At 44.0% G+C, this 144,179-nt stretch overlaps 3 protein-coding genes across 6 annotated transcripts in view; 1 reads left to right on the forward strand and 2 right to left on the reverse strand.

Moving 5' to 3' along the window:
- Positions 1-1,079, forward strand: part of FBXL20 (F-box and leucine rich repeat protein 20) — a 106,603-nt gene extending 105,524 nt beyond the window's left edge. For both annotated transcript variants that reach the window (XM_068262399.1, XM_068262400.1), the window contains exon 15: positions 208-1,079. In XM_068262399.1, coding sequence (XP_068118500.1) covers positions 208-315 — 108 coding nt within the window. In that variant the 3' untranslated portion in view covers positions 316-1,079. The remainder of the gene's footprint in view (positions 1-207) is intronic.
- Positions 1,080-11,975: 10,896 nt separating this feature from the next.
- On the reverse strand, positions 11,976-96,379 carry LOC137541821 (upstream-binding protein 1-like). Of its 3 annotated transcripts, none has more exons than XM_068263342.1 (15): positions 96,211-96,379; positions 73,336-73,478; positions 59,091-59,167; positions 58,857-58,962; positions 54,871-54,977; positions 54,586-54,738; positions 53,287-53,397; positions 45,245-45,339; positions 43,477-43,531; positions 38,191-38,284; positions 35,993-36,083; positions 30,889-30,971; positions 29,273-29,418; positions 24,858-24,909; positions 11,976-12,676 (listed from the first exon to the last, which is right to left on the reverse strand). In XM_068263342.1, the coding sequence occupies exons 1-15, from the start codon at positions 96,294-96,296 to the stop codon at positions 12,639-12,641; spliced, it is 1,437 nt and encodes a 478-aa protein (XP_068119443.1). In that variant the 5' UTR covers positions 96,297-96,379; the 3' UTR covers positions 11,976-12,638. The 3 variants fall into 3 exon arrangements, with proteins under 3 accessions (XP_068119443.1, XP_068119445.1, XP_068119444.1); XM_068263344.1 differs by lacking the exon at positions 96,211-96,379 and adding an exon at positions 95,908-96,160; XM_068263343.1 differs by lacking the exon at positions 96,211-96,379 and adding an exon at positions 95,837-95,912.
- A 35,692-nt stretch (positions 96,380-132,071) lies between these two features.
- Positions 132,072-144,179, reverse strand: part of LOC137540959 (uncharacterized) — a 204,593-nt gene continuing 192,485 nt past the window's right edge. Inside the window, exons 5-9 of the mRNA XM_068262132.1 lie at positions 143,167-143,233; positions 141,090-141,185; positions 133,399-133,459; positions 132,215-132,392; positions 132,072-132,120 (exon numbers count right to left, since the gene is read on the reverse strand). Coding sequence (XP_068118233.1) covers positions 132,072-132,120; positions 132,215-132,392; positions 133,399-133,459; positions 141,090-141,185; positions 143,167-143,233 — 451 coding nt within the window. The remainder of the gene's footprint in view (positions 132,121-132,214; positions 132,393-133,398; positions 133,460-141,089; positions 141,186-143,166; positions 143,234-144,179) is intronic.

Here is a 144,179-nt window from a genome sequence, read left to right on the forward strand (position 1 = left end):
TGGACGAGCATGACTCCTCTATACAGTTTTCAGCTGTTTTTCCCTGGACGAGTCAAGCTCATCCATACCACTAGGAAGGCTATAGTGTGTGTCCTCACACGTGTTAGACTTTGCACGCCTATTTTACGATGACAGAATAGATGCATTTTGAATTCTAGCTTTACACGTCTGTTGCTAATTAAATCTCGTCTTGGTCTTCTCTTCCAGACACATCTCCCTAATATAAAAGTCCATGCCTACTTTGCGCCAGTCACACCCCCTCCCTCTGTGGGGGGCAGCAGGCAGCGGTTCTGCAGATGCTGTGCCATCCTATGAGAAGAGACACATGGCTGGACTCCCCCCGTCACTCCTGTGTGGGGTTCCAGGTGGACTCATTTGCACGAGAATGCGCCAGCTTACTGTGGCGGCGGGGGTAAAGGAGACTCCTCCCTGACGTAGGAGCGCACATGCCCACTGCACATGGGGCGGGGTCTAGCGTCCCACAACTTTTTTTTTTTCTTTCCCTTTTTGTTACGGTGCCCAGTTACCCCAGACTGGTGGGAAATAATCAAATATTTGAAGGGGAGCAGAACAATAGCAACACTCCAGGATTTCATCCCAAAACATAGGAAAGGAGGACGTTCACAACTTTGCGGTTTGGATACATGAACACCTCGTCCACTCCCATCACTCTTCTGTATCCGTGTAAGAATCGGGGGAGCGACTTTACAAGGGACGCAGGGCATCTGTGTGTCATGAAGGGAGATGGGTACTGTCGTGCCCTTAGGCCTCTGATTAGGGGCAGATACGGTTATCCCTTCTTGCATTTCCAGAGGACAATCAGAGGACACGGGCTGGGACCACTCTTGTATTTAAGGACCTTCATAAAGAGGTACCAGCTCCACCTCAATTTTCCATCGGCATCCTTGGCACTGACTCACTGGGACACACAGTACCCTTCTCTCCCTCCACCCGGGGTTGTAATATTGTGGACTTTCCAAAGCATCATAATGCATTCCCCACAGATGAAATGGAAAAATGACAAAAAAAAGTTACAAATATTGAGTTATATATTATATAAATATATATAAATATATATATATATAGACTTTGTACAATATAATTTTAATGATATTATGAGGTGATCCCTCCTCACGTTCGCGTGGATGTGATAATGATGCCAATTACATAAGTAAAATGGGGAAAAAAAATTGAACAATGCATCGTCTAGTTACTTTTATCATCCAGGTTCACATTAACATCAGTTTGTTTTTTTTCTAACTTTCTTGAGTCGGTAAGTAGAAATTAGGCTGTTTTTATAAGCAGTATTTTTTTTTTTAATTTTTTTTTTTTTGAGCTAAGACGGAAAAAAAAAGTAGGCCAAGGTAACTGTTCATGATTTCCAGTTCAAAGTACTGCAACTTTGAACATGATTCCCAGATCAATCGTGACACATAAGGTGCCCATTAATGGTACAATTTTTTCACCAAATGCAATCTTTCGATGTGATTGAATTTTATATAGAAAATGTACCCTTTCTGAAGGTAATTGATGAAACGATTTTTTGGATGATTGCTTAATGGGATAAAACCTATCGGAAAGTTGGATTTTATGATCGAATTTGAAGAAAGACTTGTTCAGTAAATGTGAACAACCGATAATTACTTTCAGATTAGTTTTGATCATTCAAATTTCATCGAAAGATCGTATTTAGATAAAAATTGTACCTTAATGAGCACCTTAAGAGGCACCACTGTCCTAAGATCCTCCAGGAAGCGCTGCAGTGGTTCCCAGCCTTAAGTATTGTTTGGAAAGGTTAGCACATATGTTGCGTCCATATAAAAGGGGCGCTTCGATACTCTGGCAACCAGTTTAACCACTTGAGGACCATGGGCTTAAACCCCCCTAAAGACCAGGCCATTTTTTTAAAAAAATGGGCCACTGCAGCTTCAAGGCCTCATTGCAGGGCCGCATAACTCGGCACACAAGTGATTTACTTCCCCACCCCACCACCCCCCTTTTTCTCCCCACCAACAGAGCTCTCTGCACAACCACCACCCCCCTTTTTCTCCCCACCAACAGAGCTCTCTGTTGGTGGGGTCTGATCGCTCCCCCAATGTTTTTTTTTTTTTTATATAAATATTTGTTTATTATTGTTTCTATTAAATTTCCCTATTTTCTTTTTATTATTTTTCTCCCTCCCTCCGCCTATGACAGAGTGATCGGCTGTCATAGGCTTCAGTCTATGACAGCCATTCACTGTCATGTCTCACAGGGGGGCAGCCGTGTCACACAACTGTCCCCAGTACAGTGCTGCCATAGAATGCAGCGCTGTACGGATATAAAAGACGACGTCTAACAGTCTCCTAGCGGCCGCTGGGAGGCTGATGGCTTAGCTGCATCATTCATGCGGAGATGCGCGCGCATCGGCGCGCGCGATCTCCTCCTGCAAATCCCCCGCCCCAGGTCTTGATGCCAATTGGCGTTGGGCAGTCCTGGGGCTGCCACCTTGGTCGCGCCCATAGGCAGTATTAAGGTAGTTAATCACTTGGCGCCCCCTAGCCACAAATTCGCATTTATCACGTTTATACTGCTGAATAGAGACAAGAAACAAAAATAGCAGAGATTAGCAGAATTTTTAAGGGGGAAGAAAAAAAGACCCAAATTCTAGTCTTAAGAGTTGGAATGTGGATTATTTTGAGTGCCTAGTCTTTGAAACTATCACATTAAAGTTTTCCGACTATGTGCACCGTAAGTATTTGCTTTTCTTCCCTGATTGATTGCTATAGGAGGATGTGGCCGTTGTGCAGGAATACATGGGAGAGGCTATAGCCTTGGTGGAGCGGGGGCATGCAGCCAGCAAGGAACTGGTGCAAAGAAGAGTAGTGCAATCCATAAGGCTGGGCTTACATTACGGCAGATGCATAACAGTGCGTTTCCAGCCTATCCTTTACTATTGTGCAGTACTGCTGGGAGCTCCGGCAGAAGTATAATACTGACGCTCGCATTGGTCTGACACAAACCAATAGGAATCTTCTGAAATAATCCAATTGGAATCCTCCCTCCCAAGTGAAGATTCTTATTGACCCACAACTCTGTGGACCAATGAGAATCTTCCCTTAGGAGGAAAAATTATCTTTTTTTTTTCATTACAACAGGGAGCCCCAGTAGATATCTTCCTATCAGAATTAAGACACTTGTCCCTAGTGGTGGCTACACCCTGTCTCATAGGCTTCCATTGTTCCTGTTGGAATCTACTGCATTCAGCCTTCAGCTCTGATCATGGGATCTGAACAAACAAATCCATGTGAATGGATCCTATGCAAGACAATAAGATCAGTTCACATATGTCCCAGATCCACTCAGTTCCGCATCAATAAATGGAACTGTATTAATACCATATGCTGCGCCACCCACACATACAATATTTGCATCGCCCCTCCTTAGGGCCCAATAATTGCACAAACCGTCCCACATCAATATTCACAATTGCATTAAAGTCGTGTCAGTGTGCTGTTTCATCCAATCCATATATCGTTAAGTATAAAAAAAAGTCCTCTGCGAGCTTCCAGAATTATGAACTGCAAAAAAACAGCTTCACATAGTGTAACACTGCTTCACATCGGCGTCACATCGGCGTGACGCGGTCGGCAAGCAGTTAAAGCCTCAAATTCCAGAAATTAACCGGATGCGGGGCCGGAGCATCGGTGAGTGGCTGAGCGGGTACAGGATGTCTGTGGGGGACTATTAGAAGCCCCGGGTAAGTTCAACTCATTCCTACCCCCCCCACCCCCCCTACAGGATTCCTTTGAAGCTGAATTATCACAAATACCTTCTCTTTTAAGAAGGCAAATTATTCAGTGTTGCTTTTTGATGGAAAGTCTTTTCAGTCTCTTTTTAGCCCCATATTGTACTGGTGGTTCTCTGTCACTGAGCCATCTGTGTATTCTGGTGTCTTATTTTTAGTGTGTGTTCAGTTTCCAAGATTTGTCTGTTTTCTTCCCCATAATAGCGTATCTAGCTGGACACAGTATTGGAAGTAAGGGCAATATTGAAGTGCAGTGTCTGTGCGCAGCAATATTACAACATTTCCTGCATTAGGCACATTGTATCAATGATTATGTTACGAGGAGTTTCCACCCACACATGTACATTGTGCTGAGAATGTAAAGGGTCAGTGCTAGATTTATTTGCATTGTGCAATGTCTGTGCTGTGTGTTCTGGACTGTCATGAGATAAATATGTAAATGTCACTGCTGACTTCATTTAAGGTATGTACACATGTCCAACTTTTCTGACTAACCTGTTTGAACGACAAGTTGGATGTGTGTACGCATAGTCGCTCGACTGATAACAGCTGTCTTGCCCGATCCACTTGGCAGATCAGTTGGGCCAATTGTCGTTCAAATGACTGTCAGGTTCGTACATGAGTACAAATGACCAGTGGTTATTTGACCAACTAAGGGCCTGTTTCCACTACACGCAGATTGGATGCAGAAAAACTGACTCCAATTAATGTCTATGGGCCTGTTTCCACTAAATGCGGATTTTCTGATGCAGATTTTCTCATAGGCATTAATTGGAGTCAGTTTTTCTGCATCCAATCTGCGTGTAGTGGAGACAGGCCCTAATACATCGGCGCATGCGTGTAGAGGTGCAGGATACCAGGATTTCTATCAACCAGTCTGTCAGATGACATTTAATTTAGTTCGGCCGCTTTGGTTGGATGTGTGTACGTGATGTTTAGACGACATGTTTGCCTGACAATTCGTTAAAACGACCGATCCAAACAACAATTGGGCATAAAGTTGAACGTGTGCACGCACCTTTAGAAACTGGCTGAGGAGGCCTGTACACACGCTCAACCGAACCGACTGATTGTCGTCTGATTTTGGTCTGTTAGAGCAGTGTTTCTCAACATTTTATCGGTGTGTACCCCTTTTAAAGCCTTGTACTCACCAAGTACCCCCTAGCATAGTAAACCTTATCACAAGTACCCCTTGACAAATATATATTTAATCGTAGTACATTATAATTGGTTCTAAACTATTTCCAAACCTTTACTATTGCTTTTATTTAGTTAAAATACTAATTTGGGGTTGGGGTTAAATACGATTTATCATTTTCTAAAACTCTAAATTTGTTATTCTTGGCTAAGTATATCAAGCCTGAGTACCCCCTGGAACCATTAGAAGTACCCCCCTAGGGTACGCGTACCACACGTTGAGAACCTAGGTGTTAGACAACACTCAGATGTGTACGCACAGAAAACACCTAGAGGAGCGACTGATAACCAGCTTTTTGCCTGATTCAACTGGCAGATACGGTAACTCGCACAACTTATGGGCTGACATTGTGCAGTTGGTCTTGTGTGTACAATGCACTTGTTTTGAATGCGTACATATATTAAGGTTTGCACTCCCATAAGCTCATAATGAGATAGTAAACATCTAACAACTTGGGTGCAATGTATTAAATAACAGCACAATTTTGTATGCAAAAGTGTATTGACAAATTGGTACAGCAATAATTCAACAAATACAGAAACTGCAAGCAGGGATTAAATTGGTGTACAACACATTAGCAGCAACATCTTTATCAAAAAAGATAAGAGAACGGAAGCAAATGTACAGCAAAAAATCCCTGTGACAATTAGAGGAAGAGAGTAATGTCCATATTATAATATAGACATTACTCTCCTCCTCTTATCTTTTTTGATAATGTTGCTGCTAATGTATTGTACACCAATTTAATCCCTGCTAGCAGTTTCTGTATTTATTGTTGAATTATTGCTGTACCAATTTGTCAATACTTTTACATACAAAATTGTGCTGGTGTGCGTGTTACTATTTTTGAAACACTTGTTGTGAATGCAGCCATGTTGTGCAGTCTGTCGATTTTGCTAGCATGTGCAAATGAGTTGTATTTTCCGCACATCAATCAACTGAATGACTAAGTCATGTAAACGGTTTGTCTTGGTATCAGTCATGCCGTGGTGTTGGTTGTGCACTTTGTTGGACGTGTGTATGTACCTTGATGCTGAGTATAATCGTGAATCATTAATCTAAAACAGTGATGCTGATTACGAGTGTTAAAACACTTTAGTCTCCTCCCCAGTGTCATATAACCTTTTCAAATGTAAGCATAGTTTTTCCTTGCTATGAACTTATTGACCTTCCCACTCCAGTACACATTGTACACCCTCTGGCTAGTGGTGCCCTATACATCTCGAGATGATGGGCAGATTTGACCAAGAGACAAATCTCTAATTGTTTCTGATTAGAGAGAGAGATATGAAAGCTTCCCATACACCACAGGTAGGCCGATTCATGATCAATTTCATTCTGAAATCATTCCCGAATCGTCCTTGTGATGCTGCACCCACATGCCACCTAATTGTACAGTTGTCTGTGTGGAGGGAGGAGTAACCTGAAGCTCCCAGTCCCATGTGAGGGCACAGCAATTGGTTGTAAAGATCTAGTCCAGCCAAATGCTGCTTGAGTGACACTTTGTACAAAGCATCCCAGCTATCATAGACACTGCATACGGAAATTGGTTTTTTTTTTTTTGCCATTGGAAATTATATCTGTGTAAACAGTTTTGTATGAAAACCTGCCTTGACCCATCAGATTTTGATGAAACTTTGTGTATCTTGTGCCCGTACATACAGTAGTTATGAATAGAAACTGTAATTTTCACAAGAACCAGGTGTAATATGGACCTGGGCAATGCGTCCTTTTAAATCTCTTTTGATGGACTTTAATTTGGTATGTGACATTACAGTTTAAACATTTTACAGAAAATTAATTATAAATGTTCTAAAAACCGGCAATTTAAAAAAAAATCCTAAAAATTACTTTGCGATTATACTCTTAACTCTCGGAGTTTCATTTTGGGATCATAATGGTTTCCGGTCATGCAAAGGTGTGCAAGTTGAACATTTATGCAAAAATTGTCAATTCTATATAAAATATCAACCTAAATGTCTGATGAACAAAAAAAAAATCATCTACATTTAAATGCTTTAGACTATAAAACAAACTACTAGAAATCTTTGTCTGTGCCCTTCCATCCCCTCCTAGGCATGGTTTGTACCACTAGACAAGTTTGAACAGGCTGCTTGTGCCTGTTGGACACACCTATGTTCTTCAAGGTCAGCACAGTACAACTAAAGTGATCCTGAAAAGATGAGTTTTAATGCTAGGCTGACTGAAGTCCAGAACTGTGAGTGCTTTCAATGAGCTTTGTAATTGTTCATCATACTATGCTAAGCCTTTTTGAAGTCCTGTAAAGGAAACCAGAGACTGATTAATACAAAGATGTGTTACTTACTTGGGGCTTCCTCCAGCCCCATGAGCAGCGATGCATCCCATGCCATCCTCCCACAGACCTCCGTTCCACCACAAATAGCCCCGGTAACTGGCTCAGGCGCGCCACTCTTGCTCTTCTGCACGGAGGGGCCGCGCGTGCACAGAAGAACGGACTGGCGCGACTGAGCCAGTTTACCAGGATTGATTGATGCTGAACGGAGGCATGTGGGAGGACAGTATGGGGCACATCGCTCTGCATGGGGCTGGAGGAACCCTTGGTTAAGTAACACATCTTTGTAGTAATCAGTCTCTGGTACACTTTTTAAGATTTTATGAATTCAATGAGTATGTCTTTTCTGTGTGCAGCAAAAGATGGTGTCTGAGCCGTGTTTTAGGAAAGAATGAAGATGAAAAAGAAGGAAAGGTTACATTTCTCCACCCATCTAGACCTTCACCTTCTTTTTCTTACCCCTGAACCCCTGATGTCCTCTGTATTATTTTTACCGATATCATTTGCCAAGTCAGTCCCATCATATCAACTGGTCGGGCTTACACTCTACCAGAAGGTGAAAAGGTGGTCATCAAACAATTCCTGGGTAATCGAAACATGTATAAACTTCAGTTATCAGTAGCCAGCAACTCCAGCATATTGACAAATACAATGATATACTTACTGCTTAATACAAAATTGTTTTCTATATTTTCTATCATTGTATATCATTGTATTTGTCAATGTGCTGGAGTTGCTGGCTACTGATAACTGAAGTTTATACACGTTTTGATTACCCAGGAATTGTTTGATGACCTTCTTTTCACCTTCTGGTAGAGTGTAAGCCCGGCCAGTTGATATGATGGGACTGAGTTCACCTTCTTTATCCTACCCTTAAACTACTGATGTCCTCTGGGTTACTTTTACTGATGTTATTGGTCAAGGTCCAGATGGGTGGAGAAATGTAACCTTTTCTTAATTTTTTCACAAAACACAGCTTATCCACCATCTTTTTTTTTTTTGTACACGGAAATGACATACCCACTAAATCAAATTTTAACCTGGACTTCAAAATTGATGACTAGATAGCTGGGTGATAAGGGTGCAAATGAAAAAAAGGCTTAGTATAGTATGATAAACCGTTACAGAGCACATTAAAAGCAATCACAGTTCTGGACTGCTCAGTACAACTAAAGTGATCCTGAAAAGATGATTCCTACACCTAATGCTAGTCTGACTGAACAACAGGCACAAGCAGCCTGTTCAAACTTGTTCAGTGGTAATCAAACCATGCCTAGGAAGGGATGGAAGGGCACAGACAAAAATATATATTTTTGAAGGAGAGTCAGAAATTTTTATTTTTTCCCCCCATTTTTATTAATTATGTAAGGGCACTAGATACACAAAGTTTAATCAAAAACAAAGGACGTCAGTCAGAATTAGTGTGTTGATTTGACATGGAATGCCTTATATATAATTTTCCAATGGCAAAAAAAACATGTATTTTAGCCATTGGATGTGATATGTTGTTCGCCATCAGATGTCTATCTGTATGGGGCTTTAGTGCATTTTGTGTACCGGTTTCATATATATCTAGGTAATGTGTTATCGAGTGTAACCAGTATTGGAAGGTGCTGTTTAGGGACAGTCAGTTGCAAATAAGTTGATGCATGATTATGCAAATGTAATCTGCAGCTTGAAAATGGACTACAGTAATTGAATTCTGAAAGCTGGAATTCACTTTGTCCAGTTTCAAGCTGTATACATTTGCATTCAAAATGGGCATACTCCAATACCAACTTGGAATGATTGCCATATCATTGACCATCTCTAGTGCTGTTCAGTTAAGGCCCATACACACGTCGGATTTTTGCGAACGACCCGTCGTTTGAACGTTCCGTCGTTCGCACGTCAAATCCGGCGTGTGTACAGCCTATCGTTCGGGTGATAAGACTGGTTTTCATGAAAACCAGTCTTATCACCCGAACGATAGTCTGTACACACGCCGGATTTGACGTGCGAACGACGGAACGTTCAAACGACGGGTCGTTCGCAAAAATCCGACATGTGTATGGGCCTTTAGAAGCACATCTTCCTGCTCAGGTTATGAGTCTTAACAGTGTTTTATTGAATTGGTATTTACCTTAAAGGGAACCTTCTTCCCTCCACAGCTCATGCATACAAAATGAAAAAATGTGGACAAAAGGTAAAAAACAATAGTGTTATACTGTTTGATATTGCTTATATCCTCCACATCACCAGTGTGAACCAAACAGTATTCCGCTATTGTTTTTTCCTGTTGTCCGCATTTTTTCATTTTGTATGCATGAGCTGTGGAGAGATCATATATTGAAGAGTAAAGAGACTTGCTGGCTGGGCCAGAGGTGCACATGCTGATTGGACTGGGTCAGCTGCTTTTTCCGGTGAGCGTATATGTTTTAAAGATACTAAAGTGGATCTGAGGAGGTGTACCATCTGAGTGAATCTTATGCAATAAGAAATTTATTATGGGACTGTTCCTGCAACTATGAAATGGACAAATGTTTAGTTTTAATTTAACTTTATTTTAGTATTATTACTTCCAGGACTATATATGTGATTACATCTGTTGAGCGCTATACTAACATACATACTATATACTTTCCCCACATAAGATGGCCGCCAGGATTGCCGCGGCTGCGCAGTCCGCATAGACATGTGTGGATGCGCAGCTTTAGTGCCTCCTCCAGCCGTGTCACATCCCACAGTCTGTTGGATGTCATGCAGCTGGAGGAGGCAATGAAGCTGCGCATCCACACTCGCGTCTATGCGGACTGCGCATAGGAAATATATAGACATAGAAAAAATAGGAAATCCTGGCGGCCATCTTATGTGGGGAAAGCCAGCCCAACCCGTGGGGTTGGGATGTGACCTGGGGCTGCCTACATGTAAATAACTGCGCGGAATGGGAGGAAGGGCACGGATGGCGTCCTCCATAGGACAAAATTGCACACAGGTATTCATCTTCATTTCACTTTTTCACCTCATAAGTCATTTAAGCTGTGTTTACAGCACCCTCTGATTAGATATCTTGGCACATATTCAATTAACCTTCTCCTAGGACCTAGGTGATATTTTAACACTATGCCAATAAAATGCACTTTAAATCCCCAGCGTCAAGAAAATACTCAACATTTTGATTGTACATTTTCACCTGCTTTTTGGTACTTTCAATTACAATCTAAATCACCAGCATCAAGAAAATGCTCAAAATAATTTTAACCTCTTGCCGACCGCGTCATCCGATGGGCGTGGCTGCGGCGGCAGCCCCAGGACTGCCTAACGCCAATTGGCATAAAGTCCTGGGGCACTGTTTTGTAGGAGATCGTGCGCAGGCTGCGCGCACATCTCCTGTTTGGGGGGCGGAGCTCCGCCCCGCCTTCAGTCTCCGAGCGGCTATTGCCGCTCGGGAGACTGTTAAACGGCGTGATCGCCGTCTATTTATACAGTGCAGCGCTGTGATCTGCAGCGGCGCTGCACTGGGGACAAGAGAGTGATCGGCTCTCATAGGGTGAAGCCTATGAGAGCTGATCGCCATGATTGGCTGGCTGGGGGGAGGGAGGGAGTTTAAAGGAACAGGTTTTTTTTTGTTTTTGTTTTTTTGTTTTTTTGTTTTTTAAGCACGAACAAAAATATTTAGAACAAAAAATAAACATGGGGGGAGCGATCAGACCCCACCAACAGAGAGCTCTGTTGGTGGGGAGAAAGGGGGGGAAATCACTTGTGCGCTGTGTTGTGCGGCCCTGCAGCTTGGCCTTAAAGCTGCAGTGGCCTTTTTTACTAAAAATGTCCTGGTCACTTGGGGGGTTTAGCCCTGCAGTCCTCAAGAGGTTAAGGGCATTTTATTGGCAAAGTGTGAGAATATCACCTAGGAGACAAAGTTAATTGCATACGGGTCCTTATTTTTATTACCAGAATGTATGTTTGGGTTTGAGCTCTGTTTTTGAAATGCTAATAATTGACCCTTGCACAGATTTTTTTTTTTCCTAAGAAAACTTTATTAGAAATATTTTATATACACAAGTACAAAAAAAAATTTAGACCATATATTCCAGATGTGTCCTTAAGTCCCAGCGATTAATTCCTGTTGTGTCGAGACACTCTGACATACAGTAGTAAGTGCACAGATGAGGTCATGTGAAATATGCATTGTGGTTGGGTCTTAAAGAGAACCCAAGGTGGGTATTTTAAATCTTATGAGGACACAGAGGCATGTTTTGTGCACAGTCACATGCCTCTGTGCTTCTCTAGAGGCATGTTTTGTGCACAGTCACATGCCTCTGTGCTTCTCTAGAGGCATGTTTTGTGCAGTGTCACATGCCTCTGTGCTTCTCTATTGCCGCCTGTAGTTACCCCGGGGTTTACTGTGCCCCTCTGAAAAAAGTGCCAGGCTAGCAACAATCTGCTTGGCGCTAGCCTTCTATTTACATGCATCTTGTCATTCAGTCAGCGCTTCCCCACCTCTGTCTGCCTCCGTGAGCTTCCTCCAATCGGAAGGTAAGCTGCGACTCAGGAAGTATCTCCCAAGTCGCGGCTCAGCTTCCGATTGGACCACTCTCACAGAGGCGGGGGAGCGCTGAATGAATGACAAGGTGCATGTAAATAGAAAGCTAACTACAAGCAGATTGTCGCTAGCCTGGCACTATTTTCGGGGGGGGGGGGGGGGGAGGGGGTGCACAGCAAACCCCGGGGGAACTACAGGCAGCACTAGAGAGGCACAGAGGCATGTGATTATGCACAAAACATGCCTTTGTGTGCTCTTAAGATTTGAAATACCCACCTCGGGTTCTCTTTAAGGACAGATTTGTGAAATACTGATCTGGACTGGTTCCCACATCTGGCATTGCAGGACAGTACTTTTTCCTTTAAGGACCCTTTCACACTGTAGGTTACATTGCAACACTTTTACAACATAACCAAAAAGTCACACCACATGTTAGACATGCGACAGGACTATACAGTTCAATAAAAGTATGCTATACTACCACTGTAGACACCCACATTACCCGTTTGATGCGTCGGAACCTGCCGTACTGCACTCTGTGAGAGCCCCATAGGTATATCATTACATTGCGATGATATTGTCCATTGCAACAGAGTTAGTGTGAAAGGGCCCTGAACAAGTCTGCTTGGCAGTGGAAGCTGTCACCTTCACCAGTCTGTCCATCTCCTAAAGGTTAGACCAAAGTCAATAAAAGAAACCAGGACGAGGCAGCTATATTGCCTGTGGTGGGCCCATTTCTCCTTTACGTGGCCATGCTAGCTTTGTAGCTGCAGCTCTCTTACTAGGAAACATTCCTTTGTAGATGTGATGTTGGGAATTACCGCAGGATGCAGTGGTAGCCATCAGGGTTTTGTGCTGTACAAACAAAATATGGAAATGGTCAGTAAGTATAAGTGACTCCTGTAAAGATTATAGATTGAAGCAAATATGCTCTCCTATCACAATAGCTAGTAATCATATTGGTTTCCATAAATCCTAATTTTATGGTTTAAGGTGTTTTTTTTTTTTTTTTTAATACATACATTTCTCTGTGGATATAATACAGGCAGTCCTCCGACAACGAATGAAATAGGGACTGTAGGTTCGATCTTAACCTGAATCTGTTCCTAAGTCGGAACATTGTGCCACCTCTGTCCCCTGGGCCTCCAGTGTCCCCCTCTGTGTTACCTCTACCCTCTGTACCTGCTTATACAAGTTCATTTTTTCTTGTAGTTTTTGAGAAAATCGATTTTAAAAAATTCAAAGTCCAATTTGAATTTTTTTTTACGTGTTCCCATGGAAACACAGAATCTATGCTGTTTGTATCAGCGGGTCGTTCGTAAGTTGGGGACTACCTGTATCACAGTTCATATGTAACACATAATTTTGATCCCCTTTGATTTCCGGAAATACCACAATTTTATTTTTCTTTTGTGGTGTTTTTCAGAGCAATTTCTGGTGAGTTCCATTTTGTTACAGTAAAATTCATGGCTTTGAGGTCAGAATCTGAGCAATTTTTTGGGTACCAGGAGTCAGAGGTAAAAATGCATCCTCTGCTCACCTCTCCAGCAACACGGTATGTGTCCAGGTCTATTTCCATACCACAACCTTTTTACAGTAATGCTGGTAAATGTAGTATTTCTCTTGCTCTACCTACTTTGAGTATCCTATGGTCACTACTGATTGACCCACCCAGCAACTGAATTGTAGATGAGACTGGATCCAACCTGTGCTTACAATTCTAAGCACACATTACTCATAAGACATGTATTCTGCCCAAACTCTGCTTATATTCACTTGACAACTTGATTGCTACCTTGTTTCATTTTGGGTTGAGGTGAGCTTTGATAAAATTTGGAAAAAAAGATTATTTTATGTCTTCAGATTGGTTTGTACTATCATTACATACATTAAGATGCACTGTGACCATGTAGGGCAGGAGTGACTATGCATGGCTCAAGGTTTGCTTAACCCATTCAGGTTCCGTCATTTTCACGTGAGAAATGTTCACCTCCCATTCATTAGCTTATACCTTCATTACTACTTATCACAATGAACTGATCTATATCTTGTTTTTTCCGCCACCAATTAGGCTTTCTTTGGGGGGTACATTTTGCTAAGAGCCACTTTACTGTAAATGCATTTTAACAGGAAGAATAAGAAAAAAAATGGAAAAATGCATTATTTCTCAGTTTTTAGCCATTATAGTTTTAAAATAATACATGCCTCCATAATTAAAAAAAACTCACGTATTGTATTTGCCCATATGTCCCGGTTATTACACCGTTAAAATTATGTCCCTATCACAATGTATGGCGACAATATTTTATTTGGAAATAAAGGTGCATTTTTTCTATTTTGCATCTATCACTATTTACATGTTTAAAATAAAAAAATATAGAAATATTTCATCTTTACATTGATATTTAAAAAGTTTAGACCCTTAGGTAAATATTTACGTTTTGTTTTTTTATTGTAATGGTTTTTTTTTTATAGTAAACATTTTATTTGGGTAGTTTTGGGAGGGTAGGAGGTAAACAATAGATTTATAATGTAAATGTGTGTTAATTTGTATTTTTTTTTTCTTACAGGTGTAGTATTACTTTTTGGCCACAAGATGGCGGCCATGAGTTTGTTTACATGACGTCACTCTAAGCGTAACACACGCTTAGAGTGACTCATTGGAGAGGGAACAGCCAGAAAAGGCGCAGCTTCCGAGAGAAGCTGTCGCTTTTTCAGCGTGGGGAGAAGAATCAAAGATCGGGCACCATAGCCCGATACATTGATTCCCTGGCTACCGAATCCGCGGCCGGGAGTGCGCGTCCACGATCGGCCGCGGTAGCGCGCATGGTTCCTGGACGTAGAAACTACGTCCAGAAACCAAAATAGGTTAAAGAGTCTGAAGCCTCCCAAAAAACAGTTTTTACTTTAGTTTTCCAGGAACGTCCTTGGACAGCACCCCTGAGACCTGTCTCCCTCCCCACAATTGATGGACAGGAACTAGATTAGCATAAAAGATTTGCATCAATTAGGCAGACATATAAGCAGGGTGAAACCAGACCTCGTCAGTTGTTTTCTGTCCACCACCAGGAGCTGGATGAGAAGCTGGAGCCAACCATGTCCGTGGGACAGGAGCTGTGTGGCGGGGTTTCCTGGTTGTAGGCCGGTTAGTGTACTGGTCCAGGTTCCGTGCTGCACCTACTGGCTTCTCCGTATCAGAAGGACTACATGCCGGACGCGTTCATAGCCCACTTCCGGATTGCGGATCATGTGATCACGCGGGCAGACTGACGCCACCTCGACCCCGGAAGTACTTCCTGATTCGCCGCCCGGAGTCATGCGGCTGCTGATGCGGCTGCTGCATTTGCGGTCCCCACCCTCTGAGTCGGCGTGGCTGCTACGGATCGAGGGATGCGGAGACGGATGGTTCCGGGCGGCGGGAGAGGTATGAGCGAGGGGGACTATGTGTCATCTGACACTGTTTCTGTGGGAAATCTTTTAGAGACACCACAGGTAGAGGGGCGGTATTTCTTGGGCGGCCTATTTAAACTAAGCACATGGTCTCTGCATTAATACTTCGATCATGGACGCTGCCGCAGGACTTGGGTCTACTAGATCTGTGGAGCCTGGTTCCGATGCCTCTCTGGTAGGACATTGATATGAATCCTAACAGTTGTTTGCTGTAATACGCTTAAAGGGGCATATTCTGATTATACTTTCCCATCTGTTCTCTTGTAGCCCTCTGTGCCTAAATCAGTTAAAGACAAGCCCGATTTACCTGATAAGGGAGAAAAGAGTGACAAGGGAAAGTCTACACAGAAATCGGATTATAAGAAGTGTGCTATATGTTCAGAGAGAATATCATCATCATCCTCAAGGCCTCTTTGCCGTAATTGTACTGATAAAATTGTTAAGAAGGAATCCCCTGTAATCTTCAAAGACCTTATGGGTTGGATGAAGTCTGAAATGGCAACTGCGATCCAAGTGATCAAGGAAGCTAACATTCCATCTAATATTCCATCAGATGTTAATCCTGCATCCCAGCCCTCAGCCTCTACTGCCTCTGAGGCAGCCCCTGTTCGGGTAGTTCCTTCTACGCTTGAACAAGAACCTGCAGAATCAGTCCCTACTCATAAAAGAAGGAGAGGAGAGGACTCGGCTGAGTCAGATTTATCTGAGGGTGAGGTAGCCATCTCCTCGTTAGAGGAGATCGGTTCTGAAGATGAACATACAGAGGATAAATTGCATAGGTTTGCTTTTCCCCCAGACTCTATGAAAATTTTTCTGAAAGCAATGCATGATACTATGGGGATAAAACCTGACGAAAAGACTCTTACTCCATTAGATCAGATGTATGTAGGTCTATCTGACCCTGAGACTGTTTATATACCTGTTCACGGTGCCCTAAAGAATATTGTTAAACGAGAGTGGGATAATCCTGAGAGAAGAGCCTTCTGGCCAAAATCCCTATCTAAAAAGTATCCATTTAATCCAGAAGATCAGAAGTTCTGGGGTACAGCCCCAAAACTTGATCCCTCATTATCCAAACTGTCTAGGAGGTCAGACCTTCAGTTTGAAGATTTTGGTAACCTCAGGGATCCCATAGACAAGAAAATGGACAACATTTTAAGGAGAGCATGGGAGTCGTCTACTCTAACTTTAAAACCAGCAGTAGCATCCACAGCAGCAGCTAGGTCTCTGAAGGTCCGGTTATTGAATACACAATCCCGCATTGCTTCAGGAGTACCCAGGGAAGAGATACTTAAAGAGAATCTGTATTGTTAAAATCGCACAAAAGTAAACATACCAGTGCGTTAGGGGACATCTCCTATTACCCTCTGTCACAATTTCACCGCTCCTCAGCCGCATTAAAAGTGGTTAAAAACAGTTTTTAAAAGTTTGTTTATAAACAAACAAAATGGCCACCAAAACAGGAAGTAGGTTGATGTACAGTATGTCCACACAAAGAAAATACATTCATACACACGCAGGCTGTATACACCCTTCCTTTTGAATCTCAAGAGATCATTTGTGTGTTTCTTTTCCCCTGCAGCTATCTTCCACTGAAGTGTCAGGATGTTTCTTCCTGCAGAGTGCAGACAGCTCTGCCTGTATGTAATTCCTCAGTATGTGAAAGCCCAGCCAGCTCAGAGGAGGATTTATCCAGCTTGTAAAAGATAAGAGAGATGAGAGAAGCTGCCCTACTCTTAATAATACACAAGCAGTGTGCAGAGAGGGGCCTGGAGGGGGGAGATGCATCACAGAACCACAACACTGAAGAACTTGGCAGCCTTCCAGACACAGGCTGACAAGTCTGACAAGAGAGAGATAAGTTGATTTATTACAGAGATGGTGATAGTAGAACGTGCTGCAGTAAGCCAGAACACATTAGAATAGCTTTTGAAAGTTGTAGGATGATAAAAAACAGGATGCAATTTTTGTTACGGAGTCTCTTTAAAGATTTTGATAATTTGTTGCATGGAGCTAATTATCTTTCAGATGCAGCAGACGACACAGTACGACTAACAGCTCGAACTTCAGCCCTGGTGAATACATCAAGGAGAGGCATTTGGGTAAAGACCTGGCAAGGTGACACGTCTTCTAAATCAAAATTATGTGGGATCCCTTGTGAGGGTGAGTGCCTGTTCGGATCCAAATTAGATGATATCCTAGAGAGATCAGCTGATAGGAAAAAGAACTTTCCATTTAAGAGGAGGAATTTTCAAAGAAAGGGGTCCTTTCGAGACCAAAAGAAAGAGACTGACAGCAGGCCCCCCAATAAGAGACGTTGGGTCCCAAATAAAACACAGCGTTCTAAGCCCAATTTTTCCTCCAATTTCTCCTCTAATCCAACCTCACAGCCCCCTAGACAATGACGCCAGGCTTCCAGTGGGGGGCAGAATTGCGCTCTTCTACGAAAAATGGGAATCCATTTCTCAAAACAAGTGGCTACTAAACATAATTCTGGAAGGGTACAAGATCGAGTTCTCAGACCACCCTCCAAGTCAGTTCTTCCTAACACCATCTCCAAAGGATCCAATCAAAGATCTAGCTTTAAAGACAGAGGTGTCCTCACTGTTAGAAAAGTAATCAGATTAGTCCCAAAGTGCCAGCAGTATCAGGGTTTTTACTCACCAGTGTTCCTTGTAAAAAAAAACCCCAGGGTCAATACAGATTCATCCTGAACTTAAAGAGATTAAACATGTCAATAAGATATCGGAAGTTCAGAATGGACAATGTTCGCAGCGTAATAAATCTGCTTCAACATCAATGTTACATGTCTTCTCTAGACCTCAAGGATGCATACCTGCACATACCAATTCATCTGGAATCTCAGAGGTATCTGCGGTTTGCCCTGATGCTACAAGGAGATGTAAGACACTATCAGTTTCTTGCCCTCCCCTTTGGTCTATCCTCTGCACCATGGCTATTTACTAAAGTACTACGTGAGATCTTGGCGGTTCTTAGACTACAATCTATTCACATTATCGCCTATCTAGATGATCTTTTGATCTGGGGTCCATCCTTTGAGTCTGTGCATGCTCAAGTGAATGTCTGCTTAGACTTTCTTCAATCCTTGGGATGGTTGATTAATTGGGAAAAGTCCTCTCTTGCTCCCTGTCAATCTATGGAATATTTGGGTTTCACTATATCTTCTCTTGCTAACCTGGTGATTCTGCCCGAGAGAAAAATATCTGCCATTCTAAGATGTGTTCTTTCTTTCCAGGAAATGAAATCAGTCACACTAAGGAAAGCTATGTCACTGCTGGGATTACTAACCTCTTCACTTCCCGCGGTTCAGTGGGGACAGCTGCACGCCAGGACTCTTCAACATTGGATTTTAAGGAGTTGGAATCGGAAGAAGGAATCTTTAGACAAGTCTGTCATCATTCCTCAGAGAGTCAAGAGATCGCTGGATTGGTGGTTGAGGCCTCCTCATCTCTCGAAAGGAAATCTGTGGAACTTTCCCTCAGAGACTGTTATAACGACAGACGCGAGCGCCTGGGGATGGGGAGCCCATCTAGGCACATCCCCAGCTCAGGGAACTTGGTCAGAACACTTACGATCATCAAACAACAGAGAACTTCAGGCAGTATGGGAGGCTTTGCAACACTTCCAGGACCAGATAAGACAGACTCATGTCACGATTCGAACAGACAACAACACAGTTGTGGCATATCTAAACAGGCAAGGGGGAACAAGGAGCCGATCCCTTTACTTACAAGCAGATCAAGTTCATCTCGGACCATCTCAAAATCTGAAGTCCCTGAAAGCTCTACATCTGAAGGGAACATTAAATCAGCTGGCAGACTTCCTGAGTCGATCCCCTCTTCACCAGGACGAATGGTCTCTAAACGAGGAGGTATTTCAGGAGATCACAGAGCAATGGGGTCATCCAGTCCTGGATCTCTTTGCACGAAGGAACAACAAGAAGTGCCCGATGTTCTGCTCCCTGTGTCCACAGGACAAGCCCTTGGCGGTAGACGCATTCTCAATAAAATGGAGTCCAGGACTAATGTATGTTTTCCCTCCTCTATGTCTAATACCTCGGGTTCTCAGCAGGATATGCCAGGATCAAGCAAAAGCAATAGTAATAGTACCATACTGGCCAAAGAGACCCTGGTTTACTCTTCTAAGGAGCTTAGCTACAGCAGATCCAATTCGTCTTCAGATGCGGCCAGACCTTCTTCTTCAGGGTCCAGCATTTCATCCCAATCTGCAGATGCTTCATCTTTCCGCATGGAGCCTGAATGGAGGTTATTAAAGAACAGAGGTTTTTCAAACAAGCTTTCAGAGACTTTATTGCAAAGTAGGAAAAAAGTCACAAGGCAAATCTATGGAAAGGTCTGGAATGTGTACAATGAATGGTGTTTTCAGAATTCAAGAGAAGTGAGTTCTTCCCTTTCGGTTCTCGAGTTCCTGCAAGATGGTTATGAAATGGGGCTCAGCACAAGCACTTTGAAGGTTCACACATCCGCCCTTAGTGTGTTTCTGGAAAGGAGACTAGCAGAGGAAGAATACTTTGTCCGTTTTTTCAGAGCTCTAAAACGTCTTAGACCGTTTGTTCAATGTAAGATGCCATCTTGGGACCTCAACACAGTACTTCAGGCCTTGTGTGAAGCCCCCTTCGAACCTCTGGAGGAGGTCTCGGACAAGATATTAACCCTTAAAACAGCCTTCCTAATAGCAATCACTTCCGCCAGGAGAATTTGTGAACTTCAGGCCCTTTCAGTGAAGGAACCGTATTGTGTAATTTCAGGAGACAGAATAACTCTGCGTCTCGACACCTCTTTTCTGCCTAAGGTAGTCTCAAGATTTCATAGATCTCAAGAAATATTTCTGCCCTCATTTTGTAATAATCCTTCAAACAGCAAGGAACAGAGACTTCATTGCCTCGATGTGAGAAGAACTGTATTAACATACATTGAAAGATCCAGTTTATGGAGAAAGTCAGATGCTCTGTTTGTTTTATTTGGAGGAAAATTCAGAGGAAAACAGGCTTCAAAGAGCTCGATCGCCAGATGGATAAGACAAACTATTGCTTTAGCCTATTCTCGCCAGGGGAAGATCCTATCCTCATCTGTGAAGGCACATTCTACAAGAGCAGTATCAGCATCTTGGGCAGAGAAGGCAGGAGCCACGATTGAGCAGATCTGTAGAGCGGCTACCTGGTCTAGTCAAAATACATTCGTAAAACACTATAGACTAGATGTCTTAGCAAGCTCAGACTTGACATTTGGTAGAAAAGTGTTACAAGCAGTTGTCCCCCCCCCTAAATTATATGGTCTTGTCTATCGTCTCAGGGGTGCTGTCCAAGGACGTTCCTGGAAAGACACTAATTACTTACGGTAACGTCTTTTCCAGTAGTCCGAAGGACAGCACCCTTGCGACCCACCCTTTATTCTATTAAAACATATTTTTTGGAAGCATTACATAATGGTGTTGTCTTTTTTATTACTGACGAGGTCTAGTTTCACCCTGCTTATATGTCTGCCTAATTGATGCAAATCTTTTATGCTAATCTAGTTCCTGTCCATCAATTGTGGGGAGGGAGACAGGTCTCAGGGGTGCTGTCCTTCGGACTACTGGAAAAGACGTTACCGTAAGTAATTAGTGTCTTTTTTTAGCATAAATGCACTAGCTAAAATGCTGCATCCCCGCGGCTGAATACTCAATTAACATCCCCAAAATCCCGGGGAAAAATTCCACGACTTTCCAGGTCGTGGATTTTGCTGCCCGGGGATGCAGAGCTTTGCGCTGTAGCTCTGCCTCCAGTCGCATCAATCTCCGCTTCTAACCACCGCTCTCAGGGAAAGAAGACTGAGAACAGAGGGAGGAGGAGGAGATCCGCGCATTGACATGAGTACAGGCAGAGCTACTGCACAAAGCTCTGCCTCCACCTGGAAGGAGCCCCAAAATTTCCCTCTGGGATTTTGGGGGTATTAATTGAGCGGTCAGCTGCAGGGTTGCAACGTTTCAGCCAGGGCCTTAAAGCTGAAGAGGACTGTGAAGTAAAAACAGGTATTTTTGGAGGATTCAGACTTTCTTTAAAGTGAACTAGAGGTGAGAGTGATATGGAGGATGTCGTATTTGTATCTTTTTAAACAATATCAGTTGTCTGGCAACCCTGCTGCTTTATTTGGCTGCAGTATTGTGTGTCACACACCAGAAAACCTGCAACTAATATTTTTAGTTCTGAAAAGAATGACAGAAACATCTGATCTGCGTGCTTGTTCAGGGTCTATGGCTGAAAGTATTTTATGGCTTTCTATGGCTGAAAGTAAAGGCAGAGGATTTGCAGGACAGTCAGGCAACCAGTATTGGTTAAAAGGAAATAAATATGGCAGCCTCCATATTTAAAGGGAACTTGAAGTAAGAGGAATCTGGAGGCGGAGACATTTATTTCCTTTTTAAAGTGAAAGCAGATTATAAAAAACCATTGGCACTACAGCCCGAGAGTCTAGAGGGACAGGCAAAAAGACTAGCTTACAATATCTGCCTGTATGTTGCTGTTGGCATACTCTGACCATGTGATTTGAATTTGGTGTGGTAGCATTAAAAGTGATTGCCAGCAGTGCTGACCTTTCTCCTTCCTATCAACGTGGAACTTCAAGACATTGTGCAATGTATAGTTCAAAAGGTCACATACCATAATAGGCTGCACGCAGTGAATGAAGGTGGGTGCAGGGCACTGTTAGCCTGACGGCCATTTTGCACGTGTGCACTTCTATGGAGGCTACCGTACAAGTACACACATGCAAAACGACAGTCAAGCTCATAGAAGAACACACAGACAAAATGGCAGTCAGACTCACTGTGCTCTACACCCACCTTCATTCAACGCTTGCACACCCATTATGGTGGTATGTGAACTTTTAAATTATACATTGCACAATGTGTTGGAGTTCCACGTCAATTGTATCAACTTCCTTGGCGGTTATCTAGTGTGGTAACCCAGAGCATGCCTCTTTGGTAGTCGCCGGGAGGTCTGTGCAGAGTGCTATGTATTTTAACTCTCCTTCTCAGATCCAGCCACTGGCGCTAACGTAATGAATCCCTATGGGCCCATTCTTACTTGGGAGATTTGCACTAATTGCCGCAAATCGCCCAAAAACGACAAACGCAAACGCGTAGCCTGCACCATTTTCAGGTGATTTCCAGGTGATCACGTTTCAGTGCTATAGAAGCGCAAACCGCGATTGCGCAAAAATCGCCGCAGTGTACAGTGATTTTTCTGCCTGAAATCGTGGAAAAATCACTGCTGCAAAACGCCAGCAATTTGTTTTCAAAACGCAAGTGTGACTAGAGCCTTAGTGTTCTGAAGCCAGTAGAAAAAATATCTACTCTCCTAGAATGCTCTGGCGGGAGAATATTGCCTAGCTAAACAGCCTAGGCTGTGACATCACTGGGAGGGCAGAGCTATCTATTGATATACAGCGAAATATAAGAAGTGTTTCTGATGCCAAAACTAGGATAATTACCATAAAAGTGGGTATCCTGAAAAATTAACTACATTCTACTATGTGTCATGAACTAGCAATGCGCAACCTATGACGTCTGTTACTATGGATAGCAATGGGTGTGAAAATGATGGATGGCCACAGCTGATTGTTCATTGAATCAATTGTGATCATTTACAGTTATAATTAAGTTAATTTTCCTTGCTGTATCTATATATTTCTGTATATTGTTGTATATAGCCCTATCCTCCTGTTGATGCTTAGCCCATGCTATATTACCTTCCCATAGCATCCTGGGAGACCAGGCATTATTTTCAATGGCTTCGGAATTCTCAGAAACAAACAATGCGCAGAGCTGTACCTGACCAGACTAAAGATGTTGCCACCTATGGGTGAGGATTAATTTTACAATGGGCAAACACTGACTAAAGAAAATTTATTGTAAAAAAAAAAAAAAAAAAATGTGATTACGTTATTTTCACTACAGTTTTTCTTTAAAGGACACCTAAAGTAAAGGTACCCATACACGACAATGATTTCACAGCTGATTCGATCACAGTGATCGAATCTGCTGTATATCGATAACACAAATGTTGACCTATCCCAGATTCCGTTGATCTATCCAAGCTGAAAATTTAGCTCGATCGCCGGGGGGGTCGGGAGCGCGTCGTTAGATTCGGCGTTGACCGACAGTAATAATCTCACCTGTTACACTGGCACGAGTCCCCAGGTCCGTGCTGTCCCTTTCTCTGGCTGGCCTTCTCCCTTTCCACTTTCTGTCCTGTGAGAAGGCCAAGTTCAAACAGTAGAGCACCCTCTACTGTTTGAACTTCCGCTTGTCACAGGACGGGATAGGAAGTGAAGAGGAGATGGAGCAGAAGGCCAGCCAGAGAAAGGGACAGCACTGACCCGGGGACTTGCACCGGCGGACATGTAATATCATTGCTGCTGGCCAGGGGAGCCGAACTGGGGGAGGAGAGGCAGCGTCAGTTCCACAGTTTGTGAATAAATTTCATGCTGAAATTTATTCAAAATCTGTGTGCAGTGTATGGGCAGCCAATTAATTAATTCTGATCAGAGAGGGATCTATCAGTTGGTCAATCTGGTGGCAATCAGCCGGTATATTGCAGCCTTTAGAGGAATATGGAGGCTGCTATATTTGTTTCCTTTTAAACAATACCAGTTGTCCGACAGCCCTGCTGATCTTGGTCTGTCAGAATCACACACCTGAAACAAGCATGCAACTAATCCAGTTAGACTTTAGCTAGAAGCATCTGATCTGCATGCTTGTTCTGGGTCTATGGCTAAAGGTATTCAAGGCAGAAGATCAGCAGGACAGCCAGGGAATTGGCATTTAACAAAAAAGTCACATTCCTCTCAGGTGTGCTTTAACCTCCTGGGCGATACAATAATATCGCCAGGGGGCGGCGCAGCACATTTTTTTAAAATTATTATATTTGTTTAATCATGTAGCTAGCCTAGCGCTAGCTACATGATAGCCGCTGTGCAGCGGCGTCCCCCCACCCCCTCCGATCGCCTCCGGCAATCAAAGCAAACAGGAAATCCCGTTCAGAACGGGATTTCCTGTTTGGCTTCCCCTGTCGCCATTGGCGACTATCAGGATGACGTCGTGACGTCAGAGGGAGTCCCGATCCACCCCTCAGCGCTGCCTGGCACTGATTGGCCAGGCTGCGCACGGGGTCTTGGGGGGGGGGGGGGGAAGCGGCGCGGCACAGCGGGTAGCGGCGAATCAGCGCGGAGCGTCGGCGATCGGTATATATACGCAGCTAGCAAAGTGCTAGCTGCGTGCAACAACAAAAAAATTATGCAAATCGGCCCACCAGGGCCTGAGAAATCCTCTGTGGCGGCTTACCCCGAGCTCAGCTCGGGATTATCCCCCAGACGGTTAATAATGCCGTGATGTGATCTGGCGATCTCAGAGTGTATATAAATGTCATTTTCCCCCCATATGTATGTAGTCAGGGCAGCAAACATAATGCATAGCTACATTGCAGTACTGAAGAAATATTATAAGATTTGCATCAGGTTGTTGTCACATGATCTCTATTTTCCATGAAAGAAGTACCGGTACTCACATTTCTGCAGTGAAGCGGTAAAGCAGGACTCATCAGGCATATTTCTGACCATCTGGAGGTGAGACAGAGATGCATTAGCTGTTGTATAACATTATGGAGTTTGTCTGCTCTGTAAATAGAGACTGGGGAAAATGATTGTTCTTTTCTGTAAAGCCATTGAAGTAAATATTCATCTGAAGTGTGCGCTTTGTTTTCATACAATGACATGTAATATGGCCTTGACTTGATATGGTGGAAGAGCGCTGTTGTATATGGATCAGTTTAAAGTGAACCCCAGGTAAGAGTGATGCGGAGGCTGCCATATTTGTTTACTTTTAAACTATACCAGTTGCCTGGCAGCCCTGCTGATGTATTTGGCTGCAGCAGTGTCTGCATTACACCAGAAACAAGCATGCAGCTAATCTTGTGAAATTTGGCAATAATGTCAGAAACACTTGATCTGCTGCATGCTTGTTCAGGGTCCCTGGCTAAAAGTATCTAATCATTTAGCTATAGACCCTGAACAAGCATGCAGATTGGATACGTTGAATCACACACCTGAAACAAGCATGTCTGGCAGACTTCGGTCAGTGCTGATGCATTGTGCCGGACATTGGGCTCTATTCACAAAACGGATCATACATGACTTATTTATCACCTAATTAATAAAAATAACCTTTCAGCACATTTACAAGCAAAATAATCACTCAAAGTAAATTGTTCCTGATTAACTTAATTTCAATATTACTTTTCTTACCTTTTATTATTTTATATTTTTTGTTTTTTTGGGAGCCTAAAAATATAACTTAGATAAGGTGAAAACAGGTGAAAGAACATTGTGCTGATCAGCAGGACAACCAGGCAGCTAGTATTGTTTAAAAGGAAATAAATATGGCAGCCTCCATATACCTCTTATCTCAGGTTGCTGTTAGTCAGGGTTGCTCTCACGAGTGATCTCGAGTGATTACCCGTGATTTAAATGAGGCTTAATTGGTGCCGGTGTGCGGCGGACATACAAGGGGTTATTTACCCATAATTCCGCCGTCCACCCTGCGTTCCAATCCGCTTGCATGCGTCCTGTTGCTCGCGTTGCAAGCCTCACCACGGCGCACCTACTCCTTCAGGCCGGAAGGAGAAAGTGCACCGGTGTGAGGCTTGCAACCAATAGGACACGTGCAAGCTGTTTGAAACGCAGGGCGGACGGCGGAATTATTGGTAAATTGTCCCCTGTATCCCCGCCGCATACCTGCGCCACTTAAGCCTCATTTGAATCAGAAGTAATCACTCGTGAGAGGAACCCTGCTGTTGTTTACAGAGGCAATCATGTAGATTGTATGCAGCTTAAAACTGGACCAATCAAAATGGACAGAAAATAAATATTGATTGGCCATATATTAAGCTGAAAACATGAAGTTTGATTGCAAATTAAAATAATTTGCATTTTATTTACCATTTATGTGATGGTCAATGAGATATAATTTAGCCTTAAGCTGGCCAGACACTAGGCCGATTCCCCGCCGATCGACAGCAGATTCGATCACTGAGATCGAATCTGCTGTCACATCGTTCACGCTACACGCTAAATTTCAATCTATTTCGTCCCGAAATAGATCGATCGCTCCGTGCGGGAAATTACCGTTGATCGCCCGCGGGTAGGGAGCGCGTCGCTGGCGGCGTTCGAGTGCCTGACGACCGATGCAATAGAGTGGCAATACATTACCTGCTCCGCCGGCGCAACTCACTCCGGTCACCGCTGCTCCGTCTCCGCTCTGGTCTCCGGGTCCGGCATGCTTCACTTCTTCTAGCCCGGCAGGAAGTTTAAAACAGTAGAGTGCCCTCTACTGTTTAAACTTCCTGCCGGGCAGGAAGAAGTGAAGCATGCCGGAGTCCAGACCAGAGCGGAGAATACAACGGAGACCTGGCGACTGGAGTCGTGCCGGCGGAGCAGGTAATGTATGCGGGCGGAGCGGCGGCGGCAGCACCGCCACCACAGATTGTGAACAGATTTCAGGCTGAAATCTGTTCACAATCTGTTTGCAGTAAAGGCAGCCATACAATCCCTCTCTGATCAGATTCGATCAGAGAGGGATCTGTTGGTCGAATCTGATGGCAAATCGACCAGTGTATGGCTACCTTAATGCTACATACACACTTGAAAGATAAATGAAAGATATCAGACCAATTTTACCCCCTTCCATAGAATAGACTGTGTAGAGTATAGCTCTCATATTAAATTGAGCTGAACTCCTTATCCGATAAAAAGCTTTGCAAGATGCTGCACACATTCAAAAGATCAGTATCTGCAAAAGATCTGTTCCTGCAAAAGATCCATCACTGCAAAATGCATTCATAGTCTATGATGGCTGCAGATCATCATACACACCTTGTTTAACAGACATTCATCTGCAGATCAGATCCACCAGGATGGATTTTCAGATCTGCAGAGGATTGTCAGATATGCAGATGAAGTCTTAAGTCCAATCTACTTGATACGATTCTTTGTACGATTCGATTACGATTCTATTTACGATCCGATTAAATCCGACGTCCGATCGGGATTCAATTTGATTTTCGATTGCAAAACAATGGCAAATTGAATTGAATCCCGATTGGACATGTCGGATTTAATCGTACCGTGTAGATTGGGCTTTAAACAAGGTGGGCTTCATGATATCTGCAGATCCTCATACACACTTTGTTTAAAGCCCAATCTACACGATACTTTGTACGATTCGATTACGATTCTATTAAATCCGACATGTCCGATCGGGATTCAATTCAATTTGATTTTCCATTGCAAAACAATGGCAAATCGAATTGAATCGAATCCCGATTGGACATGTCGGATTTAATCGGATCGTACAAAAAATCGTATCGTGTAGATTGTGTATGAGGATCTGCAGATATCATGAAGCCCAATCTACACGATACGATTTTTTGTACGATCCGATTAAATCCGACATGTCCAATCGGGATTCGATTCAATTCGATTTGCCATTGTTTTGCAATGGAAAATCAAATTGAATTGAATCCCGATCGGACATGTCGGATTTAATAGAATCGTAATCGAATCGTACAAAGTATCATGTAGATTGGGCTTTAAACAAAGTGTGTATGAGTATCTGCAGATATCATAGACTGTGAATGCATTTTGCAGGGACGGATCTTTTGCAGGAACAGATCTTTTGAATGTGTGCAGCATCTGTGTGTGCAGCATCTTGCAAAGCTTTTTATCTGATGGAGAGTTCAGCTCAATAGAATAGACTGTGTAAAGTATGGCTCTCATACTACATGGAAGGGGGTAAAATTGGTCTGTGATCTTTCATTTATCTTTGAAGTGTGTACACACCATTATCAAATCAATATAACTAAGCGATAGGGACAATCACTGAGATGCAAATATTTCCTAGTTCATGCAGGATTTATGTACATTTTTATGGCAATCAGGTCCCACCCAGGTTTAAATTGATTGGTCCATTTTCAAGCTGCATACATTTGCATAAACATTTACATAATACTGCATAAAATCGGAAATATTTGCATCTTATTGATCAATCCTACTAAAGGTGGCCATACAGGTATAGCTTTGCAGCAGATTCAACTATCAGATTTCTGTCAGATGCCTGTCAAGTCGAATCTGACAAGAATCTGATGTGTGCCACACGCTAGGAACAGATTTCCAATAAATTTCAGAAAAAAATATATTGTCCGATGTAATGCATCACTGCGAACTAAAGGTAGCCATACACTAGTAGATTTGCCATCAGATTCGACCAACAGATAGATCCCTCTCTGATCAAATCTGATCAGAGAGGGATCGTATGGCTGCCTTTACTGCAAACAGATTGTGAATCGATTTCAGCCTAAAACCGTTCACAATCTGCGGTGGTGGTGGTGCTGCTGCCACTCCCCCCCCCCCCCCCCCCATACATACATTACCTGCTCTGCCAGCGCGACTACTCAGGTCTCCGCTGTCTTCTTCTCCGCTCTGGTTTGGTCTCCGGGTCTGGCAGGCTTCAGTTCTTCCTGTCTGGGGGAAGTTTAAACAGTAGAGCGCCCTCTACTATTTAAACTTCCTGCCGGGACAGGAAGAAGTGAAGCCTGCTGGATCCGGAGCCCAGCGCGGAGACGGAGCATCGGTGACTGGGGGGATACGCGCTGGCCGGATCAGGTAATGTGTCAAGCTGTATTGCGTTGGTTGTCAGGCACTCGAACGCCGCTAGCGACGCGCTCCCTACCCGCGGGCGATCGACAGTAATTTCCCGCATGGAGCGATCGACGGGATCGATTTATTTCGGGACGAAATCGGTCGAAATTTAGCGTTAACGATTTGACAGCAGATTCGATCCCAGTGATCGAATCTGCTGTCGATCGGTGGGCAATCGGCCTAGTGTATGGCCAGCTTAAGGCTTCCATCATACAAACAAAGCACTCACTGTGTCGCTAAGCAGAATGTGGATCCCATGTGGTCCAGTTCTTGAAATGCGCTGAATGTGATTGGCCGGCACACTGAAGAGGTCTGCCAACTTATTGGTCAATTCAGCTGCTGTCACATCTTCAAGATAGATTTCCTGATACATAGCTGTCAGATTTAAAATAGGAGTCATGTCACCAAAACTTCTTATCAAGTGCCAAACAAACGTTACTTTGACTTATCACCGGAGTAACATTTAACTGCTTTGGTCAAATGAAAATCAATAGCCCATATTCAATTCACCTTTTCTATTGGGATATAATTCACTTTCTCCTTAGTTTTTTTTTCATTTCTGTTTAAAATAACTTTTCAGCACTCAGCATTTGAAAAAAGTACCAAAAAGTAGGTGAAAAAGTAATGTCAAAATTATTCAGAGAATTGTCCTGCTTGTTGGTGGCTTAAAAGGCAATTTATTGATGAGATGAGAAAATATCACCTATGAGAAAAAGTAAACTGAAACGCCTCTCCCTTCTGATGACCTCTGTTGGCTCTCCCAAGTGACCACTGCAACCCCCTCCCTTCTGATGACCTCTGTTGGCTCTCCCAAGTGACCACTCCAACCCCCTCCCTTCTGATGACCTCTGTTGGCTCTCCCAAGTGACCACTCCAACCCCCTCCCTTCTGATGACCTCTGTTGGCTCTCCCAAGTGACCACTCCAACCCCCTCCCTTCTGATGACCTCTGTTGGCTCTCCCAAGTGACCACTCCAACCCTCTCCCTTCTGATGACCTCTGTTGGCTCTCCCAAGTGACCACTCCAACCCCCTCCCTTCTGATGACCTCTGTTGGCTCTCCCAAGTGACCACTCCAACCCCCTCCCTTCTGATGACCTCTGTTGGCTCTCCCAAGTGACCACTCCAACCCTCTCCCTTCTGATGACCTCTGTTGGCTCTCCCAAGTGACCACTCCAACCCCCTCCCTTCTGATGACCTCTGTTGGCTCTCCCAAGTGACCAATCCAACCCCCTCCCTTCTGATGACCTCTGTTGAGTCTCCCACATTATCACTTCTTACCCCTTGTCTTGTCTGCCGACATCCTGGCCGTGCTCCACTCCCGTTGTGCACCACACATCGGATGCCCGCCATATTGACAGAGCATGTCGCTAGCATTTAGGCTTGTGACATGTCTGTACAGTGTCATCCACAATATTTTGCCCAAAGTATCGTGCCCCGATCCCTGCCGCGTAACATTAGCCTCATGCGTGTACAAGACTTTAGTTTACATTTGGGTTCCACAGCTCCCCCAAGGTTTAATACATTAGATAACTGTATTTTACCATTGAATACAAAGTTCACTCACTGTATGTGTATAGAGTGGGATTTAGTACTGCTAGCTAGGAATATTTTTAACATTGAGTCTCAAGCAATCAGAAAGTACAATTTGGCATCAGCCAATCCCCATTGAATTGATGCCAGATAACCGATACTTTATTGTATCACCCATTTTTCTTCCATGGTGGAGAAATAGAATAGTGATCATCTCTGCAAAGGCCATTCAGCTGGCCTAAACAATAATCATTGCCTGATGCAGTTGCTGATGATGAGATCTAATCAATGTGATGTCTGTTAGCATAGCCTACCTGTCTGGCTTGAGTCGGTCACACTTTGGCTCTTTCCCACAGACTCTGTGCTGATGTATAATGTGAGACGAGGCCGCACAGACCTGAGAGTAAAAATGTTAATGTCAGACTGTTGTTTTCTAGCATGATGAAGTTCTGGCAGCACAATGGGAGTATAGGGTGATAAGAGGGATCACATCTTCAGACAGCAAGCAGCATTTTAGGATGCAGAGCAGCCCCTCCTCTAGCACATTGATCTTGCTGACCAGAGCTGAAGACTCAGTGTGTAATGGCAGCAGCCATCTTACTTTGTAAAAATGACCTACCCACAGAGCTGATATACCTACGTGAGGTCTGACAGCTGCTTTAGACACTGCAGTGTTATCGCCTCCTCTGCCACTCCCCTACCATATGTTTGTTTACATTACCAAGATATAACAGGCTAAACAATCCTACAGGAAGTAGGATGGTCAATGAGATGCAATTCTTGATGAACCTATTATACAGATTTTATGCACATTTTTACAACTTGAAAACAGCCCAATTAAACCCAATTTAAAGATTCACTCCAATAAAAATAAGGTAAGAAGTTGAAATCTGACATAACCCACAGGTTTTGGGCTAGTCCAACGCCTCACTGGGGATTGTCAGGTTTTTCTTGGTTTTCAAAAAAAAATTCCCTGAATGGCAGTTGGAAAGTCTGAAAAAATAGTGTGCAAGTGAGTAGGGAGGCTGACTGGTATCTTACTATTTTGGTAGGTAAACTGCCCTTCAGGAAATGCTTTTGTAAATAAACCCCCCCCCCCCCCCCCCCCCCATGAGGAGATGGACTAATCCAAAACCTGTCGGTTCTGTCAGATTTTAATTGCTTACTTTTTTTTTTGCTGGAGTGGTCTTTTCAGCTGTATAAGTAAACATTTGCATTAGCTTTAAATTATTTGCTTCTCATTGACCATTCATACTGTGAAGCAAGAGACTGGGTAGTGACGGTCACTGACGGACTAGAATTTCTCCTGAGAAGGGGTCAGCTGCATCGTATTAACATAAGACTTGCATCAACCTAAAATGCGTAGGGCTTAGATTAATGTGTCTGTGCATCATAATCTCACCTGCTCCAGCTGCTCCTGGTCTCGTCCGATGCTTCCCTTGAGTGGTGTTGTCGCACACAGCCACCAGGTGGTGGTGCATGTAATATCACACACATGCCTGGCTGTGCTCAAGGAAGCAGCACGGGAGACCAGGAGCATCTGGACCAGGTAAGATTTCCAAAGCCCAGACACCAGGGGTGAGGAGAGGCATATTTACATTGGGGGGGAGGAGAGTGGCCAGGGTCGGTTGCAATATCACACACTCACTATGATTTTCCAGCACACTTGATAGATATATTCAACAGATTTCAGCCTGAAAATTGTTAAATCGTCGCTCGCTTGGGCATGCTTGTTGCAGCACAAATTTTCATCAGATTTGAAAAAAAGTTAACAAATCGGATGTTTAATTAGGCCTCAAAATTAATAGATGTATGGTCAGTTTTAGAGTACACCTCACAAAAAATATAATATTCCATAGTGTTAAAGGGTGAGTAGAACAACATCTGGGTTTTTACTGCCAATTGTGTCATCTGGGAACATTTTCCTTCACTTCCCGTCATGACAGACCTGAAACAAGCACGCATGTCAAGACAGGAAGTAGGTACATTTTTCCAATAGAGACAAAAATAATTTCCACACAAGCTACAAGAAAAAAAAATATTCCCTGGAGTCAGACTTTAAAGGAACTCAGAGCTGAAAATATTAAACATGATTTATACATACCTGGGCAGGGGCATAGCAATAGGGGTTGCAGAGGTAGCCACCGCATCAGGGCTTTTGGGACGGAAGGGCCCTCCCTCAACTACAGTACTAGCTGTCTATTGGTCCTGTGCTCATAATAATCACTTCTATAGATGCTTTGAATAGTAGTCGTCATTAACAAACTGCTTCCCATCCCCTCTTGCACCTCTGACACTGTAGTTGCCATTGGCAGGTTTTGATGCGCCGTATCAATTGTTATGTATAGAGTGCTTGGGGGGGCCTCATTGTAAAACTTGCATCGGGGCCCATAACTCCTTAGCTACGCCACTGTACCTGGGGCTTCCTCCAGCCCCATCCGCTCAGATCACTCCCACGCCGCTGCCTGCAGCTTCGGAAACTGGGTTCCATCACTTATGTCATCACGGCCAGTCCGTATCTCTCCAGTGGCTGCGTAAAGAGAGCACTTCTCCTGTGGAGCCTGGAGCCAACTGACGTAAATGACGGAACCCTGTTCCTGAAGCTGTGGGCAGCAGAGGACCGCGACGTGGGAGCAATCTGTGCGGATGGGGCTGGAGGAAGCCCCAGGTATGTATAAATCTTTTTAATTTATCAGCTCTGGTACACTGTAAACAATATATATACCTAGCTGTGTCCTGTAGACCTATCTACCTTTAATGCTTTTAGCCATAGTCCCTGAACTAGCATGCAGAGCACGTTTCTGACAAGATTAGCTGCGTGCTTGTTTCAGGTGTGTGATTCAAACACTACTACAGCCAAACAGATCAGCAGGATAGCCAGGCAACTAGTATTCCTTAACCACTTGAGGACCCACACTTTACCCCCCCTTAAGGACCAGCGCTGTTTGTTGGGATCTGTGCTGGGTGGGCTCTGCAGCCCCCAGCACAGATCAGGGTGCACGCAGAGCGATCAGATCGCCCCCCTTTTTCCCCCCATGGGGATGATGTGCAGGGGGGGTCTGATCGCTCTGGTGGGCAGGCTTGTTGCGGGGGGGGGGGGGGGGCACCTCAAAGCCCCCCCCTCCGCGGCAAAATTCCCCCCTCCGCGGCAAAATTCCCCCCTCCCTCTCCTACCTGCTCATCTCCGGTGATCGGGGCTGCACAGGACGCTATCCGTCCTGTGCAGCCAGTGACAGGACGTCCTCTGTCACATGGCGGCGATCCCCGGCCACTGATTGGCCAGGGATCGCCGATTTGCCTTACGGCGCTGCTGCGCAGCAGCGCCGTACAATGTAAACAAAGCAGATTATTTCCGCTTGTGTTTACATTTAGCCTGCGAGCCGCCATCGGCGGCCCGCAGGCTATTCACGGAGCCCCCCGCCGTGAATTGACAGGAAGCAGCCGCTCGCGCGAGCGGCTGCTTCCTGATTAATTAGCCTGCAGCCGGCGACGCAGAACTGCGTTGCTGGTCCTGCAGCTGCCACTTTGCCGACGCACGGTATAAGCGTGCGGTCGGCAAGTGGTTAAAAGGAAATAAATATGGAAACCTTGCTTTAGATTTCCTTTAATTTGGGTTTGCTAAAAGTAATATAAGGGAAAGTAAGGCTGCATCCAAGCAGCCTGTCCCTATATAGCTGCACTTCACAGGCCTCTTATTTGCGGATCAGTGAATAATGGCGCACAGTGCCTATGCCTACAAATGGCGCCGCATTAAAAAGATACGCTTATCGCTATTTGTCGTTAGTACTGCATAATAATGGTGCACAGGGAAAAAAGAAGAAAAACGGCACACACTAACGTTATTTATCAATAGTGCCGTTCATTTGCCAAACAGCAGACGTTATTGCCCACAGTAACGTTATTTATCAATAGCGTCCTACATAAGCCAAACTGCAGAAGTTATTTAACTGCAAAACGGTGAATGGATTTAATGTAACACTGTCAAGGTTAGGGTTAGGCACCACCAGGGGGGGTGGTTAGGGTTAGGCACCACCAGGGGGGTGATAAGGGTTAGGCACCACCGGGGGGGTGGTTAGGGTTAGGCACCACCAGGGGGGGTTTAGGGGTTAGGGATAGGTACAGAGAGGGTTTTGTGTGTTAACGCTAAACAACAATAAGGCTTTAACGTTAAATAGCGATAAGCGGCAAACGGATTAGCGGCAACACCGTGCGCCATTATTCGCAGGCGCCATTTTCAGATGGATCCCTTATTTGTGAGTGAGAGATTCCACTGCTCTATCCATCACTATCTTAACTCCTGTCCTTATTTCGCCTAAGAACAGCCTGACATGCCGAACAGATCCACCACTAGCATCTCACCCTCTGCACCAATCAGAGTGCAGGGAAGGTGTGTGTGTGTCTGTGTCTGTGTGTTCGATTTGCCATCAGATTCGACCCACAGATAGATCCCTCTCTGCTCAGAGAGGGATCGTATGGCTACCTTTACTGCAAACAGATTGTGAACCGATTTCAGCCTGAAACTGTTCACAATCTGTTGTGGTGGTGCTGCCGTCGCTTCCCCCCCCCCCCCCCGCATACATTACCTGCTCCACCAGCGCAACTGCCCCGGTCACCGTTGCTCCGTCTCAGCTCTGGTCTCCAGGTCCGGCATGCTTTACTTCTTCCTGCCCGGCAGGAAGTTTAAACAGTAGAGCGCCGTAATGTATTGCCGCTCTATTGCGTCGGGCACTCGAACGCCGCTAGCGACGCGCTCCCTACCCGCGGGCGATTGACGGTAATTTTCCGCACGGAGCGATCGATGGGATCGGACGAAATGGATCGAAATTTGGCGTGTAGCGGGAACGATGTGACAGCAGATTCGATCCCAGTGATCGAATCTGCCGTCGATCTAGCGGGAATCGGCCTAGTGTATGGCCAGCTTAAGGGCTTGTTCACATCTAGGGCGTTAAAAGCGCTTGTGCAATGAGAGAATTTACATCTGAGCGGTTTGTTTCCGATCTGCTCAGCAAAGCTCTGCCTGTACAATCTTCTGAGCGTTTTTGCTCAATGGAAGGTATAGGAAAATGGCAAAACGCTTGAAAAACCACTTTGTTATAGTGATTTCCCCAGTGCTTTCATGAATAAATACATTGTATTTATTCATTACCGAGTGAGAGAGTTCACTTCCTGACTGATGTCAGGAAGTGAAAAAACAAATCGCTTAGAAAAATACTTTTTAAAGCGCAGGGAAAAGCTGAGGAGAAAACCCTTCACTTGTGATAGCGCTGGCGATTTATGATGTGAACAAAGCTTGACTGAGTAGAAGATAAAAGCACTGGCAATAAGAAAATGTGGCGATAAGAAGTCACTTGGAATAAGGATTCATTTTGACCTGATAAGTATGCTTTTCTTAACTGTAGCTTAGCTTAGCATACCCACCTGGCAGTCAGTGCATGAGACAGACGGATTCCATCAGCAACTCCACAAATCTGAGTAAGATCTTTTCGTGATAACTTCAAGAGATCCGTCCCTAAGGATTAAAGTAACACATTGCAGTTAATCAGTCAGAGGGGATATAACTGGAAATGACTGCATACTGCACTGTACAGAATTCTCCTGACCTATGAGTATAAATGTGCTAGACGTCAGGAAACTGCACAAGTGAAATCTACACTGTGTCCCTAGCCAGAAGAGTAGGCTGGATCTGATCTTTATTATGAGTGATGGATCTTCTGATTCACAGTCTAGCTGCATTACATCTTTTATATGATTACTGTCAAAAGTGGATGACTAATCTTATGCCTTTGTCCGTAAGCATGAAATAACAGATGACGCATGTGGCGACTACTCTGCAGGTCAGACTATAATCTCATATCTAGATATAGCAGAGGACCATGAGACAGAGATGAAATCATTAAGATGCCTGTAATCCAATTGCAAGTCTTTGATTGGCTGGGCGTAGTCATGTGATCATGTCACCTCAGCATCCTGTATTACCCTTCCCAGGAAGCAGAACATATGGTCACAGACTTATCAGTTACTTGCTTTTCCATAGATTTTGCCTATATGAGACTGGAGTTATGTCACAAAAGTTATCTAATCAATGATATCACCTGATTTTCACCTCAACTATAAGGCCCCTTTCACAATTAATGCATTTTGTTGCAGTGCAGAAAGGTCGGACCACACATGCCACTGTGGTGCATCCATACAGTGAGACATACTTTACAGTGAAAATATGCCTCACTTCCAAGCTAAACGTGCATGACCCTTGTGTCGTCTGACAGGACCCGCCACACGGTTTTGTGCGGCACAATGTGGTGAATATGAAAGGGCCCTAAACAAAGCCAATTCTGGAGGGAAGAAGATAAGGAGCGATAAATCAGGAGTTAAAATGGATACGGAGAGATAACACATGATTTAAAGGACTCCCAAAACGAAGATCTTAAAGGACAACTGTAGTGAGAAGAATATGGAGGCTGACATATTTATTTCCTTTTAAACCATACCAGTTGCCTGGCAGCCCTGCTGATCTATTAGACTGCAGTAGTGTCTGAATAACACCAGAACAAGCATACAGCTAATCTTTTCAGATCTGACAATAATGTCAGAAACACCTGATCTTCATATGCTTGTTCAGGGTCAAAGGTTTAAAGTATTTGATGCAGAGGATCAGCAGGGCAGCCAGGCAACTGGTATTGCTTAAAAGGTAATTAATATGGCAGCCTCCATATACCTCTCACTTCAGTTGTACTTTAATCTGTCTTTGCTTAGCTGGGGCCTATTCCATCCCCTAGAAGTCATTTGTGTCCCTCGCTGCAGCTCCGCTTCTCCCTAGTGTCCCGCTGGCCGCCCGTAAAGATCGCCAACCCACCAGTGGGTCAGCTCTTCTGCGCATCCACGGACAAGTGTTCGCGTGTCCACGACAGTGGGCCAGATGACATGAGTGCGTTTGTGAGTTCGCACGTGCCTGCGAAGGTGGGTTGGCGATCTTTACAGGTGGCACAGAAGAGGACCAGAACTGTGGCGAGGGACACAAATGACTTGTAGGGGCTGGAAGAAGACCCAGGTAATTAAAGAGAGATTATGATGTTCGCCTCAGGAATCTTTTAAGATAAATAAGGGGATATAAATCATGAGTTAAAGCCTTATACATATGTACAAGGCCTGTTGCTTTCTGGGATTGAAGCCTGATGCCTCAGGCAACATCACTAACCAGCAGGCTAGCGAGCAAAGTTCGTTCGCCATAGAGGGAGGAGCTATGGAGCTTATGACAGAGTGGGAGGGTTAAGGAGGAGAACAATAACACCACAGTGTGCACTCGCTAACGTATTTGGGGGGGAGCGTACACGTTCTACATTCTTGGCCGAAGCAGCCCTGATGTTTTCAGGACCATTTTAGAGCATAATATAAACTGGGAGAACATTATTCAAATTATAACGGATATAAGTAGGGGAATCATTATGCATCACATTTGAGAGTTCTCTTTAAACGCTCAGCTTTTGACTTCAGGATGCTATGTTATGTTTAGCATATTTCAGAGAGGCGTGATGACACAGCCATAGCTCACAGTGTAGTAATCGGATATGATGAACCCCAGGGTGATACATATTGTAAAAAAAACACCATCATTTTACCTGTGAAGTTAGAAAATATCCGGCAATAATTGGAGAAGCGATTCCTTAGCAACCACTGCTGGGTGTCGCTGATGGACGCAGAAGGACTGAGACCCTGGAGCCAATAAACAACAATTAGAGACTGGAAAGATATCTTTCAACAAAAAAGGATTAGCATGAACTACAGCAAAACCTAAACTAAGAAATACTTCACGTCCTGTTACCTCTGCCAGATTCTACACAGGAGAGGTGAAATGGGCACATCGGGCTACTGCAGGTGCGGTCCAGGGAACCTGGAGCGAGAAATATGTGGAGGCTGCCATATTTATTTCCTTTTAGGCTTCTTTCCCACCAGGACGTTGCGTTTTAGGGGACGTTATGGTCGCATAACGTGCCCCTAACACAACGCCTGGTAGTGCTGGATGTGGCCATCAGACTGAGCCGCGTTGTGCAGCTCACTCTGGCGTCCGTGATGCCATGATGCGTACTCTTGGACGCATGCGGCATCACGTGGTGCTGCCAGCCAATCGCCGTACAGAGTGGCCGCTCCAGGAAGTGAACACTGCACGTCACACTGTGCAGTGAATATTAATTAGCCATGTGCCTAGCCACTCTTTCCTCCCCTCCAAGCAGTCTAACGCGGCTTAGCCGCGTATAAAGTACTGCATGCAGTACGTTATCTTAAGGTGCAGCGTTACAATGTAACGCAACGTGGGCACTGTGAACAGCCCATTGATTTTTCATTACTGTGCGTTGAGCTGCGTTACAGGCTGCTCTAATGTGCACCTGTAACGTCCCACTGTGAAAGCAGCCTTAAACAATACCAGTTGCCTGGCAGCCCTGCTGGTTTATTTGGCAGCAGTGTGGTCTTAATCATACCAAAAACAAGCATGCAGCTAATCTTGTCAAATTTTACAAAAATGTCAGAAATACCTGATGTATTGCATGCTTGTTCAGGGCCTATGGCTAAAAGAAGTAGAGGTAGAGGTTCAGCAGGATAGCCAGGCAACTAGTATTGCTTAAAAGGAAATAAATATGGCAGCCTCCATATACCTTTCACTTCAGGTTCCCTTTAACCATTCAGCTTTTAGGTTTTTTTTTTAACCTTATGCATCTGAGCAATTTTCACATTTGCATTTTAAAGAGAAAACAAATCCATTTCCATCCACTATAGTTTTAAAATAAACAATGCTACCATAGATAAAACTCACATTGTATTTGCCCATTTGTCCTGGTTATCCCAACATTTAAATTATGTCCCTAGTGCAATGTATGGGGATAATCTATTATTTGGAAATAAAGGTGTATTTTTTTTTTATATATTTGTTTTTTTCATTGTACCCCAGCAATAACTGCAAACCCTTATTTGCAAAAAATAACAGTGATATACCCTCATACATATTTAAAAAACTGAGTCCCTAAAGTAACAATTTATGTATTATATTTTAAATTCTAGTACTTTGGAGGTTTTTTTACAAGCTTTTTTTATTTTGGTACAGAATATGTAAAAATAAAAATGTTGCTGCTTTTGATTCAGTTTGTCACTAAAAATAATTCACAAGACATATGCCTCAACCCTAAAATAATTTCTACAACTGATCATGGTTATAAAAAATACCACATACAGTACAGACCAAAAGTTTGGACACACCTTCTCATTCAAAGAGTTTTCTTTATTTCCATGACTATGAACATTGTAGATTCACACTGAAGGCATCCAAACGATGAATTAACACATGTGGAAGTATAGTACATAACCAAAAAGTGTGGTGAATATGTGAAAATATGTCATATTCTAGGTTCTTCAAAGTAGCTTTGATTACTGCTTTGCACACTCTTGGCATTCTCTTGATGAGCTTCAAGAGGTAGTCACCTGAAATGGTTTTCACTTCACAGGTGTGCCCTGTCAGGTTTAATAAGTGGGATTTCTTGCCTTATAAATGGGGTTGGGACCATCAGTTGCGTTGTGGAGAAGTCAGGTGGATACACAGCTGATAGTCCTACTGAATAGACTGTTAGAATTTGTATTATGGCAAGAAAAAAGCAGCAGAAGTAAAGAAAAAGGAGTGGCCATCATTACTTATGACTTATTTCGGGCGCTATCCGTTAGTTATTCCATAGCTACCACTAGGATACATGTGAATACCTATATGCTGGACCATCAGTCTAGTTTAGGTTGCAGTCCATTTCTAACACATTTAGCTGAATTTTATGGCATACATGAAAGCGTCTCAAGAATATAGAAAATGCCACTGAACACAACACATGACTGGGGATAGAAGTAGTGGGGCATCTCTCACAATCATCACCAAAGCAGGTGAGAAGAGTTCTCACTAATGGCGGTTTCTCTTCCAGTTACAATTTAGCAGTTCATCTCACTTTGTCCTCCAATGGCAACTGTTGCAGAAAGAGGCAGTGAGCAGACGGATCAGCTTACTTCGGCGCGCGGCTCTGAGAGCCAAGCGCCGAAACTGGGCGCCTCATAGCGGCAATGTTATGCTGCGCGGGGCGTGTAGCGTTAATTCGGGGCTCTGGCGGCTGCCAGACCCCAAATTACATCTCCCTCCGAGTTGCGACAACTCGGAGGGGGAATAGTATTTAACGCCGCCTCGGTATTTTGCGGCAGCGGTGAAAGCCGTCATTTAGCTCTCACAGCACCGAACTGAGTGGCGCCGAAATGACATGCACCCGTGAGCAGACATCTCCCTAGGAGTGCACCTGGAGCCAGCGGAGGACAAGCGGCAGCCACAGACAGGCAATGTATAGTGTACTGGGCAACGGGGGGCACATTACACATTAGGGGGGACAGCACCAGGGGTTTCATGGCATTTGTCATCTCGATATCACTTGCCGTTACGGCCGCGCAAGCAAATCGTCCCTAAATCTCGCAGCACGTCACACCGATCAATGTGTCCAATTTCAGCCCAGAAATTGGTTGCAATTGGCGGCGCCAATTTTCATCTGATTCTGATCATAATAATCAAATCGGATGGACAATTGGCCGCCAAGTCTCCTGATGTATGGCCACCTTAACACATAGAACAATAAAATCGTATAGACATTCTTCCTCAGTCTACCCAGGCTAAGCATTTTGGTGAAGCTGCACATAAAGGGTAAGTGAAATCCTTTCAGATGTTAAAAATAGCAAAGTACTTCAGCACAGATATCAGACTGATCTGTAAACACAGTGTTTAAGGGATGAAAGCAAGACAGTACTTGTATCGATGATTTCCCACCTCAACAGTTCACCACTTGATCCAGGAGCGTGGAGTGCTTGATGTAATCCCGATATCCACAGGTTGACTACGGCAGTGGCAGTAGTGCCATCTGCCGTACAAGCTCCACTCTCTGATGCCGCTGGAGGGCTTCCCCAGTCATGTGACAACCCGAACTTCCGGTTTCCGCATTTCTGCGTTTCACGCTGGTTGTCGGTGTCTGCTGACAGTTTAGTCAGGGCACTATAGCGCTGAACTATAATAGAGGAAGCGAAGGCGAAAGCCGAAACTCGAGTCGGGTAGTGGAGGCTACGTTGCAATACTGCTTAACCTTAACCACACGGCGGCGGCGATCAAGCTGTATGCGCAGCTAGCAAAGTGCTAGCTGCGCGTACAGCACTTTACAGAATAAAAATCGCCCCAACAGGGGCCGAGATATCCTCCGCGGCGGCTTACCCCGTGTCCAGCACGGGGTTACCGCTAAGGAGGTTAATAAACAAGAATCTTGCTAGTAAGTAGCTCCCCCGTGTGTGGCTGACTTTGTACAGCAGTGTGCACTGATGTTCGCTTCCTCTATTACAGTTCAGCGCTATAGTGCCCTGACTAAACTGTCAGCCAACACCGACACCGGGGAAGCCCTCCAGAGGCATCAGAGAGTGGAGCTTGTACGGCGGATGGAGCTGCTGCCACTGCCGTAGTCAACCTGTGGATATCGGGATTACATCAAGCACTCCATGCTCCTGGATCAAGTGGTGAACTGTTGAGGTGGGAAAATTGATACAGGTACTGTCTTGTTTTCATCCCTGAAACACTGTTTACAGATCAGTCTGATATCTGCGCTGAGGTACTTTGCTATTTTTGACTTTACCTTGGGACTTTGGAACCGGCCCACCTCATAGCTGCATATAGTTCCTGTTGCACTCCCCTTTACTATTGTTTTACTTTCAGATGTTAGTTCACCTATCCTGCTCCATGAGCCTAGCAAGAGAAGCAAATGGTAACACTTTAAAATAATGGTAGAAGGCAGAACCCTATGCCCCCTGACAGGTTGTCTCAGGCTCTCTTGTAGTTATTTCCCAGGCGCTGTCTGCCCCCTGTATGTTGACGGTTGTTATGAAGATGGGGGGAAGGGGGTGCAACATCCTCCCTGAGATTGATACCTCGTGACTTAGCTGGGTTGGGAGATTTCTATGTATACGGGGAAAATGACTTCTAAAGCCTTGTACATACGCTAAATGGAAATCAGTGAAAATAATTGATGAATCACCCAATCATCATCCCCCTGCACACCCAACGCATGGCAATGCTACCCTTACTTCTAGAAGCAGTGCCGTTACTCTATAAGCGCGACTTGTGATACCGGAGTAGATCAACCGTTGCTACGGTAATGAGTATTACTATACGGTAATTATCATAGCGATGGTTGCACTACTCTAGTACCATGGGTTGCGCTTATAGTGGTACTTGCTGCCGAAGTAAGGGTATTGTTGCCATGTGCTCTCTGTGCACGCCAGTATTACCACGATTTTGTGCATCAGGCCCAATGTGGTCACATGAATTTTTGCATGCCATTTTCAATGTGCATGTTTTCCTTCATTTGTGGTTAGACACAGTAATCCCTAGGATATCGTAGGTAAAGGATACTAGGAAAAGCATAGACATGCATTTCCATAAATCCTAATGTGTTCTTTCATGGGCTTCCATTGTTTCCATTGGAAGAGCAAAAGGTGTTAAAATGCAGTATGCAATGTGTTCAAATAGGGGGGAAAAAATCATCAAATACAGTGGAATGTTTATATTGAAACATGTACCGTTTGAAATTACACTCGTATAGCGAGAAAAGGCCCTAACGGCACACTGATATTTGTACTGCACTTCATGAAGCACAATGCTGGAGTGAATATCACAGACTGATTTCTATTTGTATATCGGCTGCTGGGTGAGGTGTCTTGCATTGCACTACATGTAATGGGAAAAGCCCTAATATTACCTAATGAAAGCAGGCAGGCAATTACACTTTTCTAATACTGATACCGGTAACACATATTATTAGTAGATTAATACATATGATTAATAAGTGCAACACACTCACCTCTCCGGCACATTCTGTGGAGCTGTCTGATGTACATTCTGGGGATACACAGATTCTGGGGGGACATTAAAGATAATATCTAGTTACCAGCTAAACAAGATACGCAAGGTCTTGCATATATGACACGACAAATACAAGTAGAATCCAGAGCTACCAACTTACTGATGTTCAATGCCTAATCCTTTGCTGGCACGCATTTTCAGAACTTGATCTTATTTATACCATGGCCAAGGGCCCCTTCCCCAGGCACTTCCTGCAGCGCATACTTTCATAACTGTACACTGCAGACTTAGTCACGTCTATGCTACACCAATTTGCTTATGAAACAGCAGAGTCCCTTGACACACCTCCCAAGTAAGCCTATAACATATGTTTCCATTGAACAGTGTCATTGCATGATCATGTTGAGACAGATAGCATAGGTACTAGCGTGGCCTATATCACCAGCGCAAAGATGTTAACAGTCATGAAAGTAAAGTGTTTATTTTGGCATTTGCAGGCCTCATTCAGCAGCTGGTCAGGAGTCCAGACACTGGTTACTTCCTGTGCTCCAGACTGTCATTGCTATCGGCTGCAATCTTCCCAGAAAATTCTGTCTGTGCCTTTCCCCTAATACTTTAAGCTGTTGAATAATGCAAGCAGCCAAAACAGTCTCCAACACAAAGATGGAAACATTAGAGCATTTTGATTACTATGGTATTTTATAGATATCTGCTAAGATTACATGTATTTACTGACTAGAAACACATACTCGGTTGGGTACCAATCAGTATAGCAGTGAGAAGCAGGTTATAGACGTAGGTCATCTCTCTCTGCTCTACCACTGCAGCTAATCTGGCTTTGATGAATGGTAGAATGCAGGCAGGGATATCTGGAGGAGCCCACAGAAGCTACATAATAACGCACCCGAGTATGTCTATCTATTCATGTTTCGTAGGGGGACACAAGGGAGCATGGCCGGATTTCTGGCAAGGCCACATAGGCCATGGCCTAGGGCACCAGATAAACAAGGGGCGGCCTGCAGACAGTGGGCATTATTTGCAGGGCATTATTTGCAAGTGTCCAAACAAATGAAAGTGGTCAGGATAACTGCACTATTAGTACCAGCTGGAACCTGCCTGTGCTGTGCTACAGGCAGCTGCATTCCGTTAACCAAACGTTTGTGAACAGTGTGTGACTAGCAAAAAGCCAGACCTTGTCCAATGACATAGCAGCAGCTCCAGGCAGTTACGGAAGGCCGGGTCTCACACACTTGGTGTGGGGGATGAAAGGACCAGGGGCAGCACCAGCAAATAGTACAGAATACAGAAGGCAGCCTCTCACAGTACCTATTTCTTAATTATTGATTGGCCAGCGCTGTTACCCTGGAGACAGCAGTGGGTACAGGACTCACTTTTACGTGTTGCTGACCCCACCCAATGTCCAATTGTGAGCCACTTTTGACTATGTGTGTGTGGTGGACAGCTCCCACCACACCCATCACCTGTATATCGCTTGATTGACCAGTTCCCCCATGTGACATGATTGATTCACTTCACGTTGCCATGGAGACCTCGGCACTAGCCCCAATAGTGGACACCATCGGCTCAAAAAAATTTTGGATGGGTGTGTGTGGAGAGAGGTGGTAGGATACGGTTTCGGTTGGGGCGGCTGGTAATAGTCGGCCTTGGGCGGTAAGAAGTACAAATCCGGCCTTGCAAGGGAGCACTCTGATGTAATTCCACATTAAAAGTTATGGATCAGTGAGTTACAAGAATATTCCACTTACCTCTCAGGGGAAGACACTTTGCAAATTCGTGGCATGCAGAGACCTGGGGTGCTGCTCGGACTTCGGGTTACCTCAGTGTCTGGCCATGGGGTGCACTGAAAAAGTATTATTTATAGTTAGACCAACTCTGAGCACTGCAAAACTCAGGTTATGACCTAATATCACAAGACATATTACCTAATATCACAAGTTTATATCAGACAACATAATATGAGGCTGAAGTGAACGGAATACATTGGCTGACACATATACATTGCTGTGTTGCCGATTTTCACATCTGGAACAAGCATGCAGCTAGCTGCTCTGCATACTCGCTCTGCTATGTAAAAAGTAGGAGGCACAGATGATTGACACAAGAGCAATGATGCACAATGGAGGGCTTGGCTGCATATGAAGATGGACACACTTTAGGAGAGCTCCGACTTCTGGCTCCACTAAACCGGCAAAACTAGCGATGGGACGAATCACAAATTTCCTTGAATCCGAAAAACTTTATCCGAATATCTCAAAAACTTTTGAATCGAACAAATCCTGTACATAAGAATTGTGTGATCTGTGTAAGAAATGTTGTTATTCTAACTCTTTATTTTATTCTTATGAACAATAAAGAGCCCTTACTTCTTTAAAGGGTAAGGGAATCTGAGGTGAAAATAAACTTATGATAATGATTTGTATGTGTAGTACAGCCAAGAAATAGAACATTATTAGCAAAGAATTAAGAATTTTTAGTTATCCATGCAAAAGATCTCTGCGACCCAACTTGGGTCACTGTTTTCTGCAGCACTTATACATCAAGGATTAGAGGTGGCCTGAACCTCCAATTTTCGGTTCACAAACGCGAACTTCCACAAAAGTTCGAACATGCGAACTTCCGCTAACTGCAATAGACTTTAATGGGGAGGCGAACTTTGAAAACTAGAAATGTGACGGACGAGCTGTCAGACCAGAAAACGCAATCGCAATCGGTTTCCTGCCTCGATTGTCGTTGCGTTGCCAGTTCAGAATCTTATGTCTGTGGATACCAGGCAGTCAAGCCTGGGGGGTCTCTGCTGTCTTCATAGGAGTTAGCAGAGTTCTTTTCATAAGAGCCAAGTATGCTCACGGGAAAGACCTGTGATTTGTAATTAGCATATGACTAGGATCTGGGCCTTCGCAGATCTAACGCTTAGATGTTAATTAGCCAGAGGTGTAAAACACCAAAAGTCTGTTCAGCTATAGGAAGCTTTCCCAGCCAGGGCTCAGACTTCCCGAAGCCATTTAGTCAGATTAGGAAAGCATGGAGTTATGATTTTTTGCATATTTATGGAATACCTTAAATAGGATCGTTATGAGAGTGGTATCATTGGATTTTTATCGTCGGGCTGAATCTTTTGATACCAGGCTAGAGGGGCAAGGGGCCTCTACAACCAAGTTATTAAACTTCTCAGGAACTGGACCCCCTACCCTAATCAAGTCTGATGTCATAGGAATTATCATCTGAGTAATATTAATCTGTTATCAGCACCACTGTGGCATTTATCGGTTTTGAGTTACAGCGTTGTATGAGTTTAAATCTGAATCTCTCTCCAAGGACTTGAACTGTGGTTGGTTGGTAATTCAGAGGGGGCAGGCATTGCCACACCCTCGAACCAGCTTCATCAAAAGCACATTGCCAGCAGGCGGACCTCAGGCCTCCACTTTGTACATCATCCTATATATCCTTGCCAGCTTGAGGACATGCTGGCACCTGGTTTGTTTGGACTTTGGAACTGAACTGCAAACAAGAACTTTATGAGTTTTCCCAGAAGGACATACTTCCATGAACTAAGTATTTTCTCCCTTATTAATTTCATACTGGCTATTAATGTTTCTATAATTGTTGATTTTAATAATTTTCTATATATATTAATTATATATTAATATATAGTGAAGGAGTTTGAGGTCCAGGCATTGGAACTAACTAGCCGCCTTTTAAAAAGAGGATATCAGAGTAGATCAATTGAACAGGCTCTGGATAGGGCCAGATCCATACCCCGTACCCAATTACTTCAAAGAAAGGATAAAAAGAGAGTTGGGGAAAAGAGGTTTAATTTTATTTTTGATTATAGCCCTATGTCCAGCCAGATTCAACAGGTGATACGCAGCCATTGGCATGTGTTATCCTTGGATGAACACTTAAAATAAGTGGTCGGCAGACCACCTAGAGTGAGTTTTAGAAGAGGGAATACTATTAAAAAGATTTTGGTTCAGAGTGAATTCAAACCAATTTATGACAAATTGAAAAACTGGTTGACGGAGAAAAAAATGGGAAGGGAACTTCCCTTGTTGTCATTGTTCGGCATGTAAATTTGTGAGGAGGGGCAAAGTGGTACAGATAGGTGGCATTACATGGCATGTTAGGAAATTTATTAATTGTAGGTCCAGGTATGTGGTGTATTGCGTCTGGTGCCCCTGTGGGAGATTCTACATAGGGAAGACCACTCAGCCACTTAAGGACAGATTCCTGCAGCATAAAAGGTCAATTAAGAGTGGGGTGGGATCATGCAGCATGATTGACCATGTTAATTCTTGCCATGGGGGTAATGCTGATTGCCTAGAAGTAGCTGGCCTTTTAAAAATCACAGATTTATTTAGGGGGGGCTCTAAGGAAGAATTATTATTACATAGAGAAGCTTCCCTGATATCAATGACTAATGCGCTGGGCAATTTAGGATTTAACGATAGAAACAAAATTTCAGCCTTTTTAAAGTAACTGTGTGGGTTTTATCTACTTCGAATTGTATGTGTGTGTCTTGAGATATGTTTCCCTTCCCCTTTAAGGGTATATATTCTTGTGCATTCTTGAAGAGGGAGCCCGCCCCCCCCCTCCCCCCCCAGCTGGGCATATAGGAAATAGGAAGGGGTAAGCCTTGGTGTCCTGAGGAGGCGTGACTACACGCAAAACAGCTGTTGACACAGCCATTCTGTAACCTGTTGTTCTTATCAACTGTGCTTGAATAAACTACCTCTGCATTGGAGTGCCGGAGTCAGTTATTCTTAATTTCAGATTATATTAATATTGCATTTTAATAAAACGACGCTAAAACGTCATTTTGTTTATTCCGCTACCCTATTATTCAGCGACACAGAAACTGAACCCGGGTCTCTGAGGAGACGCTACTATTGTCACTAGCTAGACAGAATAGAGTGTGTTTAACTGTTTTTATTTGCAGGTCTAGACTTAGCCAGTCAGTGGGCTCCTCTGTCCCATGGTAACAGAGGTGGTGGCAGTTATACCCTGAAATAGTGTGTAATTTCCGTAACTCACAGGCTCCCTTCTAGTCGGTCTGCTGCCAAAATTCCAACGGTTTCTGCGCACCGAGTGCGACCACAGCTTGCATGGTCTGTGTGCTGAAACCGATTGGAAAGCATTTTGCGGTCCGGCCACTAGGGGCACTGTGACAAGAAACATTTATGCTGGCCACAAAAGTGATGGAAAAGATGTTTCAAGGGGTCCAACACTGGAGGGGGGCTTGGCGGAGTGGGATACATGCCAAAACTCCCCAGGAAAAATCCGGATTTGATGCACAGCAGCGTTTTAAGGGCAGAAATCACATTTTATTGCTAAATTTGAGGCCTAAAGTGCTTTAAAACATCTTGCATGTGTATACATCAATCAGGGAGTGTAATTAGTGTACTGCTTCACTCTGACAGACCAAACTCACTGAGTAATGCACCGCAAACAGCTGTTTGTGTAGTGACGGCCGTGCTGGACTGGTGCGCACCATGACCAGAGTGCAGGCGATAGCGGTTTTCAAGCCCATATGGCCGGGTTGAGGTAGCTGAATGACAGAACAACAGTGACTGAGTGTCCAGCTGATCGAATTTGGTCTGTCCACAATGAAGCAACAACCTTATCATCTATCTTCTTGGGTCAGGTGTGCCCCCCAACCCCAACACACTCATATAGCCGGCGGTCATTGCTTCATTGTGATACGCAAGCCCCTTCACCGCGGCAAGGTAACGATCACAAAGGGGAATTGACACATGTACATGCCTTTTGTTTTGTGGTTGCAGCTGCATTGCAGCCAGAAAAATTAGGCAGGCATGTACACACACCAGAAAAATTAGTATAGCAATTCAGGAATCCGCCTGGAGTCCTGGTGGACCCTGTTGGTGGTGGCAGTCAAGCAGCCTGCAGGCAGAGATGCTGTGTGGGGACCGACTTAGTCTTGGGGCAGGCAGCCAGTCACACGGCGTGCAGGCAGAGATGCTGTGTGTGGGGACTGACTTAGACTTCGGGCGGGCAGTAACCCTCCGGGATCCATGCCTCATTCATTTTGATAAAGGTGAGGTACTGAACACTTTTGTGACCTAGGCGACTTCTCTTCTCAGTGACAATGCCTCCAGCTGCGTTGAAAGTCCTTTCTGACAGGACGCTTGAGGCAGGGCAAGACAGAAGTTGGATGGCAAATTGGGACAGCTCTGTCACAGGTCAAGCCTGCGCACCAAGTAGTCCAGGGGTTCATCGCTGCTCACAATGTCTACATCCACACTTAAGGCCAGGTAGTCGGCTACCTTGCTGGTCGAGGCGTTGGTGGAGGGTGGATCCGGAAGCGCTAAGGCGAGGCGTTGGACTAAAGAATGTCCGCATGTCCGACATCACCATGAGATCGCTAGAACGTCCTGTCCTTGCCTGCGTGGACATGGGAGAAGGTTTACTGGCAGTGGTACCTTTATTCCGTTGTGCTGTGACATCACCCTTAAACGCACTGTAAAGCATAGTTGCCAGCTTGTTCTGCATGTGCAGCATCCTTTCTGCCTTCAGGTGAGTTGGTAACATGTCTGCCACTTTGTGCCTATACCGAAGGTCTAGTAGCGTGGCCACCCAGTACAGCTCATTCCCCTTGAGTTTTTTTTTATACGGGGGTCCCTCAACAGGAAGGACAGCATGAAAGACGCCATCTGCACAAAGTTGGAATCAGACGTACTATCCAACTCCTCTTGCTCTACCTCAGTGATGTCAGGTAAGTTCTCCTCCTCCCCCCAGCCACGAACAATACCACGGGAGCGTTGAGCAGCACAAGCCCCCTGCAACGCCTGCTGCGGTTGTTCTTCTGCTGCCTCCTCCTCAAAAATAAACACCTTCCTCATCATCTGACTCCTCTTTCCTACACGACTCTACCTCCTCCTCCTCCCCCCTCTGTGCTGCCGCAGGTGTTGAGGAAACATCTGGTTCTGATGAGAATTGATCCCGCAACGCTTCCTCCTGTAACTGTTCCTGTTCATGCTCATCCACAGCTTGATCCACCACTCTACGCATGGTACACTCCAGGAAGAAGGCATACAGGATCAAGTCACTGATGGCGCCTTCACTGCGACTCACCAGGTTTGTCACCTCCTCGAACGGCCGCATGAGCCTGCAGGCATTTCGCATGAGTGTCCAGTACTTCGGCCAGAACATCTCCCCAGACTGTGTCCTTTGACTGTAGTTGTAGAGATATTGTTTGACGGCTTTCTCCTGTTGTAGCAGGCGGTCGAACATCAGGAGGGTCGAATTCCAGCGAGTCGGGCTATTGCAAATCTAGCGCCTCACCAGCAATTTTTTTTCTCCGCTGAATATCGGCCAAGCGTGCCATGGCCGTGTAAGACAGCCTGAAATGCCCGCACAACTTCCTTGCCTGCTTCAGGATGCCCTGTAAGCCTAGGTACTTTGACACAAATCTCTGGATTACGAGATTGAGCACGTGTCAACTTTCCCAAATTCAAAGCCAAAATGAGATTGCTGCCGTTGTCACACACCACGTTGCCATTCTCCAGTTGGTGCAGGGTCAGCCACTGATCCACCTGTTTGTTCAGAGCAGCCAGGAGAGCTGCTCCAGTGTGACTCTCCACTTTGAGGCAAGACATGTCTAAGATGGCGTGACACCGATGTACCTGGCATGCAGCATAGGCCCTGGGGAGCTGGGGCTGTGTAGCTAGAAAGGAGATCACAGCACCAGCTTAGTTGCGCTGCCACTCAGCCGAGGAGGAGGACGATGACAGCGAAGAGGATGTAGCAGGAGGAGAAGGAGAGGAGGTGGCAGCAGGCCTGCCTGCAAGCCGTGGAGGTGTCACAAGTTGGTCCGCCACACAGCCACATACTCCCTGCTTGCCATCGGTCACCAGGTTGACCCAATGGGCTGTGTAAGTAATGTGCCTGCCCTGACCGTGCTTGGCAGACCAGGCATCCGTGGTCAGATGGACCCTTGACCCAAACAAACAAAAAAAAAAAAAAAAGATCACAAGAACAAGATAAGCTCTCAAAAGAGCTGTTGAGGGGTGCTTTTTTAGCAATAAGAATCAGCAAGGCGCAAGCTAACAAGCGCGTTAACTAAGCTTTCCCTATAGCTCTCTCTGCAGCAGCTCTCCCTTCTCTAATTACTGCAGGCACACGAGTGAGTGAAATGCCTGACGCTGCCTGCCTTTTATAAGGTGGGATGGGGCTCCAGGAGGGAGTGTAGCCCGATTGGCTACAGTGTGCCTGCTGACTGTGATGTAGGGGGTCAAAGTTGACCCTAATGATCTAGTATAGGGGCGGACCGAACTTCCGAAAAAGTTTGTGGTTCTCCGCGATCACGAACCACCGAAACCGTTCGGGCCATCTCTATCAGACGCAGTCAGACACTGATTTGGGTAAGAATTTTACTGCAGGGAAGATAAAAGGGCCATTAGCACTGCTTGTTTTGTAGTTTAAAATACAGAGTGTGGCTTGTAATTGCAAATATGACAGAATTAATTAATGTTATAAAAAAATAAAAAAAAAAGCTTTGTATCTTAAAATAGAAATAAGAGTATTATCATTGCTACTAATGTTCTCTTAATTATCAGTACTACACATACAATTCATTGCGTGCATGAAAAAAAGAACGCCAGGAAGAAAAAAAGCCCGGCTGGATAACAAAATGATACCAGTGGATAACGAAGTCTCAATAACGATAAACATTGTTAACAAAATTGGTTAACGATAAATACGGTTTTAAAACAGACAGGAGTTGGTAACGAAAATATATTAATGTTAAAAATCGTAACATAATTCAACAATACAGCTTAACCCAACCCTACTCTCACACACAGACCCTCCCCTGGTGGTGCCTAAAACTAACCACTCCCTTGGTGGCGCCTAACCCCCCCCCCCCCCGGTGGTTCCTAACCACCTTCTCTAGTGGTGCCTAACCCCCTCCCGTGTTGCCTAATCCTAACCGCCCCCCTGGGTTTTTCCTAACCCTAACTACTCCCTGGGTTTTGCCTAACCCTAACCACCCTCCCCATCCCCCGGTGGTGCCTAACCATTCCCTGCAGAAAAACCCTTTTACACTTAGAAACGATAATATCTTTGATAACGTAACATCTGTACATACAAAGAAATAATATGACAAAAACTATAACGTTGCAAGCTTCTAAAATGATAACATACTTCAAAAACTTTAATGCTCTAATGTCGTTAACGATATTTATCGGGCGCCCTTTTTTCTGTTTTTTTACGATAATTGCATTAGAGTCTATGGCGATGCCCTTTTCGTCCACTAGCCACCGGCGCCCTTTTTTCCTGCTTCCAATTCATTATATCAGTTGCAGATTACAGCTGAGTACAGGAGTAGCTGGATAGTACAGATGGTGCTGTGACATATGTCACAGTACCACACGTAAGTCGGAATAGTATGTAAACCAATATTCAGTTCAGGGGTAATTTAACTCGCAATATATTTGTAACAATGTGAACCCAATTCCGTCTCCTAACTGTGACTATAAACTGTACCCTCACTGTAAAAATTTCCTACAGTCTAACCTCCTTGACCTTCATAACCCTTGAAACTGGCAACAGCTATTATGCAGCCATTATATATATGGTCATTTATGGTGGTGATACTACTGTGAAACAGGGCGATTGTTCTCCAAAGATGACATCAGCCTTGATAAACTGGCTCCCAGAGTGGCCATTGAGATTTCCTCTTGGACAGCTGACTGTGGCTGCTTATATTGAATAGGTAGCTTTGTTTTATACACGTTTGCGGTGGTCAGAAAAAACCTACAGATGGGATTACCTCAGTCAGGATGGTGCTCTCACATGCTGGTTGGTACTTCTCGCGTTCCAGTGGTGATCGCTTCTCCACCTTCTCACGATCAGTTTTCTGCTTGCGATCAGCACCTTTAGGCTATGGAAGGATAGAGGTGAAAGAGAGATGTTCAAGTCCAAACACACTTAAGCCGGGTACTGGGTTGGGGCAGAGACTACAAGATTAGATCTACTACTACCTAAAGTTAAACACTTGAAACAAAAAAGAAAAACCGAGAGCCCAATATGGTGCAGTAAGTCTAGCAATTGTTGGCAAAATAATTAACAGATGTGGATATACTCACAAACACGGGTTACCACATAGGCAACCACTTGAAATGCAGGTGGGGAGCATTAGAACCTGACCCCACTCAGGTTTAAGAAGTCGCTCTCTGTAGATAGAAAGAAGGGGAGAGTCCCCTCCACCTAAGGTGGACTATATACTGTGCAAATTTGAACAGAGGCGCCCGGCAGGTTTAAATGATCTAAAAACAACTAAAAAGGAGGAGTACAGGTGGACTTACCTCCTGAAATGATGGACAATCGAGATTGTTCAAATCGCAAATAACAATTTATTTTCGCACTCCGCAACACGTTTCGCAGGTACAACCCGCTTCATCAGGCAAGGAGTGCAAGCTCAAAAAGGTCCAATAGTGGCAATGCGCCTCTGTGATTCTATTAAATGATTAAACATTCGTGATTTGACTATCATAGTCCTGATGACGCCATGCCCCATGTACAAATTCATTTTTTCTCCTGACTTTTCTCCTTGGTGATAAAATGCCTGGTGATAAATGGCTTTTAAGCCACCAGCAAGCTTGAACATACTCAAAATAATTTTGATAGTAATTTTTCATCAACTTTTAGGTATTTTTTCAATTGTAAAATGATGAAAAGTTATTTTAAGATTAAAATTCTCTCCTAGGAAAAATGAATTGCATATGGGACCATATGCTCACATGCAATTAACATTTTATCCTGACTTATCTCCTAGGAACTCTAGATTTTTATAATCTCTTTAATATAACTTAAGCATTTTACATTTGAAAAAGTACCTAAAAGTTGGTGAAAAAGTACTATCAAAATTATCTTAAGTATTTTCTTGCTTGCTGGTGGCTTAAAGGGCATTTTATGACAAAGTGTGAAAATATCACCTAAGAGAAAAGTCAGGCAAAAAAGTGAGCTGCACATGGGTCCATACAGTGTGTATTAAGTGGGGAGATTAAATTGTCTCAACGGATACATTTTTGAGACACAAAGATCTATAGTTACAGTAGGATAGAAGCACCTTGAATACTTTGACTTGGCAGCTGCAGGAGTAGATATGTTCTGTATAATTTCCATGAGAATCGGACTTGTATGTGTCCACCTGAATACGGAAGGGGGCGCCCTTCTCTCCCCCATTCTTCCTCTGAGTGAATTCTGTACTGATACAATGAACCTGGAGGGGAAAGAGTGACAAAGTTCTCAGATCAGTAAAAGGTCTTCAAAATATTTTGTGGCATTGAACAAACAACAAGAACGCCACAATCTCGCTTTCTTCATGTTGTAAAGTGGACGGCTTTCTGTATACCTGTAAAAACACAGATGCTCTCTTGCTGGGATCCCACAGGAATTCAATGATATTCAAAGCACTGGGATGGGCAAGAGGATCTATCATCCCCACGGACAAAGGAATATCTGCAAAGAAAGAATCATTCTTAATCATTTTGCATGGTTTTTGTACAAACACACAGGTAGGTTCTCCGTTGATCCACATGTTCTGCTCTATAGAGAAGGTAGAGAGGAGGACAAGAGTGAGCTGCCAGTGCCTGAAGCGGTAGATAACAGCGGCCAGGCATTGTTTACCAGAATGCCTAATTGCTAATGAGCTGTCGCTGAAAAGGTGTTCAATACGAACTTAAACAATCGGCTTGGGTGATCTAAGTTGCACATGTGTATGGACTCTTATTACAAGCTGTATGGGGGACAGGTCTGGGGAGCAATGTCAGAAATGAAGGGAGGACTCAGAACAACACAGAGCTGAAGACTCAGAATGGTGACTGCTACCTCAGTGTAAACCAGTCATGGGCAGAGTACAGCGGCTCTTGGCTTCCAGAGCCAATTTTCTGTCAGTGGCGTGTCCAGCACCCCATCTCCATGACCACATTGTCGTCATGTGACCCCTTGCCAGTACATGCCAGCTGGTTACATGAAGAGTGACATGCTGTGGCCATAGAGAGAACGATGGACTCACGCAAGGCCGGGTCTAGACTTTTTGCTGCCTGAGGCAAACTTGTAAGGTTGAGAACCCCCCCTCTGCTTCATTTAATGTTCTCAGTCAGCAAGGGAGCATATGTAACAACTTGAGACATAACATGCTGCAGCTCAGCACAATAACACACTGTAATGAATGGTGGAGATGCCGCCGCGCGGTCTGGCGGCGGGGCGGCTGTCTCCGCGTTCAGACCGGCAGTTTCCGCACAGCGACATGTGTCTGGTTTGTCTGGGCCTTCTAGTGCACACGGAGGGAGAGTTACGCACGCGCGTGCTAGAGGACAGGACCTTTATGCCAACAGGAGAGGGATCAGCTGATCCAGACGATCAGCTGATCCCAGCGGAACTCCTGATTGGCTGAGCGGCTGCGGGTGGCGCTGAGCAGCGCTGGAGTATATATAGATCTTGCCTTTCAGTTGCGAATACTTACGTGTGAGCACTCAGACCTCAGTCAGATCTTACAGTGTGTTAGAACCGGCAGGAGCTGGGAATTCACCTTGTTTCACCTTGCTTCATGAGAGAACTGGCCCCGGACACCCGGCTGAAGGGAGATCGGCAATGGAAGCTGGGATCCATTGAATAACTGAATTTATGCTCCACACACAACTCTGCATACAGCGGGAGGGAGAGTCACACCTGGTTACATACACTGGGGAGGGGGATAGTTAATACTGGGGCCAAACCTTGCTACTTGATTTCAATACCATTTGCATCTCTTTACACCCCCACCTAATCAGGACTCTGGACAACTGAGAAGAGCAGAAAGTAAAAAAATAGGACAACATGATTGCTACTGGGAAAGTAATGTTGCTTTGCTACGAGCTGAAACTACTGCTTTGGGTTCTAGTTAGAGAGAGTATGAGATGTTAGTGGCCACATGCCCGCTCACCACAATGCCAGTGTGAGGGTGACTGCTCCCAAGTGAGGAATCAGGGCACCTTAAAGAAACACTGTAGGAGGCGCCCTTGTATCTTATAATAACTTATAATCACTAATATGGTAAGCGTGGTGTGTCTTACCTGTAACGAAGGCACGTACACACGTAAGTCATAAAATTGGATTTAATTGTATCACAACGAACTAGACAACGCGTTTCGCGACCACAAGTCGCTTCCTCAGGTCAAATACAGTGCTTAAAAAAAGGAGAGAACAATGATGGCGCTCAGACTAAACATACTTCACTTCATGTAAAACAACAATATAAATAATGACACATATAAAAAATGACACATATAAAAAATTATATATAGATTTTCCAACATATATATACACATATAAAGCATCCATTCCTGCAACTAGGCACATATAAAAACCATAATAAAATTATAAAATGATTCCTCCTACATCCTTTCAATAGCACAAAACCATAGATGGTTAATGGTACGCTACCCTATCCCTAATTTTGTCTTCCTATACCCAGAATAAACCTACTCTATTCTATCCTGACAGTGATTCATTCCCTATATAATTGGAGGCTTCCTGATGGGACATAAGGTGTAGTGTAAGTTTATATAAAAAAATTATAAATAATGGAACGCTGGTTGTTAAGGAGATGGAAACTAATCTTATCATGGTCAGAGAATTTTGGTGCACATAAGTATTTAACCAGATAATTAGCATGATAATTGTTGTAGTGCGGAGGGACTCCTAGGAGCTACATGCTTTGCCCTCAATCTTAAATTACCTTCCCTTGTTCTTGGTATAATTGTGCCCATACAAGCAGAAATGTCCGTTTAATGGCCCCTCCCCCTGCCCCGATCACCCAGTAGTGGCCTCAAAACTGTAAACGGTCCTGTGTTACACCAATATGGCCGCAGGTATAGACAAGCCACACATAAGATGGCTGCCGCGCATGTCCCCTATTGTGGGGACTGGATGCCCCGCACAAGATGGCTGTCCGTATTGGACACCCTCATAACTAGCTCTGAGCCGCCACACGCAAGATGGCTACCGCCCGTACACACCCCCTACCCCGTACACACCCCCTACCCAAGACGCACTTCCTACGGAAGTGACGTCAAGGGAACTCCATACTTCCACGCCGACGGGCATATTGGCCACATTATTCGCATATAAACAGCGGTACAACGGAGCGCAGCCATGGCGCCCACGCTATACAACTTCTGGCATACAGGTAAGCTATCCTTTAGCAGTCCACTCGCTCTCTCCGCTATTATACCCCACGCTCAGCACGCACAGCTGGAGTTGTCAGTTGGCTTATGGCCAATTAAATACACTATCCTATCATTCTTCACAATTGTAGCTCCTAGGAGTCCCTCCGCACTACAACAATTATCATGCTAATTATCTGGTTAAATACTTATGTGCACCAAAATTCTCTGACCATGATAAGATTAGTTTCCATCTCCTTAACAACCAGCGTTCCATTATTTATAATTTTTTTATATAAACTTACACTACACCTTATGTCCCATCAGGAAGCCTCCAATTATATAGGGAATGAATCACTGTCAGGATAGAATAGAGTAGGTTTATTCTGGGTATAGGAAGACAAAATTAGGGATAGGGTAGCGTACCATTAACCATCTATGGTTTTGTGCTATTGAAAGGATGTAGGAGGAATCATTTTATAATTTTATTATGGTTTTTATATGTGCCTAGTTGCAGGAATGGATGCTTTATATGTGTATATATATGTTGGAAAATCTATATATAATTTTTTATATGTGTCATTTTTTATATGTGTCATTATTTATATTGTTGTTTTACATGAAGTGAAGTATGTTTAGTCTGAGCGCCATCATTGTTCTCTCCTTTTTTTAAGCACTGTATTTGACCTGAGGAAGCGACTTGTGGTCGCGAAACGCGTTGTCTAGTTCGTTGTGCTACAATTAAATCCAATTTTATGACTTACGTGTGTACGTGCCTTCGTTACAGGTAAGACACACCACGCTTACCATATTAGTGATTATAAGTTATTATAAGATACAAGGGCGCCTCCTACAGTGTTTCCGATACCTAAATACCCCACTACGTGGGGGCTTACTTACTGTAATTCATTATAGTAGTAGTTTTTTTAGGAGCAGCGACCAGACAAGGCCGAGTGGAGACGGTACTTCTCCACATGTTTGAATAGTGGTTGCCGTAATAGCAACCCAGAATTGTGAGTATAATTGTTACTATTTTTTAACTGATTATCTCACACGACGATATTACACGATATTGGGCTCCCGGTGTCCCTGTGCTTTTTTACCTCTTCTAGCCCTACCTTAACACAGAAACTGCCTAGCAATCTTTTAGAGAATTTTTTTCTATACAGATCATAAGAAGCAATAAATTTACCAATATCCAGGATTCTGTCCCCAGGGTGGCTGAGCTGCCAGCTCTCCAGTTGTTGTCTTTCACTGTACTGGAGACGCCGGTCATGGAAGACCACCCGGACCACGCTCTGTATAGGAGAGGAATTATATCAGGTTACTTTGTGATATTCCTGCCTCATTAGGGTTGACATTTAATGCAGTTTACATGAGTGTAGCTGCACTTATCCTTTGTATTAACATGAGCAGATAGGCTTACCTTTAGCAGACGGCGCCCCTCTGATATGTCACCGGTTCCCTTCCAGTTACTTAACATGCGGATTTCATAGGATTGACCTGAATAGAACAAGACACATATGGCAAACAGGGAATTAATAATAATTTCCATTAGAGCCACTCTTTAAGTTTAGATTTTGGGTCAGCCGACACAGTTAATATGACAGTGGTGGGAGTTGTGCTCTGCTGCCACACAGCTGCCCTAAACAAGACGACTCTATTAGCTGTTGCTAAGTCCCAGCTTTCCTGTGCAAATGTAGGGGATAGAGGGATAGGTGTGTGTGTAGGTGTGTGTGTGTAGGTGTGTGTGTAGGTGTGTGTGTGTGTAGGTGTGTGTGTGTGTAGGTGTGTGTGTGTGTAGGTGTGTGTGTGTGTAGGTGTGTAGGTGTGTGTGTGTGTAGGTGTGTGTGTGTGTGTAGGTGTGTGTGTGTGTGTGTGTGTGTGTGTGTGTGTGTGTGTGTGTGTGTGTGTGTGTGTGTGTGTGTGTACACATCGATATAGTCCAACAAGTGTACCCACTATTTGTGCAGTATAGATTATACAGGGTGGGCCATTTATATGGATACTCCTTAATAAAATGGGAAAGGTTGGTGATATTAACTTCCTGTTTGTGGCACATTAGTATATGTGAGGGGGAAACTTTTCAAGATGGGTGGTGACCATGGCGGCCATTTTGAAGTCGGCCATTTTGAATCCAACTTTTGTTTTTTCAATAGGAAGAGGAATTTTACAAGAAAAACAATGGTGTGCTTGGTTTTAATGTAACTTTATTCTTTCATGGGATATTTACAAGTTTCTCTTTGTTTACAGCCATCTGACATGTCGCCGCGATTAACACGTGAGGAGCGGATAGAAATTGTGTTGATGTCTGGTGAACGCAGTAACCGGGTCATTGCAGCAGATTTCAATGCAAGACACCCTATGAGACCACCCAGCTCCCATGCTACAGTTAGCAAACTGCTTGCTAAGTTTCGTGAAACTGGTTCAGTGTTGGATTTGCCAAAATGTGGACGCATGAAATCTGTCACTAATGAAGAAACATCAGTGGCTGTCCTAGCTTCATTCAGCAAGAGCCCACAGCGTAGCACTTGCCGCATGCCACTGGAGAGTGGCATTAATCGAACATCCCTTCGGCGGATATTAGCTACTCACAAATGGCACCCTTACAAACTCCAGCTACTGCAGCATCTCAATGAGGATGACCCAGATCGTCGCACTGAATTTGCAGAATGGGCAAAACAAAAATTGGACACGGACCCTCCGTTTATGCAGTAGATTTTGTTCAGTGAACTTTTATGTGAATGGTGAAGTTAACAAACAAACCCACCGCTATTGGTCTGACACTAACCACATTGGATAGATCCAAGACTGTTGGAACAAAAAAATTGATGGTATGGTGTGGTATATGGGGTACCAAGATAGTGGGGCCATTCTTTATCAATGGAAACCTCAAAGCCACTGGATATGCAAAATTGCTAAATGATGATGTGTTTCCCTCTTTATGCACTGAAGCTGGCATGTTCCCTGAGTTTTTCCAGCAAGTTGGTGCCCCACCACATTATGGGTGTCAGGTCCGAGCATTCCTAGATGAACAGTTTCCTGGAAAGTGGATTGGTCATCGTGGGCCAGTTGAATGGCCCCCAAGGTCTCCTGATCTGACCCCCTTAGACTTTTATCTTTGGGGTCATCTGAAGGCAATTGTCTACGCTGAGAAGATACGTGATGTGCAGCACCTGAAACTACGGATACTAGAAGCCTGTGCTAGCATTTCTCCTGCGGTATTGCTATCAGTGTGTGAAGAGTGGGAGAAGAGGGTTGCATTGACAATCCAACACAATGGATAGCATTGAACACATTTTATGAGTGGTCAAAAACTTTTAAATAACTCATGAAAAATAAAGTTACGTTAAAACCAAGCACACCATTGTTTTTCTTGTGAAATTCCCAATAAGTTTGATGTGTCACATGACCCTCTGACATTTTGAATCCAACTTTTGTTTTTTCAATAGGAAGACTTCAAAATGGCCGCCATGGTTACCACCCATCTTGAAAAGTTTCCCTCCTCACATATACTAATGTGCCACAAACAGGAAGTTAATATCACCAACCTTTCCCATTTTATTAAGGTGTATCCATATATATATATATATATAATGGCCCACCCTGTATTTTGACCACTGAATAAAAGTTATATTTTATGAAGTGGAATTGCAGTAATAATAAGGTTTAATTAAAATATGTCTATGCGGATGAAGTATGTTAGTAAGTAGCATCGTACGGATACAGCTTGTTGTGTTTTTCCTTAACTTAGTTTCTGAACCTCTCCATAAGGTTCACTGCAAAAACTGCCTCTTATTACAGTCATTTGTTACTGAGATGGAAGTGATTACCACCAACTACAGCATATATTCCACATCACCAGAATGTAACTGATCCCACCACCCCATGAAATGAATGTGTACTACATAAAGCATGGCAAAGAATGCAATAAATAGTACTTACGGCATTGTGCAGACTTAACACACACACTACATGGCGCTTAGCCGAGGTGGCCATTCAGGACTGTCTTGCACAAGAATGTAATGTGTGTACAGGTGTGCCCCGTCGTAGCATAAAGATCCAGCATGCTGGGTCTTTTAGCCACAGTGATACCCAACGGCATTGTACCCCTTCTCACTTCTCTTGCTGCACTGTCGTTCCTCCATGGAAAAAGATGCACCCCTTGGGATGTCCTTGTACGTCGCTCATGCACCACAGTGTTGCCAAAAGAATCACACTTGGTTGGACCTGACAGGTCGACAGTCATTGAATGTGTGTGTGGCTTTATTGACCAAGATCAGGTGCTCTGGTGTATTTGCCGGACGCTGGGAAGCAATCAGCACAGGCAGTAACAGAGCCGAATCAGGCAAACCTAGGCAGTTGCTTAGAAAAAAAACACACGATTGGTTCACACGATGGCCAGGGGCCCCGGACCTGGGTGTGAGAGGTCCAGGCCCTGAATGCTAATGGCTGCTAGATGGGGTATGGCAGGTAAATGGTGTATGACAGTGCATCCTGATTGGCTGACGAGCACCTGCTGACCACTTTCAAATGTAGCTGGATGCATGTACTGCTGTGTTCTATTGCTTGTGTGTGTTTAATTTAGCATTCAGTATGGAGGCAGTGTTGGTGGGTTTTCTGGATGTGAGAGGTCCAGAGCCTGGGTGTGAGAGGTCCAGGCCCACCTGCACTCCCCTCCAGGTATCACGTGTTGGCCTTGGGACCCCGACCAGTGAGAGAGGTCCGGGGCCCCAGGCCATCGTGTGAACCAATCGTGTGTTTTTAAACGTTTTCTTTCAGCTCTAGGACATGGCGGACAGGTAAGGCGGTTAGGGAGGGACCCCTGTGGGAGGGATGCCTGCACGGGGCGGTCCTGCTAGCGACGCAATCTTGCGATGGCGTCCAACTGAAGCCTCCCACCTGAATGCTAATGGCTGCTAGATGGGGTATGGCAGGTAAATGGTGTATGACAGTGCATCCTGATTGGCTGACGAGCACCTGCTGACCACTTTCAAATGTAGCTGGATGCATGTACTGCTGTGTTCTATTGCTTGTGTGTGTTTAATTTAGCATTCAGTATGGAGGCAGTGTTGCTGGGTTTTCTGGATGTGAGAGGTCCAGAGCCTTGGTGTGAGAGGTCCAGGCCCACCTGCACTTCCCTCCAGGTATCACGTGTTGGCCTTGGGGCCCCGGCCAGTGAGAGAGGTCCGGGGCCCCTGGCCATCGTGTGAACCAATCGTGTGTTTTTAAACGTTTTCTTTCAGCTCTAGGACATGGCGGACAGGTGAGCGGTTAGGGAGGGACCCCTGTGGGAGGGATGCCTGCACGGGGCGGTCCTGCTAGCGACGCAATCTTGCGATGGCGTCCAACTGAAGCCTCCCACCTGAATGCTAATGGCTTCTAGATGGGGTATGGCAGGTAAAGGGTGTATGACAGTGCATCCTGATTGGCTGACGAGCACCTGCTGACCACTTTCAAATGTAGCTGGATGCATGTACTGCTGTGTTCTATTGCTTGTGTGTGTTTAATTTAGCATTCAGTATGGAGGCAGTGTTGGTGGGTTTTCTGGATGTGAAAGGTCCAGAGCCTGGGTGTGAGAGGTCCAGGCCCACCTGCACTCCCCTCCAGGTATCACGTGTTGGCCTTGGGGCCCCGGCCAGTGAGAGAGGTCCGGGGCCCCTGGCCATCGTGTGAACCAATCGTGTGTTTTTAAACGTTTTCTTTCAGCTCTAGGACATGGCGGACAGGTGAGTGGTTAGGGAGGGACGCCTGTGGAAGGGATGCCTGCACGGGGCGGTCCTGCTAGCGACGCAATCTTGCGATGGCGTCCAACTGAAGCCTCCCACCTGAATGCTAATGGCTGCTAAATGGGGTATGGCAGGTAAAGGGTGTATGACAGTGCATCCTGATTGGCTGACGAGCACCTGCTGACCACTTTCAAATGTAGCTGGATGCATGTACTGCTGTGTTCTATTGCTTGTGTGTGTTTAATTTAGCATTCAGTATGGAGGTAGTGTTGGTGGGTTTTCTGGATGTGAGAGGTCCAGAGCCTGGGTGTGAGAGGTCCAGGCCCACCTGCACTCCCCTCCAGGTATCACGTGTTGGCCTTGGGGCCCCGGCCAGTGAGAGAGGTCCGGGGCCCCTGGCCATCGTGTGAACCAATCGTGTGTTTTTAAACCTAGGCAGTTGCTAAGGGCCTGGAGAAAGTCTAGGGGCCTGGTGGATTCTAGCCTCCACCAAATTTTACTAAACAAGCCAGGTGACCATCTTTTAAGCAAAAGCTGACATGGATGCACAGACTCCCAAAGCCACTAGGAGCCCACTAGGTGATGCAGGAAGGCTGCTAGATGTTGCTGGAGGCGTGGTAAGTATTTAAATAGCCTCAAAACCCGCCAAAAGCAAAGTCCCCATTATCCCTCAGGCATGCCGGTTAGTTGAGACTTCCGGTTGCCTGAGTTCTGGATAATGGGGACTTTGCTGTATAATTATACCACAAAGTACAGCTGTGCTTCACATGGTTCTTTGGGGAATCTTCCAACAGATATTGCCCTTGGCAACTGATTAGTGTACCTACACATAAAAATGACTCTTCTTGAACAGCATGGATGCCTTTGTGTGTATGAATGGTTCCAAAACAACTGGGGTTTTTTCCCCCTTTTTTACAGCAGATCACTGGACGATGGTCTTATGAGCTGACCTGTAAATCTTTAATCTTAACTTATATGTAGGGGACTCATAACTCATCTGGGTAGTACTGAGTTCTTCAGAGACTGACAGTCTAAACCTGTAAACATCTGAATTAGGGACTGTCCAGACTACAATGGAATGTTATGTTACAGGGTCACACTGATCTAATGCTTCAAAGAAGAAATTTCTTCCCAACAAATCAATGTGCTCTCTTTTATGTATCAGTACGTTGTAGCTGTAGCCTGGAGCTGGGATCAGCGTCTGAATCCTCAGGCTCAAAGGATCAGGAGAGGGCATCTACACTGTTGTGTCTCTCTTCTCTAAGATGCTGTAATGAGACTGAGAATATAAAGCCTAGCAGGCTTAATGGGGATTCAGCTATTGTGCTCTCTAGAGGTATTGGAGGTTCACAAGCTTGACAGCCAGCAATTCCAATCTCTGAAAGATGCAAAACATCGTCTTAAGAAAGTCCTCACTGAAGCAGAGCTCAAGAGAGGTACTGTGCTCAGAGAGACTGTCTCATATGCTACAAGCAGGTCCACCACCTGCATTTATCCTGGGCCTCTCACCTTGGGTTCACCAGTAAAATTTTACCAACCAGTGTCCCCTAATGGTGGCCCTGGCCCGAAGCATCAGCTATCTGCTGGAGAGGCCCTACCAGTGTCCTCTAATGGTGGCCCTGGCCAGAAGCATCAGCTATCTGCTGGAGAGGTCCTACCAGTGTCCCCTAAAAGTGGCCCTGGCCAGAAGCATCAGCTTTGTGCTGGATAGGCACTACCAGTGTCCCCTAATGGTGGCCCTGCCCAGAAGTATCAGCTATCTACTAGATAGGCACTACCAGTGTCCCCTAATGGTGGCCCTGTCCAGAAGCATCAGCTATCTGCTGGAGAGGCCCTACCAGTGTCCCCTAATGGTAGCCCTGCCCAGAAGTATCAACTTTGTACTGGATAGGCCCTACCAGTGTCCCCTAATGGTGGCCTTGTTCAAAAGCACCAGCTATGTGCTAGAGAGGCCCTACAAATGTCCCCCAATAGTGGCCCTGGCCAAAAGCATCAGCTTTGTGGCCCTATTTGCTAGAGATGGTCAATGGCACTGACGCACTGACGCACTGACACACACACACACACACACACACACACACACACACACACACACACACACACACGAAATATTCTCAGGTTGCATGAACACAATCATCTGCAGAGCTAGTATCACTTATGGAGCTATTAGCATCCCAGGGACTGTTTATCAAAACATCATAACCAAGAGAGAATGTCCCCCACTCTAGGGTAAGAGTGGGTCCACACTAGACCCGGTTGCAGGACGGACACTGCAGTCCGGATCAGGGGAAGTACCCACCGTACTGCAAACTGATGAAAGTGCATCAGTTTTGCATCAGTTTCCGTTCAGGTTTTTCCCTGACAGAAAACGTCTCCATCATTAGGAAGGAGTGGGAGGATTTTTTTGGGCCAATCATAAAGCTCAGGCTATCAGTTTTAACATCCGTTTTTTGCCTGTGGAGCTGGAGATGCGTTTTCTCATTACTTTCACTACCCCTGCGTGTATCCGTGTTCCTGATCCGTTGCGTGAAAATGCAGCAGATCCGGACCTTCCGTTCAGGTTTTGAAAACGGATCCCCGCAAACGCAGACGGATCCGTTTTTTACTTGGGTGAGGCTGGCTGCTATTTTCAACATTAGTATCCGGGACTCCGTTTTTCATCAGGTTTGAAAAACGCAGCCACGGATACGTTTCCGGACCTAGTGTGGACTGGCTCTAAGAAATTAATCACTATAAGGCCTCTTGCACACTGCACGCAATTCCGATTCAGATTCGGCTTTTTAATCAGTTTTTACATCCGATTCAGATTCAGATTCTGATTTGCAGTTTGCTCCCTGCACACTGCAAATCGAAATCTGAATCGGATGTAAAAACTGATTAAAAAGCGGAATCTGAATCGGAATCGCGTGCAGTGTGCAAGAGGCCCTATAGTCAAAAGCTCACTGTTTGTGAGCATAAACAATCATTTATTGTGGACTTATCCAGTGTAAATAAAAACATAAAAACCTTAAAATCCCACTGGTACTAAATGTAATCAAGGCTCTCTGGGTGCCAACATCAATTCAATATTACTGTATATTACAGTGTTCTTAGTATAATGTACCGGGGCAAACAACATGTGACATAGAAAACCCTCAAATTATACAAAAATCCTTAATGAATACCCATTAAAAACAGAGTACATTCCCCCTAAAACTAGCTAAGTTTGACCCCAGTATATCCCCCGTTTGCCCTAAATGCTCCTCCGCTACTCCCACTTTCTTGCACTAATCTGGGAATGTCCCCCTATTGCAATGTTCTGGAAACAACTAGTACAATTCTTGCATGACAAAATGGGCTGCCCTGTGAAGATGGATCCTGCTATGTGCATCTTAGGTCTAATTACAGACGATTCTATGTCTAATAACACCAGAATACTTATCTCTCAAACCTTATTCCAAGCCAGACAAGAAATAGCTCAAAAATGGCTTTCAGCTGAACCTCCTACACTCCAAACCTGGATAACTAGGATTGATCGCACTCTTTCATACAAGAAGCTCATCTATCTTCACAGGAACGCCATAAATAAATTTCATCTGATATGGGATAGTTGGATAGAGAAATAGTCACTTTAAAATCTCGGTCCTCTCCTGCCACACAATGTTTCCCTGCCCTCCACGTTCCCACTTGACCTTCAATAACAAGACCCACTATACCATTTAGGTTGTATCAGAAATGTGTGCCTCAAATGCATGATAATGCTTTCACTCTTTGACTTCATGTAAAAGATCTAAACCTTTAAATTACAACATTTGACTTGTGTATCTCCCTATTTTCACTATGTAACTATACACCTTGTCTGATACTTTGCATATATGTTCCATATATACTTCTATATGTGCATTCTGCCTTGCACCAGGCAGTGTTGTAACTTTCGCTGCATTGTTCTCAATAAACTACGCTTTGGGTTAAAAAAAAAACCAGAGTACATTCTATATTGCCCCGGTACATTATACTACAAACACTATTGTAATATAATAATAGAGAGTTACCAAGCAGCTCTGGGTGACCCAAACCACTAGGAATGTATAGGGGGATAAAAGAGACCGAAAAGCCCTCCTACTAAAAAGCACACCAAGTAATATAATAAAAATTGATATTAGCACCCAGAAAGCCCTAATTACATTGATATGTTTTTATTCACACTGGATAAGTCCACAAGAAATGATTGTTTCCTCTAACAAACAATGACTTTTAGGCTATTCTAGCAATTCCTTACCCTAGAGTGGGGCATTCTCTCTTGGTTATGATATTATCAGAACGTGTCAATATCTACAAACACATAGGGACTTCTACATGTACAATAAACAGAGTTGTGTTCTACTAGTAAAGTACAACTGAAGTGAGAAGAATATGGAGGCTGCCGTATTTATTTCCTCTTAAACAATACCAGTTGCCTGGCATCCTGCTGATCTATTTGGCTGCAGTAGTGTCTGAATCACATCAGAAACAAGCATGCAGATAATCTGCATATCTAATAATGTCAGAAACACGTGATCTGCTGCATGCTCTAACTTATGCCATTCCCCCTTCAACCTCTCATCAAGTTGTACTCCTTACTAGATAACCTAAACACGTACTGCCTGTATGTATACTGCATACTTCCCACCTCTGGTTTCCCCCATTCCTTTAGATTGTAAGCTGGCAAGAGCAAGACTCGCTCACCCTTTTGCGTCTTGGAATCTGTTATTCATTTCATACCTTGCACTCTGTTATACATTGTTATTCATCATGTTACATCTGTCATTGTAACCAACAGTTCTGTATTTATGTATATCATTGTCTGTATCATTATGTACCCCTTGTTTGTTTTCCTACATTGTACAGCGCCACAGAATATATTGGCGCTTTATAAATCAATAATAATAATGCTTGTTCAGGGTCTATGGCTAAAAGTATTAGAGGCAGAGGATCAGCAGCATAGCCAGGTAACTGGTATTGTGTAAAAGGAAATAAATATGACAGCCTCCATTTCCCTCTCTTTGCAGTTTTCCTTTAAATGACACATTGGAAAGGAAAGAAATAGAAAAGGTAATACAGAATAGAACGTGTTTTCTTGCCATAAAATAACTTGCAAAAAGAGAATGGTTTACTTCCCTGACTGTGTGGTATGAAAGCATGGGTGAATGGTGAATGGTGACACAGCATGAACTTGCAGGAGGTCAGATGACATATTACAGAAGTGTTTGGCAGCACACCTGTAGGAGTCACCTCTTTGTATTCTGTAATGAGTTTGGTGATGTATGCGCCTTGCTCAGCATGTATCGCTTACATTCTGGTATTCTAACTCCCTACAACTGGTTCCAACAGGAAGAAGGCTGAAGATGGTCATTTGTGTAGCGAGATGTCAAGTGTGTGTGACTTTACATGACAAGCCTGACAAGCTGATGTGACTGCTGCGTGACCTTTGGTAGTGAGACAGCAGCTTCAGCCATGGACTGTGTCAGTCTGGAAGCTGTAATAGGAATGATCAATGAGATGCAAATCAGTTCTTTTTGCATTCAAATGTAATGCACATTATGGAGCTTGAACCTGGACCAATCAAAATTGACAGCAAGTTATTCTGATTGGTTCAATTTCAAGCTACCTATACTGTAATTGACATAACATTTGAATGCAACAAGAAATGATTTGCATCTCACTGATCATACCTAGTTGTGGAAGTCCTCTCAAGCCATCACTCGCAATGCCAGGAGGATTCTGCTGAAATCTGATTGACCATCATTAGGACCATTTCCCAACTGCTTGTTCCACTGCAATCCATGCCATGCAATTCTCTACCACACATCGAGGAAAATGTACTACCATGCCCCATCACCCCCTAAATCAAAACATTCCAGCAGGAGTTTATAGACTGAATTTTTAGGGTCAGTAGATAACTGGCATATTCAGTCACAGTGATAAGATCCGCTGGAAATATCGACCTGTGTATGGCCACATTCAGGTATGATGGTTTCTATGGAATGAACTAAACCGGTACATACATTTTCATTTGAAATAAATAGAAATGTGTTCACTGCTTTTGACTGAATTGCCACATTAGTGTGTTTTTGATGACACAAATCACATTTGGTAACAACTGATGGAACTGAAAATTATTACGTTCATATTATTTAGTATTTGTAAAGCGCTGACATCTTCAGCAGCGCTGTACAGAGTATAATGTCAGAGTATATTCTTTACCAATGGTGATCGAGCATGTGTACAAGCTTTTAGAGACCTTACCAAAGAATAAGGTACGGTAGGTAGCATAGAAAAATCTGTTGACAATCGAATCCTTGGTACTCATTATCTGTCAACTAGCTTCATTCGGTGCAACAAATCAGGTTCATTCTCATACCAGGACATCCACAATAAAAATATTCATAATGGCAAGCAGGGTGGAAAGGTATATGAGGAAGCATTAAAGGTCGCACAGCTGAATGTGACACACAACTATCGGTCACACATACAATCACCAGAACCCTTCTATCCAGCTATCCCTAGTTTCCAGCATGCGCAGTTGGCCATACGCACCAGACTATCTTGTATTTTACAGATTCTATGGAATATAACAGACTGAGTAAATAGACATGAGTAATTCCAGGTCACAGAACCATTGTGCAAACAAAATAATGTGTGTCAGTTTTCCTTCATAAGGAAGAGAAAGCAACCAGTGTTTATGTCTTAGCCAGAGTTCAACCTACAGTTCAAATCTTCCCCCAGCCACTAGTTCTATGGAATTTACACACGTATGTTTGGCAATAACTTGCATCCAACACTGCAATAATCTTAGCACCGCCAAGATGTTCATATGGCCACAGCAGAGTTTTATTATATCCACAAGACAATAATATGCAGTCTGACTGTGCACATGCCAACTCTTCCAAGACAGACGGCAGCAAGAATCGGCTCTTATCCACACCCAGGAACAGCCGGTCGCAGGTTCTGGTCAGCATGCCTGCATGCATAGTCCCACACTGCATATTATTTTACCACAGGAATTGTAAAACTCCAGTGTGGCCATAGGAACTTCTTGTAAGGGCTGGATTTCTAAAAAGGCTACAGAGGTCTGGGCCTTGGGTAGCTGCAACCCAAGGGGGCACTGGACATGAAAGAACAACAGTCAAAAGAGGGATCCGCACACAATCTTTAAGGAACAACGTGCTTTTATTGTTCCAATGCACACATATAATACACACCAAATCGCCTCAGCCGACGATCATTTCGGGGCCAATCAGGTCCCCTTTATCAAGGCATAAGCAGACAACATGTTGTCTGCTTATGCCCTGATAAAGGGGACCTGATTGGTCCCGAAACGATCGTCGGCTGAGGCGATTTGGTGTGCATTATATGCGTGCATTGGAACAATAAAAACACATTCCTTGAAGACTGTGTGCGGATCCCTCTTTTGACTGTTGGATTATCGCTGCTACGGGTTCCAGCACCAGCACTGCTCTACCATAGGTGTACGATTCTTCGATTGAATCGACATGAAAGAGGGGCTGCTACATATGGAAGAGTATGCTGAAAATGGGGAGCAACACATGAAAAAGGAAAGCTTATGCCCAAGGGAGCTGTACATGAGGCCTCTTGCATGCTATATGCAATTCCGATTTTTTATTTTGATTAAATAGGTAGAAAAAAAACAACGTTTTGTAAGAAATATTTTGATTAAAAAACATAGCAGCATGCAGTACTTTTTTTTTAATTGGAATCAAAAATCGGACTGTATAAAAAAAAAATCGGAATCGCATGTAGCGTGCAAGAGGCCTGAAATAGAGGAGCTGCAGTACATGGATCATGCACATGGAAAAAGGGGGCTACACAAGAAACGGGGGCCATGGCATACTTCAGTATATCATATACACACACTGATGGCAACAGTTTATCATTCTAGTCCACAAATATGCACCATTCTCTACTTTTGAAGTTTGCAAAAGCACTTTTATTTAACTTGGGGGTTACGTATGTTCATAAGACACTGCATTTATTACTATAGGTAGACTCTGGTGCATGCGCAGTTCTACCTCTATGTCATGTGCATATAGCCTTAGCAACAATTCTTCTGTTCTGGTCTGCAAATATGCACACCATAGGGTCAATCCCCCATTTACCAATTCTTTACACGAGTAGTATATTAGTTTACATATTCCCTCTCTTGATACTACACTGATTACTTTTGCTGCCCTTACTGGTGGCACCTGGTGTTTGGATCACCATGTGGGATTAATCATGTACTTGGATTCTGTTTTAATGAATTACTTTACTTATCAACCAGTAGGCATCATGGTTATACAAACTGACACGCTAACTGAAGTTGATTTGTGTAAGTACATTGCAGATTTCTATTGGTAGAACATCATTGGTTGATATTATTTACAACAAAGGTCATCAGCTGAGTAATGCACACCTCAGGGTGTGCTTTCAAAAATCTGGTTTTGATAGTGGCGTAGCTAAAGAGCTGTGGGCCCCGATGCAAGTTTTACATTGGGGCCCCCCCCAAACACTCTATACATAACAATTGATACGGTGCACCAAAACCTGCCAATGGCAACTACAGTGTCAGGTGCAAGAAGGGTTGGGGAACAGTTTGTTAATGATTACCACTATTCAAACTATATATAGAAGTCATTATTATGAGCATAGGACCAATAGAGAGTTAATACTGTAGTTGAGGGAGGGCCCTTCGGGCCCCGATGCAAGTTTTACATTGGGGCCCCCCCCCCCAAACACTCTATACATAACAATTGATACGGTGCACCAAAACCTGCCAATGGCAACTACAGTGTCAGGTGCAAGAAGGGTTGGGGAACAGTTTGTTAATGATTACCACTATTCAAACTATATATAGAAGTCATTATTATGAGCATAGGACCAATAGAGAGTTAATACTGTAGTTGAGGGAGGGCCCTTCGGGGCCCCTCTGGCCCTAGGGCCATGGTGCGGTCGCAACCTCTGCAACCCCTATTGCTACGCCCCCGGGTTTTGACATTATTTTACAAGGATTTGTGATTTTATGTTTCCTACAATGAATGTCATATTGTAACATAGCATGCCTGTGTGATTTGGGTTCATTGAGATTGCAGAGGATTTTTTTTCATATCATGCTTTATCCTTATAGATCTGAGCCCTGATGCCATATTAATTCAGGCAGTGGTTAAATGATTTAATGTCACCTTATAAAGCTAATAGATAATACGCTCCCAGGACCATATGGTTTACAGATCCTGCTCATCCTGGGCCTAGTATTTGAGGAATCACAGAACCTGCCAGGCATACAAATACGGAGATGCGACCAGTGTTGTCATGTCAGATTATTGATTCAGTAAGGAGTGAAGCCCTAGGATAAGCAAGGCAACCAAGGAACCAGAGACTTCTAACCGCCCCAGCCCCCTGTAGTGGCAGCTCCCATGTTTATTAGGACAGTCTCAGGGCCCTTTCACACTGGGGCAACCGCAGGCAATGAAGTGGAGACTTTCACACTGACGCGGTACAGCGTGATGCGACGGCAGTGACGTTTCGCCACATCCCCAATGCTGACGTGCGGTGGACCGGAAGTCATGCAAGTCTATGGCGACGCGTATGTGAAAACCCACCGCAGGTTTTATGCGTTGCACATGCGCGGAAGCGTATTTTTTGCAATAAGCTTCCGCGCACGTGATCGCATCAGCCACAAGAACTGAACGTCACTTCCTGTTTGGCCGGCTGCGAGACGGGGGCTACCGCATACTAACGCAGTCCCCAAAGGCCTGTTTCTGGCGGTGCGCTGTGGTGTGAAGCCGGCCTCAATCTGCTTGTCGTATAGGACACGTCTGTGTTAGTAGTTCTTTGCAGAGTTCCACCTTTGCAACCACCTAAGGGTTGCTTCTACTTGATACTGCAGACACATTTATCACACAGATTACAGACAGGCTGGATTACCCTGGTTGAGGTAGGTGAGCGTCTCTTCATGCAGCTTCACGGCAGGGGAGCTGGGGGCGCACAGCATGAACTGGAATGCCGGGCACAATGGGGTGGGCATTGGTTGGTCCTCCTGCTTGAGAAAGGGCAGTGATATCTGCTCCCTGCAGACGACAAACAATACAATAACAATTAGTGCAGCTGATGGCTACAGCCAAGCGAAATGCAGATAGCCCCAAGCAGCCCAATAAAAGCACAAGATGCAGCAGGTAGGAGTATGTCCTTATTGAAAATGGAGGAAACAAAATACAGGGGCCATACGCAATTCACGTTTTCTTCTGAATTTTCTCCTAGGAGATAATTCTTTATCTTCAATTTAAAATAACTTTTTAGCAATGGAAAAAGTACCAAAGAGTAGGTGAAAAAGTACTGTCAAAATGATTTTAAAGATTTGCTTGCTTGCTGGTGGTTTAAAAGGTTTATTTACAAGTTGTGAAAATATAACCTAGCAGAGAAAACTCAGGAGAAAGAGTGAATTGTATAAGGCCAAGCGAGTTCAGAACAAACGCCAGGGTCGTGTTAGGGGAATGAGCATGTCATTCTGATTTCACATCATTTAAACAATACATCTCAAGCCAAAACAATGTACGTTACGAAACTCAGTGTCGGATCTACCTACAATGGGGACCTCCGACAAAATTAACTTGGGGGAGGGGTGACAGAGCTGACCCCCCTGATCCTAAGTTGATCTTGGGGTCCCATTTGTTGATGCAAAATCCCACCCGCAGGGCCCCTAAGCCAGATGCCTTGCCCCCCCAATGTCTTCCTCCCAACTGTTACTCCCCAGGGCCCGTGCAGAGTCATCAGCAGAGTAGCGACTCACCTGTCCAGAGGGGCGTGTTTCTCTGTCTGTGGCCCTGTGCTCCCAGTCTTCATCCACTGCTGGCTGCATCAGTCTTTGACCCGCGGCATGTAATTAGGTAATCACATGCGCCAGATCACAGAGGAGAGGCTCTCCTGCGAACATGAAGATGGGGAGCAGCGTGCCCGCCGCGACAGGTGAGACAGTACTCTGCCGAAGACTCTGCAGGGGCCTCGAGAGAAACAGTTAAGTATGGGAGACGGGGAAGACCTGGCGAGGTGCTGGTGCTAAACATGCATAATGCTGACCGTACTTACTCTCTGGAGCAGGATGGGACCTGAGAGTCCCTGTAATATGCCGTCAGCATTAAACTGCAAGCCAAACTGTTGTATAGCACCTCCCTATAGTTCCTCCCTATCCACTGTACAATGTTTTAAATCCATTAATCGGTCAATTTATTAATACAGCACATTGAAATTTGAACAAAAACGAAGGCCTCACTGCTTGGAGAGGAACATATGTGTCTAAAAAAGCTACACGGTGAAAAATGTATGCACTTCTTGCACACACGGATCTTTGCCCCAATTACACACAAAATACTTTATCGGATACCTGAAATGAGAGAGAGGGAAGGAGGCTGTCATATTCTCCTTCCTTCCAATTCGCAGGACCAGCTTAAGGGGCCCCAGGGCAAATTTAAGATGAGGGCCAATTCAAGATTCTTTTTTTTCTTTTTATTCTCTAGCTTACCACTAAGGCATTGGTTATCAATAGGCATTACGCAAACTCCAAAGTGTAGTTATATTGGGTTGAGGATTACTTTAAAGGACAACTGTAGTGAGAGGGATATGGAGGCTGCCATATTTATTTCCTTTTAGTCAATACAAGTTGCCTGGATAGCCTGCTGATCCTCTGCCTCTAAAGGCTCATACACACATCAGACCATAGTCTTTGGAAAATGAAAGATCACAGACCAATTTTACCCCCTTCCATGTAGTATGAGAGCCATACCTTCACAGTCTTTTCTATGGAGCTGAACTCCACATCAGACAGAAACCTTTGCAAGATGCTGCACACAAACATGCTGTACACATTCAAAAGATCAGTATCTGCAAAAGATCTGTTCCTGCAAAAGATCCGTTCCTGCAAAATGCATTCATAGTCTATGATATCTGCAGATCCTCATACACACCTTGTTTAACAGACATTCATCTGCAGATCAGATACACCGGGATGGATTTTCAGATCTGCAGATGATTGTCAGATATGCAGATGAATGTCAGTTAAACAAGGTGTGTATGAGGATCTGCAGATCTCAGACTATGAATGCAATTTGCAGGAACGGATCTTTGGCAGGAACAGATCTTTTGCAGATAATGATCTTTTGTGTCTGTACAGCATCAGTGTGTGCAGCATCTTGCAAAGATTTTTTTCTGATGGGGAGTTCTGCTCCATAGAAAAGACTGTGTAGGTATGGCTCTCATACTACATGAAGAGTGGTAAGATTGGTCCGTGATCTTTCATTTTCAAAAGACTATGGTCTGATCTCTGATGTGTGTATGAGCCTTTAGAGGCAGAGGATCAGCAGGCTATCCAGGCAACTTGTATTGACTAAGGCTGGTTTCACAGTGGGACGTTACAGGCGCACGTTAGTGCAGCCTGTAACGCACCCCACCGCACAGCAATGAAAAATCAATGGGTCGTTCACAGTGCCCACGTTGCGTTACACAGTAACGCTGCGCCATTACACAACGTACTGCATGCAGTACTTTGTAAGCGGCAGAGCCGCGTTAGACTGCTTGGACATGCGCAGTAATGTTGGGGAGGAGCGGAGAGCGGCCAAGCACATGGCTAATTAATATTCACTGCACTCAGTGACGTGCAGTGTTTACTTCCTGGAGCGGCCGCTCTGTGCGGCGATTGGCCGGGCGGGACCACATGATGCCGCATGCGTCCAAGAGTGCGCATCACGGCATCACGGACGCCAGAGTGAGCTGCACAACGCGGCTCACTCTGACGTCCACCTTAGAGAGCACCAGGCGTTGCGTTAGGGGCACGTTATGCGACCATACCGTCCCCTAAAACGCAACGTCCTGGTGTGAAACTAGCCTAAAAGTAAATAAATATAGCAGCCTCCATATCCCTCTCACTACAGTTGTCCTTTAAAGTAATCCTCAACCTGTGGTCTAATACTTTTAGCCATAGACCCTGAACAAGCATGCAGCATATCAGGTGTTTCTGACATTATTGTCAGATCTGACAAGATTAGCTGCATGCTTGTTTCTCGTGTGATTCTGACACTAACGCAGCCACATAGATCAGCTGGGCTGCCAGGAAGCTGGTATTGCGTAAAGGGAAATAAATATGGCAGCCTCCATATGCCTCTCACTACAGTTGTCCTTTAACTTGTCACAGTGAATTAATTACAGCAAGCTTTAATAAAAAAAAATATATTAAACATCCTTTAAAAAAATAAAAGTATTTTTTCATTTACGATAATTAAAAACCTAAGGGCATGATTGGAAACTACAAAATTTGTGAGCGGTATGCGTATGTTGATTTTGAAACGCAGGAAAATCACAATGCAGAAATCAAAAATGGTTTTACAAACCATCATGAAAACGCAAGCAAAAGTTCAAAGAGTGGACCCTACCTAAATCATAGAAAGCAAAGCTTTACTATATGGTAAATCAATGCTGTACACTAGGGGTAGTCAATGAAATGCAAATTATTCCAAGTTGATGCACATTTTATGCAAATGAATGCAGCTTGGAAATGGACTAATCAAATAATGCAGCTGCATTTGAATGGTTGCTTCTAATTGGCCACCCCAAATGTGAACCATAGTAAAGAAAATAAAAAAAAGATTAAAAAAAACTAAAAATAATCATGAATGGTAAACATTGTAAGATATTGTAAGCATTTTGAGTTGCACAAAAATTACCTTCAGTATAACAATAATGTATTTCTCATTCAAACTGAAGGCTGGGGAGAAGTATCTAAATTATCTGTTACATGTGCAAAAGGACTTATTGTCAGACCTGAATTTCAACTGCTTGTGGTATGAAGAGGGCTAATGACATGGAGGGAGTGGTAGTTTCTATTGCACAATAGACTGTTAACAGGAGATGTGAGTTAAAATCAGCTGCACTGCCAGAACACTGGTACAATTTGCAACAGCACACAGAAATCACTGCTACAATGTGCTACAGCACTGCCAGATCACTGCTACAATGTGCAACAGCACACCAAAATCACTGGTACAACGTGTCACAGCTAGTTGCCGCGGTTTACCGGTTTCACGATATATCGCGGTATTAATTTACATGGTAACCGTACCGTGCACATTTCCGAAATACCGGTTTGCCCTTCTCTCCGTCTCCATCAGCTATTTCCGGGTTGACGTCAGGCGCTGGCTGCGTACGCGTCCTGTAATGATGACGCGAGTGCGACCTGCCGCGACCGTGGCATGTAATTTAAACGCTGCTCCCCTAGCAGCTGGAGCGCACACGCACCTACGCACCACGTAGGCACGTACTCCTCCTGCCTTCCCCCCCAGAGTGCTGCGTACTGCCGCTGCGTAGCTTGTACGACCCAGGAGGGAGCCATATTTCCAGCCAGGCCAGCAACAAAGTAAGGCAAGGGGGAAACGCCCTAGAGCCACCCAAAAGAAAAAAATAAGGGCATCGCCACGCCAACGCCAATTCGCCACCACCATCTTAAGGGTATGCATCCGGGGGGGCGTGGCCAAGATGGCATCCTGAGCAGACGCGTGGTCTAGGAGCTCCGCTGCCCGGCTCACTACATCTATAGCCATCCGTCCTTTTATCTTCACTGAGCTGCCTATTCTTAACGGCAAACTGCACCCCAAACACCCTGGAGTCGTGGTGCGACCCTCCTCCTTCACCTCCGGTCGGAGAAGACTTTACGGCCTTCGACTACAGGACCGCTCTAGCAGGCCCCTCGCGCACACAAAGGCTTCCAAAGCGATTTGCTCCATACGAAGACATGGGCAATAAAAAAGGAGACAAAAAAGATAAAACAGAGGGAGGAATACCTACCGATAAACCTATGAGTACCCTGCATGTCCCGAAGCACGCTCAAAAGGACCCAACTCCGGAGGATCCGAATGCTGCAATAAGTCACGCGGAGGAGATGACTCAACTTCCTACCACCGCAGAACTTATGGAAGCGATTAAAACGTGTCAATCCGCTCTGACTACCAAGATTGACTACATAGAGACCAAATTTGGTCTCCTTCACCAAGATGTCACAGATCTCCGTGACCGTACCAAAGACTTGGAGCAGAGAATATCGGATGCCGAGGACAAAGTTAACGCCCACGAAGCGGCTATCCCCGACATGAAGCAACGACTGTCCCAGCTGGAGAACAGAGCCGTAGATGCGGAAAACCGCAATAGACGCAACAACCTGCGGCTGCTGGGCCTCCCAGAGGGCTCGGAAGGGAATGATGCCTCGCTATATATGGAGGATCTTCTCAAGCAATTATTGCCGGTGGAAACTTTCTCTCCATACTTCACCATAGAAAGGGCACATCGCATACCAACAAAGCCCGGACCTCCAGGCAAGTACCCGAGACCCTTAATATTCCGCCTCCTCAACTTTAAAGACCGTGATGCCATACTGGCGGCCGCTAGGAAAATAGGAGATCTACAGGTGGGAAACAGCCGGCTTATGCTATTCCCAGACTACACTACCGAAACTCAGAAATTACGCTATTCCTTCCATGCTGTCAAGGCCAAACTGCGGGAGAAGAAGATTGTATACTCTATGCTGTTTCCAGCAAAGCTGCGGATCCAAGATGGCGACACCACATTGTTCTTTGACACCCCAGGAGAGGCTACACGCTGGCTAGAGAGGCGCCCCGCTGATCCGTAATGGGATAAGTACATGTATCTGTTATAGTTCTTGGTAGACTGGATAACGCATACGTTTGCTAAAGCCCGCCCTGCACTGTTATAGAGTCTTATTTTTTTACCTAACTGCTATGCCCTACACTATCGCACCCCTATAGTGTGAATATCTCGCTTTAAATGGGGCGCTATATGGGCAGATAGACTGCTGAACTGACTGCTGAACTCTGTACACCTTTTGTATTCTCTGGGCGAGGCGAGAAGTATATGAACCATTGTGAGTCTCACATGTACATTTGAATGCAAGTTGGCGCGCACAGCTCCCGCTCCTTAGCTCTAACGGCTGTTGGACTGTTTGCCTGAGCCGCTATGGCGGCAGCACGAGCAACAAAAAGAAAATACGCTACCGTGGAGGAGTTCCCCATCTGACCTTAACTGCTATATACCCCAATAACGTTGAAATATTTTGCTATGCTGCTCCTATGCTGATCATTATACATTACCTTTTACTTTTGCTCTCTCTGCACGCCCGCAGCCTGATATCCATCTGCTAACCGTTTTGACTGTTGTAGTTCTTCATGCAAATATGGCACTGAAGACTCTTTATGTTAATTAACAGCCGTGGCACTGAGACAGGGTGGATGCGAGTATCCAAACTTGATTTATTGCCGATGACTGTTTGAGAAATTATATGCAATAGGTTTGATCTATTACACGTTCTATGTTCTAATGTTTTCTAGAGCACCCCCCTCCCTTCTCCTTCCCCCCCTCCTTATGTGTATGATTACTGCAAGTATATTTATGCGACTATTTATACTGGGTATATCTTTTACTTCCCACTAAGTGGGACTATGGGGAATGGACCTAATGGAAAAACCGAGCTGAATACCTAAACTGGCCATCATGGGCAGGGATGGCGTGATACAATTTAAGGTGTCCGCAATACCCCGCAAAGTCTATGTGACTTGGAGGGGCTGGCTTGTAATCACCCAGACGGCACTACTTGGGGGGGTGCTGTGGGGGGGTCGGGGGGGGGTGGGCTGGGCTTGCCGGGGGCTTCTGGTGGTCCCCCGCGGACGTCCTGTGTTGGCGCGGCCGCTCCCCGGTGCTCCGGCCCCGCCTCCGGTTCGCTTCTGGAGTTTCTGGCTTTGGGGTCGGGGGGCCGCTGCGCCTGCGTTGCCGTGTCCTCGCTCCCGCTGGTGTCGCCGGGGGTGTACTGCGCAGGCACAGACCATGCTGGGCCTGCGCTGTGCGCTCTTGGTGGCGTCGGCGGGGGCGGGGGCGCGGCGGCGCGGGCGCGGTGGTTTTCTGGCTTTGGGGTCGGGGGTTCCGGGGGTGGACCGGGGGCGGGGCCGGGGCGTCGGTGGGCGCCTGCGCGGGCGCGGGGTGTCTGCGGGGGACCATTGGAGGCCCCGGGTGGGTTCGGCTCGTTTTCCCCCGGCCCCCCTGCGGTATCCCTTTAAGGTAATCTCATATCTCGCCACTAGATGGCGGCACAAAGCCTCAAATATAACTATGTTTGACTGTAACTGTATAAGATCTGCTGGAAACTCCCACTTTATAAAACGTTTATGATATAGGCAAAGAGCTTCTGAGAATGCAGTGTATTTACATCTATAAGATTAACACGTCTGGGGGATGCCACTGTCAGCTCCTTCACTGAAGACCTCAAGCTATATTTGACTATCTACATGTACGTATATACCTTAACTAACAGATAAAATAAACACAATGCTATGGGGCTAGCTCTTTGGGCTTGCGCACTCGGGCTGGGACTGGGGCATGGAATAGACCAGAGCCTACATTATCCTTATGGACTACACCAAACTGTTTATGGGCATGATGTGGTTTCCCCTACCAATAACTACAATGCTTAATCTACAAACTTGCTTGGTGTCTGTTTCCTGCCCCGGCCTGGCCTCCTACTTACGTCCTCCTCGCTCTGCCTTTGCAAACATATATGCAGTGCATACAATATAGTAGCTATGTATACTAGGTATATGTGTTTATTCCCACTATGTGAGGTTATACTTGCTTGGATAGATAGATGTAGGCCCTTATGCTCCTTTCAATGCCCGCCTACTGCAACGATACGAATATCTTTCTCCCACACATACTAGATACATTAAAAAGGCAACCTACACCGCTAAAGTCAGTGAAGTATAATACTGAGAGGTAGAAGGGATCTGAACTGGAGCAGTAATTACTATTACTGTTAAACTAACAGTATAAACCCTCCATACACTTGATGGGACCTTCTCTGTCCTCCATACCTACATCTACTTCTCTTCAATAAGTAGGGTCTGCTACACTGAGGTGGCCCCTCCCCCCCCCTTTTTTCTTCTCTCCCCTCCTCCCCCCCTCCCCCCCTTTTTTTTTCCCCAGTGCTCTTTGAACCAATGTTTAACTCTTAAGTGGTCTCTCAAATTTGCAACTCAAACCACATTGTCATGCATTATGAATATTGGATGGATGGATGAAATACTAAGAATTTGATGTTGTTAAGATTTCTGATGTAACCAAGTGTAACCCTCAGTCTTGTGACTGAGTGAAGCTGGGCGGCGGCCTCCTGGTCACGTAGACCACTGCCCCTGCTGGAATTTTTTTGTTCTCTTTTCGTTTTCTTCCTTTTCATTTTGTATTCCCCAGGATAAACCCCAACTGGGGGAGGTTTTAAGCTTTCACTAAGCACCAGTCCTAATTTGGGACTGTAGGTTCTTTGTTTTCTAAAGACAAGTTAAAAGTTCAGGTTTTTAAGACGTCCTGAGGTTTATGTTTGGTTCACAGGATGTAGGGTGGGGGGTTCTTGGGTTTGGGGTTTATGTTGTGTATGTACTATGGATATGTATGCAATGTATCACTACAACTACTTCTTTTCTCTGTCTTCTTTTGTCCGCTTCTGGCCTGGGCCCTCTCAGGCGTCCCCTCAATTTTACCACCAGGGACTCACACTGGCTATATCTATTAAGTGGGAGGGGTAAAACCCTCATGCTACAGAAGATTCTTGGTACTATCACTCGTAACCCTAATGTCTTCGGTTAAAGTTATCTCGTGGAACGTGAGAGGATTGGGCTCTAAAATAAAGCGAACACTAGTCACTAATTTCATTAAACAGCACGCACCCCATATATGCTGTCTGCAGGAGACCCACCTGGTAGGGGGAAAGATTTTAACACTTAAAAAGCCCTGGGTAGCTCAAGCATACCATGCAACATACTCATCATACTCCAGAGGTGTTGCAATTCTTATCAACAAAAATATTCCCTTTACCCTACATGAAATCAAAACTGATCCAGGAGGTAGATACATAATTATGCGAGCTACTATCAATCAGGAAGATCTGATTCTGGTAAATGTTTACCTGCCCCCCCCGGCAGACACTGCCATACTGGACAGAATCATAGCCATTATTGCACAAATGCCCTCTCAGAGACTTATAATGTGTGGGGACTTCAACCTTGTGCATGATCCTAAGCTTGATCGACTCAAAAGTAATAACAGGGATACGTTGGAATTTAGCAAATGGCTTGAGGCTTACTCTCTAGTAGATGTATGGAGATGGAAACACCCTACAACCAGAGCCTACTCCTGCCACTCGGCCTCTTATGGATCTTTATCCAGAATAGATTTAGCCTTAGCCTCTAACGAAACCCTCCCATTAATTAAAGCTACCCAGTTTCTTGCTAGAGGAATCTCCGACCATGCACCTCTGGAACTGATCCTACTATTAGGGCCAAGACCGAAGGACAAAGTCTGGCGATTATCTAAGCAATGGATAGTTGATCCCACGATCGATGACATTATAAAACGCCAAATTAAACTATACTGGGAGGTGAACTTAAACTCTACCTCTCCACAAATAGTATGGGACGCGAGTAAAGCTGTAATTAGGGGACAATATATGGGGGCTATACAATTTGCCAGAGACCAATCCAAAGCTTGTGTACAATGGAGGGAAAAACTCGCAACAGACCTAGAAATAGACTATGTTGCTACTAAAGATACCGACACATACAATAAATGGCAACTGGCTCTCACACAGCTTGAGCTTTATAGAATAGACTCCACCAAAAAAAGTCTCCTAGAACAAAGACAAAAAATATTTGAACAGGGAGATAGAACTGGGAAGTTGCTAGCCTGGTTATCAAAAGACACTCAGCCCATTATCACCATACCACGCCTGCTAGATGACTCACTCAATCTTATAACTGAACCTGAAGGTATTAACGAGATCTTTTTTCGTTTTTATAATAACCTCTATAAAAGCAAACTGGAAAAGAGTAGCAACGACCTTATCCACTATTTGGCAGACATTAATCTACCAACCTTATCTGTAGAAGATAGGGAGATGCTTGATGCACCACTCACTATTAACGAAATTGGAGATGCTATTGCAGACATGCAAACTGGCAAGACCCCGGGTCTAGACGGGTTCCCTGCAGAATTCTACAAACAATATGCTGTTTTGCTAGCTCCTAGACTGAAAAATATCTTTCAGCTATCCTTTGACAATGGCTCCCTTCCTCCCACTATGTCAGAAGCCCTAATAATTGTGATTCCCAAACCTGGGAAAGATCCTTTAAAATGCTCATCATACCGACCTATCTCCCTCTTGAATACGGATGCTAAAGTCCTTGCAAAAGTACTGGCCAATAGATTGAATTTATGTATATGCAAGATAATACATCAAGATCAAACAGGGTTTATGCCTGGTAAAGGCACGGATATTAACATACGTAGGCTGATAACCAACATCGCTGCCTCGCATACTAATATGGGACAACGGGTCGTGGTTTCACTAGACGCCGAAAAGGCATTCGACTCGGTCGAATGGAAGTATTTATGGGCAACTATGGGTAGACTTGGGTTCGGAAACAATTTTATTAAGTGGGTCCAAATGCTTTATGACTCTCCCAGGGCCAAAATCCGCACAGGAACCACGATTTCGCAGTTCTTTACTCTGGAGAGAGGTACCAGGCAAGGATGCCCGTTATCACCCAGCCTATTCGCTATAGCAATGGAACCTATAGCCGCTTGTATCCGCCAATCCCCCATAGTGAACGGTTTAACATTAGGAAACCTGCAAGAGAAAATATCTCTCTACGCAGACGATGTCCTGTTGTACCTCAATGACCCTCTTTCCTCACTCAGCGCGGCTCTTCATCTTTTTGAGGAGTTTGGCGCGGTATCAGGAATCAGGATCAATTGGAACAAATCTATATTATTTCCTTTAGATGACGCATCTCTTCGGCCTATTTCAACAAATCTTCCTCTCGCGGTGGTTGACCAATTCAAATACCTAGGTATACAAATAACTAACGATATCACAAAATTTCGGGTACTTAATGTAGATCCGATTGTCCGACAACTAGAGAATAAATGTGAAGTCTGGAATAGACTCCCACTTAATCTAATTGGTAGAATAAATCTACTCAAGATGATCTTCCTGCCCAAGTTTACCTATGTGTTCAGACAGTCCCCGGTGTGGCTCCCGTCCTCATTGTTTAAACAGATTGACAAAATAGTTCTATCCTTCATTTGGGCGGGTAAGCAACCACGAATTGCTCTAGATCTCTTACAACTCCCTAAGTGTAGGGGGGGCTTGGCTCTCCCCCACTTCCAAAAATATTTTTGGGCTTCAGTGCTCGTCACGATACGCTGGTGGTTCTCACAGGACGAATCGAATCCTGCTGTAAATGCTGAGGCAGCGGTGTTGGGCTCATATGAACAACTCACTAACCTTCCGTATAGAGGCCCAAAAGCCAACCCTCAAACCACATTAGCCATGTCAACAACCTGGAAGGCTTGGACAACAGCCAGATCCCGTATCACTAACCCTAACACTATCTCCCCCTTCACGCCGTTATGGGGAAATCCAAACTTAAGACACTTTACCACTATTCCTGACCCGGTTATTTGGGCAAGACATGGAATAAAGACCATCTCCCATATTCAGCATGAAAACTCTATAAGCAAGTTCCAAGACCTAAAAGCGCAATACAATCTCCCAAATAAATACTTATTTAGATACCTGCAATTGCGACATGCACACAGATCGCAATTTGGTTCTCAACCCCCGGACTTAGATACTGACAGCTTAGAACAATTGCTCATGACCAAGGACCTTCCCAAAGCTTTATCGGCTATCTACGCTGAACTTCTCAGCTCCAATCACCCAAGATTAAATAAGAGCCTTCAGAAATGGACGTCTGATATACCTACTCTAACTAAAGAAGACTGGGATTTAATCCTAGCAGAATTTCCCACCACAGTAATTGCAGCCAGCGACCAGCTTATTCAAACTAAATTCCTACACAGAGTATACCTTACCCCCGAACGGCTACATAGAATGTGTAATAGCAACTCAAATATTTGTTGGAGATGCTCAACGGACGTTGGCAGCTTCATACATATCTTCTGGTCCTGTCCCAAAATAGTGCCCTTCTGGGAAAAAGTCCTCACAATTATTAATACATTGCTGCAGACCTCCTTTCTGTTGGATATGGGGATGCTCTTGCTGGGGAAAATGGGTAATAATACTCTTTCAGTACATAGACAAAACCTGGTGAGAATACTCTGCTTCTATGCCAGAAAGGAAATTCTAAAATTCTGGAAAAATAACTCTGTCCCTACTATTGGTACGTGGGCCAAAACTATTAATAATGCTCTACCGTTATACAAGACTACATACTTAAATAGGAAGAGCCCTAAAAAATTCAACAAAGTCTGGGGTGTATGGGAGAGTAGAATACTCGATCCCACAAACGAAAACTTTATTCCCATTCTAGAATAGACCGGGGGGGGGGCTCTGGGCCCGAGGCGGACAATACTCCTTCTCTCTCTTACCTTTCTTTCTCCACTCTTTCTATTTCTCCTTTGGGCCTTCTGTGCCCACTTCCATACTTACTTCTGTTTTACAGAGCAGCTTTGTCGATGGCACTGATTGATACAACATGTGTAAAGCTACTAAGATGGAAGGACACTACTATATGTTTTTACCACTAATCAATGCAACAACCTGTGTATTTCTGTCTTGATATAGCAAGCGCAAATTTAACTACCTGCTGTGTATACTACATTCTGCTTTGTACTCTCACCTGTTTAACCTCAAAAAAAAACTCAATAAAAATTTTTACTGTTAAAAAAAAAAAAAAAAGGGTATGCATCCAGCGGCAGCCCCACCTGACCTCATGGCCTGCCGCCTGAGAGCCTCCCCCACTGTGTCTGACTCTGGGGCCTGGGCCAGCCTGCCACTGCCAGTGCCAGCCTGAGCCAGACCCTGGCTGCACGGTGCACCTGCTGCATGTATTTAGAGAGTTTAGCCTGTGTGAGTGCACTAAGCAAGCAAGTCATTTGATCTCCCCAATGTGTCATCATCTCTGAGACTGAGTCTGACTACCACCTCCGGCTGTGCTGTGCATAAGCTCAAGTCACTCTGATCACAAGTTGTAATTTGATCTCTCCCAGTCCTCGTGCCACTGCCACTGCCACCAATAAGCTAGTTTTAAAAGAGAATTGCACTGCAGAATGCTACCTGAGGAGGATTTCCACCAGCCACAGATCATGCAGGCTGAGGCAGCAGAGATGCAGCCAGCTGAGTCAAGAAATATGCAGGATGCTGATCCTAAGATGCACAGAAGAAGTAAACACAGGAAGTGGAAATTGAGCTACACAAAAGCATGCAGGCAACAGAGCCGCAGAAAACGGCAGAAAGAATCCTGCTCCATCCACCAAATAAAAAAGTCAAATCTGCAGCATGGGAACATTTTGGATATCCCAAAAACGACCGTGGCTTTGTCATGGAGGACGGATTTCCAGTATGTCGCAATTGTGGGCGAAAAGTGGCTGCCAAAGGAGGAAACACCTCGAACATGTTTGCCCATCTCCGAGAACACCATCCCTCTGTGTCTCACTCTCTACAACATAGCAAGGTATGTATCCATCCATTCCCATTTCAATTTCCTCACTGCCTAATTTTTTATCAATGCTGCATTTATTGCTGTCATGCTGTGTACTTTTAGGCCTGTGCATGCCTGTGCAACCAGGCAACCAGAGACGAAGCACCCTCATGTATTTTATGTTTTTTTAACATATATCATTGGAAAAGTTGCAACATTATTAGAGAAAACACCCTGACCTGCTCTGTTTCATTATTTACTGTCAGCTTGCTTCTTATCACCCCTGATAAAATCCCCGACTGTCTGAGCGCCGTTCAGTCTGTCTTTGTTCAGGAATCTTTATAGGTGAGTCTCTCTTCTGTGCTGTCTTTTCAAGCCTAAAGCAGGCCATACACTGGCTCGATTCACGGCCGTTTCGACAGCAGATCCGATCCTGGGATCGGATCTGCTGCCAATCGCTTGCGCTAAACGCACCCGCCGATCCGATTCCCTCCCGAAATCGGATCGGTCCGTCGATCGCGCCGTGCGGGAAATTACTCTCGATCGCCCGGCGGTAGGAGCGCGTCGCTTGCGGCGTACGATTCGGGCCCGATCCGAGCATGTATACATTACCTGAAGCTGGCTCCGGGGTCCTCTTCTCCTCGCTGCACCGCATTTCCGCATGTCCCAGTGTACGCTTATACTTCCTGTGTCACTCCGGTGACCAGGAAGTTGAAATAGAGGGCGCTCTATTTGAACTTCCTGGTCACGGAGTAACACAGGAAGTGCCGGGATGGAGCAAGAACAGCGGTGCGGTGCAGTGCGGAGAAGACGCCCGGGAGCCAGCCTCAGGTAATGTATACGGGGGGGGCAGGAGCAGCTGAACAGATTGTGATCGGTTTCAGGCTGAAATCGATTCACAATCTGTTTGCAGTAAAGGCAGCCATACGATCCCTATCTGATCAGATTCGATCAGATAGGGATCTGTCAGCTGGTCGATCTAATGGCACATCGACCAGTGTATGGCCACCTTAAGCCTGCCCCCTTCCCCTTGTGGCTCTGCTGCTCATGAATCATTATCTGCCTGTGCCTGAGTCATTATAGCAAAGCCAGACTGAATGCTCAGTCTGGGATTTTATCCGGGCTCATGGGCTGATAAGAAGCAATCTGAATGAACAGTAAATAATGAAACAGAGAGCAGGCCAGGGTAGGTGTTTTCTCTAATGCCAACTTCCCACTAATATGGTAAAAAACATGAGGATGCTTTGTCTCTGCTTCACTTTAAATGTAAATTATATGTAATATACATATTTTAGTGAGTGATTTTGTGGTCATTGTTTCTTCTTTCTGTAGGATGAAGCTAAGAAGACTGAATATTCCAGCACTGTTCTACCAACTGTCATGCAGTCATTTATAAAGGGAACAAAATTAGACCCCAAGTCTAAACAAGCCAAAGATTTGAACCGTGCTGTGGCATACTTCATTGCCAAGGACATGATGCCCTTAAGATTAGTGGAAAAACCTGGCTTTCTACACCTGATGAAAAAGGCCATCCCACTGTACAAGGTGCCATCAAGAACATACTTTTCCAGTAATGAAATACCTCGCATGTACAAAGAAGTGAGATCCAGTGTTGAACAACAGCTGAAGGAAGCTATGTGGTATGCAGTCACCACAGACCTGTGGACCAGTAGCAGTGGAGGAGGGGAACCATTCATTAGTTTTACAGTCCACTACCTCTCTTCAGATTGGAAACTGATATGTCATTGCTTGGAGACTCTCTTTTTTCCAGAAGACCACACTGTAGAACACATCTCTGAAATGTTTGACAACATTCTCCAGGATTGGAATCTTCCAAAGGAAAGCCTGTGTGGAATTACTACAGACAACGCGTCAAATATGAAGAAGGCCTTTTTAGAGTTCCCTTGGGTTTGGCTCACATGTTTTGGACACAATTTAAATTTGGCCATTAACAAAGTCTTGAAAATGCAAAGGGTAGAATCAGCTGTCAGAGCCTGCCGACATTTAGTACAGGGTTTTTCTAGGAGTTGGAAAAAGAAAAGAGATTTAAAAAAGAAACAGGCAGACCTGGAACTTCATGAGCATGCCCTAATCCATGATGTGGTAACAAGGTGGGGATCTACATTTGAGATGATCTCCAGGTTCCTGGAACAGCAACAGGCTGTCTGCGCAGTGCTGGCCATTGACCGAGGTACATGGCACCTCATGCCAAAAGACAGCGACATTGCCACTCTTGAGAATGTCAACAAGATTCTTCAACCACTTCATGAGCTCACTGATGCCCTTGCCTCTGAGAAACGGGTCACACTGTCCTCACTCACACCAATACTTGAGCACATTGGCAATGAAATCCTTAAGGAGCAAACTGAAGACAGCATACTTACCTCACAGATGAAGACTATAATGAGGAAAGACTTGCTAGAAGGGAGATACACAGAGTCAATGCAACGTGTGTAGCACATCTCCTGCTTACTAGATCCCCGATTTAAGAGAAGCTTTTGTAAAAACCTGGATGACACAGTTGAGGCATGTATTGAAGAAGCTGAGAATCTTGCACCAATGTCACACTCACTAGAAGAACCCACTCCAGTAAATGAAGGAGCAGAGGGAACAGAAAGCCGTAGCACTACCAGTACCACCACCACCACTAAGAAAGAGAAGGGTCTATCTAGGTTGCTACAGCGAATCACATCCCGGCAGAACAAGGCAACATTAGGAAATGAAAACATTCATGAAAAAGTGCTGTCCGAAGTGTCCATGTACATATCTCTTCCTACTATCAGCAGTGACGCTGACCCTCTTTCTTGGTGGAAAATGCATAGGCAAGAAATGCCTCTTCTGGCAAATGTGGCAAGAAAGTATCTCTGCATACCTGCAACAAGCGTGCCTTCAGAGAGAATCTTTAGTACCAGCGGACATATCCTGTCTCCTCAGCGGTCAAGGATGAGCCCTGAAACTCTCAACATGCTTACATTTCTTCACCATAACCTGGTCTAAACAAATGCATGTTAATCTCTCATGATGTAAATTGTGAATGTGAATTTCATGTCAGATAGATGGGTCGAATTGGATAATTTCCGACAGATCTGATCTGATTTCCGATCGTTTTTCTGATTGATTTGCATTGATCATCTAAGTGGTCAGAAAATCAATCAGGAAAACAATCGGAGATCCGATCGGATCTGTCTGAAATTATCTAGTATAGGTCGACCCATCTGTCTGATGGGAAATTGCAGTGCACATTTTAGTGTGTATATACTACTCATTGAATACCAGTCAGTCTGGTACCCAGCCCAGGGCCAGCCAGGCATAAAGTGTCAATTAGCCCTGTAACTGTTGTTGGCAATTTTGGATTGACCTTTAGTTAATCTCATGATCTGATCGAAGGGTCACTCTCCATGGGAAGATTTACCCTCAGCTCTGCTCTTGCTCTGTTGGCAATTGGATTGACCTTTAATTATTGTATTTTTGGTGTTTTCCATGCAATTTCATGTCAGATAGATGGGTCGAATTGGATAATTTCCGACAGGTCTGATCTGATTTCCGATCGTTTTTCTGTTTGATTTGCATTAATCATCTAAGTGATCAGAAAATCGCTCAGGAATACGATCGGAGATCTGATTGGATCTGTCGGAAAGTATCTAGTTATAGGTCGACCCATCTGTCTGATGGGAAATTGCATGGTGCACAAGACTTCAGGTTCTGGCTGTAATATAATATAATGCATGGCATGCAATTTATTACACTTTAATAACAGTTAAGAACCAATTAAAGTGGAACTGAACTCAGACGAACGTTCTCCTCTGTGCTCCAAAAGATATGCAACAGCATGATAACCTTTAAAAAAACATTTCCTTGTTATACCTGAACCTGATACAATTCCTAAAATAAATCTGCACAGTTTCTACTTCCTGATTCATGGAAGCAGACAGACATAACCTCCTGTACTTTCTCATTTTCAAATGGCCTTATTATCTGCCCTAGTGCCCTCTCTTTGCCATAGGCAGTCATGTGACACACAGGGGAGAGATCAGATTACAACTTGTGATTATTAGTTTAATCATTAGACACAAATGAGGGGGAATTAAACAGGCTAAACTCTCTAAATACATACAGGGTGCATTTATCTATGTGTTTTTTCAGTCCTATGCAAGAGTTCAGGTCCACTTTAAGAATGAAAGCCAGCAAAATAGCAAATTGCTCTGTTGTGAATTTTGGATTAACCTTTACTTTTTGTATTGTTGGTTTGAAGCATGACAGGAGGTCAGACACTAACCCTTAAGGGTTTAATAAAGAAGAGTTTGTTTAAATTTGACTGTCTCATTTTTATAAGGGTATTTGTAATGAGAATAATTGTACAATACCGTATACCGTGATACCGTCATACCGCGGTATTTTTTTGACGGTTATCATACCGTCAATTTTCATACCGTTGCAACCCTAGTCACAGCACTGCGAGATCACTGGTACAATGTGCTACAGCACTGCCAGATCACTGGTACAATGTGCAACAGCACACCAAAATCACTGGTACAACGTGTCACAGCACTGCGAGATCACTGGTACAATGTGCTACAGCACTGCCAGATCACTGGTACTATGTGCCACAGCACTGCCAGATCACTGGTACAATGTGCCACAGCACTGTGAGATCACTGGTACAATTTGCCACAGCACTGCCAGATCACTGGTACAATGTGCAACAGTGCACAGAAATCACTGCTACAATGGGCTTCAGCACTGCGGGACCACTGCTACAATGTGCTACTGCACTGCATGATCCCCAGTACAATGTGTTACAGCACTGCCAACTCAATTGTACAATGTGTTACAGCACTGCGAGATCACTGGTTCAGTGTGCCACAGCACTGCAAAATCACTGGTACAGGACACCACAGCACTGTGAGATCACTGGTACAATGTGCTACAGCACTGCCAGACCACTGGTACAATGTGCTATAGCACTGCAAAATCACTGGTTCAATGCGCCACAGTACAGTGAGACCGTGGGTTACATTACATTAGTTAAAAAATGTGTATTATATAATACCATATACTATTATCACAATGCAGTTAATTTTGTAAAATAATACCAATATTATGTTTTAATTTCAGTCTGCTGCTACTGACTTTTTTTTTTACTTGCTGCAAGCCATGGAAACATGCACACATTTTTTTCACAGCCGCTGATGAGAAGAAGAATTATCCTGCATGATGTCAGTTCTTCTCTGTGCGCAAAAATGCATGCAAGTGGGAACTATCCCATTGATTCCCATGAGTTCTCAGTTTAAGGCTGCTTCCACACAGGGACGTTACAGGCGCACGTTAGTGCAGCCTGTAACGCTCCCCCAACGCACAGCAATGTAACACAAGTGGGCTGCTCACACTGCCCACGTTGCGTTACATATAACGCTGCACGTTGTAGTGAGAGTGCAGCATGCTGTGCGTTCTAGCGGCTTTAGCCACGTTAGACTGTTTGCACATGCTCAGTGGGGGGCGGAGAGGAGGCGGGGAGATGCCGCTACAGTAGCCGCGCACATGGCTACTTAATATGCACTGCACTGGCGGCCGCTGATTGGCCGGCGGGGCCACGTGATGCGGAGTGTCTCGCTCCGCATCACGTGGTCCCGCCGGCCAATCAGCGCCACTCTGGGAGACCTTATGCGGATAGAGCCGCCTAACGCGGCTCACTCTACCGTCCTCTCCCGCACCACCATGCGTTGCGTTAGGGGCACGTTATGTGACCATAACGTCCCCTAAAACGCAACGTCTTGGTGTGTAAGTAGCCTAAGGGTAGGAACACACTAGGCAGAATCGCATATGCGTTTTCTATAGCACATAGTGGAAAATGCATATGCGATTCTGCCTAGTGTGTTCCTACCCTAAATCAGGTTTTCTGTGCAGAAAGTGCCCACTAAAATAGACAAGTGTGTCCCCTGCCTTAAAGGTACATGGTCAGGGTCCCAGTCATCAGCCACCAAAGCCTTGTACACACAAGGCAAGGTACCCGGTGGTGATCGGAACCTGATCTCATTGCAGGGCCGTGGCTATACAGATGCATTGCTAGCCTGCAGGTTAGCAACGTGTACTGTTGCTAGGCATGGGAGCAGAGGTCCGACTGAATGACACAAGTGACGTCACACAGTGGGAGGTGTGAGTGGGCAGAACAATGTTCTCTGCTAGCTATCGGCAGAATTAGCTAATCGCTGGCCAAGGTGTAGTGGGGTCGTTATTGGCCACCTCGGATAAGTTTCATCTCAGTCTTTAATATCATTACTATAGGCAAGCTTAAAATTCTACTTTCAAGTCCAGTAGCTGGTTAATTGTATTGGTTAATTAACTGGTCAGTTGAAAATCTGAATTTTAACCTCATTTCTAGTTCTTACTATAGACTACAATCCTTCTCAGAGAGATTCAGTCAGAATGAGAATAATGCAAACCAGGCAGGATTGTTTAGCTACCAATGCTTCTTTGTAAATCCATGCCTCGAGATGGGCAGGGAGTTGTGTAACTAAAATCATGTTTTGTTTCACTTTTAAACTGTCCTGAAAATCAACTACTATGAAAATCAACTACAGAAAAAAAAGAAAAGAAAAAACTAAAAAAAAAATCTAGATTATACATACAGTAATTACTCCATGTAATGATCTCAAGGAAACCTCATCCCCAAGAGATGCGTAGCAAAAATCCTTACACAAGATATAAATAGTGCGACAACAGGATCAGACTGCTATATAGCTAAAGTCACTTCTACAGGGGTTTGACAACATATGGCCATATACTACTGTATTTAAATGGATCAAGTGATAATAGACAGATTTGACTTTGACTTAATAGGTCTCAAATATTCAACAGAACTCAAGGTGAATAACTTTTAAACAGTTTACTGTGTGTGACTGAAAATGCAGCATTTTCTGACGTTGGGAAGTGTTGATTACATTTTGACTGTCTCCACAATGTCACGGTGCAGTGTATGCGATCTGCCCAAATCCTAACCAATACACTTCCTACACCGTGCAATTGTTGATAAAATATGCTGATCTGAAAAATCAGATATGGAAAACCAGATGGAATGTTAAATCTGCACAACCCTGGGTCTCCAAAGAAAGCCCAAATATCATCCATTCCATACAGAAGTGTATGGCTTCCGAGGGTATGTACAGGATCTTTGCATATCCATATTCTGATTTTTATGGTTGCATGAAGAGGTGTCCTAATGTGAGAAGTACAGAAGGTGTGATTTCTAATGCTTGCCTGCCTGTAGTGCTAACCCTCTGCTTCTTAAAGGACAACTGAAGAGAAAAGAATATGGAGGCTGGCATATTGATTTCCTTTTAAACAATACCAGTTGCCTAGCAGCCCTGCTGATTTATTTGGCTGCAGTAGTGTGTGAGTAACACCAGAAACAAGCATAATCTTGTCAGATCTGACAATGTCAGAAACACCTGATCTGCTGCATGCTTGTTCAGGGGTTATGGCTAAAAGTATTAGAGGCAGAGGAGCAGCAGGGCTGCCCAGCAACTGGTATTGCTTAAAAGGAAATAAATATGGCAGCCTCCATAATCCCTCTTGCTTCAATTGTCCTTTAATGCCGGGTACACACCATGCAATTTCCCATCAGATTGACAGTCAAATCAAAAATTTCTGGCAGGTCCAATCTGATTTCCGATCATTTTTCTGATTGATTTTCTGATCACTTCTGTACAAAACCGAGAGGAAAAGTGATCGTAAATCAGATTGTACCTGTCAGAAATTATCGACCATCAATTTGACGGAAAAAATTAATGGTGTGTACCAGGAATGAGGTACATCCCTCCTTTTGTGTCACCAGCCCCTCCCTCTAGATTGTAAGCCTTTGGCAGGGCCCTCTTCCCTTGTGTATCATACTTGACTGTGTGCACTTTACCCAGAATTTGGAACTGGTAATTTTTTACCACTACCATTCCAGTTTATGATCTGGCATTGTACTATTATCTGCATTGTGTTGTGTACCTTATTGCTATTACCTGTATTGTTGTATCTATGGTCTGTTACCTGTATTGTTCTGTCAACCCTGTTATCATTGTCTGTAATCCTATTTATTGTACAGCGCTGTGTAATATGTTGGCGCTATATAAATCTAATAAATAATAATAATAATAATACACATCCAATTTTTATTGGCCGAATACTGACCATATATGGACAAATTGTGTAGGCAAGCTCTCATACTACATGGAAGTAGTAAATTTGGCCACTTATTGGCTAACCAAAATGTGTGTACCAGGCTTAAGAGCGTGTACACACATCCAGTTTTGATTGGCCAATGATTGACCAATTTTACCACCTCCATGTAGTATGAGGGCCAACAGATTTTGAATACTATGAGCAGATTGTGTAGGTAAGCTCTCATACTACATGGAGGTGGTAACATTGGCTAGTTTTACACCTTAATGCTGGGTACACACGATGCGGTTTTCCGCTCGATTTTCCATCCGATCGTTTTTTTTCCGTTCAATTCTGCGCTCGATTGTCTTATCTTCCAGTCATTTTCTTATCTATTTGCATTCACTTCTTTGAGAAATCGACCCAAAAAACGATCTAATGGAATATCGGACATGTCGTAAATTATCTCTCGAACTCATCTATCAAGCGGAAAAACGTATGGTGTGTACCCAGCATAAAGCCTGGTACACACCTTCAATTTTGATTGGCCAAACACTGACCAATTTTACCACCTTCATGTAGTTTGAGTTTTTACCTACACAGCCTGCTCATAGTATTCAATATCTGTTGGCCCTCCTGCTACATGGAGGTAATACAATTGGCCAATCAAAATGGAAGGTGTGTGCCAGGCTTTACACTTTCAGAATCATTGACTCAGCATTAATAAGTAGTAGAGATGTTACCTTAAATTTCAACTTTACCAGGAGCTGAACTGGAACTTTGCATGCAGCTAATCAGATATGGGATTGGTTACCTGGCAACTTCACTAATGAAGCACTCTCTCCAGTGTCTGGTTCAGCTTCTTCTAATTCCACTTCCTGTAAACTGAAACCCAACAGGAAAGTCGAACTGAAAGCTCATCTCTAAATAAGCAGATCTGTGCTGCATCCACTCTGACTCCGCAGGCTGCATGCATGTTACAGATGTACGAGCTCTTTGAATTGACATAAAACTGGGGTGTCCATTCACTTCCTTAAAAAATGATTGATTCCTGTAGAGATTGCTTCATGTATAGCCTGTACACCTCATTCTGGCTCTTTATGTCCCCTGGGCTTACCTGTAGAAAGCATTAGGTGGGCTCTGGTAGTGATCCGCTGGTGCTGCTGGCCAATAGTGTTCAGGCTGGCTATGCCACAGAAGCATGGTGTCTTGCTGTAGGTTGGATGGAGTCTAGATGTAAAATACAGAGTGAGCCAAAAATGTAGGGTTTGAAAAGAGCAAGCTAGTCACAGCACAATACTTCTTATACAGCAGTAAGGTGACATGAGAAGCTGTGCCATTGGCAGAAACTCACCTGTTCTGTCCTGTCATTGGCTGACAGGAAGGAGCCTTCTCTACCATCAAAGAGAGAGAGAGCGTGAAGTGTACATATACACAGACAGAGACATCACACAGTGGCAGCTGTTTATATACACACAAAAGCACACAGACAACACTCACTATCTCAGTATATACTGTATATACAGACAGTAAAGGCACACTTCACATTTATTGATAGGGTGATAGGTCTCTTATCAGCAAAGGGGGTGATACAAGATAGATGCCTCACAGGCAATACAAACAAGACACAGGGTAGTGGTTACACTACAACTCTGTCATTAAACTACAGAGAGGGTTAAAGTTATATAAAAAAAATAGTCTTAACTGTTGGAAGCTGAATAAGGACACCCTTATTAAAACTATAGAGAGGGTCAGAATTATAAAAGTATATATATGTACAGTATTATTGTAACTGAAGAGGAGAAATGTTACATGGTTTATAAGTAGGCTTTATTTCCCTGTAAATTGCTTTACACGGGCAGTAAAGCATGAACATTCCTGTTGTAATGTAATAGAATGTGTCTCAGCATAATAAAGCTGTTTGCGGTTTGCAAAAGTGTTTGATGAGGTATGGTGGATTGCTTCACTGGATTGAGCACGTGATCTTTCACATATGGGTGGTCACCACAAATGCCTGATTTCCCTGGCAGCAGAATCAGCAGCGGGGCGCTACCAAGAGACAGTTCCTGGTAGTTCTGGTAAAAGGACCACTATCGTGAAAAATTGTACAACACATACAGATAAGCAGTCTGTTTCCTCTGGTGTAAAATAAGGCATGAATTACTTTTCTCCTATGTCGCTGCCACTTACAGTAAGTAGTAGAAAATTGACAGAACTGATATTGGACTAGACCATCTCTTCTTGGGGGATTTTCAGTATTTTGTTTATACTTTACAAAAGCATTCCCTAGAGAGGATCTATACAAAGATGACCCCCCTTCCTTAGTGCTTTTGAAAAAAAAGAAAACCATAATAATCCCCCATGAGGAGATGAGCTAGTTCAAAACATGTCAGATTTGTCAGGTTTTTATTACGTACTGTAAGTAACAGCAACATAGGAGAAAAGTAATTTATAGCTCATTTAATCTCCCTTATTTAACCACTTCACATCCAGATCAGAGCAGTTTTGACATTTTAGCTGTGTCCCTATTTAATCAGCAATAACTTTATCCCTACTTATGACACCAAGATGAAATATATTGTTGTTGTTTTTTTTTTTTCCAAGACTAACTAGGCTTTCATCCTATGGCATTTTTCCCTTCAACAAATTTGCTTTCTATTTATTTTAATGGGAAAAGAGGAAAAAAAATGAAAAATTACATTACTTTTCAGTTTTAACAATTCCAGTTTAAAAATTAAAAAAGCACCACTGGAAATAAAAAAACACAAATTTTGTTTGGTTATTTCTACCGTTTATCACAAAACTTAAATTATGTTCCTGTCACAATTTATGGTGAGGAATTTTGATTCTGAAATAATGCTACATTGTGTATTTTTCACTATGAACTGAGAAAATAAAAGTATTTTTAATGGTAAAAATCAATTTTATTTGCTCAGGGAACATATATTCGCTTTCACCAATTAGTGCTGCAGCAGATAGTGCCAGAGGTTTTGCACAGGAGCAAGCCTAATCCTGCACAGCTGTGCTTCAGCTACACGACTCAGATCTACGTCCTCGTGGCTTAGATGAAGTCACAGAGGATATAGATATACTTTAGTGGTGTTAAAGGACCACTATCTCCAAAAATAGTGAAATTTAAAATACATGTGTATGTATATGTACAGTGGGATGCGAAAGTTTGGGCAACCTTGTTAATCATCATGATTTTCCTGTATAAATCTTTGGTTGTTACGATAAAAAATGTCAGTTAAATATATCATATAGGAGACACACACATCGAAATTTGATAAGTGAAATGAAGTTTATTGGATTGACAGAAAGTGCGCAATAATTGTTTAAACAAAATTAGGCAGGTGCATAAATTTGGGCACCACAAAAAAAGAAATGAAATTAATATTTAGTAGATCCTCCTTTTGCAGAAATTACAGCCTCTAAACGCTTCCTGTAGGTTCCAATGAGAGTCTGGATTTTGGTTAAAGGTATTTCGGAACATTCCTCTTAAAGCTAATATAACCCCGTTTAAAAAAACAAAAAAGTCAGATACTCACCTAAGGAGAGGGAAGGCTTGGTCCTAATGAGCCATCCCTCTCCTCTCCCGGTGCTGCGCTGGCTCCTCCGTTCTCATCCCACGCCGAGGAGACTTTGGAAGTCTTCGGGAGCAGAGTCCTCCTGAAGACAGGCGGCGCACACGCAAGTGCATCATAGAGGGCGCGCGCGTGCACAGTGTAGAGCGGCCCGTCTTCGGGAGCACTCGGGCTCCTGAAGCATTTCCGAAGCCTCCTTTCGGCCGGGAGACAGAGGTATCTGACCAAAAGGGTTGAATACCGCTACGGGGGAGCCAGAACAGCAGCGGGCACCAGGAGAGGAGAGCGAATGCTCTATGGGACCCAGAGCCTCCCTCTCCTTAGGTGAGTATCTGACTTTTTTTTAAACCGGTTCCCATTAGCTTTAACAAAAGATCTCTAGTTCATTCAGGTTTGATGGCTTCCGAGCATGGACAGCTCTCTTTAACTTATACCACAGATTTTCAATTATATTCAGGTCTGGGGACTCAGATGGCCATTCCAGAACGTTGTACTTACTCCTCTGCATGAATGCCATAGTGGATTTTTAGCAGTGTTTAGGGTCGTTGTCTTGTTGAAAGATCCAGCCCCGGCACAGCTTCAGCTTTGTCACCGATTCCTCGACATTGGTCTCCAGAATCTGCTGATACTGAGTGGAATCCATGCATCCCTCAACTTTGACAAGATTCCCAGTCCCTGCACTGGCCACACAGCCCCACAGCATGATGGAACCACCACCATATTTTAATGTAGGTAGCAGGTGTTTTTCTTGGAATGCTGTGTTTTTCCTCCATGCATAACGCCCCTTGTTATGCACAAATAACACAGCACCTTATTCCAAAATGAAGCTGGCTAGTCCAAATGTGCTTTAACATACCTCAAAAGTGGCTCCGTTTGTGCTGTGGGGAAAAGGCTTCCTCTGCATCACTCTCTCATACAGCATCTCCTTGTGTAAAGTGCGCCGAATGGTTGAACGATGCACAGTGACTCCCATCTGCAGCAAGATGATGTTGTAGGTCTTTGGTGCTGGTCTGTGGGTTGACTGACTATTCTCACCATTCGTTGCTCCTGTCAATCCAAAATTTTGGAACTATGAAAACAGAGAGCTGAAATCTCGGAGACAGCTTTCTGTATCCTTCCCCTAAACCATGATGGTGAACAATCTTTGACTTCAGGTCATTTAAGAATTGTCTTGAGACCCCCATGTTGCTACTCTTCAGAGAAAATTAACAGAGGAGGAAAACTTACAATTGACCCCCTTAAATACTCTTTCTCATAATTTATGCAATATACACCTAGCGCTGGGTGATCTTCCCAACAAGCTGCGTGATATATAAAGGGATCCCTTTAACCCTTAATGCAAGCAATATGAAATGTATAAAATATAAATACACCACGCGCTATAGTACGTACTGATTTATTCAAAAGATAGTTTAAAATCTTAAAAACATATAAAAACTTAATTCCAACACACATCCAATCTCACCATACACTCCTAACATAGAAGGGCCTGTCACAAGCCCCCTAGTGGCCGGACCGCACAATGCCTTCCAATTGGTTTCAGCACACAATGCAATCTTTGGTCGCAATCGGTGCGCAGAAACCGCTGGGATTTTGGCAGCAGATCGACTAGAAGGGAGCTTGTGAGTTACGGTAATACAAACTACACACTATTTCAGGGTATAACTGCCACCACTCTTACAGAAGGGTAGGAGTCCTAACTATACTGAGACTAATGCCTGCAAATAAAACAGTTAAACACACTCTATTTTATCTACCTATCAACAATAGTAGCGACTCTTCAGAAGCTAGGGTTCAGTTTGTGCGGCTGAATAGCAGGGGTAGCTGAATAAATAAAATGACTTTTTAGTCGTTTATTATTAATGCAATATAAATAATTAATATATACAGAAAATCATAAAAATCAACAATTATTGAGACAATCGTAGCGCAGTATGAAAATAAAAATAAGGGAAGAAATAAACAGATACTTAAGCCAGGTGAAAATATGTCCTTTCTGGGAAAACACGTGCAGTTCTTTGTTTCAGTTCAGGAGCCAAAGTTCAGACAAGATGGCCGCTGCTCTTCCTCAAAGCAGCAGCATGCTCCCATGAAGATGGAATTCAGAGGAATACCCCTCCCTGTATGCACCCTGGTTTTATGGAAGCTAGTTTTGGGGGTGGAGCAAAGTCAGCCCCCTCCGGTTCACAAACCAATCACAGTTCATTCCCCCGTAGATAGATTTAGGTTTAAATTTATAAAACGCTGTAATTCAAAACCAGGAAATGCCATATTTGTGCGGATGACAGATTCATATTCCTCAGAATATGACAATTCCTATGACATCAGACTTGGCTTCCATATTATGTTTAGTTCCTGAGATGTTTAATACTTTGTCGTGGCTTATCCCTGGCCCCCCAAGACTGGTATCAAAATGTCCATCAAAACACCATGAATCAAATTATATAACCGTCCTGGGAACGGTATTCCTTTAACAGGCTGAAAATCATATACAGTATTCATTTTCTCTCTGCTCCCAATGGAGTCGAGCCGTCTGGTCTCCTGCCAAGTTTATCCTGTCTTCTTCAAAAGGCAGCGACACCTGCCATTTGGGGCTTACAGCTAGAAAGCTTTCACACCTTGGTGTCACTGGCCCAAGAAGGGACTTCTTTTGATTTAAGTTAATTTAAACAAACATGCCTTCACTGGTCAACAAACGTACTTCATGAAAAGAGTTCCTCTAGCAGCTATGAAACCAGGCTCACAGTCTGCTACCCCTAGACATAAAATCTTGATCTGGCAATGCAACGACAATCGGTACAGGAAACAGATTGCGTTTTCTGGTCTCACGGCTCTTCCATGACAGGGCCCTCCTACCCTCTAGCACTATTCCTATATTATTATTATTTAGTATTTATATAGCGCCGACATATTACGCAGCGCTGTACAGTGTATATATATATCTTGTCACTAACTGTCCCTCAAAGGAGCTCACAATCTAATCCCTACCATTGCCATATGTCTATATTATGAAGTGTAAGTACTGTAGTCTAGTGCCAATTTTAGAGGGAGCCAATTAACTTATCTGTATGTTTTTGGAATGTGGGAGGAAACCAGAGTGCCCGAAAGAAACCCACGCAGACACGGAGAGAACATACAAACTCTTTGCAGATAGTGCCCTGGCTGGGATTGGAACCAGGGACCCAGCGCTGCAAGGCGAAAGAGCTAACCACTACGCCACCGTGCTGCCCCAGATGTAAACACCTTCTTTAATCTATATATGCTCAGTTCCATAAACTGCTGTCAAATCCACAGCGGTGGAGAAAGTTCTATTTCTAGAGTTGTCTCTTGTAATTCCCTTTATTGTTATCAGCATCAGGCAGTGTTCTCTTAAACACAATAATGTAGTCGGGCTGTATCATATAGTTACACTCATGATTCCGGTGTATCAAATGTCACTATTATAGAGTTTTTCCAGATAATGGCCTCAATTCACTAAGATCATGCTGGAGATAATAAGGCAAGAGAAAACGTACCTCCACACAGTAAGAGAGTTATCTCATCTCTTCATTCCTAACGTTACCTCTTCTGTAGTTAATTTACCTCCTCTGTAGTTAATTTACCTCCTCTGTAGTTAAGTTACCTCCTCTGTAGTTATTTTCACACGCAGTTAATGAACAGCCTGTCTTTAACTCTGGAGTTATTTTAAGGATTAAAGAGTTAACTTAAAGACAGAAGAGTTAACTTTAGGTTTACCTGAGGTAAAATGTTTCCTGAATACTACATGCCTTATCACCATGGTAACAACTCTAGAAGAGTTATTAAAGACAGGAGATAAGCTTAGTGAATTGAGGCCATTCTCTGCCTCTCTCTCTTCTCCACTTCCCTTCGGCTGTTTTTTTTTTCAGTTGTAAGCCTGGGATGGAGTATTATACCCAAGAAAATCCGTGCACTGCTCCTCAAAGCTTGTGTGTCTGTGCGGCATACGTCACTTCCTGACTGCAAATCCCAGAAGTCTGCTCGCCGCACTTACGCCAAGCCGATCTTGGCAGCGCTCACTTCAGGTGAAGTCACCACTCCAGGCAGCTGGAACTTCATGCACGGGCGGCTGTTGCGCGCTCCCACAGCCTGCCCTCCGCTCCGGACCTTTGCGGATTGTTATAAATAAAGTTCAACCTCTACGCACTTCAGCCAATTAGCGTTGGCCTTCTTCAGGAGGATTTTTAGAGTATGAGGCAGTCGGCCATCTTACTTCTATATATGACCATCCCACATTATCACCGCCCATATGCAAATAGTGGTAAATGTCAAGCCTGTAACCTTTAAAGCGATATCCATTGATGTTCTATACATATTATGAATTACACACTATACATTTTCTCAGATGTCATCAACATATATTCAAAACCTCCAATGCCAGAATTTTTCACAACATTCCATCAACTACTTGAAAGAAGGCAAATAGCTCGATTTCACTATTCAATCCTTTTGGGACAAGTGTATCTAATTGAAAAATCCATTTGGACTCATTACGTGTCATTCTCCGTATATAGTCCCCTCCCCTTCTACTGTGTTTAATGACTTCCAGACCAAAAAACGTAGTATCTCTCAGACTGCCCCATGTTTTTCTTTATAATGCTTAGATAATGGGTGGCCCTCATTTTTCTTCTCTATATTATTAACACGTTCCCCAATTCTCTTCTGTAATTCTCTTTTCGTCCTACCCACATATCTTTTCTGGCAGGGGCACAATTCTCATAATTGGATTCACCTGTGTATGTAGGTCAGGGGTCACTGAGCTTGCCAAGCCAATTTGAGTTCCAATAATTAGTTCTAAAGGTTTTGGAATCAATAAAATGACAACAGTGCCCACATTTATGCACCTGCCTAATTTTATTTAAACAATTATTGCGCACTTGTATTGCCAATAATTGCCAGTAAATCCAATAAACTTAATTTCACTTCTCAAATATCACTGTGTGTGTCCCCTATATGATATATATATAACTGACATTTTTTATCGTAACAACCAATGATTTATACAGGAAAATCATGACTTAACAAGGTTGCCCAAACTTTCGCATTCCCACTGTATAAAATATACATTTGTTCCAGAATAAAATGCACTATACATTTATTTTTTCCTATGTTGCTGTCACTTTCAGTAGGTGGTAAAAATGATACAAATCTGACATGTCTTGGACTAGTTCATCTTCTTCTTGGGGGAATTTTTATCTTAAAAAAAGTATTTACTGAATGTATGAATCTTTTCCAGAGACTGCTTTTGTAAATATTAATGGAAATACTGAGAACCTCCCATGAGAAGATGGACTAGTCCAAAACCTGTCAGATCCCTCTTTTTTCTTTTTTTCTTCTATCTGCTTCTGCTATAAGTGACAGCGACAGAGGGGGAAAAAATTGCTGTCATAGGCTGGCTAGGGGAGGGAGGGAGGGGGAGATAGTAGTAATAATAAAAAAAAATGTATTGTTTAAAAAAATAAATATTTGTAAACAAAAATAAAAATAAATAAACATTGGGGGAGCAATCACAGCCCACCAACAGAAAGCTCTGTTAGTGGGCAGAAAAGGGGGGGGGGGTGTCACTTGTGTGCTGAGTTATATGGCCCTGCAACTAGGCCTTGAAGCTGCAGTGGCCCATTATGTAAAAAATGGCCTGGTCAGTAAGGGGGTTTAAGCCAAGGGTCCTCAAGCGGTTAACTTGCCACAAGTAGATGAAAAAGATGAAAGTTCAAAACCACTCAAAACCCCCTTCAGACCATACTTCAGTCTCATTCATCTTTCTTTTCGATCTTCCTCTGCTGTCCCTCTCTGTCTTCACTGGCTGCCAATTAACCAGAGGATCCAGTTCAAACTCCTAACCCTAACCTACAAAGCTCTCCACAATCTCTCTCCCCGGTACATATCCTAACTAATTTCCAGATACAAACCCAATCGCAATCTCAGATCTGCACATGATCTTCTGTTGTCCTCCTCTAGAATTACCTCCTCACATTCACGTTAACAAGATTTTGCACGCGCTTCACCCCTCCTCTGGAATGCCCTCCCACAACACATCCGTCACTCGCCAACCCTTGTTACTTTTAAACGCTCTCTAATTTGCTGTGTAAACTATCTATACTTTAGATTACGAAAAGTTACTTTTTATAGCTAGTTTTTCATCTCAGATCCACTTTAATTGTCCTCTGTCATGTGGAGTTTTCAATAAAGAATACCAGGTTTTTCACTAACTTCATCTGGTTTGCGGATCCTTCTTCGCTTGTAGATGAAAAAGATGAAATAATGCACAAGCCCCATGTGTGTTATTCATTGTCCTAGTATGATTAGTTGCCTATTTTGTACATGCATGATGCTTATTCCCTCCAATTTAAATAAATCTCTCTCAGCAGATGCATTATATGTAAGTTTAATAAACCTTTCATCTTAAACCGCAGACTATAATCATGTTTATTACACCCATTGATAGTGAGATACTGGGGTCCATATGCAATTCACTTTTCTCCTGAGTTTTCTCCTAGGTGATATTTTCAAACTTGTCAATAAAACGCCTTTTAAACCACCAGCAAGCAAGAAAATGCTCAGAATAATTTTGATAGTATTTTTTTCACCTACTTTTAAGTACTTTTTCAATTGCTTAAAGAGAACCCGAGGTGGGTTTGAAGAATATTATCTGCATACAGAGGCTGGATCTGCCTATACAGCCCAGCCTCTGTTTCTATCCCAAACCCCCCCTAAGGTCCCCCTGCACTCTGCAATCCCTCATAAATCACAGCCACGCTACTGACAAACAGCTTGTCAGAGCTGGCTGTGTTTATCTCTATAGTGTCAGTCTGCTGCTCTCCCCGCCTCCTGCAGAACTCCAGTCCCCACCTGCATCCCTTCCCTCCCTGCTGATTGGAGGGAAGGGACGGGGGCAGGGACCGGAGCTATGCAGGAGGCGGGGGAGCAGCTGAGACTGACACTACAGATGTAAACACACCCTCACAGCACGGCTGTGATTTATGAGGGATTGCAGAGTGCAGGGGGACCTTAGTGAGGTTTGGGATAGCAACAGAGGCTGTGCTGTATAGGCAGATCCAGCCTCTGTATGCAGATAACATTCTTTAAACACACCTCGGGTTCTCTTTAAAAGTGATTTTGAACAGAATATGAAAATAATCTCCTAGGAGATCACTCAAGAGAAAAAGTTAATTGCATATGGGTATGAGAGGTCTAATTGTGGCCCGATTGGATAGACAGCCAGATATCCATCTAGCGCTGTGCGCTAAAAAAGTCTTTTATTGCTGACTCTTGTCGACATTAATCAGCTAACACTGTGGTGAGCACATTATCTTATGTGTGTAACCGATTAACCACTTACCGGTAATCTGAGCAACTTTCACCTCCCATTCATTTGCCAATAACTTTAACTCATCACAATGAATTCTATATCTTGTTTTTTCCGCCACCAATTAAGCTTTCTTTTGGGTGATACATTTTGCTAAGAATTATTTTATTCTAAATCCATTTTAACAGGAATATTAAGAAAGAAATGGAAAAAAAAATATTATTTCTCAGTTTTTGGCCATTATAGTTTGAAATTAATACATGCTACCATAATTAAAACCCATGCATTTTATTTGCCCATTTGTCCCGCTTATTACACCATTTAAATTATGTCCCTATCACAATGTATGGCGCCGATATTTTATTTGGAAATAAAGGTGCATTTTTTCAATTTGCTCCCATTACTAGTTCAGACCCTTAGGTAACTATTTATGTTTTTTTTTCTTTTTCTTTTTTAATTGTAATTTTTTTTCTTTTTTTGTATTAAAATTGTATGTGGGTAATTTTTGCTGTGGGAGGTAAACCGCTAATTATAAATGTAAAAAAATGTATTTATTTATAAAAAAATGGATGTGTGTGTAGTTTTATTATTTGGCCACAAGATGGCCACAGTGTAAAAAAGTCCTGGAAGCGTGATCGTACGCTTCCAGGAAGAAGATTGAAGACAGGGAACTTTTTGAAACTCAGAAAAACTGCAGCGTCTGATGAGACACTGTCGGCTTTTCTGCGGGGGGCTTCAATCAATAAAAGGGATCTATAATCCCTTTCATTGATCGCTGGGCTAACGGCCGGCGGCGGGAGCGCGCGAGGCCCGCGGGAGTTGGTTAGGCAACAGTTACACACACGGGCCCATATGCAATTCACATTTTCTCCTAGGATATAATTTTTCATCTTCAATTGTAAATAACTTTAGCACTTTGCAATGGACAAAGTACCAAAAACTACTTGAAAAAGTACTATCAAAATTATTTTGAGTATTTGCTTGCTTCCTGGTGATTTATAGGGCATTTTATTTACAAGTTGTGAAAATATCACTTAGGAGAAAACTCAGGAGAAATAGTGAATTGCATATGGGCCTGGGAATGCTTTTGTTTTCCCCATCCTTTTTTCTTTCTCGTTTCTTATACCAGATGCTCTACACATCTTCAGAAATAAGCCATATACCTGTATAATTGCACAAGGGCACAGAGTGAAGCTCCCCCAGGCTAGCTGCACAGGGGTTTTCTTTTCTTCAATTCCTACAGTGGTGAGAAGTGAGACCCTTTGCTTTCCACTCACCTCCCCCTGGCCTTTGTAAGGCATAGCAATGTTGAAAATAAAAATGCATACTTACCTGCCACAAATTATCCTTCTTGGCTCCACCCTTTTTTCTTCTTTCTGTGGTGCCCGCACATTCATGCAGAGAGCAAGGCAGAAGTGCTTCTACAGTTTCACTCCACTCATATCGTTCAGCAACATACCTCCCAACTTTTGGAGCCAGGAAAAATGGACACTAAGACACACCCTTGCCACACCTTTAACCACGCCCCAATTTTGCAAAACCACAGCCCTTCCTTATACATTTTATACATCCTATGCAGAGATTGGCGCATGGAGAGATGGTAGGCAAGCTATTTAAAGAGACACTGAAGTGAAAAAAAAATGATATAATGAATTGGTTGTGTAATACGGATAATTACTAGAATTTTAGTAGCAAAGAAAATATTCTAATATTTTTTTATTTTCAGTTATATAGTGTTTTTTTATAACATTGCATCATTCTCTAATATTTGCAGTTTAGACACTACTCAGCATTCTAAATGAGTTCAAAAGTTCACTAGCCTGCTCTGGAAAATCTTCACTGCAGAGGGAAAAAAAGATACATTGGCCTCGATTCATAAAAAGCAGTGCGATGAAAAAAAATCTTGTCGGGAAAATACTGCACTCGGCATTTTCCCGGTCTGTGTGCTAATTTATAAAGATTTTCCCAGCTACCGTTGAAGGTTGGTAAATTACCGCAGCCCAATGAGCGGTAGAGTAGAGCAGTGTGGCGATATTTGCTCTTTTGCCCTGCACAAATGACTCACACAGACGGCTCTCTGCACAGATGACTCACACAGACTTTCCCTGCCTGCACAGATGACTCACACAGACGCCTCTCTGCACAGATGACTCACACAGACTTTGGCTCCCTGCACTTTGCATTGTTAACACCTCACCAGAGGTGTCGGTAACTTGTTAAGACCTCACCAGAGGTGTCAGTAACTATCGTCAGGCTTACCGCTTGTTGAAGGCTTTATGTATTGACATTTGCTGACAATTTACTGACGTGTTGCAGGTAACTACAGCCAAGTCGGTAATGTATCTCCCTGGTCGGTAATGTCAGCTTTTCATGCGGTAACAGCCTGTATGAATTGACACATTGCTAAGTGCTCGGTAAAGTCGTCTGTTTTCTGCATTACCACATGCGGTAATGCTTTATGAATTGAGGCCATTGTCTTTTAAAGCTTATTATCTCAAGTGTCTGGCAGAGTTCTTGGGACTTTGAAAGTCGTGGAGCTCAATGGCTAATTTGCATAGATAACAACTGGAGTTTCTTAGCTCTTCTTTTACTGGAAACAATATTAGACATGTATCTCTGCTGCTAATGTTTTTTTTCTTAGCTGTACTACACATACAAAACATTAGATCATATTTTTTTTCCGCTTCAATGTCTGTTTAAAGAATAATCACAGCAAACATATGTGATAAAGGATATAAATTAGAGTAAACCGCTCTACATGTAGAGTTATAAATATATTAAATAAGAAAATAAAGACTGAAATGTGCAAAATATTAAATTCTTTATTTCCGGCAAAAAAACTTCACATATCACAAATGTTAACACAGTGCCTACAAGTGCATAACTCTAGTCCCAGGACTGTAAACAGGCCCGTATTTACATCACAGGAGACTATAGGCACAGATGTCCTGGCACCCTAGATTTCGCCCTCCATGAACCTACAAACACCCGCTGAACCGCACCGCACGTGTAATGGCTGTCCCAGCTGTCACTTCTCCGTTACTTCCCTTACCCGTCAAAGTTAGCTACAGGTGCCCCTTAGTTTTAGGTAGCCAGAAATACCCTGAATTTTAAGTAGCTACAAGATTTGGTCAGTGGAATGCTGAGACCCGGGTTAGTAATCTCTCATTTACTCTGCACTTGGGACTCTGCATAGGGAAGGAAGGAGGGAGGGGGGCACTGGAGGAAGGGCGTGAGCAGCTTTTCCACCATCAGGCGCCTGTAGGCGCGTGCCTACAGTACCTTATGGTAAATCCAGCCCTGACTGTAAATGCATAAAAATCACACAACTAACCCTAATTAAGGATCTTGTATCACAATATGGGTTATTAATAAAAGCAATAGCACAGAGGAATGCAACCAATATGATTGATCCATACAGGATTTCTAGCACTTCACAAGCATATTGAAAAAGAAGATATCCACCTCACTATTCAGATGCTCTGTAACCAGATAGCCAGGGTAGAGATTCCTGTCTCGCTCTCTCTCAACTTCAAAGAAATTCCTGCTGAGCCTGGAGTTTTATGTTGTTGTGCTACTGATGAAGTTCAGAGTGAGGCAAAGCTGCAGAGTGTGATGTGATGCATGTATTTTAGTGTTCTCTGAAAATACTCTGGGCAGTAAAACAGTTAACTGCAAACTCTCCTGCTCTGTGAAGAGGTTGGGACATTTGACCTGTGCCCCGTGATAGAGGCTGCAAATTGGTAGTGCCACTGCGAAAATGTGACACTTGGCCGGTCTACGGGAGGGTATGCTGTTCAACTATCCTGAGGGTCCAGGAGCTTGTCAAACTTTTTATTTTGGTGTGTAGCCCCATAATTTGTAGTTAACTCTGTGTAGCATGTAGGTTTCAAGAGTGCGTTGTGTTGTTCTTAATCATAAGTGTCATCAAATTGTGTTTTATTAAATCATATTACAGAGATCTCCTCTGTTGACGTGTATTCAACATCTTAAAATGTATGTTTTGGCTATTGCTCTTTAAGCCATGTTTTGTATATAGACACACAGCTTTAGCGGTTTTAAGAAATCTGATTATTAATCTAGAGCTGGTACTTGGCAATCCATCATAACCAGCCACTAGTCGGGACTTGCGCAATCCAGAACAATGCAGTTACTATTACATAAATGTATCACTTTTAACCCAGCTGGCTACATATTGCTGGCCTCGAAATGTACTGAGAGGCATAGTTTAGAATTAATAATAATGGTGTAAATAATGATTTAGGGAACCCACCCTATGATTTCAAACATCTCCACACTGTTGGAAAACTTCTTATGATCATCTTATAATAAATGGACTCTTTCCAAAAAGTTGTAGCATCCTGTACTGTCATTACTGTTCTACAGAGACTGTGCCTTATAAGGCCCATACACACGTTCAACCAAACTGCCTATAATAGTTGGTTGGTGTGTGGAAAATTCAAGTTGTGTAACGGTTTTGTCGTGGTGTTGGACAAGTTGTGGTGTTAAACGTGCACTTTGTTGGACGTGTGCACGCACCTTAAAGGAAACCTGAACTGAGTAAAATTATTTAAAATAAACACATGATGTAGCTGCATATGAATATTACATACTTACCTCACTGGCAGTTCCTCTCAGAAGCTCACCATTTTCTTCTTACAGTGATCCCTTCCAGTTCTGATAATATTTTGTCAGAACTGAAATATACCAGTTGCTGTCAGTTAGAGATCAGCTGCTGTCTGTTAAAACTGAATGTGCAAGGTAATGTCCATGTTTCAATATGGCTCAAGTGAGCGATATTACAGTTTAACAGCGCGCTAACCAGGAAGCGGTTATGGGGTAATGGCCATTTTCAAAATGGAGGATGGAGAATTCCATTGATCACAGTGAACAAACAGGATGCAGGAGAGGAGAAAGATTGATGAGCAGAGTAGATGAGAGGTAAGTATGACGTGTTTATGTTTATTTTGACTTTTAATCTTCAAGAGAGAACCTGCTACCATCCAGGAGTCAGGACTAGCCATTATGATCAATCTGTGCAAACCACAAGGCCTAGGATTGGAGGTGTCTGCTCATCTACGTATGACACCTTCCTCTGACCAAGTGAGACACAATGGAGAAGATAACGTGGCACCTGTTTTCCTCCTAGCAACATGCATCCATTTAATACTTTACTAGATAGTGATTTACTAATGACAAGCAAACCCGTAATCACCGGAAATGGTAATTGTGTATTTGCTAAACAACACAATGGCCATAAACATATATGGTTCACCATGGCAGTTTGTGTTCCCCAACAGGGTTGTCACTGCAGAGGTACAATGCAAACATATTAAATACATGTATTGGCCTTTTTAGCAATTTTCCCTGACATTTTTCTTGACTTCTAAATCTAATAACTAAAGCCTGGTACACATATCCAATTCTGATTGGCCAAATTTACCATTTCCTTATAGAATGAGAGTTTACCCACACATTTCTGTTTATAGTATTCAAAATCTGTTGGCCCTCCTGCTACATAGAAATGGTAAAATTGGCCAGTTCCATGCATGCAAAAGCTACAGATGAATGACACACGTTGATGCTGTGCGAACAGATGGGGGCGACCCTACGAATGACGGGCATACATCCTGTGGAGCAATGTGGTTTCGGGCATTCTAGTGTGCATGCAGCCAGTTGTGCTGTGCATGCCTGGCTGGAGATCACAGAGGGGATCGGACAGGGTTCTTGGTGTCAGTTGCTTATCAGTGTTTGGTTACATCTGTATATTTTCCTGCTGGATTTGTCATCCAAGGCGACAGAGGTTGTCATTCGCCAGGCAATTGAAGTGACTCTTGCGGTGCATCTGTACTGTGCTTTAAATGAGCGCATAGATAGATAGATGCACTCATTGCTTTAATCCAACAAAGCTTTTGACTAGAAGATAATCAAACTGTGATGCAATCCACATGCCCAACCTAGACTGAAACAATGAAGTAAAAAATACATACACACCTGTGTCAACCAATCGCCAAGTAAAAAAAAAAGAAAAGTTTACCAGGCTTAAGAGTGCATACAAACATCCAATTTTGATTGGCCAATTTTACCACTTCCATTTAGTATAAGCGCTACACAATCCTTTCATAGTATTCAAAATCTGTTGGCCCTCTAACTTTAGAATTCTGTGAATAGATTGTGTAGGTTAGCTCTAAATACTATACCTCCTATACAATTCCAGCTACTGTTGCCCAGCAGGCAGGGGGCATTTTCTAGCCTTTTTTCACCCTAAGCAAGAAAATCTGTCCCCCCTCCCCCCTGAAAAATTGAATAAAAAAATCATGCACACACTATAGAACACATCCCATATGATATACACCGTTTGCCATATAATGCATTCTGCCATCAAGCACCTCAAATAAAAACGTCACCCACAGAACCAGATCCAACATCATGTCCCCAGAGAACAATAATTATCAGGTATCATGTCCTTCACACTGCAGGATCAGATTAGAATTATTTTTATTTATAGAATGCCAACATATTCTGTGGTGCTGTACACTGCGCAAAACATGCAACAATGGGCCAGTGAGCACTTCAACATACTATACAATCAGGACAACCAGTAATTCCAGTACTGATCCATACAATTGATGTGCAGTTTAACCATTTCAGCCCGCAGGGATTTTTCACCTTATGCGTCAGAGCAATTTTCACCTCCTATTCATTCGCTAATACCTTTATCACTACTTATCACAATTTATTGATCTATATCTTGTTTTTTCTGCCACTAATTAGGCTTTTTTTGGGTGGTACATTTTGCTAAGAATTATTTTTTTATAAATGCATTTTAACAGGATTAATAAGAAAATAACGGAAAAAAAATCATTATTTCTCAGTTTTCGGCCATTATAGCTTTAAAATAATCCATGCTACCATAATTAAAACCTATGTATTTTCTGTTTGAAAATTTTTATTGTTTTTCAAATTTCAATAAAAAGACAAAAATATACCCGAGTATACAAATAAAATTGTACAATCGAACAAAATCTTCAACAGTGTAGGCGTGTACAACAAGATTACATAATGAGTATAGGAACACATGAGTCTTGCCAATGGCCTCTCATTCTATATATAAGAAGTTTAGATTCTTAGTGATCCTGAACTCAGGAGAACGTGCCTACTGTAGACTATTATCGAACAACCAAATCCCGGGCTCCTAGGAGCCAACAAGAAAAAACAAGAGGAAGGAAGTAAAGCCAGGAAGAGAAAAGAAAGAAAAAGGAGAAGAGGAGAAGACAGGAAGACTGAATCTACCAAAGTTCAACCCATACAGTACGGTTTAACATCTTATGGCCCATACTCACGGGCTACAATTGTCGCCGCAACACGCGGCGCGCGCGTGTTGCGGCGACAGGTCGCCCGTGAGTATGCGCCGTTGCACGGGCGCGCACCCCGAACTGTCGCTCGTCGCTGATGTCGTCAGGCGATTGAACTGCTCAATCGCCTGGTGACAGTTGCCGCCGCAACTCCGCCGCAACTGTCGCTAGCCCGCGTGAGTACGCGGACTAGCGACAGCAACCTCCATTGAGGAATACGGAGCTTCCGACGGGGGGAGGAGGAACATCGGCGACAGCTTCCGTCGCGCCGCTGGTCCCTCTTCCACGTGTGTACGCGGAGGGAGCTGGCGAGGAGCTGTCGCCCGGCCTGTCGCCCACACGCTCACGTGTGCTGGCGACAGGCCCAAAAAGTTGCCCGTGAGTATGGGCCATAAGTTTAAACCCATATATCTTTTCCAAGGGTCCCATGTCTTTTGATATTTGTCCACCTTATCATCTAGTACAGCTGCCAAGTGTACTTGCATCATAAAAGTCGTCACTCTTTGCTTAACTTCTTCAAATGACACAAATTGGGTTTTCCAAGCTCGTGCTATTGTCTGAGTCACTGCTGCAAATATAAAGTGAGCTAGTACCCTTTGTGATTTATGGAGGGAGTCTATTTTACCGTGCAATAAGACTATCCAAGGGTCTCTTGGGATTGTTTTATTGAACAAAGTTTGAAGCATTCTGAAGACCCTTGACCATAGTCTTGAGAGCATGGTGCAGGACCAGAACACATGGAGCATATCACCTTTATTTCCACAACCTCGAAAGCATAAGCCCCCACTTGCTCCAGGTAGGTGGGCCAATCTTGCTGGTACCCTATAAGATGATTCAATTATAGCTAAATTAAGTGACAGCCTGGGGATTGTGTTCCAAGTCCCCTCCCACTCCTCCATTGACTTTCCTCCCTTCAGGTCTGATTCCCATTTGACTACATAGCCATGACGAAAGGATGGCGAAGGGTCTGTTAAAATTATGTAGAGATCTGAAAGGATCCCTTTCACAAATGGATTATGCATACAGAAATTTTCAAACCTGGTTAGTGTAACAGGAAATTGAGTCTGGGGTGGGAAAAGGGAGGAAAGCCAATGCCTAAGTTGCATATAACGGAACTTCTCGGCGAGAGGGATCTGGTATTTCTCTTGCAAGTCTCCCCAAGAGAGAATCCCGGAGCATCCCAGTAATGACTTAACCTGTTCCAGTCTGTGTTCTCTCCACCATTTAAAGCTATATGAATCCTCACTACCAGGAATAAACAAAGGATTGTTTATAAATGACTTCAGGGGCCGGGAAGAGGACATCAGGCCTTTAGAGTAACGAATAGAATCCCAGACAGACAGGTAGTGTTGCAACACTATTCCTAGGGATTTAGGCCTAGACTGTTTAGGTAACCATAGGGGGGGTTGAATTGATTGTGAGGATGCAGCCGGGATTTCAAACAAAATCCAGGCTGGCATTTTGGGGCCTTTGTAAAGATCAATTAGATGAGTTAGTTGAGCTGCCTGATAATAATTAAGTTGGGGACTCCTAGACCTCCTTTGGTTCTGTGGGTATACATAGTGGATTTGGGAATCCTGAAGCGTGAATTATTCCAAAACCTATGTATTTTATTTGACCGTTTGTCTCGGTTATGACACCATTTAAATTTTGTCCCTATCACAAAGTATGGCGCCAATATTTTATTTGGAAATAAAGGTGCATTTTTTCCGTTTTGTGTCCATCACTATTTACAAGCTTATAATTTTAAAAATGTTCGTAGTATACCCCTTCAAATGCATATTTAAAAAGTTCAGACCCTTAGGTAACTATTTATGTCTTTTTTTTTTTTTTATTTAATTTTTTTTTTCCATTAAAAATTTTATTTGGGTAATATTTTGGTGTGGGAAATAAACAGTTAATATTTAACGTTATTATATGTGTAAATTGTAATGTAAAAAATATGTAGATGTAGTTTTACTATTTGGCCACAAGATGGCCACCTTGAGTTTTTCTTTCTCGTTGTGCATCTCACTAAGCGGAAGCACAAGAGGGACGTGGAAATTTTTACGTGCGTAAAGACTGAAGCCTCTAGTAAGAGCGCTTCGGTTTTTCTGCTGGGGACACGGATCGGTGATCGGGAACCATGTTCCCGTTCACTGTTTCCAGGGTTACTGGGGGACAACACGGGGCGCACCCGCAATCGCGCACGGGAGCACGCCGAAGTGCGGCACCGCAGCAGAGCAGCCACCCGGACGTGAGCTTCACGTCCGGGCGGCAAAAATGGTTAAATAATGTCATCAATACTGATAGATGTTTTCTTGATAAATTGCACAGAAACAGGAAACAAAAGGGAGAGATTATCTCTATGCCCCTCATCTGCAGTCTTCATTTCAAAATACATTTTCACAAACAATATTGGCTATGCAACTATGATATCACCTGTTAAGATACATGTGCAGTGGCTATATCAAGCCATTGAAGGGCTGACAAAGTGAGATGGCACAATAGTTCAGAAATTCATAACTCATTCTGTGGTTAAGCACATTGTGTTGGTAGTGTAAGTGAGACAAGATAAGAGAAGTAGAAAGAGGATAAATATGAGCGGAACAGAGGCATGGTGGATAGCACTATTGTATTATAGTGCTGAGTCCTAGGTTTAATACTTCATATTCCTCTGACATCCCAAAAGCATACTAAAAAGTTAACTGGTTTCCCCTAAAATAAGTCTATGGTGAAAACACTATGACTATGTTAGGGATTAGATTGTGAGCTCCTCTGAGGACAGTCGGTGACATGACTATGTACTCTGTAAAGTGCTGCCATCAGATGTCACTGCCATATAAATAAATAATAATATGATGGGACATTAGACTGTATTCTGGATTAGATTGTGAGCTCCTCTGAGGACAGTCAGTGACATGACTATGTACTCTGTAAAGTGTCTTGCATTAGATGTCAGTGCTATAGAAATACATAATAATAATAATAATAATAATAATAATAATAATATGGTAGAACATTAAACTATGACTATAGTAGAGATTAGATTGTGAGCTCTTTAGAGTACAGTCAGTGACATGACTACTTTGTAAGGTGCTGCAGAAGATGTCAGAGCTATATAAATAAATCATTATACTATGCAAGGACATTAGACTATGACTATGGTAGGGATGATAATGTGAGCACCTCTGAGGACAGTCAGTGACATTACTATGTAAACTGTATAGTGCTGCATAGTGCTGCAGAAGATGTCACATCTTCCCAGCATTACATACAGTTCCCTATAGCACAAACTGAAGCTGCACTCGAGGATACTGCTGGTGCGCTTGCCATGCTGACAGGTGATGTTATTGCAGCTCTTGCCAACAGCCTGTAAAGGGAACCTTTGTGTTCTGTCTCTACAGGCCTTGCTACCAGTCCCCAGCAATGTCCATAGAGAGGGCACATGAAGGTCCCCTCTACAGGCCATCTGCATAAGTTGCGGTGACGTCACTTGTCAGTGTGACAGAAACCCCCACAATGCACCTTCAGCTTCAGTTCGCTCTATGTTGAAAAATGATGTGACACTGGGGAGATGTGGCCAGGGCTGGATTTACCATAAGGCACTATAGGCATGTGCCTACAGGCACCTGATGATAGAGAGGCGGCTCACTCCACTCCTCAAGCGCCTCCCACCTGCCTTTTCTATGCAGAGTCCCAAGTGGAGCATAAATGAAAGGTTACTCATCCTGGTCTCGGCATTCCACTGACCAGATCTCCTTTCAGTCGGGTGCATCTTTAGCTACCTAATACTGGAGGCACCTCAAGCTACTTAATACTGAGGGTACCTCTGGCTACCTAATACAAAGCGGTACCTGTAGCTACCTATGATGGGCAAGGGAAGTAAAGAGAAGTGACAGCTGGGCCAGCCAGCACACTTGTGGTGTGGTTTGGCGGGTGTTTGTAGGGTCATGGGGGCGGAGTATAGGGTACCAGGTCATCTGTGCCTATAGGCTCCAGTGATGTTAATCCGGGCCTGGATGTGGCCAAAGCAACTTTGTGACAAGCTCCCCTACAGTGAAGGGGAAAAAAGCAAGTAAGATTATTTTTTTTTAATTAAAACAATGCACATCGTACCATTTATTGCATGTGTGCTACCTAAATCCATTTCTGCTGAATACATGCCCTTTTCGCATAGTGGTCCTCTAACCACTGCTAGCCAAGGGGGTGGATATATGAGAGTTTTGGGTCATGTGGTCTCTGGGGCCCTGCAGAGTATTCTACATCAGTCTGTGGACCTCCATCCCCATTGGCCATCTCTTCTCTGCGACCTGGCGGCATGTTACGTACTTCCCCCTGCCAGGTCACTGAGAAGAGGCGCTGGCAAAGATAGAGACAGGAGGGCACAGGATGATGTAGGTGCATGCCAGACAGACAAGTGAGCTAGACCTGCTGCTGAAAACACTGCAAGCTCCCCAGGGACCACTATTCAATTGGGGGGTGGGGGGTGACCTGGGAATCTGCTAGTCATCTTGGGGGAGCACTCAATACTATAGGGGGGGGGGAGCTGATAAAAAGGGGCCACCTAATGCCACTTACGGGTGACAGAGGCCAGGGAGCATCCATGTCATTTTTGTTCATGGTCCCATTAAGGCTAGCACAGGCTCTGTTCTGCCCAATAATCTCCCACTTGCAGGCGCAGACCTCACCTCACTAATGTAGCACGAGCTGGACAGCAGGGTGCACAGTGAATTTACAGTGACCAGATTATTCTGGGCCTAACCTGGGACAGGAAGAGGGGTGAAAAAAAGGTTGAAAATGGGCGTGGCCTTGACATGATGCAGGTGGAGCTAAATGTGATGTAACGGTTATTTATTAGCATACCATTTAGTAAATCATAAGCTCCAAAAATGCCAAATGCTGCAACAATAACCCCAAAGTTGCAAATGCAGCCACTATGACCATCAAATAATAAATACAGCAACAGTTACTTCTGAAACAAGAAATGCAACAACTGTTACCTCCGACACATTCAATGCAACAACCCTTACCTCCGACTCATGAAATGCAGCAAACTTTACCTCCCACACGTAATGAAGCAAACATTACCTCCGACAAATGAAATACAACAAATGATTACACTGACACATGCAATTCCAGACACACGAAATGCAGCAAAATGGAAAGGCTGTAAACATGTTAAGATGCAGGAAAATGTTACATCCCACACATGGAATGCAGCAAATGCTGCATTCTACATATATGAAATGCAGCAAATGCTACCTTAGACATAAATGCATTAAAGTGGATCCGAGGTGAACTTTTACTCATTGCTTAATTGTGTTCCTTTTCTATTGTTTATAGGGCATTCCTCAAGCCAAATACTTTTTTGTTTTTGTTTTAATACTCTAAGGCCTGGTGCACACCAGAGGAGTTTTTCTGAGCGTTTTGAGTTTTTAAATTTGCTGCTAATGTTATCCTATGTGTCTGTGCACACTGGAGCAATGAGGTTTTGTAAAAACCCCCTAAGCATTACATTGGGAAGAGCTTTTGAAACCTCTTTTTTTACAAAACCTCATTGCTCCAGTGTGCACAGACACATAGGATAACATTAGCAGCAGATTTAAAAACTCAAAACGCTCAGAAAAACTCCTCTGGTGTGCACCAGGCCTAAGTCCCTATAAACTAAATAAACCACGCCCACAGGTTTTCAGAGAGCCTTGGCAGTAGCAAGGGCTCATGGGAGCTCAGTCTGGGCAGGAGGAGGAGGAGGTGTTGCTAGCCATTGATTTCAGAGGCAGAGGGGAGGAGGGAGGAGGGGGGATTAGGTTTTTTTCACTGGCTTAGTGATCAAGATACAGATACGCCTGCCTCTGTGTAATGTTTACAAACAACATGGCTGCTGTCGTATCACAGGAAGAAATTATTATTTTCTATTAAAGCTGTTTGCAGCTATATTTGCTGTGTAAACTATCTAAACTTTAGATAAGATATATAGACAAGTTACTTGTTATAGTTAGTTTTTCATCGCGGATCCGCTTTAAATGTCCCCCCACCTGGGTGCTGATGGGGTAGGATGGAGCTGCTGAGTGGGGTGGGAGGGTGACACTGGGTACTTCTGGGAGGGTGACATGGGGGGAGGGGGTGATACTGGGTGGGAAGGAGGGTGACATTAGGAAAGCGCCCCCCAGCTCCCTCTTCTCTGTCCTCTCATGGCCTGGCTGCTGCTGCTGCTGCTACACAAACAAGCAGCCGGTTGGGGGCAGAGCTGGGGACAGAGGACGATGTTCGTGGGCAGCCCTGGAGTAAAGAGGGTTAGGCGGCGGATCGGAAGGGTGTAAGAGGCAGGGCACGTAGGCCACACAAAGTCCCGTGACGTTGCCCATGACAAATTTGTCTGCCTAGGACACGAGACCCCAGTGTGAGGAACGAACAATGCCAGATTTCTCACCGTTGTATCTGGGCTGCTGTACACACACTAGATCAGGGGTGTCAAAATCAAATACAAAGTGGGCTGAAATTGAACAATGGGACCTCACCTCAATGTCTACTGGCCACCTTCCTCCCTTACAAAGTTCCCTGGTTTCTAATGGCCCCCCTCCTATCATTATACAGTTCCCTGATGTCTAGTGGTCCTCTGCCATCTCCTATACATTTCCATGATGTCTAGTCTAGTGGCCCCAACCCTCCCCTATACAGTTCCCTAGGGCCTAGTGATTAGTGCTTTCCCTCTGCCTCCTTCATATGGCTTTCCTGGTGTTCTATTTCTTCACCTCCAATATAGTTTCCCTGGTGGTCTAGAGTTGGCCAAACATAATGCAAAGTAGGGAAACCACTTGAGGGCCAAACTTAGTGGCTCTGAGGGTCAGATTTGGCCCATGGGCCAGAGTTTGACATGTATGCATTAGATTCTTGCCCAAGGTGGATTTTAAGCTATGTCTAAACTTTACCGTTTACCCTGATACTCACCCTCAATCATGTTCAATGATCTATGCTTTGGCTATATATTAGCCAAACACTAGTACCAAAATTAAGCACACTACTGTGATAACTTGTTATTCAATGATCTGATGGAATCTCCTGTCGCTAAATTAACTGTGCCCCCTACAGCACCATTCAGAGAAGTGAATTTAACTAGTAGATTATTAGAGATGGCCCAAACGGTTCGCCAGCGAACGGTTCCTGGCAAACTTCCGGGGTTCGCAATCGCGGAGAACCGCAAACTTTACCGGAAGTTTGATTCGCCCCGATAGTGCATCATGAGGGTGAACTTTGACCCTCTACATCACAGTCAGCAGGCACCTTGTAGCCAATCAGGCTACACTCCCTCCTGGAGGCCCTCCCCCCCCTTATAAAAGGCAGGCAGCATCAGGCTTTTCACTCACTCGTGTGCCTGCAGTAATTAGAGAAGGGAAAGCTGCTGCAGACTCTCCTAGGGAAAGATTAGTTAGGCTCTTGTAGGCTTCTTAGCTTGCTCCTTGTTGATTCTTATTGCTAAAAAAGCACCCCTCAACAGCTCTTTTGAGAGCTAAACTTGTTCTTGTGATCTATTTTTTTGTGTGCGTGTCTCACTGACACTTGTGTTTCATAGACAGCCTTGGTAATTCCTACTGTTTGTGCCACTGCCAGGCCCAGCACATTCAGTGACTACCTGTGTGTGTGCCACGTGCACATTGTAATACCCATCACTGCATACACCTACCTACCTGTTTTTCACTGTGCACCCACCCACCTACGTGAGTGCACGCAGTGTCACTGTGCCTGTCCAGTACCTGTCTGTGTGTGACAGGTGCACATTGTAATACCCACTGCATATACCTACCTGTTGTTCACTGTGCACCCACCCACCTACGTGAGTGCACACAGTGTCACTGTGCCTGTCCGGTACCTGTCTGTGTGTGACAGGTGCACATTGTAATACCCACTGCATATACCTACCTGTTGTGCACTGTGCACCCACCCACCTATGTGAGCGCTCGCAGTGTCACTGTCCCTGTCTGGTACCTGTCTGTGCGTGACAGGTGCACATTGTAATACCCACTGCATATACCTACCTGTTGTTCACTGTGCAGCCACCCATCCATGTGAGCGCACGCAGTGTCACTGTGCCTGTCCAGTACCTGTCTGTGTGTGACAGGTGCCCATTGTAATACCCGCCACTACATATACCTACCTGTTGTTCACTATGCACCCACCCACCTACGTGAGCGCACGCAGTGTCACTGTGCCTGTCCAGTACCTGTGTGTGTGACATTGTAATACCCACTTCATATACCTCCCTGTTGTTCACTGTGCCCCCCCCCACCTACGTGGGCGCACGCAGTGTGATAAACCACTCCATGCATATCTGTTAACTGCACCTGTGTGACTGCACATTATATTAGTCAAGTCAGTGCATACCTTTCACTTCATCCCCCCAATATGGACAAAACGGCGGACAAAACAGGTAGAGGAAGAGGTAGAGGCAGACCCAGAGGAAGGCCACCCAGCAGGTCTGTGCGAAGTCGTGTTGATGTAATTTTGTGCGGCCCTGGCCCAAAGTACAGTGCTCAGAAGCCTATGGCTTTATATTTTACACAGCCATATTAAACCCATATGTAGACAGCCTGTGTCGGACTTTTGGTCCTCATCAGTACATGGCAGGGACTAGCTCATACAGCCTTATCAATCCCTGCCATGTACTGATGAGGACCAAAAGTCTGAAACAGGCTGTCTAGGGTTTGATATGGCTGTGTAAAATGTAAAGCTATATGCTTGCTATACACCAGCGGTTCTGGATGCTTGCTTGGCTTACCAAGGGCGAAAAGGGATAATTTGCATATTCAGTAGTAGTGCATTGTGGGTAATCACAAATGTTCGCTTATAGCTGAATTATTGCAGATTTCCTTCTGTTTTAAGAAGGCAAATACACCAAGCTTTGCTATTTTTAGTAGGAGGGCTTTTTGGTCCCTTTTATCCCCCTATACATTCCTAGTAGTTTGGGTCACCCTGAGCTGCTTGGTTACTCTGTTTTTCTTTATAAAGAAATTCCCTGAAAAGGATTTATATAGTGATGCGGGACAGCCTCCCTGCTCACTGTGAACTCTTTTGGCAGTTGGACAGGGCAACTGCCAGTCACTAAGTGTTTTTGAAACTAAACAAAACCCTGAGAATCCCCGATGAGGAGATGGCTAGTCCAAAACCTGTCTGTTCTATAAGATTTCTACTACCTACTGTAAGTGACAGCAACATTGGAGAAAATAAATTACGGCTCATTTTACTCTGGAAGAAACATATTTCTTATTTGTATGTGTTTACATGTATTTTAAATTTTGCGATTTTAGCGATAATGGTCCTTTAAGTACTCATTAAACTCTATAGTGAGGGGGCATGAATATCTTTTGTGATAGTTGGAAATATAGCCCAAAAGACCTTTGTATAATCCACTTGTGCTTGAAAACAGTAATACTGTTCATATTGAAGACTATTAGAGAAGACAAGAGGAAACATGAGAACAAGAAAGGAAAGGAAAGAGTAGAGCGGGAAAGATAAATCAGGGTAGGTGGGAGATGTTCCGGTGGTTGTATTTGCATATTTGATGAGTAGTTGTGAAGCTAACCTCACATACTGATCTAGGTCACAGGGGTGTCAAACTCAAATACAAAGTGGGACGAAATTGTACATTGGGACTTAGTCGCAGGCCAAAATTGTACACTGGGGCCTAGTTGCGGGCCAACCTCAATGTCTACTGTCCACCTTCCTCCCCTATAAAGTTCTCTGGTGTCTAGAGGTCCTCCCTCCCCTATACAGTTCCCTGGTGTCTAGAGACCCCCAGCCTCCCCTATACAGTTTCCTAGAGTTTAGTGCTTTCCCCCTACCTCCCCCCATATGGCCGCCCTCTGGTGTTCTAGGGCTTCACCTCTAATATAGCTTCCCTGGTGGTTTTGAGTGGGTCAAACATAATGCAAAGTGGAGAAACCACTTGAGTGCCAAATTTAATGGCTCTGAGGGCCAAATTTGGCCCACGGGCCGGAGTTTGACATGTATGATCTAGGACCTTCTGAATTCCCATAGTAGTTTTCTACTAGAGGTGACCAAATCTTCTGAAAAGCTTCTACCTTGTCTGTAAGAATTGCTTTCAGCTACAGAAAGAAAAAAACTGCCCCAGTTTGTTTTTAACCTGCTCAAACAAGAGGCTAGGCTGTCTTCAGGAGGCTGCTATCATTCAAAATAATATACTTTCTGGTTCTATGCCAGCCCTTTTAGAGCATTAGTAATTGTTTAGCATGGCTGTACACTCTGTTTGGAAGTGGTGCATTATGGGTATTACATTTTGGACACATGTAGTGATAGCTTTGCATTGCCACTGTAGCCATAGTGTCTAATATGTTGCCTGCCCCTATCAGCCACACTCCCTCTTCAGGTCACCATTCCTTTTATTTTGGCTCTACTAAACTAGTGATACAATGCGAAGACACTGTATGTGAACCTGTGCAGAAATGCAATCCGACTCCAGCCCTACCAGGCACCAAGTTCCCAAGTTTACCTTACACAGGTGACATAACAGATCACATGACAAACAGGGAACTGGGAGATCAGTGCAGAGTCAGATGACAATTTGTAATGCTTCTATGCACCTTTACCTAAAGGATTATTATTATTTAGTATTTATAGAACGCTGACATCTTCTGTAGCACTACACAGAGTATATTGTCTTGTCACTTAACTGTTCCTCACAGGGGCTCACAATCTAATCCTACCATAGTCATCAGGACCGGATTTAGGGCAAGGCCCCCTAGGACATACCCTAGGGCACCACAGGAGCAAGGGCACCAAAGCAGCAGGCTAAACAGGTGCAAGCTTGCAAATGCTGCAATACAGGGAGATCACTCAGATCAGGAGAGTGCCTGACCACAGTACTCTGCTGCTAGCCACCTGTGCAGCAGCCACCTTGCTCTCTGTGCATATTTGCATTGTGACCTGCGGCTATGGACTTGGGCTGCATTGGAGACGGAAAGTAAGAGGAAGCTTCTGCACCGGAGACGAGCGGAGAAATGATTGACACCGATGGCTGCTGCGATGTGAAGGCAAGCTGGCCATCTATAATGAAGAGGGGTGGGAAAAGGAGGGATTAAGGTAGTCATCTGGCTACCTATACTGGAGGGAAGGGGTCATCTCGCTACTTATACCAAAGAGGGGACGGCTGGTGGCAGTGGCCTTGGGCGGTAAAGAGAACAAATCCATCCCTTATAGTCATCTGTCCATGTATGTATCGTGTAGTGTATGTTTTGTAGTCTAGGACCAATTTAGGGGGAAGCCAATTTACCTGTATGTTTTTGAGATGTGGGAGGAAACTGAATGCCCAGAGGAAACCCACACAGACACGGAAAGAACATACAAACTCAGTGCCGTTGTTGACCTGGCTGGTATTCGAACCGGGTACCCAGCGCTGCAAGGTGAGAGCACAAACCACAATGTCACCATGCTACAGTCTATCAGCCCGTGTAAAATGGTGTTATGGTCATTCTATAACTGTAATATGGCCACGTGGTCTCTGTCTCTGTAAAACAGCACTGATCCAGGTGCCCTCCACCCAACACCACACTAGCGGACAATATATACAGTATTTATGTGGAGCAATGCCCACCTCATCACATAGAACTTTGCAAGAGATAATTGGGTGCTCTGCCTGAAGCCAGTGGTTATGTTCAGATGAGGTGATGAAAAAGCAGCAGAAGCTTTCATGGGTCTAAAATGACAGGAGGTTTGGAATAGTTTTTCTTTTAAGTAAAATGCATAGTCAGCACTGCAGGTGTGCGGGGTTTAAATTAAGTCGTGGAAAGTTTACAGACTACCAGGAACAAAATAACATTTTGGAAACATAAAGCAGGTCGTTTAGTTAACCTGTACTTTACATGGCACAATGTTCACATTCTGGTTTACACAATGTTCTTGTTCAGTGATAAGGGCCTCATTGCACATTAGGGCAGGGTCCTGCAGAACAGCCTCTGAGCAATCACTGTTTGTGTGTAAACATGGCAATCCAGCCTTGTACGGCAGACTCACTGACACACACCACGCCTGCTGTGCTGTGTACACTATACACAAACGCACGCAGCCTGAACTGTTTACTGTAAACGCAAAGGCTTGCAGCCAAGAAACACAAATTCCAACATATTAAATTAAACAGTGTGAGCAGAACAGCACGACATGCAAAATGCATTACCCACCACAACCAGCCAGAACCCATCCTGTACCAGTATGGTTTTACTGCAGTGAACGCTTACCAGAAGGTCGCACTGCACTGCTCAAAGAAAATGTGTAGGGATTTTTCTTTCTTTTTCTTTTTTTTTTAATGTAGCACTAAACAGATTTGTTTTTAAAGAGAACCTAAATCAAGTAAAATTAATTAAAATAAACACAGGATGTACCTGAAAATGAATATTACATACTTACCTCACCGTCCGTTCCTCTCAGAAGCCCACCATTTTCCTCTGACGATTCCTTCCAGTTCCGACAAGATTTTGTCAGAACTAAAATATATCAGTTGCTGTCAGCTATAACTGAAAGGACAACTGATAATCAAGGTAATGTCCATGTATCCCTATGGATCAAGTGGGTAATATTACAGTTTATCAGTGTGCTGACCAGGAAGCGGTTATTGGGCAATGGCCATTTTCAAAATGGAGGACAGAAAATTCCATCTATCACAGTGGACAAACAGGACCTGGGAGAGAAGGAGATTGAGGAGTAGACTACATGGGAGGTAAGTATGACGTGTATATGTTTGACTTTGTTTTGACTTTTATTTTCAGTTCAGGTTTGCTTTAAGGAACAGACCATTTTTTAAAATCCGTTAGAAAATACATATTCTAACAGAATAAATTGCTGGTTCTCCACATGTTGGTTTAACCACCCTGGCGTTCAATTTCCCCAGGATTTCTGTGCAAAAAGTGTTTCAATTAATTTCCAATAATTTTCAACCTTTTTTTTTTGCAATTAATTTTTTTTTTGGGAAATTGAATTCAATACAGGTTATTGTATTGAATTTAATAAAAAAAAAAGTGTTTTCTGCAAGATGTTGATGATGCTGGTGTCATCAACGCCGATCAACGGGGGACATGTGATCGCCGAGGGAGAAACAAAATCCGCCAAGGGACATGGAAGAAAACACTGGGGAAGCTATCAGAGGTACGCGACGAGGGATCAGCACACCAATGGTGAGTATAAGACCCAGATGTATAGGTAGCCAGATGTGCAGCCACGTATAATTAGCCAGATGTATAGCCAGATGTATAGGTAGCCAGATGTGCAGCCAGGTATATATAGTGAGCCAGATGTGCAGCCAGGTATATAGTGAGCCAGATGTGCAGCCAGGTATATAGTGAGCCAGATGTGCAGCCAGGTATATAGTGAGCCAGATGTTTAGCCAGGTATATAGTGAGCCAGATGTGCAGCCAGGTATATAGTGAGCCAGATGTGCAGCCAGGTATATAGTGAGCCAGGTGTTTAGCCAGATTTATAGGTTGCCAGATGTCTCCCCCCCCCCCCCCCCCATCCTAGCATGCTGTGGGTAGTGATCTGTGCTACCCACAGCGTGTATAACAAGCATCCAGCCACCCTAAAGAATCCCTGGGCAGCCAGGGGGCAGAGAATGTGCAGGGGTTCCCCCTTGTATGCGGAGGCTATGTGGAGGGGGATCCCCCTCTGTGCGGGTGGGGGGATCCCCTTCAATGATGGCAATGTGGGCGGGGGAATCCCCTTCAATGATGGCTATATGTGTGTGTGTGGGGGGGGGGATTCCCCTCTGTGCGGGTGGGGGGATCCCCCTTCAATGGTGGCTATTTGGGTGGCCTATCCCCCTCCAAACCCCCTCTCTCCCGATCCCCCCCTCCTGTCTCAGCCCATCGAGTAAATGGATGTACTCACCCGAGGGCTTTCTCCAGCGACGGCTGCAGCGCCCTTCCTCCTCCATCTCCAAAGTCTCGTTTGCCGTACAGTTACATTACGAGACTTGGTGACGTCACCAAGTCTCGTAATGTAACTGTACGGCAAATATATATTTAATTCCATTTAGGCAATACCAGTTGCCTGGCAGCCCTGATGATCCTCTGCCTCTAATACTTTTAGCCATAGACTCTGAACAAGCATGCAGCAGATCAGGTGTTTCTAACATTATTGTCAGATCTGACAAGATTTGCTGCATGCTTGTTTCAGGTGGGATCCAGACATTACTGTACCCAAATTGATCAGCACAGCTCCCAGGCTCCCAGCAGGGCATCCCCCTAGTGGGGAAAAAAGTGGGGAAGTCTGGTCGCCCTGGCTGCAAAGTAATCTGTGCTGTGGGCTGAAGAGCCCGCTCAGCACAGATCACCGCAAAATCCCCGGGTCCTTAAGTGGTTAACCACTTGAGGACCACAGTCTTTTCGCCCCTTAAGGACCAGAGTCTTTTTCTCCATTCAGACCACTGCAGCTTTTAACGGTTTATTGCTCGTCATACAACCTACTATCTAAATGAATTTTACCTCCTTTTCTTGTCACTAATACAGCTTTCTTTTGGTGCTATTTGATTGCTGCTGCGAGTTTTAGTTTTTATTATATTCATCAAAAAAGACAAATTTTGTCAAAAAAATGATTTTTTTTTATTTCTGTGCTGACATTTTTCAAATAAAGTAAAATTTCTGTATACATTTTTGTCCAAATGTATTGTGCTACATGTCTTTGGTAAAAAAAAAAAAACATTCAGTGTATATTTATTGGTTTGGGTAAAAGTTATAGCGTTTACAAACTATGGTGCCAAAAGTGAATTTTCCCATTTTGAAGCATCTCTGACTTTTCTGAGCACCTGTCACGTTTCATGAGGTGCTAAAATTCCAGGATAGTATAAATACCCCCCAAATGACCCCATTTTGGAAAGAAGACATCCCAAAGTATTCACTGAGAGGCATGGTGAGCTCATAGAAGATTTTATTTTTTGTCACAAGTTAGCAGAATATGACACTTTGTGACGACAAAAAAAAAAAAGTTTCCATTTCTGCTAATTTGCGACAAAAAAAAAAATGAAATCTGCCACCGACTCACTATGCTCCTCTCTGAATACCTTGAAGTGTCTACTTTCGAAAATGGGATCATTTGTGGGGTGTTTACTGTCCTGGCATTTTGGGGGGTGCCTAATTGTAAGCACCCCTGTAAAGCCTAAAGGTGCTCATTGGACTTTGGGCCCCTTAGCGCAGTTAGGCTGCAAAAAAGTGCCACACATGTGGTATTGCCGTACTCAGGAGGAGAAGTAGTATAATGTGTTTTGTGGTGTATTTTTACACATACAGATGCTGGGTGGGAGAAATATCTCTGTAAATGACAATTTTTTGATTTTTTTTTTACACACAATTGTCCATTTACAGAGATATTTCTCCCACTTAGCATAGGTATGTGTAAAAATACACTGCAAAACACATTATACTACTTCTCCTGAGTACGGCGATACCACATGTGTGGCACTTTTTTGCATCCCTAAGTGCACTAAGGGGCCCAAAGTCCAATGAGTACCTTAGGATTTCACAGCTCATTTTGAGACATTTGGTTTCCAGACTACTCACGGTTTAGGGCCCCTAAAATGCCAGGGCAGTATAGGAACCCCACAAATGACCCCATTTTAGAAAGAAGACACCCCAAGGTATTCCGTTAGGAGTATGGTGAGTTCATAGAAGATTTTATTTTTTGTCACAAGTTAGCGGAAAATGATTTTTATTGTTTTTTTTCACAAAGTGTCATTTTCCGCTAACTTGTGACAAAAAATAAAATCTTCTATGAACTCACCATACTCCTAAAGGAATACCTTGGGGTGTCTTCTTTCTAAAATGGGGTCACTTGTGGGGTTCATATACTGCCCTGGCATTTTAGCAGCCCAAAACCGTGAGTAGTCTGGAAACCAAATGTCTCAAAATGACTGTTCAGGGGTATAAGCATCTGCAAATTTTGATGACAGGTGGTCTATGAAGGGGGCGAATTTTGTGGAACCGGTCATAAGCAGGGTGGCCTCTTAGATGACAGGTTGTATTGGACCTGATCTGATGGATAGGAGTGCTAGGGGGGGTGACAGGAGGTGATTGATGGGTGTCTCAGGGGGTGGTTAGAGGGGAAAATAGATGCAATCAATGCACTGGGGAGGTGATCGGAAGTGGGTCTGAGGGGGATCTGAGGGTTTGGCCGAGTGATCAGGAGCCCACACGGGGAAAATTAGGGCTTGATCTGATGGGTAGGTGTGCTAGGGGGTGACAGGTGGTGACAGGAGGTGATTGATGGGTGTCTCAAGGTGTGATTAGAGGGGGGAACAGATGCAAGCAATGCCCTGGCGAGGTGATCAGGGCTGGGGTTTGAGGGCGTTCTGAAGGTGTGGGCGGGTGATTGGGTGCCCTAGGGGCAGATAGGGGTTTAATCTGATGGGTAGCAGTGACAGGTGGTGACAGGGGGTGATTGACGGTGATTGACAGCTGATTACAGGGGAGAATAGATGTATACAGTACACAGGGGGGGGGGAGGTCTGGGGGGGGGGGTCTGAGGTCATTCTGAGGGTGTGGGCGGGTGATTGGGTGCCCTAGGGGCAGATAGGGGTTTGATTTGAGTGGTAGCAGTGACAGGGGGTGATTGATGGGTGATCAGTGGGTGATCAGTGGGTGATTAGATGGCAGAACAGATGTAAACAATGCACTTTGGAGGTGATCTGAGGGTAGGCTGCGGGCGATCTGATGGTGTGGGAGGGTGATCAGATGCCTGTAAGAGGCAGGTTAGGGTCTGATCTGATAGGTGGCAGCGACAGGTGGTGATTGACGGGTGATTACAGGGGAGGATAGATGTATACAGTACACAGGGGGGGGGGGGGGGTCTAGGGAGGATCAGAGTGTGGGGGGTGATCATGAGCCCCCAGGGGGCAGTTTAGGGACTAGTTAAAAAAATTGTGTTGACAGATAGTGACAGGGGGTGATTGATGGGTGATTAGGGGGGTGATTGGGTGCAAACAGGGGTCTCAGGGGTGGGCAGGGGGGGTCTGAGGGGTGCTGTGGGCGATCAGAGGGAAGGGGGGGAGATCATTGTGCTTGGGTGCTTACCTGAGGGGCTGCAGCCTTCCCTGGTGGTCCCTCGATCACTGGGACCACCAGGGCAGGAGGCAGCCTGTATAATACGCTTTGTATACATTACAAAGCGTATTATACACTTTGTTTGCGGGGATTTGGAAGCTAGTAACCCGCCGGTGCTGCCGAACGGCCGGCGGGTTACTGCGCAAGGGGGGCGGAGCCTGTCACCGGCGCCTGATCGCGTGACGCGATCGGCGCATAACCACGCCCGCCACCGCTGATGGGTGTATTGCGGTCGTTTGGGCCCAGCCCTTGCTGCCGCCCATCAGCTTTGGGTGGTCGGCAAGTGGTTAAAAGGGAATAAATATGGCAGCCATATGGCAGAATAAATATGGCCATATTCTTCTCACTTCAGTTGTCCTTTAAAGAGACTATGTAACAAAAAAAAGAACATCCCCTGGGGGGTGCTCACCACGGGAAGGGGAAGCCTTAGGTTTCCAATGAGGCTTCCCCCATCCCTATAGCAGCAGGCAGTCCAGCGCTGGCTCCCCCAAAGCGTCCCGCCACCCCCCCCCCCCAAAAAAAAAGCCTGACAATCGCTGATAAGCGCTGATTTATTTACCTTGCCGAGATCCAGCGCTGGCGCAGTAGCAGCTCTTCCTTTGGGTGAGGTAGAAATAGCCGAACTCGATCGTATCCACTCGCGCAAGAGGACGCACAACTGCGCAGCAGAGCGGACAGATTGGTTCCGGCTATTTAGACCTCATCCCAAAGGGAGATCCGCTAGTAGGCCTGGGCTGGATCCCGGGAGGTAAATATTTACATCTCCGCACTTGGGGGGGGGGCTGCAGCTGGACAACGGAGGGACCAAGAAGAACGGGGGAAGCCTCGTTAGGATCCAGAGGCTTCCCCCTCATGAGGTAAGTACCACCCAGGGGACTTTTTATACATTACAGGTTTTCTTTAAAGTTTCCATACACTGGCAGATGACCACCAGATTTGACCAACAGATTGATCCATCAGAGAGAGATCTATTACCAACACGCACTGCAAATAGATTTTTTTAAAAAATAAAATAAATCTACAAAATCTACAAAATAAATCTGTGGAGCCGCCACTGCAGTGCAGGGCAGAATGTGCCAATCCCCAGGTCTCCCCCCATCTAAAATGTTCCCCCCAGGGACCGTTCAGAGTGTTGGAAGCAGAGCGCACTCACTTGGCTGCTCTATCCATCCTCACTGGCCGCCTGTTACCCAGTGACCCCGCGGCATGTATGTAGTCACATAATGACACATATACAATTACCGTACGGATTGTCTAGAATTTCACTTTATATTGAATAATGTAAACCTGTACAGTATAATATAAGAACATGATGATAAACTACCAATAAGATTATTTCAGCGTTCTCATTTATCCATGTCATAACATATCCAAATGAAAGCAAGGCAGTTTCAACTGGAACTGAACACATTTATGTGTACTAGAAGACGTTTCCTCATTACAGAGCAAATTCTCATTTATGAGTGAAGGAGATACCCAGGCAGTGATAAATACAGGAAGTCTACTCCAGCCAAACGTATAGCTAATTTACAGGTTATCTACTAACCTCCACTCTTTAGTGGCAAGTCCTACCATAGAGCCATATCAGTCTATAGCTTGCATTGATGATGGCCAAGAAAGTTTAAGCTGAACCTCACCGGTTAGACGTTTTCCATGAAGTTCTTCATGACTGCCACCAGAAGATTGTTCCTACGGGACAGGAAGTACAACACAATTTAAAAAGGCACAACCCTCTTCCCCCTTCAGTGTTTACAGATTACTTAAATTTTAGAAGTGGACTTACCATACCAGGGTGGGTTCTAGGCCTCTTGTGAAGAACTTCATGGAAAGCATTTTACCAGTAAGGGCAGGCTTAAAATTCCATTCATTCTTCACAGCATCCATCAAGAGATATTCCATATTACTCCCTCTCAGCAGACAGATTTTTGCGTCCAAAACCAAATGTTGATTGAAAGGCAAATCTAAACAGTAATGTTTAATGAACTTATTATAATTTGATCAAGTGGCTGCATTACACATTTGTGAGATGGACCCAGAGGCTCTCTCTGCCCAAGAAGATGAGACAGCCCTAGTAGAATGAACTTTACTACCTAATGGTGCTGGAACACGAGCCATATCAAATGCTTAAGAAATAATAATTTCCTCCTCGGCCCCTCCGTTTTGCCCCTATCTGGCCCGGTAAGCTACCCTGTTGTGCCCCTTCAGCGCATGCACAGCTTGGCCAAGTGTGCCTCCGTGCCTGAGAACTTTCTGCGGCTGCGCAGTACTACTGCGAAGGCGCAGAACGCTCCCAGCAGCGGGAGAACGTCAAGAGGGGCGTGCATGGCCGAGCATGTGCTGAAGAGCTTGTCCAGCCCGATTACAAGGTGAGATAGCGGCAGAATGGAGGGGTCGAGGAGGATGGGCAGGGACTCCATGGACCTCATTGGGCAGGAGGAAGCCCCAGGTAAGTACAGGATAAAAACAGTAGCAGTGAAGGATGGATCGCTCCAACCACCGGTATTGACAACAGGAGCCTGGGATCCCGAACCATCAAATATGGCAGTAAGTAAGGAAGGATGTCCCGCTGCACCGTTGTAGGGTAAAAGGATCTCTCCAACTTTATTTAACACATCAGCAAAAACACAGACAGCAGCTCACGCGTATCGGAGCTCTGCATGGCCCCTTAATCATAGCTATGATTAAGGAGCCATGCAGAGCTCCGATACGCGTGAGCTGTTTGTGTTTTTGCTGATGTGTTAAATAAAGTTGGAGAGATCCTTTTACCCTACAATGGTGCAGCAGGACATCCTTCCTTACTTACTACAGGATAAAAACGTTTCATCTCTGAGTCACTTTAAACCCTTTTCAGGAACCCTGAAACTGTAAGAACAGGTTATCTACTAACCTCCATTCTTAAGTTGTACCTCTATAAAACAAAACATTTCCTTACATCTAGAGACCTAAACTTTTTATCTCCTTCATTACCTGGATTAGAACAAGTAGATGGCAGCAGAATCTCTTGTTCTTTATGAAATGCGGAAACCACCTAAGGAACAAATGAAGGTGGTAATTTAAATAAAATACTATCTTCCATTACTGTCATAAAAGGAGGTTTAATTGAAAAGGCTTGAATCTGCCCTCGATTCTATGGGCCATAGTGATTGCTACCAATAACACGGTTTTAAATGTTAGACATTTGAGTGTACAATCCATGAAAGGCTGAAACGAAGACTCTGTAAGAGCTGACAAAACTAAATTTAAATCCCAACTTCTCCTGGGGATCACAGGGGAGACAAACATCTCTAGGTGATTCTTTGGAATATACAATTTTTTATGTCAGAAAGACGATCATCCTACATTGGATTCAGGTACAAGCCTCAACATCAGGGAAGGTTAATAAATGCCTCTCTACCAATATACAAATTAATGTATATTCAGAGGAATTGTCCTAACAAATTTGATAGGCTAAGGAATCCTTGGCTAGAATATTTCTGGAATCCAGATTATAACAAGCTTATGGAAGTAACTGGTGTTTACACCCAATGTGATAGGATCTCCTTGGGACTGTAATGGACCATGAAGGGGTAGTGGGGGTGGGAAGGGTAGACTTGTTATATTGTGGTTTTGTGTGCATTCCTAATGTATTTTAAGTTTATGCAAAAATTAATAAAACCTATATGTAAAAAAAAATCCCAAGGAGGGGCTCTGGGTTTGGACAATAATGGTTTCCTTTTGTCCACTTTTAGAAACATTTTGATCAAGGGACCAGAGGAAATAGGGATGTTTAGGTAGGCCCCCAAGACAGCAAGCTGAACTTTCAATGTACTCCGTTAAGATTTTTATCAAGGTCAGCCTGCAAAAAGTTCAATACACTTGGAATAAATCTTGGCTCTTTAATATTAAAAGCACAAAAAATCCTTCCAGAGTCTATGATATATTATTGAGATAACTGGTTTACATGAAGTAAGTAATTTGGAAATCACTTTTTTTCAAAAAGGCCTTTGCTTAATTAGATGCACCTTTTAAAATCCAGGCTTTGTTGAGCCTGACTTTGGAAGGAGCTGGATGAAGCACTAGGCCCTGATAAAGTAGAGCCTTCCTGTCTGGCAGTGTCCAGGAACAATGGGCTATAAACAGACTTAGAAGAAGAGGGTACCACCTTTTTTTCAGCCAATCTAGTACAACCAGTATGATCATTGTGTAGAACTTTGTGAAGGACTTGTGCAATTACATTCAGAGGAGGGAAAGCAAAGCCCCTCTCCAGACTCCAGTCCTGTGCAATAGCATGTATCGCATCTGGGTATCCCCCTATGTTAAGGGAGTAAAACTTGGGTAATAGGGAATGGACATGTGAGGCAGATAGGTCTTTTGTGGGTAGATCTCATGGACTTCACACCTCGTGGAACACATCTGTTCAGGCACCAATCTCCTGACAGGAGAGTCTTCTGACTGAAAAAATCTGCCACTTTGTTCTGTTCATCACTCTCAAAGAGAGAAGATTTTCCTCTGTCCACAATAAAATCGGCTAGGAGAGGGCAGTGTTCTCCCCAGGCTGTTTTGGTGAGCACCCAGCTGTCATCGATTCACCTCCTCCTATGCTTTAAGCAGAGTTTTGCACAGAAGCACCGCCAAGCATTCTCTCATTTTGCCCCACCCGGCTACTTTTTCAAACCACCCGGCTGGAAAAAAAATCTGTGGAGAACACTGTATGGCATTACCTACAGGGACACCCTGTATAGGTCCCTATAGGTAGGTATTTGTCCCAATTCTTTGGCCTAGGGTTAGCATTAGTAAGACATATATTATGGGGTCCCGTTAGTTATATAAAAATTTTAAGAGAAAACCCACAGTGCTTACCCTTGCTGATGGCACAGAATAAAATGGCATAATTGCTGCCAATGTTGGGCCATAAAAGCCAAATTTAATGCAGCTGGACCCACGGCTGAAAGCACTCCTGAGGATTCTTAGTCCTTAGAGTGCATTAGTAAAAATCACCATTTTCTGGGAATACAACACCCATACACAATTAAAGAAACACCCAGTCAAATCTTGCTTTTACTGTATACTGTCTACTTAAATTTACCATAAAACCTAGCAGATGAAGTCACACTTCCCAGTAAGCATGCACTGTTTTGTGTTGAGTTTAGAAATGTTCTAAGGTGTGGATATTTACAGAGTGTATGTTTACCCCAACTCATCTTAAGTGTTCTTCTTAGAATAAGTGTTTGGAGATGTACTACTTAATCCAGTAATTAGAGGAATAGTTATGAAAGGTGCAGAGATAAATCAGTTATGGCTCTATGTAAAAGGGGAGCCATGCATTCCCAAATATACTCTATACAAAAAAACAAAAACAAAAAAAAACACAACGGTGACTTTCTTGACTTAAAGCAGAACTGAATAGTAAAAAAAAAACCTGGGCCTTCTGCCAGCCCCTTGCAGCCTTCCTGTTCCATGCCGGTCCTTCACGATCCTCCGTTCTCCCACCGCCAGCTAGTTTAGTTACCGTCGATCTTTCTTCGCGTTCCCGCCCGCAATAGCATCCTGGTACAGTGCAACAGTAACACAACTAGCTGGTAGCGGGAGCAGGGCCGGTTTAAGCAACAATGGGGCCCCAGGGCAAAATAAACCTAGGGCCCCCCCCCCCCCCCCCCCAACAGATACCCCGGAGCAAAAATTGGCATTAAGGGACCTTTTTTGCAGTTGGTATAGTCAGGGTTTGAAGCCCCAATCGGTCAGAGCTCCACATTCTGGCTACCCCAGCCTGCATGGGGGACAAGGGGTTAAACATTTTCAGGAGGGGGGGGACCCCACATAATTTTTTAAAAAAAAATTCTTACACTCTAAACATAAAAAAAAAATTGGGAAAATAGGAAAAAAATGCCAGGGATCTTCATACAGCCATATTGCGGCTGTATAGCGATCCCTGGCCAAAGCGCTGCGACTGCGTATGGACCCCCTGGAAACCCCATCAGGAAATTTATTGCTCTTTCTTTTGATGCATGTAAAATTACACTACCGTTAGGCTTGCTACTAAAAGTGACATTTACCGCATTTAAAAGTGTACTTTTTTCCTTCGAAGCTTTAAAATCGATATTCTCAAAAACTATAAGGTCTTTTTGAAAAATTGTTTTTTCCTCTTATTCCCAATGATCTCCTTAACATATCCTGCAAATTTAGGGTTTCTAGAATTTAAGGTGGATTTGCTATTAACCATTAAAGTCGGCTGGTTTTTAAATGTGTATTTTTTTTCCTTTGAAACTTTAAAATCGATTTTCTCAGGAACTATAAGGTCGATTTGAAATTTTTTTTTCCTCTTGTAGCCACTGGGGGCCCCTACAAGCTCTGGGGCCCTAGGGCAGCTGCCTCCTTTGCCTTAATGGTAGCGCCGGCCCTGAGCGGGAGAATGGAGGATTGTGGAGAACCGGCATGGGACAGGAGGCCTGCAAGAGTCTGGGAGAAGCCCCAGGTAAGTTAAATACTTTTTACTATTCAGTTCCGCTTTAAGTGTCCTAGTAGTGAGAGGGATATGGAGGTAGCCAGACTGAGTTCACATTATGACAGGTTAATCCTGTTAATTCTGTTAGGGTTACGTCCTGTTAATTCTGCTACTAGTGGTAGGCATGGGCTATACCAAGGCATGGCTACAAGTTTCACTGTAGCACCCCTCAAGGAATTATGGGATTCTACTCCTATTGGGTACCCGACTACTTTTCTGCCTGGTAGCCACATCAACGATAAGGGAAACAGGTGACACTGCAGTGTAGAGTTTTTTGTCGAGAAACAGGCTGAGGTCAGTGCAGACAAGTCATTGTCAGGTCACAAGCCAAGATCAGGGTAGGCAGAGTTCTAGCGTAATCTGGTCACAGGCCAAAGGTAGGTAGATAGCAGACATAATCGAGGTATTAAGCAGACAGAATATAAGATACTAAGTACTGGAACAGGCTAACTAAAGCTGGCAGAACAATCAGCACTAAGTGCTGAGTCAGGAAGGCTTTTTTGGGGGGGAAAAAGGTGGCTTGGAGTAAATCTGTAAGTCTAATGACACACATGAAGCTGTGCACAGCCTCTCCCATGTGCACACATGCAGGCCAATGGAGTGGAGAGTGGCAAGCATGACAGGTGTCCCAAAATATTGTTCAGGTCAGGACTTTGAGTTCCATCACAGCAATGGACACAATAAACCTCAAACAGAACGGACATGTTGCTTAAAGTGACACTTAAGTCTGGGAAAAAAATGAGTTTTACTCACATGGGGCTTCTACCAACCTCCTGCAGCCATCCTGTGCCCTTGCAGTCTCAATTGGATCCTCTTTCCCCCGCCGCCAACTACTTTTGTTTTCCGCGACGGGCCCGAAAGGCCTGGCCACGTGTCTGCTTCTACGCGTTCCTGTCTGTAATAGCACCCTCTATCCTAGTAAAGCGGACAGAAACGCAAAGAGGCAGATGCGTGGCCAGGCCTGTCACCAACATTGAAAGTAGTTGGCGGCGTGGGACAGGAGGATCCGTTCGAGACTGCGAGGGCACAGGATGGCTGCAGGGGGTTGGTAGAAGCCCCAGGTGAGTAAAACTTTTTTTTCCCCAGACTTTCAACACAGGCATCGCCATCGACATGTCTGTTCGGTGAAATGGACTGTTTTTAAATCTAATATGATTGTCCAAAATCACACACCTAAAACAAGCATGCAGTTAGTGTGGTCAAACTTTATTCATGGTACCAGATCTGCATACCTGTTTGGGGTCAGTGGTTTAAAGTAATTGGAAACAGAAGAAAGGACAGTCAATCACAGCTAGCATTCACACATTGCACAATTAATGCTGCACTCCACACACTTGCAAATCAAATAATCTTTAAAGCGCACTGTGTGTGACCATCACCGTCACAAAAGTTTTTGACCCACAGTGGTGCTCTCGATGACCGGATTGCTTTCCATTCTTCATTTTCTCTATGGATTGCAACTGTCAGACTGGCAACACCTCAAATAAAATAGAGGCATATATGGTGCAAATCATTAATATGCAGGGCAGCACCCAAAGTGGAGAGAGAATGCAGGCTACGGTGAAGGAATGGGGTACCGCCACCCAGGGCCGGCCTTAGGTTTGACAGCGCCCTAAGCGAAACCTGATTTTTGTGCCCCCCCTTCATCCTACACACACACACACACACACACACACACACACACACACACACACACACACACACACACACACACACACACACACACACTTCACCTTTTCTCCTGAGATATCTCCTAGGACAGTGGTTTCCAACCTTTTTGAAGTAGTGACACATCACGCCAAATGCTCATACATAACACATCACATATCTATAATAGAAGAATACTGATAACCACAAACTGGATGGAAAGAGTGCATTATCCTAAGTAAACTTAAAAATGAAGGCCAGGACCTTTTAGGAATATTAATAAAAACAATCAGTGGGAAAGTTAACCCCCCAATTTGGAATGATAGCACAGCACTGACAATTTTCACCACGTGTTGTAGCCACTGTGTGCCCCCCCCCCCCAAAAAAAAAAATGCCCTCAGACACAGTATAGGCAGGTAGCCAGGTATAGGTGCCCCCAGTATAGGATCCCAAGCATAGGTGCCCCAGTATAGGAAGTCAGATGTAGGTCTACCCCATAGGTAGCCAGGCGTAGGTGCCTCCAGTATAGATGGCCAGGTGTTGGTTGCCCTCAATATAGGTAGCTAGGAGTAGGTGCCCTCCCTCAGTATAGGTAGCCAGCTATAGGTGCCCCCAGTATAGGAAGTCAGGTGTAGGTGCCCTCAGTATAGGTAGCCAGCTATAGGTGCCCCCAGTACAGGAAGTGAGGTGTAGGTGCCCTCAGTATAATTAGCCAGCTATAGGTGCCCCCTTGGAAGCCGGCGCCCTGAGCGACCGCTCAGGTCAAAGGCCGGCTATGCCGCCACCACCACTAGGCAACCCCCTTTCCCCTTCTGTCCCCTGCTAACAGCATCAGTTCTCTGATTGCAAGTCTCTTGGGTGGCAAGCCTGGAGCCCTCCAATTGCACCAATAAACCTCAGGAAAAATATTCATAGTATAAAACCACTTTTAATCTTGCATATTAAAAAGTAATGCATGTACATCTAAAATCTTCACATAGAAGCTTGTAGTCTCACATCGTCTTCCGCTGCCACCATCAGTGAGGCATTCAGTGGCTCCAAAAGGTTTGTAGTGACCTGTTGCAGGTCTCCCCTTATTTGATGACGAAACCTTTAGGGCAGAGTGGAGGGGAGACACACAACAGGCCACTACAAAGTTTTTGGAGCCAGTGACTGCCAGAGCTGATGGTAACTGAAGATGGAGTGACGTTAGATTTCATATGAAGATTTTAGTTAGTGTATTACTTTTTAATGGTTCAGATTAAAAGTGGTTTTACACTATATGAGTATTTTTCCTGAAATTTATTGGTGTAATTGGTTGACACCAGACTCACAAATCAGAGAGCGGATGTGGTGAACAGAGGACAAAAGAGGTGTGTGTGTGCCTAATAGTGGTGGTACCCCATTTCATCACCAAAGCCTTACATGCTCTCTCCACTCTAGGCGTTGCCCTGCACATTAACAATTTGCACCATGGGCCATATGCAATTCACTTTTTCACCTGAGTTTTCTCCTAGGTGATATTTTCACAAATTGTAAATAAAATGCCCTTTACACCCCCACCAAGCAAACAAATACTCAATATAACTTTGACAGTACATTTTCACATACTGTTTGGTACTTTTTCCATTGCAAATTGCTAAAAAGTTAATTTAAATTGAAGATGAAAAATTATCTCAGAGGAGAAAAGTCAGGGGAAAAAGTGAATTGCATATGGCCCCATATATGCTTCGTTTTCTTTGAGGTGTTGGCAGTTGCAATTCATAGAGGAAACAGAAGAAAGGAGAGCAATCCAGTCATCCTTGTTTAGCTGTCTGCTGAGGAAACATAGAATTGTTTAGAATGAAATAACTGTGGCAGCCTTCATTTCGCTACAGTGTCATTGTGAACCTGAACCTTGCCGTTTTCAGCTGAAGGTCTCACACCCAACCATTAAAGTATGCAAGAAATGAAACGTAGCATGTTGAGGTTAATGCATGTATCCATAACACTTATCCTAATTAGAACTGCACATAAGACTCTCTTGCTGGCTTTTACTCCAGCTCCTTAGTTTTGTTGAGGTCTAATCTTAAAGGACAACCGAGGTGACGTGACATGATGAGATAGACAGATGTATGTACACTGCAAGTCACACAAATAACTATACTGTGTTCCTTTTTATTTATTTCTCTTCCCGAAAGAGTCAAATATCAGGTTTGCAAGTGACAGTTTCTGTCTGGGGCGGGACTGGGTCAGACTATAGCATAACCCTCAATGATAAGTAATTACAGCCATAAAACACTTTCCTGTCAGTAAATGGCTTCTGAGAGCAGGAAAGAGATAAAGAGAGTCAATGGTTCATAGATTTGAGCTCTGACATACTTCAATGCATGTGTCATTGTGAAGAGACAATGAAACCGTAAAAACTTAAAAACTAGATTTAAATCTAAAGTTAAACTGTGTGATTTAAAAAAAAAGAAGTAATTTTTAGGAGAAGGGGGATAGATACAATTGTTTATCTCATCAGTTTATTTTCACCTCAGATGTCCTTTAAACAAAATTGATCACTCACTGGATTTTTCTCTGAAGTCCTTGCTGCCTCAGCTGTCAAAAGGTGTTTCAGCCTCACAAGTTTAATAAACCCCTTCTCAGGTATCAGAAAGAAAATCTGCAAAGAATAATGCTGCAGTCAATTGGAATTTTTAACTGGATTATATTGTTAGCAGACAGCAGCAGTAGTAGTTTCCCAGCGCTTATTTAGTCCTTTTTATCACCTCATGAGGTTAAAAAGTTCATATAACCATGCCTCTGATTACCCCTAAACAGAAACATGCTGGGAAATGTACAGCAGAGGCCACAAGCAGCCCCACACCCAGTCTCTGTCTTTCTGTATTCCTAAACAAAAATCTATATAGAACAACTGAACACTTACTATGTCACCCTAGGCCTAGATTCAATGACCTGGGCAATTCTGCACGTTTTATATGAAAATGTATGCAGCTTGAAACCAATCAAATTTCACCTTTGCGGAATTCAATTAGTTCATTTTTCAAGATGCATGAAGTTGCATACAAAATTTAACATAACCGTGCCAGGTCTCTGAATTATTTGCATCCCTATTAGAAGGCATTCTCTGAAAAAACCTAATTGGGTGGCGTGTCGGCCCCAATCAACATAGTTAGGCAGCATTTCCCCCAGAAAAAAAATAATTAGGCAGCATTTCCCCCTAAAAGAAACGATTAGGAAGCATGTTCCCCTAACATCTTTTCTGCAGCATTTCACATCAATAAGCAGGGCTGCCCCAAAGATAATTAGGCAAAGTACCTCCCTAAATAGCTACACATAATGTCCTCTGGTCTGCAGCCCTAGTGGTCCCCCTCCCTCCACGTATAACGTTGGTGGTCTACTGGTTTCTCCATTCCCACCCCCATATAGCTTTCAATGGTGCCCTAGTAGATCCCCCTCCCTCACCCCATATAGCTTTCAATAGTATCCTCCTGTTCTTCACCTCCCTCACCCCATTTAGCTTTCTATGGTGGTCTAGTGACTACCCTCCCCCTCATAGCTTTCCTTGGTGTTCTAGTGGTCCCCATCCCTCCATTCCTCCTATGCAGAGAACAGCACAAGAAATGATGCTGGGCAAATAACTTACCTCCCACCCATCTCCAGCGTTGCGTCATTCCCTGCGCACAGAGCAAACAGTAATGAGTTCCGGGTCATAATGTCACATCACCCCAGCAATCATTATAGCCGGTGTAATGTCTGATTGCGCTGCCCGGAAGCTCCCTTCCACACTGAGTAGCACGCATGCTCAGTGTGAAGTTAATTATGCTGCTGATGGTAACATAATAAATATCTCCGCTTCCACTCATCATACACACCAAATTTTCAGGGTAGGGAGAGGATCCCCTAACGACCTCTATGCCAAATTGCAGCCCCCGAGCCCCGCTGGTTCAGGAGATAGATTAGAGAAACCTATCTCGGTAACCAGTGGGTCTCGGGGGCTGCAATTTAGCATAGAGGTAGTTCGGGAGGGGGGGGGGTCCCCTCCCTACCCTGAAAATTTGGGGAGTGTAGGATGTGAAGACGCAAAGATATTTAGTATTTTACCATCAGCAGCATCATTCAATAGGAACTGTGGCCACACAGTCTCCTACTGCGCATGCGGGGCAGCGCAAATCCAAAGGCAGCGTAATCAGACAACACCGGCACAGCATGTGCTAACAACAGAAAAGCACGAGGTCCATTCTGATGTGCGTTGGTCCTTTGCCTTCCGCTCTGGGAAGCAGTAAATGGCAGTGGTCCTTGTGTGAGCAAGCCCCCAGCCTTACCTGAAAACGAAATTTAGACCTCCAGTCAGGTAAATTTAACATACACATTGCCAAACTGATACCAGGCCTAGGAAGATTTTGTTTACATCTACCCTATATTGGTAGATAGTGATGTAATTCTTTCCTTTTCCTTCACTCCTTCTGACTTACTTTTATTTAATCATTTGAAAATAGTCAAACAGCTGTTATAATCATAGTAGATATTTTGGTGTCCTTCAAATAATCTCCACCTTCCTAGGGTGTCAATGGAATCATTGGATGTTTGATGAGAATGTAATTTCCCCAACCAATCAGATTCAAGCTGTGAAACGCGGATACCTCAGTCTTCAAGTTGTCAACCTGTCTTCCTCTAACAGCTACTGATTGCTTCTCAGGCAGGTTAGTGCTGGAAAAAGCAAAAAAAAAAAAAAAAGAACTCAGTCTATAAACTTCTGCATACTGTGTAGTCAAAATGGAGGTGCTTACAGCCTAAACCCCGGCAAACAAAACAAAAAATTATTTATGCTCCTTCACAGGTCTCTAATCAATTGCAACACATTTCAGGTGTAATAAAGCAGCCACAGAACTTTGATGGTCTAATAGTATTTTAAAGGGTGTAATCTGAGTGTTCTTACAACAGGTAGCCCTGTATCCTCTGAGTTTGGGATGGGGCAGGGATTGGCCTGAGCCCCCTAATGCAGCTGTGTCCACTTCTGTCTGCTTCTCAGCATTTGTAACATTGATGTGTTGCTGAAAAGCAGAAACAACTGCGTTAGGCCTCCTTCAAATTAGGCAACACGTATGGCCGTGCATTCGGAACGCAAGCGCACCTGATCGCACACCATCTGCGTTGCCATGCGTTGTACTGCTGATCCCATTCATTACAGTGAATGGGATCAGCTATGCGCTTTGCCAAAAATGCATGCAGCAGTGCGATAGATCATCACACTGCTGCACAGTGAACATAAATCAAAAGTACACTAATGAACAGCCTCACTTGTTCATGCTTAAGTAGGAAGAAGAGAGGAAAGGGCATCCTGGCACAAGAGATAGGAATAGCAGCTGGCAATGGAAATCCAACCCTGCTGTTTTTCCTCCAAGCTGGGTGAGTGAAGGTCAGCTCAGGTCTAACCAGGTTAGAAGGATTGCATTTGGCAGAGGTACTAACAGAGGAAATAGCTACATAATGTATTATACTGTAATTGTTGTGACTTTGTACAGCTTTGTTGTGGATTGTTTTGCACATTTGGAAACTGATATTTGGTTACTGAGAATTGGAGAATTACCAATTAAAGGACAACTGTAGCGATAGGTGTGTGGAAACTGCCATATTTATTTCCTTTTAAGCCATG

This window comes from Hyperolius riggenbachi, chromosome 12, assembly GCF_040937935.1.
Source record: "Hyperolius riggenbachi isolate aHypRig1 chromosome 12, aHypRig1.pri, whole genome shotgun sequence".
Taxonomy (NCBI): Eukaryota; Metazoa; Chordata; class Amphibia; order Anura; family Hyperoliidae; genus Hyperolius; species Hyperolius riggenbachi.

Excerpts from the sequence above, each read along its gene's own strand:
- LOC137541821 (XM_068263342.1), bottom strand. The coding sequence starts at position 96,296 with ATGCTTCTGTGGCATAGCCAGCCTGAACACTATTGGCCAGCAGCACCA. Across the intron at positions 59,168-73,335 it reads GCTCACCTACCTCAACCAGG|GTCAATCCTATGAAATCCGC; the intron begins GTAATCCAGCCT and ends TGTTCTATTCAG. Across the intron at positions 12,677-24,857 it reads TACCGCTTCACTGCAGAAAT|CACAAAACCCTGATGGCTAC; the intron begins GTGAGTACCGGT and ends TTGTTTGTACAG.